We start from the raw sequence: 129,170 nt of genomic DNA, 5'->3' as shown, positions 1-129,170 counted from the left end.
TATATATATATATATATATATATATATATATATATATATATATATATCTTCGCTAATACGTACGTCAGAATGTACATCACAAACCACTTCACGTAGCGTTTTCAAAAAGCCAGAGATCAACATTCATCTCAAGCAGACTATATATATTTTGTGCTCATTTTTTTCTTCTTTTATTTTCTCTGTTCACATAATATACCGATCTTGGTATATCTACGTATATTTGCGCAGTTTGATTGATTATTTAAGGTGCCTATAATACGTCACGTTTCCATCTGCCTCTCTCTTTCTCTCTCTCTCTCTCTCTCTCTCTCTCTCTCTCTCTCTCTCTCTCACGTGCGTCCTCTCTAAACTTTTGCCGCAACTGATGGCTTCATAATACCGCGAACATTTTTACTCTGCTAACTACGACGCTTGTGCGCTACAGCGAATCAACTGCAGCGTCACACGATTGTTTCTAAATATTATAATAATGCACACGCGTCGCACGTTAACGATACGTCTTACTCGAAACGTGTTCGGTGTTTTACCTGTACGTCTTGAACGACCCTTCAATAACGATCAATAGCATTTCCGTTTACGTGACATGTTTTTGAAACTTGGTAATATATTCGGTCGTATAAATACTTAAACGGATCGCTTTTACACGCTCAGGCGTCATGGTTGAAATTTGATTTGTTACACGTACTTGAACGTTTTGTTAATATTAACAATATTGTTTTGAAATGTTCCGATTTATACATTCAAAATCCTGAAATATACGTTTATTTAAGTGCAAGACTATAAAACACGCAGCCTTAAAACATCTTACGGATGAGAAAAGAAACCTACACAAAAGCTATGTGTACTACTACACTAAGTGGGTACTAAAATATGCGTTGTTGTGTGACATTATTGATAAATGCTCAACATGTCGCTGTCCCTACGTCATACGCCGTAGATAAAAACCAAGCACTTACCGTTTGTGTTCATCAAGTTCTCGGTTAGTACTCGGAAGAGTGATTCGTCGTTTTATTTGAATCTTCTAGAGTTTGTTTTTATCGAATTTTAATTCAAATAACAAATCGTAATGCTTTTTGGCGTGAATATAGTAAAAGCAATTATATTTATTTAAAACGTAGATAAAAATACACCACCGTGAAATTTAATTTACCATTAAAAAGTCCAATAACGCAAAAAGGTTTAATCATACCAGAAACGAAATAAAAACACATTTACCAAGAAATGATCTTACCGCACGTATACCTTATGCGTCATATTCCTTTGGGAACAGAAAGCAGGAGGAATTACTTCAGTTTCCACAGAATGTTACTTGATCGTTCAACCAAATGAATATTGTCTTTTTTTTTTAAACAACCCCTTTGGCGTAATACAAAAACATAAAAGCTCTCTACGAAACATTGCACAAATTATATATATAATTTTTTTTTTTTATACAGACCAATTTTATCATGCATATCGTATATTTATATATGTGTAAAATGCGTATGTATACGTGTGTGTATTTACCGTATTATTTTATTTTTTATTTTTGCTTTTGCTCGGCCATAATCATATTACGAATCTCGTTCGTTCTTTGACGACGTTCGAACAGTGAAAATGTACCAACCGATATTCGAAAAACCGACGAAAACAAAATACTTTTAAACAACATCTCGTTGAAACAACGTTGGAACATATAATATGTACCATTATAGCGTTAGTATAATATATATGTTATCGGAAAATATGATCATTTAGGAATTGTCATCATTCCCTAGTCATTGTTGACAATTCCTGAAAATGACCTTGGGCATTGTTGACTATTTCGTAGTTGTAACTAAATTTACGTATTATCTTAGGCAATGTTGTAAATTGAGAAGACTGATCGAACAAACTACAGATAATCTCAACTCGGTTTTATGTTATCAGTTTATTTTTATTGCCTATAATAATTGATTATTGTGTATCGTATCGTAACAGTCTGTAATAAAGACAGTAGTGTTTGTGCTGTGTTTAAGAAAATTATTCAATTAATATTTTCAAAAATGAATTTAAAAAAAATGCGATTAAAATTTGACAACACAATTTCATTATTAATTGATAAAAGACATAATGAAAATCATTTTTTGGATCATAAGGAATATTCTGAACGACTTGAAAAAATAAATCAGTACAAAATAATGCTATCCACGGCCGTAAGAAAGAGATGTACAAAAAATTATAGAAACATGCATAAGTATGACATTATTTTTATCAATGGTAAAGATCGTTTAATTAAAACTATGGTCGATGTTACATAGATGTGAAAAATAAAGAGCTTTTCTATAAAATTCATTCTACGCATATAGCAGTTTAACCTTACCATGGAGGCCACGACCGTATTGGTGGTTGAACTTAAATTAAATTTTATCAATATCACAAAGGAAATAATTATAGTCGATTTAAATATTTGTTCTGATTATCATAATCAGAATCTAAAAAGAGGTTTGAGATCAAAACCTATTATTTTTAATTTACACCTTATTTGTTATATTTTTGTCTTACAATATCCTTACTTACTTACTCGTATAACCAATAATTATAGTTATAATTGGAAGAAATGAAAAGAAGTGTTTTCGTTTTTTTTTTTCAACAGTCGATTTTCTTTTATTGAACTTAAATCTTAAGTACTCTTAACAAACCATTTATGCATGTTGTTGTGGTGTGACTGTAGGTAAAAATAGGCACAAAACAAAAGAATACATAATTACATAAGTAAGTATACTTATATCTTTTTTTTCTTTAAGATACATAAAAAACTTAAGAATATAAAATAAATGATAATAGTTTGATAAACATGAAAAAAATTTAAATACAAAATATTCTATCCTAATCAAAGTTCAAACTTAACACTTGAAAAACTTAAAATAATTAACAAATAAATTAATCTGTGTATTCCATAGTGTATCACTGTATAATGTATACCTACTTATAAAAATATTAAATATTAAACTTAAAAAAACATATTAAATTTCCGTACCCATCTTATATGCTCTTACAGAAGTGTGCTCAGGATTTTTCTATTGGGGGGGGGGGGGTTCACTTAATATTTTTAATAGATCCATTTAATAATATAAAATTTCGGTATTATACATATCACATATTTATTACAGATAATACACATTACACACAGACACTAACATAACATATTTTTAAAGAACAAAGTCTAATTTTCTAGGCTTTTTGGCCGATTCATCAAGGACTTCTTCAGCTGTTATTGGACCTTCCTAGTGAACAGCCAGCATTATTATTTCATTAAGTTTAGTCTAGAAAAAATATGTTGTAAATATAAACATAAAAATATTATAATTAACTATTTGTTTAAATTTTGAAATGTTTACTTCTGTCATCGTGCTACGTAGATAATTCTTCAATCTTTTAAGACATGAAAATATTCGTTCCGGTTTTGCCGTATTACACAGTATTTATATTACCATAGGGAGAGGGGTTCAAACCACATGAACCCCCCCCCTTGAGCACTCATTGAGCACTCATCACCCATGTGCTCTTATAATAATGATTTCATTGAGTAAATCAGATGGCAATGATGATCTTAGGTCACTGTATATAAACTTGAGCCCAGAAAATGTACGTTCTACGGTTACTTATAACAGTTCAATCTTAAATAATTTAATAATATTTAATTATGCGAGTACAGCTAAATGCCTACTAATAATCACTATAATAGTATAAAATACTAATCTACTTAATTTAATTATTTATCAAGATAAAAATAATCTATATTATGAATCACAATGGCAACGTTGTAAGTGAAATGGGCACATATGAGCTATAAATCGGCAGGTAATACCTTATCTTTCGGGCGCATCTATTCACATCCCTCGGGGCGCAAATGTTCTACTCTGAGGCGCAAATAGGCTGTAGCCATGTGTACATATCGAACGCCGTACACGTGTTATATTTAATCCGGATGTGCACACGACTCGAACGTGCCCCGGGCGCTTCCGTTATTATTATTTGGTATTTCCCGATGGTCTCGCGCGGTGGTGGTGAGACGCGTAACATCAAAGTCTAAGCCAAATCGCGAGCATATATTATGGAAATCGCGTCTATGCGCGTCGTTGTAGCCGAGGCGGAGCACCGTTGATTGGCGCAGTGGCGTAGCAAGGGTATGGTAAACTGTGCCTACGCCAGGGGCGCGAATCGCGAAAGGGCGAAAAATTGTGCGAAAGTCGTATTTTTATCCGAAAATCAAATCGAAGTTTTTCTTTTATACTTTTCGAAGTACGTAGATGTTGTCTATTTGTATACACTACGCGTGAATTTAATGATGAAATTATCGATGTATTGTATTGTAACTGTGTACATCGTCGCGGTCGTAAAAAAAAAAAATTAAAAATATTGATCCATCGTGTACCATTAAAATGTGCAACATGATATTGTTGCCGAACGTGCGTATATTGTGTCCGTATAAGAACATAATATACGTTTTCAACTATTACACTACTAAAACTACACGGCCTTGCTCGGGATATATTTTAAAAATTTTAGATCGGAGCTATTATTACTATTTCAGTGTAAAAAAAAAAATTAACAACTATATTTTTAAAGAACTACCATGTTTCACTAAATTCCATGTTCATACGTTTAGTCATTTTTACTTGCTTCGAAATAAACTGCTATTATTACACTGTGTTAATTTCAAATCATAACTTAACTTTCAACAAACCAAAAGTATAAAAGATATTAAATTTTAGAAATTAAAATATTAGACATGAACTGAAATTTATATTCGACCTATTGTTATGAACAATATAGCGTATTTTAAATGTGGTATTTGTATATATGTCATTTACATATCACTTAATTTATTCCGTTGCTGTGTTGCAGTTTGATTAAAAACTTAATTCGTCTATAGTATAAAAACATAATCTGTCTATTTAATTAATAGACATTAATTTAATTAATATTAATATATAATTAATGTGTAGTGTGTATTAAGTAGCTAAACATTTTTCCATAAAACTAATAAATATTTGAATGCATGTACAAATGTCATTTAATTTAACTAAAAACATGTGTCACAGTTTTATTTTTTGGATCTTAATTACGTACACGAATTGGTCTGATTAAATCATCAGTTGGTTAACCGACAAAAATGAACGCAATTTATATAATTGTAAATACGTAAAATAATGAAATGAAAAATAATAACCTCATAGGCAAACGGAAACGCTCAGGTATTACGTTTTCGATAAAATTCAGTAATAATGAAAATAACACCTAATGGGCCAGCATCTAGCACAGAGGTTCCCAACCTTTATTGATTCACAACACCTTTTATTATTTTCTAAAAATTTTGAGGCACCCTATAGCCTATGCTCTATACTCTATAGTTTATACTGACTACGCAATACAAATATATCATATATTTAAATTTATATTTTGTAACTTCTGTTTTATTTAGCATTAATAAACAATAAAGATAAGATAAAGTCACAAGTATTTCACCGTGAATAACTTTAAAACAGTTCAAATCAAATCGATAGCAATCGAACCAGTATGAAAATTAAAGTAGATTGAACATCTCAGTATTACTATGTAAAAATTATATGTGTTTTATAATCAATACATTAAATTATATTGTATATACCTAATTAGTTATACACAATAGGTTTTACACTTTAGACATTGAATGTGGTCTGTTTTATTACTCACAGTGCTATATTTTTCATGAAGACGTTTAAAAAAAAATATATATATTTCAAATACTTTGCGGCACCCTAAATTTAAGTTCGCGGTACCCTAGGGTGCCGCGGCACCCTGGTTGGGAACCTCTGATCTAGCAGCTGGGACGTCTGAAATCGATATGTATCCACCTCAATAGGATATCAGCCATACATTATTAATGTTCGATACGACTTTGCGGCGTGTCCCAAAATGTTCTTTAACTAGATAGTTTACAGATAAAGTGGCCCGGAGTGAAATCTTCGGCCGTGTGTCGGTGGCGCTGGTTCGCGGTTTCATTAATTATCTTGACATTTTGATTAGAATCAAGTGTTTGATTGGAAACGAACCATGGGTATTTGGCGAGATTTCATGCGCGCGCCGCGATGGTAGATGGATAATAGCGCAAAGCTAATACATAATGGTTTCGATATTTGGCAGCACTACAAATTACCGTTATACCCGCGACCGTATTGGTTGTAATTATGTAGCACTTGCATAGTGATTTGTGCGGAAATATAAGATTTAGTCTGATATGGATATCTTTCGATCGCCAAAGATTTTCGATGGGGGAGCGTGGATCGGTGGACATTGGCTAGGCGCTGGGCATTTAGATTTTTCCACGATAATCTTTTAAGCCAACAGCTCGAGATGAGTCGATCCCATGACCGACCGTGACGGAACATTTTTAGGGACCATCACATATTTATTAAAAAAAAAAAAAATTTAAAAACTGATGTATGTCGGATAGAAGTGAAACCCGTGTTCCGTTTTGGGACGTTACAGGTTTTCGTAGTAAATTTATAGTAAAATCCAAGTTAATTTCATAGTAGAGTTTTTGCAATTGTACTAACAATAGCAAACACGATTGGTACCATGATTTTATTATAAATTTATTACGCCAACCGAATCGTTGTTGGTTCGAGTAACTCGCGGGAGCAGATTCCAATGCTATCGCCCATATAGAAGTTTTTACATAATTGATGTTTCTATTCCACGAATTGATTATGTATATACTATTGTACCGCAATACATTTTAAATTATCGTAAAGTATACCACATTAGTAACAACTTTAATAAAAATAAAAACTTATGCTATATATTAGAATATACCTATATCAGGGGTCAGCAACCTTTTGAATCACGCGGGCCATATTTTTTTTTTCAAATGTTTATCAAGGGTCACATTAAAAAATATTTTTACATATAATATATACTAATAATTGTATTGCTATTATATTTGATTATATTACATAAAAATATGAATGTAAAAAATACGAATGTTACTGGAAAAAATTGCTTTTAAGAAAGAATTTTTTGACAAATTAAACATAATGGCTTACCTTTGTTTTCGAAGAAAAAATATGAATCAACCCAAGAATTATTAAAAAAACGATGTTCATCACCAATTTTTTCTTTTTTTAGTCGCCATAATGTTTGAATTCACTTGTAAAATGAAACTATTATAAACGCAAAAAGTCACACGTACGGGCGTAATCACTGTGTAATACTAATTACTACAAACGCAAAGTAACTATGCCCATAGATTAAATATATTAGATACATATGTATTAAATATATTTAAAATTTTAATTTTTATATTTAATTTATCCTATGATTGAGTAGTGCAGCTATCATTATCTTCGACTTCGATTAGATAATAATAACAATTTTATAGATTAAACTGAGTCTATATAACTATATAGAATAAACATCAACTTTTAACGATTAGATTAGATTTTATTTATTACGAAAAAAGAATTGAATAGTATTGAAAATTGTATGAAAAATTTTATTAAACAAAAATTCACCATCTTTGTGTGGGCCATAAAAAACGACTTCGCGGCCACATGCGGCCTGCGGGCCGCCGGTTGCCGACCCCCCTGACCTATTCTAATATACTATCATAACTATCATAAGGGTACGATATTATTATTTTTAAGTATATTATTATACATAATATTATTTTTTGCATATATTTTGTACGGTAAAATCGAGTTTTCAAGTCGAAAATCTTTTTTTTCATTTTTCATTTTTCCTTTTCTAAGAAATTTTCCCTAAACAATTTTTTCCGATAAGCCATTCGTTCAATGGAAATTCGAATTTATATTATGCATATCACTGTTCTCGGTGTGTAGTTATCCGCGTGGTTCGAACCGTTTCGCCGCGCGGTCAATCGAATCGCGCCACCATACACAATTTTTTTGGCTGGCGGAAAATCGATTCGAATTAATTTGTTCGACAATATTACAACACTATTTGTTCGGGAAAAAAACATCTTTAGTGCGCGAACGTCGACCATCGAATGCCCATCCCTACGACTAAACAGGATTTGGTACGTGATGGACGATCGAGACGGCGGTTGCGGGACTCGTTCAGTACGTGCGCACGACGTGTAAAAACAATTGAATATAATTTTCACTCCACGGCCAATTCTGTTTCACGAAATTTTTATTTTTTATTTAAATTCTTTACTTTTCTCGGCATCTCCACACCTTCGCACTTGGCGGTACATGGTACCGTTTCCGCGTACGCGCCCTCGTCGTAACGTATGGTTGCCGCCGCGCTGCTAATCAAATAAACACTGCCATGTAAATATAACCATTACCAAAGTTATTTCTGCTCATACGATCGGAGTTTAAACTTATAACCAAGTACGTTCCCCACCGCCATTATTCTTACGCACGCATTTTTCTACGTGCAATACAATGCGTTTAATACGTTCCAATAATCCGACGATGATTAATTTTATGCTGTTTAATTAATTTTCCTTTAAATTAATACATAACTCAGTACACACACACACACACATTTATTCGCTCTCACTTTTCACATTCGGACACAGTCCTACACACACTTGCGCACACGCGAACACAGACAATAACGCAGCGTTTAATATCTGCGGTACATAAGAATCGTATTCTCCAAGTCTAATATTACTTTTGTCCGGGTGCGGAATGCTACGTCGTCCGAATACCTAAGATATTTATTTTTTTCGGGTTTTGCAGCGCCGTCTGAACTGGGCTTGCCATTCCATCGGAATATCTGCACGAAATACCAATGCCAACCGTTGAGTCCATTGCCATTCCCACGCGACTCGAATACTTTGCATAGCCACCGCAACAAACACCGCAAACTTGTATCGAATATTCCGTGCAATTAATTAGCGAAGGATATTATTACGATGATATAGGTACGTTTATCAGAGATATGTGCGCACCGTGTGGTTTTGTCGAAAGTTTCGTTTCGCTGTGGGGTTATTACCGAAACGATGCGCACTTTATATGTATTTAATGAATTTCGGTTTCACTTGAAGAATACGTTCCGTGGATGAATTATTATGGTTTCGCATCATATGAGAGCCACGAATACTTTACGTATATTCATATAGGTTCTGCATTGATCATTATTACATATTATTGTTACAGGTCATACATACAATTTATTCGATTTGAACAATTCAAAATAAACTATTCGGTGTTATTTTTAGAAAGTTCTCCGTTATATTTCAATTCAACTTTTGTTTTAGTTTTATATACCGTTGTATATGACTGTTATATTTTTTAAAATACGTATGACAAATGTTGAATCTAAGCTATGCTAAACTAACATTATTACATACATGACGGCCAACAAAAAATAAAAATAAAAAAAAATACATTTATATTTTTTGAACTGTATAAATTTATATTTATTAATTTCATTTGTAATGCTTTAAAATCTTATTTCTATTTTAAATAATAATTCACTGATATGAACGTACTGCTCGTATTTAACAGTAATTATATTTTGTATTAACATTTTATTTACTTCATTAGAAGTATTCTTTTTAAAATATAATCATTCAATTTAATTCAATAATTTTCTCAATTTTAACTACTTACTTTGGATATACTGTTTCAATCCAATTCAAACATTTAATATTTTACCAAAAATTTTTTTATGTAACATTTTCTTAAAAAAACGACAGAATTCAGACACTCTTCTTGCTGTCGAACAAGTAAATGTATATATAATTGTTATCATTTTGAATTAAATAATAAATTATCTCAACTCTTCGAAGTTAAAGTTTATATAAATTAATAAAAAACCAATAAAACTACAATAGTAAATATTTTCAATATATTTGTCGCCTTTAAGAATAAATCAATTTGAGTAATATTTAAAAAAATTAAAATCCACCGTGATATATCTAATTTTCTCAAAACCATTATTATTGTTATTGAGTTATTCTAAAAATCTCTCAAGTTTCATTAACATCAATGTCCAATTTTAATAAATACATTTTTTGAAGTTCCATTGCGTTCACGTGAGCACTTAACAAACGCATAACATTTTTATAAAACCTTTAGGTGGTATAGTCACACTCAATGCGGGACCTATAAGGTTTAAAATTAAAATATTTAATTATATCTCATAAATGTTTTGTTGATTAAATATTTCTAACTTCTTAATTTCTGTAGAAAAAATTAATAGAAACGGTGAATTTAATTATATTTCTCCCTGCGGTTATTGTCGTGAAAGTAAATGTATGCGGGTAAGAATAATATTTTATGTTTACTTTTTTTTTACAATATTCCAGCGCATAAGATAAAATTTAATTTAAAACGTGCTAGTACTATAGTTAAAACACACTACCATCATCATATTACAATTGGCATAATCTAAAGTAAATAGTGTTTAACGAACACAGTTTCGTTATAGTATTTCAAATGATAATAATGAATATCCTAACAGTAAAAAATTATGTGTATACTGATATATGATCACAGCCCCACATGTATATTTTGTATTATTTTAATATACTATTCGATTTTATGGTATGCCCAATTTTTAAACGCATCAACGCATCGTTCCAACACCACAACGCTATTAGTAATATTTTTCCTATTGTTAATCTTATTTCAGTAACCATAAAATATTCTGCTTGTCATTTGAAAATAAGTAACTAGAAGTTTTTATCAGAAATTTTACATGCATTGTTACAAAAGCTCCGCATCGCGTTTTCAATAAGTATTTTACCACCCACGACGAATTTTCCAACAGTTTTATCGACATAAGAGAAAAAGTTTTCAAATAATAAATGGCAATTTGCAGTTTTCTTAAAAAGAAATAATAAAAAATAGTACGTAAAATATTATTATCACTATTACAAGGCTAAAATATTGTCGACGGATGGTTCTTTTTTATAACATCATGTGATGAAACATTGATTTATACATAATAGCAATACACAACTGAATTAATTTAAAATCATTATTGATTTTTATATTTTTCATCCACGTTCAAAATACTCGATTTCAAACTATAGTTTAACATCTAAGATAATAATGTATGGAATATTTTATGCGTACAAAAGTACAATATTCGACTATTGTTATAAAATACTAATGGCACTTTTAAAATCCCGAAAACGGAAATAGAAACCTTTTTTTTCCTTCACGACACTGTCGTTGAATTAAACAAGTCATATAAATAATTGCCTATAAAACTTGATTGATACAAACATGTATCCAAAACAAGACGGCTATTACTCAGCCGAGTGTCTGATATTGATTTCGTTTTTCTTTTGAACTCCATCACGTCTCATTCCCGTTATAACCTAAAGTGGCCTATCTATTATCTATCTGTACGATTGAATTGGATTTGTCGTCGAAGACATATAATCCTCCCGCAATTTCACGATCAATCAAGACCGGCTGCAGAAGAACGTTTTCCCTATTTCAAAGCTCTCAATTACAAACCTTACATTATAGTCCGGTTGAGGTTATTTAGGGATCTTAAATCAGAACGAATTCCGTTTTACGACTCTGATAAGAGGTTTGGGGGAAGGATCGGTGATTTTTCTAATTTCAATTAAGAATAATTCAAAACACACGACTGGTCGGTCAACCATGTAGCGTCATTTTATTAGAGTGATACGTATGAATTAATCCTCTCCCCTCTCCTGAAATCCAAACGAATGCGGTGGTAGTTTTAGAATACGTGTTTAAACCTTGTACGGAATACTATACCTATTGATAACGATATTATAATAATGCTAGGACAAAACATATAAGACCGTTTTGAAGATAAAATTCAAACAGTTATTATTTATTATACATTTAATTGTGATAAAATGAAATGTAACTCGTGTGCTTGTGTTTGGGTTTAATTCCACGTGTGTAAAGTAATTTGATACGGAAAACGGAAACCATGTAATCTTTGAAAAAAATTTCATATTAATACTGGCAGTATTATTAGAATTAGGATAACGATGACTCCTGACAACGGAAAAAGCCAAGAGAACAATTGTCTCTAAATAATATACCTCACTATACCTTAGCGTATAGCTAACCATAGGTGATTAAGTAAATGAGGCAAAAACCACGGATTATACTTAGTCATTATTACAATTAGTGAGTGTTGTTTCTTTAAAAGATTGGTGCAAAGGATTTATTTCAACCGCTTTTAATGTATGTTTTATAGTAGTAAAAATATGAAAGCTGCTAGAATGTTCTGGTATTTAATACAACGGACAACGACGTGTCCTCACCACATCGTTTGATATTCTGCGCTATGTTGGGAAAAAAAGCTTTATTTTTTATTGATCTGATCGACGATAATTATTTATTATCTTGCAGCAGCTGTGATTAAGTGATATATTTTACGAAATGTTCATATATTTATATTTATTGTCTGATGTCTGCGGTAGGTAATGCGTTTTGAAACGTCTTATAAATTATCTTATTATTCTTTTATGACAAGAGAAAATGTTGGTTTTTCATCGGTTCACAATGAAAAAACATCAACAAAACAGAATATGACCGAACGTCAACCTATATAATCATCTAGATTATCTAGTAATATCGGTAACCGTAAACAAGTAATCAATAGGTTATTAGCTATATCAAAAGCACCGACGTATCGTATACTGTGTTGGCAAGAAATTATCATACATCGACTAAATACGTTAACGGGTTGGTGGCAAAACAAACTTTTTCGACTCGATACTTTTCAATAATTCAAAGATGGAACGTCAATCTTAATTGAACGACATTATCAGGGTAAAGAGTAATGTCGGTATTAAGAACATCATAGTTTTATCGAAATATTACCATTACTTTTTATTTTTTTTGTGGACCACACAAATGTTAAAAAAATGAAACAATAGACTATCTAAGGGTTTTTGGTCTAAAACTCCTCAAAAAATAATGCCACTTGGGCTTATTACGATTATACAGTTTTTATTTTTTATTTTTTTTTTATGAAAATATATGGTCGGTTATTACGGCAGTTTATGTTTGGCCGGACCTGCATGGAACTTATTTTGCAACATTGTTGACTCGGAAAAATCGTCATTACATAATTGTTAATACGTTGTAGTTAGGTACTTCCGATGTAGAAACTTTTGACTTATTCTTATTTGACGGAAAACTGGGTACAAGGGAGCAATCGATGAATGACAGCGTTCTTTGTTATGTTCGGGCGATCAAAAGTAATTCTAACTGCACACTGGTGCGGAATAGATTTGATATCACGTTCTACGGCATTATATTGACTACGTATTATTTCGTTTATAAGTGATTTTAATTATTTTTCTGCGTGGCGCCTTCGCGTTGAAAATAAGCCCACGTTGTCATCGTTTTAACAGAGAAGACAATAAACCAGCTTAAGATTATTGAATTTCTGTGGTCTAGAAGCGCACTCATTAAAATCGTAAAGTTTCACAACTTTCAGAAATTAAATATTATACGTGTTTTACTCGATGGCAAAAATATTCACATATTCGTTATGAAACAACTATCGTACCGGAAACCGATTAATCGTTATGGATTTAGTTTATGGAATAATGATACATATTATAGTATTTATGTAAGCAAAATGTGCATATTGTGAACCCTACGATTAATATTACATTAGTGTTACTATATTTCGTTGAAATGAATTCAAATAGCGGTCTATTTGATTAGAAAGAAGGACCATAGTACGTTACATTAATACATTAAATATAAATTACGGATAACGTTGAAAAGTACACAATGTTGACAGCCTGCTATAATTTTGTAAGACATGTTTTGAAATATTTTCCAGTCAAACATTATTGTACCATATTTTATGGAATATAGGATATATTTTATTTTAGCGTTATGCGTATAGAAAAAATGTCAGAAAGATAACAAAGCAATTGAAGTTGGCCATTGGATAAATACGGTTAATGTAAGCCCACTTCTATACCCACTTCTATATACATATTTAATAACAGATAATATATATATATATATATATATATATATATTTATATATTTAAGAGTGGATAGTAAAAATTATATATGTTTCATAAATATGATTATAAATACATAGTTGTTTTTTTATGATTATTGTTGAAATTAAAAGACAACAAACACCCCATAGGTCAAAATATATGAATCCACCATTGCAAAAATGTCAGGAGTCACGTATTTTATTAAATTAAGGTATTAGTAAGAAAAGTATACAAGTTATGTGTTTTTATGCGTTAAGTGTAAAATTTATAAATTTCTATTTAGTATATGAAATGTTTTAATAAGAATTATTTAATAAGAATAATATTGTTTAAAAAAAAAAGTTAACAGTCGCATTAAACCGTAAAATAAAATCACGATAGAAACAGATATTAAGACAAAATGTAATTATCAGTTTCGAACATTAAAAATAGTTTAACTACTGCGAGAGGTGAACAAAATAATCTGTATATACACTGTAGTAGACCTTTTAATTTTTGCTTTCGACATAATATATTGACTGTCATCTGTCACTTATAAACATAATGAAATGCGACGAAAAACATTTACCAAACATTAATCAAAGGGGTCATACATAAATATCATATGAAATATCATTTGAATAATGTCGTGAGACTACAAAAAAAAAAAAATAAAAAATATATATATGAATAAATTGTCATATTGATTTAATGTGTGCATAGAAATTAGAAAAATAAATAAATAAGTTAAATATATAATAAGAAATTTTAGAAATAGTATTCGTCACATAAGCACCTAAGTATATAAAAATGATGAAAAGATTCGACTATGAGTAGAATTTATTTTATTATTATAGAAATGAATCAAATATAGTATACTACCCTGATTCAATTCCAACATCATATAACCATAATTACATATTGGAGTCCTATTGATAACTTTATTATGAGGACAAACGTACGAAGATATAATTTGATAATAATAATACTCTCTTTTCAGTTTCTTATTCAATGCAATGGGAACAGTTGAAGTTTTAAACGTTTGAAAATACCTGAAGAAAAAATACAATAATGATATGTGTTACACTCGAAACGTAAGCTGAACTGACCAATTGGACCATAAATATTTCTCAAAAGTTTTGATTGAATCAATCGCATTCCCAAAAAAGAAAAATATGTCAAGTAACTCTTGAAAAGGGAAAGGTTTTTTTTTTCATTTTTATTTTTTATAAAGTAATCTTATTTCATTTTTTTTCTACCGAGAACCGCATAGAGTATAGATTATTTAGAATTAAACGAAAAAAAGTCTCGTTTCAAAGTACACCATTGCCAAACTAAATTTTTATAGTGTTTGACTATTTGATTTCAAAAACTACCTTTTTTTTTTTTTCAAACATACTAAAACCGCAGAATTAAGGATCGATCTTGATTAAACCCCAACCTATATAATATACATAATAATTATTATTAAACATACTCTTTCCACCGATCATGGAGTAGCATTGAAAGTCGATGCGATTTTTTCAAGTCTTGAAAAACACCCACACTACGTGATTTGAGCGTACTTAAAATTAAAATCTCCAGCGATGAATGCGGTTACACTGTGGAAACAAACAGGAAATTAATTTCGCTCCCGAACAAATTAACCATCGCATATTATAAATGACGATAAACGTTCAATTCGGGATTGAAATCTGTTTTTTGTTTTTGGTTTTAGAGTATAGCGACGAGTTTAAGGAATGTCACCCGGGAAATACACAGCAATATACAGTTTATAGCATGCATAACGTCGTGAGTACTATAAATAATGTAGTCCATTTTAGAACAACTCAGTTGAGGACATAAAATCGTTTTGCAACAGAACAATAACAATTGTATCCCTTAAGGGATACATTTCTGATAAGATATCTGTACCGAATGTAAAATGTCCTTAGTTGTATTTATTTTAACTATCCGTATGAATTTGTATAACGACAAATTATTAACTCCGGACATTATGATGATGGTCGTGGAATAACGATTTTCAGCGAAAGTTGGTGTTATAGTATATTGATGTAATTTTGTATAATCGCATGTTTGGTTTCATATCAAATTTTAGTTGTTACATTCAAGACCGTATCCACAGGGGTTCGGACCCACCCCGAAAGGTTTTCTTAAAGTAGAATCGGATGTTTTTAAATGCGTATTACGAGTATATTTGAAACTTTAAAATTTGCTAGCCATAATACGTCCTTGATTATAATCAATAAACCATAAGGTACGAACATTATTATTATTATTATTATTATTATTATTATTTTCAATTTCACCGCGGTATCGACATAGATATTGTACATATGTTGTATAGCGAGTGTATTGTACGGATATTAATTCGAAAACGATAAGATTAGATGAGGTTAGAAATTTGCAGTGCGTTACTGCTGTATTGTGGTTGGTAAAATCATAACGCCCTGTGTTGCATTAATAAGTCATTTTATTAACGGTGCGAAAGTGTAAGTCCTTGGATGAATGCGACTACGATTGTTTTGAACTCGACAAGAAATTCCGAGATACGATCAACGCAGTAGCGGAATTGAAATCGATAGCAGTGTTGCTGGAAAATTAATTATTATTGCACACGGAGTCGGTAAAGTTGTTATGGTGATGCCACACAAGGTGTTAAAGTCAGCCGGACGTTGGTTGTTTTCTTCTTCTTTTTTAGTTTCCTAAAGAAATGCTATTGAGCTCGACATTTTCTTTGTAAGATGCTGTGTATCGTACTATGCGGTTTGGAGAAAAAAAAAATTAAACATGAGACAATTTTTGTTTCACCACACACTGGGGCAAAGCTTAATCAATTCTGAAATTATTTCCACGTTTAAATCGTAGTATTTATGGCTGGTTTTCATTACGAAACCCGGTACCTTTTTTTAACTACCTTTCCCCTTATAAAATATACTGACAATTTAAAATACATTTTCCTAAACTAAAAATAAACCTGAACATTTTTACATTTTAACATTCAGCTTTAACAAGATTAGAATAATATACTATATTTAGTCTTGGTTACTGGTGGTTGGGAAGTAATTTAAATTTAAACTTTATTACATAATCATGTGAAAATATCGAATTACGCTTAAGTATTTTACTAATTCGAATATATTGTACAGGTTTATAGGTACATGTTGTAACATACAAAAATTATTAAACGCACTTCGTCTTAATGTTTAACTTTAACGTAATTATATTTACTTGTATAGTGTACAGTTCGTTCCGACTCTACTCTCATTTGATTAAAAATCATGAGGATAACAGCTAGTAACCATAATTATATTCACATTAAACTTAATTATACATTGACTCAGTTATTATCTAACGAATAACAAGATGGCTTATAGTATAAAATAAATAATAATGATCTAAAACAATACATGACTAAGATGAACAAGTTGAATGTCAGTCAACGCCATGATTCGAAGTCAAATTATCTTTAAGTCGCATCGTGTTCAGTTTCTTAGCAATTAAAATTATTATTCCATTAATCTTGTCAGGAATATTTTCAACAAAAACGTTGATGTACAACAACTTTTCGATCACACGGTACGTCATACCTTTTACACATTTATAATTATTTTCACAAGTTTTAACCGAAATATAAAACTTGCGTAGCCTGTCATCATCAGGCTAACCTACGTTCGTGACAAATAAATGCGATTTAAATTCATTACACCACGGTATAACGCTGCAAAACACTGGGCTACTCCCGTGACGACAAGTACATCACCTGTCGGTGGTTTAGCAATTCTTGCCGAGAAAATTTTCACTCGGGCGATAATTCATTACCTAGTTACCGCATACTTCTCGAGGATTAAAACCTTTAGAGAATGTATTCGTTAAAATCGAAAAAACGGAGAAGCAAGACTCCGATGAAGTTTAATGCTGTTTAATGGGGTGGAATCCTGAACGGTACTAAATGGCTGTTGAAAAAAAATCCCCTTAGAATGGACTGATGACGGAAGGTAATGTAGGAAGTAGTAAAGAAGCAAGCGTGCGAGAGATACTTTTATACAGAAGACGCAGAAGGATGAAATAAATTTATTGTGGCGTCGAATAGACGTAACGGAAAAGAACTCTGTAAATGTTATTTGGCGTTTCATCAAAACGGCGCAATTGCAACGGTCAACATTGGCATGGCGTCTGACGATAAATTTCAAAGACGATTTTCAAAGTTTTCAATTCCACACAAAGTACACGCATTTGAGTCCAGCAAGACATTGCATCATGGTATATATATATGTATATATCGAATTTACATCAAAAGTTATAGCAGTTCGGTAAAGTTTAATCGAAAAACTCAATGTTCGAAGCGACACTTGATTTAGTCGTATACATTTCACTGTTCGACTTAAATAATAATTACATCGACAAAACTCGGTCTCTTATCAAATCAGGGGGTCTAAACCACTAAGAAATATATCGAATTGAATATTTTTCAATAATTATTAACAATTATGAACCGCAATACGAAATAAAATCGAATATAATCGGCACCCGATTCCAAAATGTTCATCACCACATTCTCTTTTGAAATCATTATACAAATCATTGTTTTTTTTTTTTTTTTTACAACATCAAATCGCTTCACATTACCTATTGAACACAAATATAATCTACAATATATTCTACGATTTAGCAACATTTGTATAAACTCCGTGATGTAATCTAACCATATACCATTATTTGGATGAAAAAAAAAGTTAGTTATTATTAACTGACATTTAAAATTTAAAAATCGTCATAAAAGATTCCAGGAAACGTAACGCGTCTTTATCTCAATCGAAAAGACAGCTTTGGGGTTTTCTCTGAAATATCTTTCCCCGCAATGAATCGATACTCGAATCAAGTTTAGTTAATTATTCGATTTCACAGTACAATAAGGTGTAATCAACTAATTGAAAACCATCCACTTCCATCGTTCCGTGCTGATTTGACGTCAGCCCATAACGATTAAGTGATTTTAAAATGAAGTTTAAACTTCTAAAACAAATTTCTCACCCCATCTGCAAGCCAGCGATCGTCAGTTACTCACAACAGTTGTGACCACGCCTAGCGACGAAAAGTGCAGTTCAACGAGCCACTGTATACTGTATTCTAAACCAATAATAACGCTAACATAGTATAAATATGCGTACACTTTCTCGATTGCTAATTCGAATATTTCTTAACACGTGCACTTCAATACTTACTTTAAATCACAACTATTAACATTGTACTGCGCAATCATCGCACGTGTTACTATGGCATCCGGTAAGATATTGTATTGTGTCTAAAAATAAAAATTTAATCGAAAGAGAAAAAATGACGACGGATGTTAATGTTTTCCAATAATTTGTAATGGAAAAAACAAATCACGCTGTAGTCTCGTCATGACGAATAAAACATGACATGGATCACCACCATACGTAGTGTTTTAACATAAAATCGAAACCGTAGTATAATTTAACCAACGCGATGAGCAACGCATGTTTTGTCCGGGAGTCCCGAACCCAAGTGCCGTTCCGTCTACAGAAAGTATTGTTAACTTCCTGTTGACGAAAACCCAATCCGTTGCCGAACGACCGACCGCAACAAATCAAATGCCACCCCCGAACGTAGCATACGTGGTAACCAGAACCGCAACTAGGGTGAGGCGAGCGAGGCACTTGCCTTTGGCCCTTGAAGCTGGGGGGCGCAAAAATATTAAATAATTAACTTATTTTAAGAAATGTTATTTCGTGTTTTGCTAGTACCTAATTACAATTTTTCAAATTTTTCCGAATCATATTACACTTATTAAAAGCTGTGAGTGTAACAACCCTAAAACCTAGGGGGCGCATTGCTTCAGTTCTGCCTCAAGACAAAAAACATTGGCACACATATAATACGACCTTATCGTTAACTTAATCGGTGATTTCGCAAACGGTCCTCGCGGTACCCAGTGTTGTGCGACACCGTTCTCGTGTTTCAAAATGATTCCTGAGCACTGACCGTACATCAGTACGCGCTCGCTCGTCGGTAAACATTTAGTAAAAAAAAAAATCGGTCTGGTCGTCGATTTCGTCCGTGGCGCATCGCGTATGTTTCATGATTTCTGACCCGCGTGCGTCTAAACTTAACACAATAACACGTCGTCGAACCGTAATAACATTCGTTCCGGGCAAATGTTCTATATATTCTACGAAGTACCGAAACAAGCACGAAAATCGTCCACGGAGTTTTCGCACGGGACGCGATTCCGGACGATTTAGTTCACCGCTTTTGGGCAGTGCAGGATAGGATGGTAAGACAATCAATTATGAAAACGTCGAGTATCTAAAAAAATCCTCATCATTTTAATACGAAAATATGTTTACAACTTAGTAACTCGAATGCATACATATACATATACACACACACACATAGGTACGCATAGGTATAAAGATTTTCACGTGACATATTATAATCATAGTAATTTATGTTTTTCCTTTAAATATCTGAATATAAATATATATATATATATATATATATTTTACACATATGTTAATACATATGTATATATGTATTATTATTATATAATATCGTATGTATATAAATAAATGACCTATTTCAATAATTTATGCAACATGCACCGTGCGACACGAACAGATGAGTGATGTTCGGCGCACGTGTATATTTTGGGTGATATATTTCGTAATCCGTCGATCTCGTCCGGGAATCGGTTCAGTTTTGTAAACAATGTACGCGCGACAGTAACAGTAATCTTAAAATCCCATGGCTACCGATGACGTTCACACCGACGTTCTCGCCTCCGGGTCCGCCGTAGCCGAACGATCGCCTGAAACACAATGAAAATAAACGAGTAAAATAAACAAAAACCAAATAAACAAACGAATATGACATGGAACGTGCGATCGACTAGGTGCTTAATAAATATTATACATGAAACGAGCATTGAAGTAATCGTTCTGAAAATATTCGCACACATTGCGACGGGCGCTAAACGATAATATCCGTATACCGAGCGGAGGGGATGGTTTTTATTTTTTTTTTTTTTCGGTGCCCTCCATTTGGCGTTCGGGTCATGTGTGTACTTTTTTCCGTCTCGAAACTCGGAGGTCGTTATAGGTGGGCGTGTATTTTAATAACAATAATAATAATAATAATAATAATAATATAGGTACAGCTGCGTCGTCGCTACGTAGTATAATTATTACATAACGAGCGCGAGCGGTTTGATTGAAAAAAAACATACTTCCAGGTCACCGACAAACTCCTCGATTCTCCCGCGCGCCATCAACCCCGAATACAGTAATTGATGCACCGCGTGCTCCACATCTATAACCCGCACAATATGGTATTGGTATTGTACTGTATGCGTTCATACGTATCCGACTACTAAAAGCTTAGTAAACATTACGTTTTACTCTAGTGATCTAGGAAATATGAAAAACGTTTTACAAAAATAATCTATGTATATCTACGCTGATCAAATGCAAAATCCTCCAGTTATTAGTCTCTTTCTATTTCTCATCCATTAAAGTCTAGTGTATAAACGACGTATTGATTTCAGCTTTAATTTTTTTTGCAAATATTAAAATCCGTGCAGTACAATATCTGCATTATGCATTATGCGGGAAAAACGAGTAAGTGGTGATGTATATATAATAATATTGAACTAGTCTCTCCGTTCCGACAATACTTAACACCAAAAAAAAAGAAAAAAATGGTTTAAATTTCAAATGATTTTATACTATATTAGTCCTCTGATACCGTAAAACCTATAAAAATGTATTTACATTGCTTTAGAAATGCATTTAACATAAAATAAAAAAACTATATATAATATAAAATAAACTACAAAAATACCAGTAATCCGAATATGTATAAAAGTAAGTTTATTTCGTGTTCAGATGAAAATAAGAAACTATAGATATTGTAATGAGAGTAATGTGATTATTCTTAGGACTAATAAATTCTGGCAATTACATATGTATTTCGTATAATCAGAAACAATATATTATAGATTATAGATAGAATTATAGATTTATTTCATAACTTATGCAACACCAATGAGGTTTTCAGTTCCTAAAATTTTTTAAATATTTCGAATTCTGTAGAAGTGTTTTACTCCAATCGTGATTTATAGCCTGCGTTTAATATTTTTAATCGTATTATGGTTAAGTATTATAGACGTAGAAATATTTAATCCATTTATCGCGGTTTCGTTCGCTGTGTATAAAATGTGTTTATTAGATATTTAACTGAACAATGAAATATACAGAATGAAAAATTATTTTCAATATCCAACGGAATGAATCCATGGATGGTGTTTGCTCCGTGAACAAGGTACTGCAGACATGTTAAAATGCGTTCTAGAGCAATCGAAGGAAAAATGTACGTATCTCGTTGCAACGTTCGTTCTGATCATCGTCTAAAACGCGTTTCAAACAGCATCTGATTGAAATCGATTCAATAGCGTCGCGTTGTCAATTATTAATCGATCAGCGTTTCGTAATCATAGTAATTAAACAATGTAATGCGACCAAAGTTACAGTAAAACAGTTAATGGTGATATCGACCGAATTTTCGTTTTTCTCGCATCAACCCCCACGAGCAATACGACCAGCGAACCGTTATAATACCCGTGCCCAACCGTTTCCTGGCCTTTTCCATTGCAGTCCGCTTTTTCCAATAACACAATGCGACAATACGGTACAGGTATCGTGGAGATTTAATTGAAAAGTATCGAGTGATTTCATTTTTCAGAACATTTTGCGATTTCAAACTTCGCGTATTTCGTTTTTTACATACCACATTTAACAGTCCGATTTTCACAAATATTTCCGTCGATCGTATAGGAATTAGTTCGACAAAAAATAGAATTCATATGGCTTCCGAGAGAGTAAACATTTTTGCGATTCTCTAGGAAAATGTGTTGCGCTCAACGCTTATTAATCGGACGGTGTTTTTTAAGTTATGTTGCGACGAACAGTAAGCGATATACGCGTGTGCATGTGATTCGAATGAACATTACAGTATGACGAAGGAACGCCGTAAGTTTGATAGAATCGTTACAAGGAAATGTCTTTGTTTTTTCCGAATAAATTAAATACGGCCAACATAAGCGTTTAGATTTAAAAAATATATATATACTAAGCTCTTGAGCTTCTTTTCCAGGAGTCGTTTTTCATTCCGTTACAGCGCAGATTTTCCTTGTTTGTTTTGGAAAATATACTATTTATGTACCGCGTTGACCGGAACGCATAAATTTAAAAATCCGTACTCCCACCGCACACAAATCTACAAAGATAAACAGGGACAACTGCGCAGACAACTCTATTACGTTTCCGGAATGAGTTGTCGAACCCACAGTCGAATTCGTTCTTTTGGGTTTTTCGATATTTTCCGCGTACCTCTATGTATAGAGAGAGAGAGAGAGAGAGAGAGAGAGAGAGAGAGTCGTAAAGTAATGTAGCGCGCACGCTAACACTAATAATCATTTGTTTTTCACACAAACGTGCTGCTACGTTTCCTACACGCAACCCTTGAAAATTACCGCTTCCAACCTTTATACGACGGCAGCACATCGTGTTATTATTTACGTAATAAAGTTATTAGGTAATATAGGACGTGTGAAATCTACTAAAAACAGTACCGCGTTCGGGACGGAGACATGCAAATATTTAAGGTTTGAAACCGCAGGAAAGTGTTTATTATTTTAACGTGTTTTTGCCCCCCCCCCCCCCATCGCCCATATAGATTGAGCTATACAATTCGATATGTTTCAGTTGCTTCGCATGCACACTATTACGATTAAGGCGAATGTGCCGCGTTAAAAAATAGGTATATTTTACTCGATCGTGTTTCACGTGATAATAATTGAACAAATTTTTATTTTTGTTTTTGTGGTCATACCGATCGGGCATGTTGTAAACCCCAGCTGTGCGCTGGTGCCGCACGATACCAGGTGACGCGTATTATTTTTTTCGACTTTCGTTCATTAATTATTTAAATCATAATCCGCCCGTCGCTCAATGCTCGATACTCGTCGTTAATTAAAAATAAATCTACGCATGTTTCTTGTTAACCCGAACGGTAACGTAGTAAGCAATTAATAATTAATCCGATAAACCGTTAGAAGAGTAATGTTTTTCCTATACAAATTACATAATGGTACGACGTAAAGAGAACAAAATGATAAATATTGTTTGTCGAGCCGAGAAACCTTAGAACGCAATGTCATTAAACCGCAGCGCACTATTAATTAATACGTAATAAAACGAAACGTCGTATACATGGCCATCGGATGTTGGTTTAATGTATAGATTTAAAACGCCGACGTTTTCTCCGTTGGCTTTTCAAATATTTCACAACATTGTCCGGACACGTAAACGCACCTTTCATATTATACATATATACGTGACAACTATGAATTATATGTTCTTGGTGTAAAGTTTCCGAGAAGAGTTTTAATGAAATTTAATATGATAATAAATCGGAACGAACCCCTAAACTAATTTTGACCAACTTCAGTGCCTACACGAAACTAACGTTCTACGCCCTGTAAATATTGATGCTATTATGTTGTCCGGGCTGCGGTGTAGTAGACATTAAACACACGAACAGGCTTATCATTAAATCGTTAATTTTCTTTTTTTTCACTCTCTCTCTCTCTCTTTCTCTCTCTCTCTATCTCTAAACGAAAACACGGAGAAACAACGTCGTGTACCCGGCAATGTACTTGCGCGCGGCGTCAACAACAACGGACGTGTTCGTTTGAAACGGTCCGGGCACGAGGTCCGCTTCGTTGCAGATACGTACGCACTTGGAAGTTAGATGCGAAGTCAAACATACAGACCAGTCGCGAGTATAATACCGGCGGCGGCGTCTGACATCCGATACGTGGACTTCTACGCGTTACCGATCGCTTTAGCTCGCAGCGACAAGATCGTGAACCGTGCTTCAAGAGTCAAGAGTCTCCTGAACGCGACACCGTGCGACGAATCCGAGCCGTTCGCGCGCATCTAAACGATAATGTACAAAAGCCTCTCTCCGTACAACGTTATAACACGTGCTATTGTACCGGAGCAACGTAAAAGAGCGAAAAACGTACGCGTCAAAAACGGGAAAAATCAAAAAATAATAATAATAATAATAATAATAATAATTGATTTCAAAGAGTCGATTTACAAAAAAAAAACCTCCCAAAACAACGGAGGGCACATATCCCCTAACCTGTCCCGCGCACCACTGCCGTCCAGTGTGTACGAATAGTTCGCGTCGCGGTCGGCTCGGCGCATTTTTCACAATCGTAATACGTGTATTAATATCGTGTACACAAGACGTTTCGGATCTCGGTACGCGTTTTCCTTCGGGCCGCTCGCGCAAACGACCGTTTTTCGAGATGGCTCCTTTACGGTCATTAATCAAGCCGCTCACGGGGACGGAGCAGCGGAGGCTCGGGAAAAATGCGTTTCCATTTATTCGGCATTATAAAAGCGAAATTAAACGAAACGCCGAACACGCCACGTGTACCCACCCACACCACCCGTGCGCGCTGGTACACAAGAGTATTAATATATATATATATATATATTATTTTGGAGGAACACAGCAATTAATCAACCCGGACGGGACGGCGGTTCCAGAAGTACGTCACGTGTAAAGGGACGGTGTGTACGCGAGCCATTGCGGTTAGGTCGTGTGCTCGATGTTGTTTTCGATTCTACGTGTATCGGCCGCCTTACCTCGCGGATCGTTACGATCGGACCGATCAAGTTGACGTTCCCGGAGCGCGCACGACGTAATTACGGTCCGTTCGACGAGGCCCGCAGTCGTTTTCAATACTTTCCGTCTACGGCCGGCAAACGTTTTTTCGTTATCAATGCATCGGTCCGGCACACCGTAATGGATTATTTTAATTTATTTTTTTTCTATAGACAGTTAACCATTTTTTTTGTAATATACTACCTCGAGTTCGAAACGGGCGATCAAAAATGTAACCCTCGAGACAACGTTTAAAGGCTCAATTTGACGTCACAGTTCCCGATTTTCAGGTCACCAATTATTGCGCGTCGATCTAACCGATTCTCCTGCGTAGGAAACATTTTTAGATTTTTAATTACAGGGCCCTGGGCCCACGGAGCGTCGTCCAAGTGTAGTGCACCGGGGTAACTCGAATCCGCCTTCCGTCGATTTTTTATCTACATGCCTAATTTTTCATCTCATAATTTCATTAGCAAGGTGTTTTTGAAATACATATCTGTAACCCACGACCATTAAAACAGATACCTCGTTTTTATTTTTCAAACTCCGACGACATCTGTCCGCATTGCATTTGTAGGCACGCGTGTAAGTTACGAGAATACACGAGCGGACTACGAGACGACGGTATTTTATACACTTTCCCGGGCCACTAATAATTTATCATCTTGCATTCGAGAAGATGTTCGAGTGCGTACACGTCGTATGCGTTCGCAAATACTTTTGAATCGATTCAACATATAGTTCCCGCTGAACTGCATGCCTTCGTCGAGCATTTTCCACTTATTTTTTCCCCATTTATCAACCCTTTGAAGCCGTGCTCGTTTTTATTCGTCCCAGACTATTGTGCGCATCATATATATATATATATGATGAACACAAGAAGTTCTTAGTTTGTTCGTGATGACGGCAAGCGAATTGTGATGAAAGACAATAACGGTCACTTTGGTGACACTTCTGCCGAAACCCCAGGACAATCATGTTAAGTGCATGCAAGAGCTGAAAGCCAAACTATTATTAACGATACACCCGACTGCCATATATTCGTCGTTATATTGATTATAACTTGAGAACGTCAAAGTGAAACTGTCGATACTCGGGTTGTATCAAAATGCTTAACACAATATAATATTATTTAAATTTTTTTCTTTTACAAACCTATCAAAAGTGATAGGCATCAAGAGTGAACGAGACAGTTCAGTTTAAAATTATCATCCATCACCTTTTATTAAAAATAATATACTCCCGTGAACCGTCTGACTTAAATTCACCATAAAGAACTATACAGCACATCATTTTTTTTTCTTTTTTTTTTCTTTTAATAATGATAAGTATTCTTTTATTTTATACTTGAAAAATATGATATTTTTAAAACCTAATATACTTGTACAACGCATTACATACATTATTGAAATACATGTAATAATGTGTATTTAATTCAATGAAAGCTTATTTTTTTATCTATTTCATCAAAGCTGATCAGTAAATTGCCATAATTTCTCCTTGTGTGAAAACCAGAAAATGATTGATGCATCTAAATCGGCATTAAATACATTTCAAAAGTATAACATGTTATATTATTTCATTCGATACCCCCGAGACGTACACGCTAACTTATATTTATATATATAGGTGCGTAGATGTATACGAATATTTATTCTACCAATAACCCACCGTTATAATAATAATAAAAATAATATAGGGGTGTAACCTGTATGACGTATACGTTTATATAATACCCTGCTGTATGCTCACGAATAAAAATCAATCCGCCCAATAAGCTGATAGGAAAACACGCATCTCGACGAAAGATGATTAATGCACGGCAAATGCGCTTATATGAATAAAATCGGTAAGTGTACGTCAGTGTTGAACGACTTAAAAATGAATTTGACGGATATTTTTTTTCGATCACGAGTATACGATTTAGTAAAAAAAAAAAAAAAAATCAGCTATTCGAGCTCAAGGTATCCTGTGGTGTGTTTAAACTTTTTCCGAGTTATCGTTATTGTTGCGGCGCCACTCAATTTATTTCTCCGAGCTCGACGACGCTCCTGCCGTTTATCCGAATAATATACTGTAATGCCACGCGACAAATATTACTTGAGATATGTATATAAATATGTTTCGTGTCGGCATTTAAATGTGATAATAACCGAAATCCGAATTAGAACACACGAGAATCGTTCTGATGACCGTGCACATTATGCAATGAAAGCGTCGACGATTTTTATTGTTTTCTACGAGCACTGCGCGCGATATATCGTGTGGCGGTCTATATACTATTATAATAACGGTTTTGACGTGTTGTTTACAGCCGCGAACGCATATCACAGCCAAAAGACAATGTATCTCGTACATACAGCAAAATTTATATATGCATACTCGTCTATACGCATCCGGAAAAATATTGACAGCTGAATACAATAACAGCGAGAATGCGACTCCGTGAAACAGAGATAATGTATAGATTACATTACATGTTAAAGTTCATGATGACGTAAACGGGGCACGATGTCATGAAAAATCATGTAAAAAACGTGATTTTTTTTTTCCTCTCCGTTCTGCTATAAAAGTTATACACGGCACTTCCGGTAATATCATCTGTGCATCAAATCCCCGCTGTATGACGTTCCAAATTGAATCACGAGGAAGTGGCCAGCCGTGCCCCTCTCCCTAAATCGTACGCGCCGCCACCTAACCTAACCAGCGATACGTATATTTATACAAAAACGGTATTCCATACACACACATACATATTACATAATGTAATGTTTACAGTGCGCAACGCTATCTAAGCCTCCGCGCGGAATTCGTTCGAGATTGATACCCAACAGCAACCGACGTTTCAACCGCCCCTGACCACGGGCCGTGGCGTATTGATAGTCGATCATAAATATAAACGCAATTGTTGCAAGAGAAACGTTTCGTCCGGACGCGGGGACGGTTGCAGTTAAAGTGAGTCAGGACCGTACTGCGGTTTGCAGTTTCCTAGGGAAAGGGAAACAAGTGCGGATGATGGCATTACGGCGGGACCGATCGTGGATATGGTCTGATCATAATCTTCGGACTACTGAACACTGCACAACTTACGGAGGAATTGTGCAGACAACTATTTCACGTGGGAAAGTTTTAATTTGTACGATTAAAACACGTCTGTAAAGCGAGCACCAATTATACAACATTCTCGATTCAAAAAACATTCGGTTGACATAAGACGTTTCTGAAGCTCCCGCCGTCATCTCTATACCTTAATAAGCAAAGCTTAACAAGTTTCCACGTTTTCAATTTTACAAAAACGTCTAACAATTGTTCACAATAATCCTCCGAGACTGGTCACAGTAATTTACTGTACTTACGAGTAGTGCCACAAGTGAATTCGGTACATCTTCCTAATAACTTCGTAAGTTCTAACAACGTCTGTAACAAGTCCTAAATACGATTTTCAAGTATATTTGGATCAAGTGAAGTACTAAATAAATGGCACTAACTTCACGGACATGATTAAAACTCCAAACGATAGCTCGCTGTTCTTATTGTTATAAATATTAATGAAAAAGACACATCACTTGCATGATATCAGATATACAGCGAATCAGTGGCGTGACGATGTGGGTAATCGAGAGACGGCCGCCTCTTATTTTTGTTGGGAGTGAGTGGGTATCGACAAAATATATATTTTGATTATATATAATATATGTATCATATTAAATAAAAAATTATTTAAAAACAATAATATGATGTTTTCGATTAAACGTCGTTTGCTACTTCAATAAACACAGCGCAATACAAAATCGGTATTTTTATTGAGTTACATTTTACGGTTAAAAATCTGACACGATGATATCCAAGTAACAATTCACGAACCTTGTGAATTTCTCAAGCTCTTAAGAACAGTTCATACCCCTCCCTTTGATCTAGATTTACAGCACACGTCCATTCTATGTGGATTAGTAAACGACGAATATTAGCCGCAAATTGAACGGTATGGGCAGCGTGATATTATTGTAGCACTAAAACTTTTGAAAAACCGCACACGAAATCGTCATCAGGCGGATCATGAAAAATAAGAAAAAAAATTCGTACAACGACTTTCTTATTCTACTGACACACGTCGATCAGACATCATAATCTGCACAAAACGTGTTTTAGTGTGGAAACGGGTGTTCGCACGATACACGTGTATTATAGTATTGTGGGACGATATCGTTGATTCAGCGGATATATGGAAATATTCAAAAACATGCGTGTACGTGCTCGTTGTCAATCAAGGTTCATTCAATACGAAGACTTCGCGACGGAGATCCAAACACAATACGCGACTGATGTGGCGTATGCGAATTTCGCGAAAAACTTTAAACAGTAGTTTTCGGATGTCGTCAATTCATTCACTTGGAAATGAAAAAAATAAACGTACATGGATAATATAATATAGCGTTGTGACATTTAGAATACGCATATACTGTATAACACGAAAATGGGTTTGGAGTTGGAATAATAGTGATGAAATGAGAGTGACGTCATATCATGGTGAAATTTTACTAGTAAACAATTTTCCTTTATTTTTCATCATCGAAGAATCATCAAACTAAAGTATGATATTATTAAATGAGTCTTATAACCATAACTATAATTTTTTTATATTAATATAAACTATGGTTTCAATTTAACTTTTATGACAACATAAAACACAAATTTCAATTTTTCATGTTTTTAAGATAGTAAAAAGATCATAAAACATTAATGAGATTTACAAAATACATAAAATCAAAAACACAAACTATCTGAATTATTATTAATTTAGGTCGAGTAAAATAAATAATCAAAAAGTAATCTCCGAGATGACAATGTTTATTTTAGATAGACGTATTTCTCGTTTATAGCTTATATTCTAATAGTACCACACTGAACAACGTTATTATACATATTATGAGTATACAACTTTTAGCTAGTTACGTGATGTGGATATTATGTTCTATTGTTTACCCAAATATTTTAGAATTTTTTTTAAAAATCACCAGTGTTTAAAAATAATATATATGTTAGAATTTGTATGTTTGTGTATCGAATTTATTAGTCTTCATATGAATCTGTGATAAAAAATTAAAAATTGAATGTCTGAATAATATTCATCTAATCGTTGGTAGCGATTTTGTGGTTTCGTGGTATCGATCAAAACAAAGTATTGAGCTTTCTTAGGTGTAGTCTCTCTCTCATCCCCAAGAACTTCTCAAGTCAACTTGCACCCTAGACCACTGTTGATGAAATTAACCGTATGTATAACAATAACTTTCGTCGAGTCACCGAGGCTTTTATATCCGCTGGATCAGCGGCATCGATAAGTAAATTTAAATAATAAGAATAGTATTAATAATTCGGTCAAGCAATTGCAAATTTTACAGTAGGAATATATTTTAATTATGATCCGCGTTTATTTACGTCAGTATTGCAACATTGGTTAAGTAATAAAAATAGTATTGTTAACGATTGTACGACAATCATATTTTAATAATAATCAGCGTGTATATAAACACAAATTTATAATCATAAAGATATTTGGTGATATGATAACCATATTTTAATAATAACCTGCGTTTATAGAAATGCAATTATAATATAAAATTCAGCACAAACACTACGAAAGACTACCGGCCATCTGACTTGTTTGAACAGCTGCGAGAACACAAGTTAGTAAAGAAAGTTCTTAATCGACCAAACGCACGTTTTAAAAGCAGCGGTATTGTTAATACTCTCCAGTCACATTTTCTTGAATAACAATTAACAACCATTGTATAAATGCTAAATATTATTCACTCAAGTACATATATATATATATATATATATTAAGCTGATTATTAGAAGCTTCTCTAAAATGGTTGTCACAACGTAATTGCGATTTATAACACTGTCAGAAAATTCGAGTACATTATTTCGTATTTCAATACTAAAAATCGTAAATTACCAACGATAGTAATACGTACACTTTCATGTAAATTTTGTGTAGATTTTAACACTGGCGTTGGACTATATGGAAAATATGAATGTTTCCGTTAAAAACCATTGGTGAATTTCAATTCGGTGTAAATGTATAAATTGAAAAAAAAATCCAAAATTAAGCGACGCCAACGCGAACACAAAGAGACGGATTTACAGGTTTACGGTACACATACCGTCAGTCGTTTTTTACTGAAATAATTTCAACGAATAATATTGACAAATATTAAGTTAAATTAATTAAGTTAAATTTGAATGGTTGCACGCGTTTGGCGTATACATAAAAGCTCTCTGTATAGACAATTAGTTAATCTAATTAACGTTTTAAATAAAGTTTAAATCCACCCATGGTGGTTCTAGCTTAATATATTTATTGCGCGATTCGAAAACAATACCAACCTTATTAAAACTATAGATACATGCGCATATATATATATATATATATATATATAGCTGTCAGCATTTCAATTATTTGCCGCACCGGTTTGTTTTTCGAAATTTATTATAGCAGAGTTTGCTGTTTGCGTCCTGCTCGCTCTTGTGACAATATAATATATTATTAACTAATATCTACATGTATGTTTGAGCATGATGTACCTATGCCGTTGATAAAAAAATAAATGAAAAAAAATATCCTACAGCCTCCGTGAGGTGGAGAGAAAAAAAATTAAGAAAATATTGACACGTACACCCCTCTGTACACTTTACCGAAGTACAACCCAACCACGATCGGCTTGTCAACTTGTACACGTATATACGTATGTAATACGTATTATACGCAAACGTATTTTCGACAGCTTAACGTCGTGATGGGACCAATAAATTTTGGCCAAGATAAAATACGAACCGAAACTTAGTTCAGAATTATATGGCCAATAAACTTTACGCCGGGACCGGCAAGCCAAATATAATAGTGGATATGCCCGTGTACGCATAGATGTGCTCCTTTTCATATTATACATGTCTCGTCATTTCACAAGCATATTATTCACGGCGGAGGTATAGATGTGGCCGTTGGGTCGTACATTTTTTTGTAAATCATCTTGACTTCGTTTCAATACGTAATGAACAAGTGCAAGACTAAAAAAAAAAAATACCGGTAAACTTTACAACGTGTTGTACGCCGTTTAGTCCGTACTGTACACGTTCATAATACCTGTACGTCGTTAAAATGTTCATATTATTAAAAATGAAAGAGGACGTACACTTAACGTGCAAAGGACGTTCGTAGACTACTGGGTGAGCCACTTGGACGAGTTCGTTAGAAGTACGTATTTCCGTGTTCGATTATACGTACCTACATATAATGTGTCCTAAATAATTTTAATTACTACGAAAAATCATAATTTTGACGGTAAAATATAATATATTCCGCTTTTTTCATTGCATTTTGTAATTGGACGTCGGAATAAAATACTCGTAATATGACTTCTAAGAACTGTTTTTTTTTCAATATTTTTCTATCGTGATAATTATTCAAATTTATTTAAACGACTTAAAATTCAAACACATCTGTTTGAAAAAATATTTGTCGATTTATAAAAAATTCTAACATCACTAATGTTTGTTTATTGACAATGATAAAACTAATTTTTTATTTATTATTCAACAACTAGTTAAAAATTAAAATTTTTGTGTACAAAAAAATAGTTCTATAGTATAATAATTACAGACTTAAAAAAATAGGACGTTGTATCTAAATTATGTTTTTGGTGAATTTTACCGTTTTATGATTATTATTTAAAACTTTAACGTATTACTTATAAATTGAATGTATACCGAGAATTTATTGAACGCATTATTATTATTATAATTATTATTAAATTCTCATTAATTGTATTAAATACCTTAACTTTCTTTTTCGATAATTTTTTTTTTTTTGCATTATAAAATGGTTATGTTTTATACAGCGGTGAACGAAAAATTCAACTAGAATAATATTAAACTAGTATAATGTTAAACTAGTATAATATTATAGTGTAAATTTACCGACTCAGAATTGGTCACACGAGAATCACTCATGGATACTTGATGGGAAATACGGAACCTACCATATGCCCTTCATATAACCCAAACATCACGATCAAACACATAATCGTTTACTGTAAAATATTCTCAAAAGCCAGAGAAGAATGTCAAATTCCAGATAACGCATGAAACAATAGAACTCAATTCAGATACCAAATAATTGAATTGTACAACTTAATAAAATTTAAATCAAATGCAATCATCACTCTATAGATTTAAATAATCTTAGTACACCTGTTTAAACAATTGTAAGCTAATAGCCATGTAGAATTGAAGCTGAAACGATAAAGATAGTTCACATTTCAATATAAAATAAATTTAAGTAGAGTATTTTTATTCGAATTCTATCAATTTTCTAAATACATTTTAAAAGAACTTTTTACGATACTTCATAAACGTATATTCTATCAAAAGAAATCGTTGTCGTTGAATAAAACACAATAAAAAAAAGCTATATATATTTAATATATAGAACCGTTAAATATATAGGTATTTCGAATCACTTTTGCTACAATATTACTTCGAGTTTAAATTCAAGAATTGCTGTGGGACTTGTAACTATATTATCTATAAACCGGACTCAATGCCTGTATGGTGCAGGTCTATCTGTACTGTAAATCTTAAAGTTACGCAGAGATCATAAATACGTACGGAAGAAAAAAGCAAAACCGTTTAAATCATCGTAGAATAAAAATGACCGCACGATTCCAACGATTTAACCACTCGCGTTCAGTCCTCGTCTGTAGCAAAAAAAAACGCAGTATATTCAGCCCTTGGTCCGTTTACTCAAAACGTGCAAGTAATACAATATAATGAAAATAAAGAATAACCACGGATTTAAAATAAAAGGTCACGCGGGAACATATGTGTGGGTCGTTATGCAAATCGTTTACCAAGCGTAGTATTAATTTCCCAATATGAACAAACGAATATATAGCTGACGTATATGCAAATATGTATAGAAAGCGTATACTCCCATATTATACTATAAAAACATTGTAAGAAATTGAGTATAAACGTTGACAAATAACTGAAGAATAAAGACTACACCGTCCACTTTAGTTATACTATTGGGTTAGAGCTCTGCAAATAATAATATCAAATTATGTGTTTTATGAACTTCGTGAAAAAAAAAAAAAAATGATTAAAAATCAAAAGTAACTGCAGTGCGTGTTTACGAGTATCATGTTATTATGATCTAAACTGACTTTTAAAAATAATGCCACGGGACATTAAAACGTAACAAACGCAAACCTTTAAATTCTTTGTATTGACTTTTTTCAACGTTGAGAAATGAAACTAGGACAGGGACACTTTTGTCTTCTACACGTACGAATACAATGCGACATTTAGAGAACGAAATAATAAGGTATTTTTTTATTACATTTTTTATTATACTTAAATAAATTAAATATTAAAATATTTTATTAAATATTCATGGAAATAAAATATACAGGCGCGTGATTATAATGAGAGAAATATGATTAAACCATTAAATTCATATTAAAATTTAAAAAATTAAATCAGGTTATTAATCTATTAAGTTAAAAAATAAAATAATAAATAAAAGCTCATGAAAAATTAGTAGATACATATTCAATTAAAAGTTATATTCCCATTCGATTTTACAATGCAAAATTCAGATTATTTAAAACGTGAAACTTTGTTGCGATAGGCCAAAGATCTCTGATACGATATCAAATCACAAATTGGAAAATTATTTATCCGGTTTTGAACAAGTGAAGTTTTTTGTTAAGAACTTTTTTAAAGAAAAAAAATAAAGGATTAGGTACGCAGTTTATAACCATCTCAAATTTTATCCCAATACGATTCTCAAACAATAAGAATTTCCCAGCAAATTATTGAAATTATAAAATGTAACGTCAACGAGAATATAATAATAACAGCAACGGTTGACCTCATATTGATAGGCAGAGTAGTTGTCAGAAAATCTAACAGTTCGGGAAAAACCTCGAGGGGTTTTGTGCTGCGGTCGATACCTGAAATAATTTTTTCTCGCACTCGTTCTTCCGTTGTTAGAATAATTGGTTTGCTCGACACGAATTTCGGATTAAAAACGATAGAATGAAAATAACCGAGAAACCGGAAAAGTGCTAGTGGTAAAATGGTTGGGGGAAACTCTGTAAGTGGAATGAGGCATTGTTAGCACAACCCCTCCGTACTTCAACTATTTTTTCTTTTTATTTTTTTTTTTTTCTTCAAACACACCGTTCGGTTCTGAAGTGGAGTGCGAAGAACTGTAACAGTAGCATATTCAAAAAGTTTTCGTTGGCAAAACGACACCGAGACTGAGAAAATATTATCGTGGCAGATGACGCGCAGTGCGTGTAACGCAGAAAATAGAAATCAGTCGAGAACTGCACGCGTCGTCTAGGTGGCAATAGGTCACAGGCGTTATTAAAGTGCGTTCAAATCTGTAACTACCCAGCTATACCCTATTCTACCGACATGTGTTCGAAATATAAATATATATGTATTAATAAATAATAATATAAATATTGTTTTATTTTTAGTTTTGTTCGTTGTTGTAATAACGGCGTATTATTTGAATTAATGAATTAATTAACCGAAAACATTTTCTAGTGCAAGGGAACATTCGTATATATATATACACATAGTGAAATTCGTTCAGATCGTGAATTTTGACGAAAATGCATTATATGGACATCCATTTCATGAAACGGACAATAACTATATCTATACCTATACCTAATATTGTGTACTTTGTGTAGTTGTTAAAAAACAAAATTTTCATATTATTTAGCGATAAATAATTATAATATATCATAGTATTATAACTACTTTTCTACATTTTTTTATTTTATTTTTCAAAAACCGTATATTATATTTTTTTACATAAATAATTATATTTTAACAAAATAATTAATTGATTGATTTAAACATTTATTTATTTTTACATGGCAATTGATAATGGCATCGACTGTTACATAGCATACTTTTCAATATCAATAAAGATAATAATGTTTTATCCGTGATCTATATAAATATATAAACTATGAGAGGGATATCAAATTCAGTTTCGGTAATTTCATATCCGATAGCTTATGAATATTTCCATATTGGATATTCGGATGATGGTTGACGGATACCTGTATGTAACTTCTAATTTATTCAACAAATAACATTTAGTGAGTGTTTGTGTTTAATATAGGCACTATTGTTCTTGCAATTTTTCGTGTATTTATTATTTTAATAACAGTGAAATGGAAGAAAGGAACGTATTTTATGAAAAACTAGATGAATATTATACATTGAAATCTAAAAAAAAAAACTATTCACTAAATATACTCAATTACAGATGTTTGCTGAAATAAAAATGGCAAAAATTAAAACGTTAGCATTGGATTAAATTTTGTTCAATTCCAAAAAAAAAAATAATTAATTTCATCGAACAATTGGACGTAGCCCTTATAAAGCTTTATTTGGAAACTATCCAAAAATTGAACTACGAATAAGTGCATCAAATTTGCCATTTGATCTGTTGAAAAAAATTAACAACAGAATAAGATCTTGAACATACTCGTACACCTCAGATAAAGAAAATTGAAAAACAATCAATTGCCTGCAGCATTTGTAAAGTTGAAGTAAATTGGCTACCATCGGATATTGCTGAATATAATGAAGTTATTTGCAAACTATGCAATTCAAGTAAAAAAATACAAATTCAACGTGAACTCGGACATAAAGGTCAAATTATAGCTGCAGAAAAAATGATCAAGGTAAATAACACAATACAGTCAAAATGTACTACTACTTTTTAGAACTTAATTAACCTTATTTTTAACAGAGAAATAACAAAATAACTGACAATTTTAAAATTAATCAATGTGGTATATCCGGAGTACTGAAAGTTAATAGGGGACTTGCAGATCCTCCAACCATAATTTGTGTGATAATGGAACAAAAAAAAAAAGGATTGCATATACTTGGAACAAAATATGGTTTATTTAATGGATGGTTCAGTAGTGAATATTTGAAAAAAATCAACAACTCAAATCCTCACTATAAAAATGTTGAATTTTCGGTGCGATAAATGATTAAAAAAAATTTCAGGAGGGCAAGGATTTTTGTCTTGTTGGTGTAAAGCAAAAACTCCTTGCCAACATGCATGTTTTAATAATAATATGCTATGTAAGAGTCTATGTCATAATCAATCGTCATGTAAAAATAAATAAATGCTAAAATCAATGAATTAATAAATAATAATAATACTATGATGTAATATAAATATTTATTGCTAAATAACAATTCTGTTTTATAACAATTACACAAAGTACACAATATTAGGTATATGTATAGTATATAGGTATTGTCCGTTTCATGAAATAGATGTCCATAAAATGCATTTTCGTCAAAATTCACGATCTGGACGAATTTCACTATTTGAATATTCAGTTCATGAAATGAATGATTTCACTATGTGGATGCGACATATATATATATATATATATCATAACTTTGTCATTTCGGTTGGTACAAATCTGACAACCACAAAAATGTGACCTAAATCGCGTTTGTGCCTGCCGCAGTTAACGTGTTGGGTCCCGACGAAATTAATGGTACACGAATTGTGGCCCGACGAAAAAAGAGGGTTGCACGAGTTGTACTTGCGATGATGGACGCGTAGCTAACCTGACCGCAAATAAACGTGCGTATATATGTATATTTTGACACTTATGAGAAAAGAGGAACAGGAAGATCAAAAAAAGAGATGGTTGGATACGATTGAGAATGATACGAAGGTCATTGTTGTTTGCATAGGGGATGTAGAAAATTGAGACGAATGGAAATTTAAAACAAGGGTGACTTACTTACCCCAAATATTTGGGAGAAAGGCGAAGGAAATAAAAAAGAAGATTTATAGGAACTTTCGCTGCATCGGTCCGATATGGTTCTTAAGAACCACATTTTCGATTTGGTCAAAATTCATGGTCCGTCGATGTAACGCTGTTAAATAATTTCATCAACACAGAATACACTAATTTGGAATTAAAACTATTCTGAATTAGTTACAATATATACGACTCAGTTTTATCCCTAGACATGCACTGCACAATTATTGTGTATAAACGAAATATCGACCCACTTTGTTAATATATGTAAATTAAAATTATTAGTTCTGTGCAAACTGCTTCCCTAAAAGAGCATTGTGTTTAGAAACGTTTACTGCACCGAAACTATGCGCACAACAATCCATTGTAATCTAGGTCGTCCGTGATAGGGTGAAAATGCCCTTGGTACCATTTAAATAAAGAGCGCCTTGTTTAGGGTAGGTTTGTCATTTAAAACCAAGTGCGTGTAAAATAAAAATTATTCCCAATTATTCAATATTAACAGTTCATTTCTTCTTTAGAGGGTAAGTATACTTGATATTGATAAAAAAAACCAACTCGCAGCGGTCGAGATCACACATTTGCCTTGGACATCAATTTTTTCTATTCGAAACTGGTGAACTTCGAGCTCTTTGAACAGAATAATGTTACTGACAGGCTTACAATATTTCACACAAATTCATCTCGGCGTTTATAAAGCGCAATGGTCGTGTGGCAGACGCAAAAGAAGGTCGTTATCGTGATATAAACAAACATTGAAGCCACATTGTTAGAATTACTGTAACAGCAGCATTCCCCTATTAGTTGAATGTGTTTTATATAATGCTAAAATTTTATGAAAATCTAAAAAAAAAAAAACTTTCTTTCTTCGAATAAATTGCGGTTTTCGACACAGTTGTATCCTTCGGGTTTTCATTAGTTTTACATTACAAGTCTTAATGAATACATATGTCATATATCTGTTTTCAACTTAAATTTTAAGTGTATAATTGATACAAATTTTAATGATGTTGATGATATAGTTTTAAACAGTTTTCCGACATCATTTCATCTTAGATTTTCATTTACTGTCAAATAAATATTTTCAAAATATAAAATATCAAAGGCAAATTAAAAAAAAAAAAAAAAAAATACATAAATAAAAATATATTCACAGTACCTACTGAATCATAATGTAATCTTGATATGCATCACAATCAAACGAATTCAAATTCTACAGTTATTTAAAAAATAAAGGAAGTCTAACAAAAATATTTCTTTTAATAATTTAAATAAAAAATACGTGTACATCATGATTCAATAAAATTCAAATATTCACTTGTGTTATGATATAAAAACAATAAGACAAATTTAATCCTCCAGGAAAAAAAATGTCTCTCCAAAATTAAGGCAATAGTTAATTCTAACGCCATCATAAAACTATTTTTACGTCCTATCATCTGATTGGCAATATGATTATTAATAATAAAAATAACATTGATAATCTTTTACTGACTGCCTATTTTCATTTATTGTTATCATTTCACAAAATTAAAATATCAATAAATTCAAAATTCAAATTTAAGACTAAAAAACGGAATTTTTCTTAAAACTCAGGTATTTTTACCTAAAATAAATAAGTTGACTGATATCAAACAATGTTATCAATTAAAGGAAAAAAAAAAGTGAAGAAGAAGAAAAATATATGTTATCAATTATATGGGCTTTACCGTATTTTTACCTATATGCATTGTATATTTATATAATTACTTAATTTCAGTGATTTGGGTTTTTTTATACATAAATTATTTTATTATATTTATTAGTAACCTAATAGATAGTGAAAATCTGATAAATCAAAATGAATAAAATGTAATATATATTTTTGTGCATATAATAGTCAAAACGACTTGTAGTAGAAGATTTAACTCCGACAGAATAAACGTCAAGATGTCCAGTTGACATAACCTTTAGAATTTTCTGTCGAACAGCCATCCGAATATCCAATCAATTATTTTACCATTTGAACCCCGTTCATTAACACGGCGAACATACAGTAACTTTTTTTTTAATGTACAGTACTTCTGACGGCTGTACGGAGAACAAATTTTGCTATCAATAATCACTATCAGGGAACAAGACGATAAAATAGATATTTTCACATCAATCGTGAAAATAACCACAATGCAAAATTAAATCTGTTAAGCTTAATTTGTTTAGGGTTGTCTTTTTATATTCAGTCAATGGTTAGGAAAATTATTCTCAGTTAACGTAATCTAGTTGACGTTTTTAGTATAACGTTTTACTGCTTGGTCATTGTTGTGAATTACATTTCACAACAGTTTTATAAAATATTCATAAATCATGATGATATTTTTTCGTTTTATTTACTCAACTATATTGTTGATGGGTAAAAACTCGAAAAGTATAAAATAGCATAAAATCACTAACCTGTGAAAATCAAAATAGTTAAATTGTCTTATAATAATTATTTTACGTAACATATGATATTCACAAGAACTGTATAAATTGTTTATTCGATTGTTTTATCCTTCAGTTTCATTTATACTTATTACATAATTATTTATTAATCCTTAGTAGTATATGTGATATATACCAAACATTATAATATTATGATGAATGAATAAATAAATATCTAGGCATAATGATAACGTGATTTCCGTTTTAGTTGTTAAAAAAATATTAATAATTAGCTTTAAGTTCGAAATAGCTAATATTCTTATTTTTCTTACGTCAACTAGATATATAATATGACTTCGTTTTAATCAGTATACAGTACCAAAGCAATTTAAAATCAATGCATCTAATTATTTACTAAAAATTACACAAACAAGAAGTTAGTTTTTAAATTAAACCATCCTATGAACATTAATTTTTAACTTAATCTTAATTTGATAAGCAAACATGAAACATTTTAATATTAGTTTTATTTGATTGAAACTATAGGGATTGATTACATACTGGTGATTTGTTTTCAGTAAACACTTTTAAGGGAAATAAAAAAAATAAAGTTTCAAGTAGATTCTTGTACAACTTTGATTTACTAAATATGAATTGTAATTCGGTACCTAATTTTTCAAGAAAATTGGGTAAATTTCAAAATATAGCACTGTTGGACTATTTATTATTATCACGTTTAAATTCAAAATATAATAATACATTATAATATGTATGTTCAACATCAAGCTAAAATAAATGGAACGAACCGTACATAATGAAGGAATCACTAACTATTGTATATTTTCTTTAGTAAAATAAATAAAATACAAACAATAAGAGTTGCTATTAAAAAGTTAAACATTGATAATCATTTAGACATAAAATAAGTCGTAAACATAAAATGTCTATTACGACTTACAAAATCATTAAATATGTATGTTGTTTGATTTTAATTTTAGATTCTGGATTAAATTAGTTTTTTTATCTGTGTTCAGGTTTAGATCAGAAGATCAGATCGTTTTGATCATAGAAGTTAAAGATAGATTGGTGTCTAGTTAGTACATTGGGGAGGGATGGTAATTTTTTAATTTTTTCTACAATTTTCCAATTAATTGAGAAAAACAGAGAAAAAATTGCAAAAAATCATCAATCGAGATTGGAATAAAAATGTATGTGTAGTACTAGATTTTAAAGTTTTTAATAAAAAATAAATAAACAATAAATATTAGTATCATGGAAGTCAATACATTTGATTTTATTTGAATTTATTTGTTAGTATAACATATTAAAAAAAAAAACCATTTAATTAAAATCACTGCACGATAAAAGTAAAGTAAAATGTATAAAAATTTTAAAAATATGATTTCATTTTTTAGTAGGTCATAATTATTATATTACCTTTATACATAATTAGTGTTTGACGATAAAAAATGTTGACAATTTTTCATTAAGTATAAATATATATATAAAACGGTTGAACAAATTTCGTTGTATAAAAAAACGCTTCGACGTTAATTATGATGCAACAAATTCTAAAAACCTCATCAATAATCATTGAACATGAAGTTGTGTTAATTAAAATATTTTCATGCAGCACCTTATATAACAATATTATAAAGTCATAATTCAATGTTCGAGTTAAAAAACTTTGTTTGCAAATGACTTCGGTGAATGGGCGGATGTGTATAATTACATCAACATGTACAATATTGACATCCACAGTTGAGGGAGGGAGGAAATATTTCTGCCAAATGGCTTTTCCGTTGCTAATAATATATAATATTTAATAAATATACTTAAACGCTTAAATAAATCATTGTAAGATTAGAATATATGGTTTTAAATTTAAAAAAACATTGTACATATTATTTCACATTGTTAACTAATCGAAAGCACCTGTTCGGTCGCGACAATTTTATCATACTTAAAACGTGTAATAATTCAGTGTTAATACAAGTAGAAATATCCAATGAAACAATCATTCGACATTTATTATATTTATATATATATAACAATGTGAAATTTAGATAACTTTCGGATGCAACTGAAATATTATGCGGAAAATAAAAATCAATTTCAGTTAAATATTGTACAAGACGAAGAGGTTAAAAACTAATAAGTGTAATTTTAACATTATATTATTGAACATATGTACTGACTGCACACAAAAAGTTGAAGGGTATTTTTCGATGGGTAATAAACACGTATATGTATTGTATGTACCATACACGTCAGCACACACCACATTCACTCATATACATATGTAGAACCTGATTACGAATAATTTTCGAAACAAGTACGATTTCCTTGCGGTGGGACACTACTCGTTCTGCTCGCGTTGCTGTGCACAACTTCGACTCCGATTCTCCATTATACTTGGACGTTATATATATATATGTACACACATAGTGAGCGCGCACGTGTGTGTGTGTGTGCGTGCGTGTATTTTGTACATCATATTGCAGTATTTTGGCGCGTTGTACGATAATAAATGGCGGATGATTACTCAAAACGTCGTTCCTTCTCTCGCAGACACAATAAAACGCGCGGGAAATATATGATGCATACAGATGTGTCGTAACGCCGTGGCCGTTGCAACGGAGAATACCGCATACATCATACATAATACGTACTGTACGGTGCACTAAAGTATTATACTGATAAAGTTAAATAAATATCCGTTGCGAAATCTCTCGCCCCGGCGTTGCGGCGTACACGACGAGATGACCGCGTGCACGTTGGTTTATGGTCTGAACACTTGAAACGCCGCCGAACCGCCAACAGTACGACGTGTATATAAGCTTCATACACGTACACCGATATATTTCCGTGCGGACGCGCGGCGGTATGACGTGCGGTTATTATCGCGATCTCGTCGTCCCGCAGAAATAAAATGAGATTGAAATCGGAGCATGTAGGATGTGTACAGGTGTAGGGGAGGAAAAAATGACCGGTGATCAAACGAGAAATCCGTACAGTTGTAAAACCATGAAGCTAGGGCAGACCCGGCTACGAGACCGATGAAACGGGTAGGAGGAGTTCCGATTAGCTGGCGAACGCGGGAAATATTATTTTCACTACACAGTTATATACATATATACGTGTATTCACGTGCGTGTGTATGTGTGTATGATATTACACGAATAGTTTTCTCGGAAATTCCGTAAAAGGAATAGGACGAAGGAATATTTTTTGGTTCAACATGACGTGTAAAAACAGAATGAGCGCTACTTTACAGTTCGCTTTCATCTTTGCCAATTTTCACCGCGTACAATCTGCGATCAGCTTATATCGTATTCGTACAGTAATGTGTCCTCGATTCGAATAAATACGTCTTCGAAAAGAAAATAACGATAACAATGAGCATAGAACATTAACAACGTTAAATGATCATCAGAATCACAGTAAATATTATTAGGTTTTAACGGAATGTTTTGTGATTTCGAGTTTTATAATTTATTATTATTTGTTTTACACCTCACGTGGTGTACGCAATAACGATTCGAGCAAAAACGTGGAAACGCGAACGTTAGGCAGCGGCAGCGATACATTTAGTTGTAGTTTCTGTGGGCCATGATATTTTTCGATAGACTTTTATTTTTTCCTATTGATGGGATGTTTTCTCGTATGTCCGTATACTATGCGGATTAAAAACACCCGTGCGCTTACAACAGCGAAAAATAATTGCTTGGTCTCGATCGTGTTACGTATCAAATCCATTATTTGTTTTTAAAACAATTCGGTTTAGTTTTCTAGCGACGTTCAACAAGTCCGGTGAAAATAAATTTCTCAGAGGAGCGGAAGGCGCGGTTCCATAGCAATACATAATATTTCGGTACACGAAATAAACAACCCGAGATATATCCGTAGCTCACACATAATTGGTTTGACCTCTTGCGAAATGTACGAGCGTGTATATAAATTCAATTCTTCCAGGAAACGTTGTATTACTACAATAAAAATCAAAAATAAATCACATAACCCATCAAAAGAATAAATCCAATAAAAATAAATCGCTATGGTGTTTCGTCTATCCGTGAACTCCATATACCAGGGATGGGCAACTTAGAGTTACTAGAGGGGGCCAATTTTTAGAAAATTAAAATCTGGCGAGCCAGAATATAGACATAAGCTGATACAGTTAAATAGTTCGGTACAAACAGCTATGATTGAAAGCTATTCGTAAACATATGTATATATATGACATTTAACGATGTTTAATACTTATTAACAAAAATTATTAACTTATATCTTATATCTTTAATTTTTATTATTTTTTTTTTTTTTTATATCTTATCCATATAATAATTATTATTATATCGAAAAGATAGAGTATAGACGATAAACTATAAAATTTTATGATGTAATTTAAAAATATAGATCGGGCCAGATAAAAAAGGCTTGAGGGCCGCCAGTTGCTCACCCCTGCCATATACGGTACGTACGTAGATACAGATTTACATTATATAATATAATGTTGACAGGCATTCATAGAATCGACTTCAAAAATTCAATGTACATTGTCGCAAGTGGTGTGCTAATACTTGACACTGCGATTTATCATTCCAAACTTTAATATATTTTTATGGTCCATATAGATACTATATGTATTTTCAATTCATTGATTACAATGGATTTTTCTTTGTATACATATAACGCAAACACTCAATACTGAGTGTAAAGGTATTCCATTCGGTTCCATGAAATTCCTACCTGAAAACCCTAAATAATAATCATATTTATATATAATAATCGACCTTTTTTCCTTACGTGGTCAAATATAAGATAAGTAAATATATTTTATACATTTTATGTTCTATTCGAGTAGTGAATTTAAAAAAAATAAATACTATTTTTCTGCATTAAATAATTGTCACGTATAATAATCTAATACGATTTGCCATTTGAAATGTATATAATATATGCATAAACAATATAACATATTTTTTCCAATTCATTATTCTATTTTTAATGAAGCTTTTGTAAGGAGATATTGATTTTAAAATTATATGTTTTCTATGGTAAACTCTTTTAATGTAATAACAAATCTTAAAAATTCGATGTCAGAGAACTAACCTAACTATTCGATTGGAAATGATTAAGCATATATTGTACTCAATCATTCTTAGTTATTTGATCATCAAGATGCGTCAAAACTTAAGTATTAATATACGTTCCCTACTCCCACCCCCAAACCATAAATAATAGCAACTTTAGTACTATTTAGTACTCAATTCGATACGTACCAAATTTGTACGGACATGGTTTCAAATAAATTTACAAAATTACTAGGGAGAGAAGAGAGCGTACAATTCTCCAACCTTTAAATTATCAGAAGTCAATTTTTCCGAAAAATTTATCATATTTTTAGGCTATTTGTACTCTATAAATCCTAAAGTTCTCACGAGCAACCATATGACAACAAAAATATTTTCAAAATTTGGAATTTCCTCAGTCCTTCCCATAATAGAAAAATGTAATTTTCCAAAAAATTACGTTTACAACAAATCATATTTTATGTCGTTCGTAAACATGACTTCGAAAAAACAATGACATCTCACAGAATAATTATTTTATTAATCTCCTTTTTTTTAATTGAAAGAAAATACTTTATAGAGATCGTATTGTACACTGATTTTTTAAATTCAAATCAGTAAATATCTCAAAAATAAAATAGATTTTCTAACATGATGTATACAATTATATAAAAAATTGGAGTCTGATGTGATCTGTAACAAATTTTCCTTTTCTAATTAAAAAAATTGTCAATATCTATCAATTCTGAAAAGCGTCATATTTTTCTTGTGAAATCGTTTTTGTTCATCAATGATGATATTTGCAACTAGTTCAACTATAAGGTACGTTATGGTATGAAAATAATATCTAAGTATCTATGTATTACATTGAATTAAAATGTTCTCCATGTGAGAATTTGATAAATGATTTGGCATATTAGAAATAATTTAAAGAAATTATTTTAAAGCAAAAACCATCGGATGAACATACTATACTATAGACAATGAGATTTCATCAATAAATATTAAGGTATATTTATTACTTGTATGTATACTTTAATTATAATATAATATTAATATCAACTTTTAACTAGAATAGTGTTTAATTACAGAAATTATCTATAATAATTTGTTACTAATTAATGTATTAATTAAGAAAACCACAATCAAACACCATAATGAAGCTGTCGTGGCTCGTTGTTCAATAGAAATAATAAAAATAAGTATCCATTACAACAATTAAACTAATCGTTCATTATAATTTTTATTTTTTATTATATTCCAACATGTCTAAAATATAATAATCACCTTTCGATAAATTACATTTTCAAACTATAAATGTTATTCTATATTTAGCCAAAACAAAAGTTCCACAAAGTTGTAGGTAAAAGTAATCCATATAGAAATAAAATTTGTTAAAAACTCTCTCATTACTGAAACCTTGCAACCAAATACTCAGAAAAGCCCGATGAACTCGTATATAATAAGACGTCAAATAATGAAGTCAATATTATCCTTTGAACATGTATAGGTTTTTTGCCAAGGGCAGGGATTTTCCATTCGCCCATTTTTCATACTCACAAAGGACATAAAAATGTCCTTCTAGACCAAATAAAAAGATATCAAATCTAAAAAATATACCTATATGGTTACCACTACGGATATAAATAAAGAGAAAAAATGATACAAAAGATATATACAAGTCCAGTATGCATTACGTTCAATAAATAATTCACTCAAGTTACATGCTCGGTATAATTTACCTATCCGTCTAATTTCTATCACCCAGGACTCTAAATACAATGTGTTTTCACGATTTATTTTTTTAACTCTCAAATTGTGATATAAAATAAGAAGTTGTTTTTGGCTTAGTATTCAAACTAATTAGTACATGATGAATCTAAATTATAATATACTAAACTCGTGATTTCTGAACAAAATAATAACATATTTTACTGAAATTAAAACTAATGATGCTCGTGATGTAATCATGACATTATGGCATTTAATCTGGCTACATTGTGTGTAAAATATTGTTATTGTAATTAGAATGACAAGACAACGAACGTCGACCCCGTAGTGTTTACCGAACAAAGGCTGTGACAGACTAACAACGTAATTATCGTGATCGATTGACGATTAGATACATATTTATGGTTATAAAACTAATAATTTATTTTATTACCTGCGAAGAGTTTTTAATTTTTTATGTATATATATTATTAACTTGTGATTCCAAACTTGTTTAAAGAATATGAAGCTTAGACTATGCAAATTGATTCATGACCAAAGATTCATAAGTTTACAGTATTCGTAAATAATTTTGCATATAATAATGAAATATTGCCAAAAAAACTTTCTATCATACAAGTCCCAATAATACCATATTGTATGAAAAATAAATACAAATGAGATTACTATATACATTACAGAAATAGAGAAATGTAATTCTATCAAAATGAATCTTTTAGATTTACCCACATAGATTGTGTACTGACTTTATATTTAAAGAATCGTCAATTTTGAAGTATTGTGAGGGAAAACCAATTTACGACAAAGAGTAAACAATTTGAACTTATAGTGCACCATTGTACGCGATTTGAATAAACAAGAAACTTTAAACAAATAATGAATGTCTTATTATACAGGGTCCTGTAGGTTACACTTCAAGACACGGGCGAATTCTTATCGTAAATCAAAAAATACATCGATGTATTTTAATAGTACTGTTAAATTTTGAATTTACCCGACCGATACACTCGAAACGCCTACTATGATATCGATATTGAAGAAATAGGATGTGCGTGAAACGTTTTGATACAGTTATACAACATTTTGACAGACATTATTTAAGCGATACGCACTTCAAACAATATTTTTACAACGTGAAAAATTATATGATATATTATAACAATTATAAATATATATTTACATAAATTAATATATATTTTCTATTAAGCGTTCATATTTGCATTATATTACTATCAACAACGCGAATCACATGTTTTATCGAAATAAATCCAAGTAATACCTATCAAAAAATCAATTCGTTAAAACTGTAAATACACCTTATAGTTGAACATGAATATCGTAATACTAAAATATTAATTTTTTCTTATCCAACACGTTAGATATTTTTGCATTTAAATATTTTAAACTCATCGAAATACAAGTTACGAACATTCAGGGGTGGATGGTAGAGATGGGCAAAAAATTTAAAACATCGATGTTCTGATGCATCGATGTATCTACATTTGAAACATCAATGTATTTTGCTCATCTCTAGTGGATGGGGAAAACATTTCAATGCGGAAAAATGGTAAATAAACCGACGCACGGTCGTTGTTAATGATGTTGAGTTACGGCCAAGTCCACGGAACAGTCCAGACCATCGGAAAAACTCCCAAACTCCCGGTAGATTAATCCGCTCCTGCGAATATTAAACACCGCAGTCTTCGAAAATTTTAAAATAATGATTATGCAGCTATAATATAGGAGAAAAAAAAATAGTACCAGTTCATCAGATGCATTGTTTTTATAAACTGATATCATATCAACGCACAAGAGTAATTTAAATAAACTTGTTGTTTTTTTATCCCCAAAAAATACCGTTTCAACGCTATTTTAGGATTACGAAAGCGTACTACTGTTTATGAAATATTAATTTTATAAAAAGAGTACCTATGTTTTAATGCGATTATTTCTTAATAATATTAAACGTGGAGAAGGAGTTCAAATGAGGAACTAAAGAATCTGTATTCAAAAGAGGACATAGTGCAGTTTGTAAGGAGTTCCGGATTTGCCTGGGCTGGGCATGCATGAAGAGCTGATAGGTCTCTTATAAAAATGGTTATGGTGAATCAAATAGATTGAAAAATACCAAGGGGGCGGCCAAGGCAATGATGGCTTTATGCAGTTAGAAAAGTATCTAGACGCATTGAAACCATACTGGAATAGAAATTTGCATCTAGCTCACGTATGAGAAGTATGGAGGAAATTGGTTTTAGAAACAAAGAGTCTAAATAGCCCGTAAAAGCTAAATAAAAAAAACGTGGAAAAGGAACATGTGATAATGGATGATTATATTACATTTGCTTTAATTAAAAAGGATAATTCGTTCACGTAATACACGTGCATTTGAATAAGCATTTTAATTTACTACGTATAGATTCTTAATAACAGTCGTAATAATTAAAATATGATATAATATGAGGACAGCGTGCGTCTCTCGCAAAGGCTATATTTCGAAACCCACTGTCTTGTGGCGTATGTAACACGCGTTGTGTCAATAACTTTTGTACAAACTTTTTTTTTTTATATATATACGTATAGTTTATAAAACTTTTGTCGTATTATAATATACGCTGTTGCCATCATACGCAATTTATAATCGACTCATATTGTATATAACAGCAGACGATCTACTACTTTTATCGTATTCGTCCGCCCTACCGCGGTACGCATTTGACAGGTTAGGCACCACGCCCGCCGCCACCATCGGTTACCGTTAAATCATACAACTTATGGTCACGTGCATTATTATTATTACTATTATTATTGAATTTTTTATAACAGTGAAATAGTATTCGTAAACAATCTAGTCACTATTCTGAATTATTATATTGTTGTTATTGCTATTGCCAATTACACTATAACATACTGTACGCAAGCTTATACATTTTTACGTTTTGCATGGAATGCATATTACTTTAATTACTACCCACCACACAAAATCAGCGTTCCTTACTTCGACCCCTTTTGTCGTTGTTTATTATTAGTATTCAAAAAGATCATCACCCGCCTGGTATTAACTTAAAGTTGCCAATAATCTCAATATTTTTTTTTTTAATTGGACTCGGTACATATCAAGAAGCTTACTGAAATTGTTTTAATTATAAAAAAAAATTCCTAAGTTACATGAATGGAAAATATTACTTTTATTAAAAAAAATGACATGCTATTTGCTGTATCACCTTCAAAGAAAATATATTTTGATTATTTTTCTATTTACGATTTTTTTCCCATTGTTATTTTATCGTAAAGTAGTCTAGACTAATAAATACAGAAAACTTATTATTTTTCTCTCGTCTAGATTACCAAATCATTTCTAAACTATAAAACATAAAATCACTGTTATATTTTATGTCAATGCAGATACATCTTACCGCATTACCATTTACCACATTAGCACTATTTTTAAAATCTACCAAATTTGACTTTTATTTTTTTATATTATTCAATAATTAATAAATATTTATATATTATTTATAATTATTATTTGCAGTATTGCAAGTTTAAAAAGAAACAAACGATTTAGCGTTGTTTGAACCGACGTTTACTAGCTGGATCTCCAAGAAACTTATTTAGTCTAGTTAGGTCCCAGTATTTTTCAGGCATACACTAGTTAGCTTCCACGATTTTACTAGTAAAACTCTAATTAGGTCCATACAAAAAAAAAAAAACATTTTCCTTCTCATCTGTACAGATTGTCGCTTTCAAGATTTATCAGTGATCTATAAATTAGAACACTAGTATGGTTTTTTATTAAGTTTCTAATAAATGGTATCAATTTAATTACTAATTGAAAACTAAAACACTGGAGTATGGTAAATAAATAAAATAAATTATTAAAAATGTACACAATTTGTAAAAATTTAAATGTTAGAACTTTTACAAACTTAAATCTATTAATTTTTTAACATTATCAAGGGTATCAATACTTGTAAGTTACAGATTTTTTTATCGAAGTGGTCGGACCGAACTCATATGTTATTGTTTTTATAATCAGACTCAATTAGTTATTTATCTTTATAAAAAATATTAACTGGGACCCAACTCGGATACGCCCGTTTGAACGCATCAAACTTACTCAAGACAATCATAATCCTAAACAAATTGATGACATTTGAATATATTATTGGTCGATATGGAATTGAGAAATCTGATTTATGTTAAACTAGCCTAAATAAGATAAGACAACTTGTTGAACAATTAATTCAGCTACGTACGCTTTTTAGAACAAAAACAAATTTGCATAAATATTAAATCTAAACATTTAAGGTCAAATGGGATGATTGTTAATGTCATTAGATATGTATGCCAAAGGAAAAACGTGTTAAATAAAACTATAAATATTATCCTAACGAGTTTAATACACCAACACTAAATGCCTTTTTATTTTAAAAATCTGTTTTAAAGGAAAATATTATAAAATAATATTTGTATTTAATAATTATTTATATTTATTTTATTTCCATCAATTGAAATTATTATGTAAAAGTACGAATTTATTATTGTAATATAGTTTAGAATCAAAGAATAAATTTACATTCGACATTATGTACATTACATACATATAACCATGCATCATTAAACGTAATATGTACAATTTAATTTTTGTATGACCTAAGATTACAAATTACACAAATAGTTTTTATAGAAATATTTCATTTTGTTTATAACACAATAATTTAATATTCAGTACTTATTTATTTTAATATATTATACATATAAATAGAATTAATGAATAATTTTATTATTAAATATATTTCTGTGGTGAAAAAACTTATTGTATTATAATTTTTTAAAACACCAAACAAAAATATAAATGATTTTATAAACAAAACTATTTTCATAGTGTTTTCAATTGAAAAATTAATAAATACTTTTTATGGCACAAAATATATTAGAAAAAATAAAAAAAAAATAAAAGAAATATGCATTTAAACCGATAACTAGTTTTGTAATAAATATTAACATAATGATTCTTTCAATAAAAGTGCACAGTAGTAACAAAATTGTAACTTAAACTTTGTAAAAGCAATTTTAACAAAATTTGAGGGTATATACTAAAAATAAAAATAAAAATGTAAGAAAAATATTTAAATATTTAACATTATTTTCAATGAACTTTACTGGTAAATTAAAATGTTTTATGTCCCACTTTCAGACTATATAGATAGATATTTTGACCAATAAAATACATAGATTCACTACAACTCAAGAATATAATGCATAACATTAATTATTGTACTAGAATAATTATTAAAAAAAATGTTTAAGCAATGGGTATGGTGTGGTTTATATATGTCTGGTAATTCACAAGAAAAATTCGTTCTATTGAGAATAAAAATTAATTTTTTTATAAAGATAATTAAAAGTACCGTGAGATTTTCTATATAACTTTCTGTCTGCTAAATACGTTACTGATGCGTTACGCACCCTCGAAAATATAACGACATTACACCAAAGTACAAAAATGTATGAATAAGAGCCTGCTTTTTCTCTCTCTATGGCTTTTGTCGACTTTAAAGTTTACTCTGCACCATTGATAATACGTTTTATATTAATGTTAAAAGAACCGTATATACCGGAAACCACGGCACATCTCGTTCGTGATTACGTGATAAACGTAAGCGTGAAAAACCGCACGTTAAAAAAAATAATACTATAGTATTATAATATAATATAATATTAATAATAATAGTACCTAATGTAATATAATGAAGCTAATAACAGTCGGTGGAAAGGATCTTTTCGAATCGAAATCAGCGGTGCGTGAAATGTTTTCTATCGAATGCGCGACCAACGAACGACGGAAATCGGATCGAAAACGTCGTGCAAACGACGACGATTCGTAAACGTCATGACTGTTCGTGTACCAGTGTTTATTAGATATACTGTATAATTCCAACAGTGCATGGTTATTAATTGAACAAAAAAAAAAAAACTAATCCTAACCATACCTGTGCTCGAAAGTCAATCATACACTGTTTTATAGGTCAATTACGATGGGAAACATATCGTTAATGTGTGCGGTGCTCACCGAAAAAAGTCTATGATCCGGTTTTTAGAGTAATCAATACGAACTTAAAAAAAACCAGGATTTAACCGGTGAAAATATTTTAATTTTCGGACCCAACTCGTATGCAAACGTTCCATAATCATGTATCTATATGTATTTATGGTATACATTTATGAACGAAAGAAAGGCTTACTTTGCGCGTCGCCGCCACCGACGAGAGCGGAAGTCGTCCGTTTGGGATCCGGTTTGCCGGTCGACGCCGGTTTCCGGTGACGAATCACGTCTGCGAATGGTCGCCGCCGCCGTTGCAGCCGCTCGACCGCTTCCGACTCGGCCGCGGCCACGGTGCGTCTCCTCCGTCGGTTCGTGGACGGCGGCGGCGGCGGCGGCGGTGGCCGTTCTTGTTGAAACTCGAGCACGGTGCCGGGCGGCGCTTGCATGACCGGCAGCAGTTGGACGTAGTCGCCGCGGGCCGAGTGTATGACGCCGGACGCGGCCACCGCGAACGTCTGCAGCCGCGCCGACGTAGGCGCGGACACCAGCCGGGTGGCCAACAGTATGGGCACCAGCACGGCGGCCACCACGACGCCGCAGCCGAGCACCAACATGGCTATGATGATTATGACGGTGCGCCTGGTGCCGGGAGCGCCACCGCCGCCGCCGTCGGCCGACGACGACGACGACGACGACGACCGCCGGTGGTGATGGTGGTGATGGTGCTGCTGCTGCTGGTGGTACTGCTGCTGCTGCTGCTGCTGCTGCTGATGGTGGTGGTGGTGGTGGTTGTGGTTGTTGTGGTACTGGTGCTGCAACAGGTGGTGCCGGTGCTGGTGGTGGCCGTCCACGTACGACGGCTCGTCCTCGCCGCTGGACGCCGACGACGGCGAACGATCGTCCGACTGCGGCAGTATCGTGTACTCGAGCTCGGCGGCCAGATCGCCGGTGCCGTGTTGGGCGCGCACCGTTTTGAACATGGCCCCGCCGACGAGTCACACGCCTGCGCGGAACAGACAAAAAAATACATTAGTCCCGACCGAAGACTTACCGGTTACATAAAAACAAAAACTCGGAATAACTTCGCGGGCCGTTGCGTAAGCGGAGAAATCGAGCATTGATTTCCGTCGTAAATTATTATATATACTCGTAATACGTATTATTGTATATAAAACGTTATTAATGCTGAATTTCGGCACCGTTGCAGAAACCCCGAAAAATCCCGAAAAACTCAATTGTTTCAGTCAACTTTTCGGAGCTAGTCCGTACGAAAACGATGGTCGATCATCGACTCGCCGTTACAGTTGTCGTTGTTACGAGCGAAAGCGGAACGTTCGCTAAGTCGACTCCGCCGAGTTGACCTACCTCGAGACCAACGCAACCGGCATTTTGCAATTATTTCCCCGGAATTAGAGATTTGCTTTGAGCATCGTAAATAACGGGGTTTCTTCGATTATTTGCAATCGACTAGCAAAACATTGGCGTTGGTTCGGAGCGGATCAGTCGAATCGGTGCGGTTAACGTGAAAGGGGCCACGTCGAGTTACACCCGATACGGCGGTCGATGTACGTGACGAATGACCGGGTTTGGTGTTCCCGGCGGACCGATGCATCGGGATGTCGCGAATAAAACGAATTTCGTCGTCGGCCAATGCTCTTGACACGACGGCAACCGTCGCCAACGAATCTCGGTGCAAAGTCGGTGCCGGTCGACGGAATGGGGAGTACAACGACAGGGCTTTACCTTTATTCGCCGTTCGCGTTTTTCGTTTACCTCTGCGCTCGTCCCGTCCAGAACGGTTCACTTTATAACATTTCTATCAGTACCTACACGATGTATATCATTCTCCTACGAACAATTATCGCGGTCTTCTGACAAACATACGCAAAGGCGGTTTGAATGCATACTTTTGCGGTGTGCCTACTGATCGCGAATAGGATACTATTATGTTTATCCAAGCCACGCGATTTAATTGAACGAGCTAAAACCGACAGTATTTTTTTTTTATCGGCAAAAACACAAAGCGAAGGCATTAACGGAACGTCGACGCACATATTTTCAACCACCCTGATAACGGGGTCTATACACATGGGTCCGTACTGTAACGCGATGAAGCGCCGACCTTTCACCCTTTGCAGAGATTACACCAGCATTGCAATCGATTTTGATGGAGGTTATCGGAGTATAATGTTTACAGGCGTTTAACCTTTTTTTCCTGTCCCAAGATAATGTTATAAACCTATTCCATTAGATGTTGAATTTTCAAAAGTAAAACAGCACATTTTTTATGATAATAAATAACTCGAATTCAAATTTTACAAAGAGTTTGAAAAAAGAAAATCTTTATTTTCAAAAATTATCGTCCACGAAAAACTATAAAATAACCAATTATTATCATATTGCTTTTGGGTTATTATTATTATTTTTTTTTTTTTAATTAACACTAAATACCTAAAATTGATTTTGTACAAAAAGGAATCAACATAAATTTCACTGTGTTATTATGAAGTTTTTCATAATTTTTCCCGAAAACCGATGGAAAAGTCCAAACAAAATATTCATCTTCTAAATGCCACGCACAAAATATCGGTGCTAAATTTCCAATTTATAAAGGAACTACTTGAAACTTTTAAGGCTGTCCTTTACCCGAAAAAGTGATCACAAAGTATATTGTAATGTATAAACAAAAATTCAAAAAGCCTTCTTTATACGCTCCAGAAATTCTGAATAAATAATGATTTACGTTGTCATTGTTATAGACCATTTTTGTTCATAAAATATACCAAATGATAATCCTCTGATCCGTTGATAGTTTCATCCCTATCACTCCACCAAGACACGTCATCATCGCGGTGTATAGGCTCAACTTTCCGAAGGGATCGACAATTTTATCCCAGCAGTAGTGTATAATTTACTGCGAACAGGGGATAGAGAATTAATACATTTTTATATTTATATATTTATATAAATATCGAGAACTCGGACCCACGTCCATTTGCCCTAATTCACGGAGTCGGTTATATATCGTTATAGCAGGAGTTAATGCGTTTCAATTAAACGAGGGTATAGTATAGTTTTTGAAGGTCGAACTCCACAGATATTGATATTCTCCCAGGATTATTATTGTATACTTGTTGTTATAGCAAAGCCCCGGGATGGCAAATACGTGCGTAACAATAAACATGATTAATAGATCGGGTCATAGCAAAACGCACCGAAAACGATAAATCGCGATCCAGAACCCCGACGTTTCGGGTGAGATTTAGACTAAACAAGAATGAACAAAAATCTCGTTTTTGCGTTAAATATAGTTTGCATTGTCTTAAGATTTTCATGATATCTCACAGATACGCGTTTATTTTCACGTCGAAAACTAGTACACGCACAAGGTACACACACTAATTAATGAGTACAATAACATTTTACAAACACCTAAAACTATGAAACTTAACCATTATAAAAAATTATTAAATTGATTGAAATTATCAGCAGTAAGAACCTTATTATTACGATGACTTTTTTGGTAATACTTTTTTCCTTGGGAATATTTTTCGGTTTGCCAACACTATTACGTAAAATACCGTTCTACTGTATATACCTCGTACGCTTCCCGCTCAAGCCGTTAAAATAAACTGACCTTTTTTTTATGTTCTATTATTTTTACCCTCAAGTCCAGAAAGTATATCCTGCCACCACAACAACCTTTATATTAGTATAGGTCCGAACGGACGTGGATCTAATGGATCAAAATCGGGCGAACCAGATGCAGTACTCAAATAAAATAATAATTAATTCGTTTGAGATGCAATTTCTGAGATAACATTTAAATAATTTTTATTACATTATAATTACGTTTCGAGGCGTTAAACCAGGGGTGGAACTAGATGGTGGAAGACACGGATTCATCCGCGGGTGTAAAATTTTAGATGATTTAATTTTTGTAATCATTAACAACTAGTTTGATATTTTTAACTTTGTTAAATACTGACATTATGTCAAAACTCAATAAGTATGATAGTATATTTATTATTAGAAAAAAGTTCTCGATAAGAGTACTTGATTATTGGTCTATGATAAGGCGTAATTTTAACATTTTCCTCGTTCGTAAAAATACCTGGTTCCACCTCTGCGTTTAACGAAACAATATGTAATGAACAAATGCCAACGAAAGATTAAATATATATTATGGTTATATCCTAGGTGTAATATCGTATTGTGTACTAGTAAGACATATTGTTATCTACACTGATCTTATATTTTTTATTTTTATGAACACTACATCATATTGTTGTTTTTCTCTCTTTTGACACGGTTATATTATATATACATATACGATACACGCACAGACATTTTACGTGCAACCGTGATTTATGAATAAAACACATATCCGCTGTGTGCAACGGGTCACCCTGCCTCACACACGTGCGTGTATGTTTAGGTGTGTATTTGATTATCGATGGGCGTGAAAACGAGTTTGCAACAAAATAATAATAATAGAATAGTGGAACGTTTTTAAATCGAGAGATAAATAATGAAATAAAAATATGTTGATTTCACACGACACCAAGAAACATTATATTTTGCATTTATCTTTCCGCGATGGATGTGAGCGTGTATAGTTCATGAGCAACCTTTAATTCGTAAAATGAGAACAACACATAGTAAGTGTACAGATACTACAGATTTTAATTAATAACCATAGACGTTCGTACATCATAATTTAATCTAAAGGACATGGGTATAGTATTATCATAATGTATTTTTCTTTACGCGCGACCGCCACGATTACGTGCACTCTGTATTCGGTACGGTAAAATCGGTAAGACAGTGTGGAAAAAAAAAACCACACACAAAAGGTAATATGTTGCAATGAGGAAACACAGCGATAAATAAGCCCTAATGTGGGCCAGGTCGGATAATCCTATGTTACATAAACCAAGCTCGCACAGATGTCTACGCCCGCATTTATACATGCGTGACAATGTTATAAGTCGCTCCGAGGGATTCGTCCATTGAATTCAATATGTACGAAAGTAATTCGTGATTAGCACGCATACTTAGTATGGAAACGCATAAATAAACTTTACCCCTTGCAAATATATATAATGTAACGTTTCCGGTGTGATTTTTTTCATGATTAAAGTAATATAAAGTTTAAGTGTGTACGCGGGCTTGGTTACAGCTGGGTTTCACGTGTGCGTAATTCAGAGGGACGTGGCCGGGTTAAATGTACGGTTATTGGAGGTCCTGGCATGATCGTGTAAATGTAACACCGAGAACAGTAATTTGATTACGATGTTTTTTTTGCCTTTATTCTCGAGCATATACTTTATTAGAAAATACAACTCTGGAGAACATTTTAAATCGTGAGTTCCACCGATAGAATTTAATAGGCCATAGTTCACATTGAATTCTAAAGAATAGTTTCGAATCGTTAACTGTGATGTATTCATTAATTAAAGTACAATCATAAATTGTTAAAATGAATTTAATTTTAAATATACTACATAAATTACGTTTTTAAACTAAAGTCTAATTATTCTGATAAATTATTATACGTGATGTACAGTTATACTTAACCATTATTGAGAAAAATAATTTGATACAAATTATAGAGAGAAATTAAACGCATTATCTATAAAGCAAAACAATTACTATGAACTATGATTTTTTCCAAAAAAAAATTACACTATACAAACAATTTTGAACATACTTCAAAAGAAATTAATTTTCCTAAAAATATAAAAATTGTTCAATATAAATAGCGTTTGACTGTGTGATCACAATTAAAAATATAAAATTATTTTATCGATAAAAAAATAGTTATATCGTATTATTTATTTCAAATAATTCTGTCTGAATGCTCAATTTTTTCAATGCTGGATGAAAAATAATCAAATATGATATAGGATTTCACTTTATTTTATTTCCATATAATAAGTGTTTAGATAAACGTATACAGAATGCAATGCATTTTTAATAAAACGTTTCAATAAATCCTCATATCCTTGGGGGAAATATTTATAACACATTTTGAATTGATGCTTTATTCTATTAGCGTTAAATACTCATATTTCTCAAATTGAATGTAAATCTATTTTATATTATATTTTACTAGCTACCTAGTTACATGATTATTTAGATTATTTTGGAGCGTCTTGTCAAAATACTAATAGTACTTGGTGATATATTTAAAATTTTATTAGTAAGGAATAAATTTAAATTAAAACCTCACCAATTAAGTTCATTGATGTAAAAATATTATACAATAAGCTTTTATTATGGGGCTGTTCTCCAAGTACGGTGCAATTGTAAAAATATTATAATCTTGGGCACCACAATTTTATCATTATTGCTTATATGGTTCATAATAATGTTACTTATACCGACTAAAGCAAATAAAACTCTAAGTCGGATACATTTTATAAAGCTGCAAGTCTAAATGTATACCATAGCGAAAAATATATTTTAATCATCTTTGTATCATAATTTAATACCTTGCTATAAAATGTCGTCCTATGTGTATGTTATATAAATTTACATATATACAATTTTAATATACGATATAAGTGTATATTTAACCAATAATCAGTTTCATCACAATATACATATTATCATTGAACCAACCGCTACGAACTTCTAAAATTTGCTGTCACTAAATCCCACCAATAATCCATCGTGCGATCGCCATCAAGCGTTGGTCTCTCTTTATTTCTACGATGGTAAAACATACCAAGGCTGACTTAAAAAATGTACATAATATAAAATGTAACAAAGTACCAATTCACAACAAAACACTTGATCAGTTGCAGACAAATCAAACCCTGATCACAATGATTTATCAAACCATTTATGTTAAGAGTATACCATCCACGTTTAAAATAATAGTTTCCCAATCGCCATTATTTCTGAGACAAAAAAAACGATTCAATACCTGATGATCTGCAATACAGAATAACACGCTTACCAATTATTTTTTTTAAATAATACTCACATGGTTTAAAAACGAATTCAAACAAACAATAAGCTCAGTATTTGAAATTCCCATGAATCTATAATGATTCAATGATCAAACTGTTAAATATCATAAAACTATAATGTTTAAACTTAAGCACGATTTCATTTTTTATATATGCTTACAATTGGACAAAATTATCGATTTAGCACATATCGTTTTAATTCAACAATATTATATTAGCAGGTATATACAGATAAAAAATGAATAATGTAATTTTGATGAACTGTGATCTACAAAATGCATTTCTTTGACACTTTTAAAATCAAAATATTTTCAAACACTCTTTAACGTTATATAAATTAAAAGAGTTTTACATTCTATAGGTATAAAAGCAATCATTTTTACAAATCTAATTAAACTTAATTGTTAAATACGTGAAAGACCAATTATTTCCCAAAAAAATTCTGGAAAACTATTTAAATTTTTACCAAAACCATAAAATGTTACTACAAAACTATAAAAAATGTTTTATCAACTAATTAGTTGATCGATAAGCCGTACAAAGATCTATATATCTGATATAATTATGCACCTTAAATATTTTAAAATTTTAGATCCAATTTCATACATTTTAATTTCTATATTACATATTATCGAATCGGTTATTTTGGTGATTTTATTTAATCGAAACGTGAAATTCATAATTAAAAATTAAAACTGTATTATATATTGAAATAATGAAGTTTTAATTTCAGTTGGAATTGGTTTTGGTTATCAATTCGTACTGAAAAGTTTTTTTTTTATAAGCAGATAAAGTCTAAAGAATAAATATGATCAAACCATGAACAAGTTTCACACAAGATCGTTTTTTAACGCCGTAGAATTTATTTATGGTTGTAAATGATAAATAATAATAAAATACTTGTATAAGTAAAATAAACACACAATAAGACAGCAAACGAAGTACGAACATTTGAATTTTATTTTGCAAAAAATGTAAGTTTAAAAAGTTTCAAATTCTCAAAACACCAATGTTATTGAGCGTAGGTGCAAGTTATAAATAAATTGAAACTTTTTATGATAACCATTTGAATATATGGATAATTTTACTACATTTTACAGCATTAAAATGCAAATAAGTATATCCTAAGGGTGTTCGAACAAACAATTTCAAATTCCTGCTTATTAAATTATAGAAAATGTAAACCGAAGTCATGTGAAATTCATTATACACCTCACCAATGCATAATTCACAAATTAATAATCTTCTTTATTTTATTTTTTAATTCACTATAATTGAATAAGTTATTAATTACCTAAATTTAACTCTTTTCATATTGATTCTAAATATTCAGTAATATTTAAAACTATATCTCGGTTAATTAAATTAAAGAAATCACGGAGTTTTGTATACTCACAATTACATTTCTAGGTTCCTTATATCATTTTGAGGGACGCAGTTACAACCCTTTGCACCCCCGTAATTACACTATTGAGTGGATATATTCTGTAGAGACCTTATGTTTACCATATAAGTAATATACATCTGTGTGAGTAATGATGTTAGAGAATTTGGCTCATTTGCATGTTTTTTCTATGAATATGATTAAAAGCTAATCAGAGATGTATATTTGATTAAAAAAGATACAAATGTACGAGTTTATACAATTTTAATGTTATTGCTTATTTCAACATTTTTCCAATTTAAGTACAAACAACAACTTTGATAAACTTACTTGATTTTGTAAAAAAATCATTAATCTCATAAAAAATTCAAATTATAGATATTTATTCATAGTTATGTTATTAATGAATTCCTAAAATTAAATTAAAATATTTTTGACCATATAATTTTTACTAGATTATTCCCAAAAATCTATACTTTAATAATGAATAATTTTAATGTATTTTATAAGTGATTTTCTTGTGCACGCTTAATCAGTTTTTAATTCTTTGAACATGTCTACTCATAATTGATATTTTCAATAAACGCAGATCGTTTTATACAAATTACTTTGTTGTTAATCAATCAATATGAATATCAATCAATATCAAAAATGAACATACAGTATGAAATGTCACTTATAACATAAGTTCGTTGTGCGGGGACTAAGAAGTAATCATATTAATTGGTGGGATATGATTTTCATGGTAATTTTGTATGAAACATAATAGATAGAATAAAAATGATACTTTTTACAGCCACCTTCTCCCTCGTACAATAAATTATACATATACTTATGTATCCGATTTAGAAGATATTTTCAAAATTTACTCGTATACAATAAGTACTCGCCTAGACTCCTTTATGTCGCTTAAAAGTTTCAGTTAAATATTATAATTTTAGTAATGGAAGCAATCGCTTATTGAAAATAAATATCCTATTAACACAAAAATGCAAGTAATTTTTTTAATAGTTTCATAAAATTAAAACGACATTCTATGTCAAAGCATTTATTTATCTTTGATATTTTATCAAGATAAGTCATTTTTATTGTTCTGCAACATTGTATTATTGCAATATTTTAAATTGCGTGATTGTTTATTATATAACATGTCTGTGAATTTTTATTACTTTTTTGTGTGTACATTCATTTTTGTATACAATTTAACTAGTTAGAATAAAATAGCTATAAAAAACAAAACGATATACATCCTAAATAACAACTAAGTGATGTAGAATATTTTACAGCATTAATTTTATAAAAAAAAAAAAAAAGTATTTTTGAATTAATTACAGACTTACAAAAAATATCTTTAAGTGTTTACTAAACCTTTAAGTAAAATAATAGGTTAAATATTCCGAACAGATTTAGTTGAAAAACAAAATTAAAATTATATTGCTATGTAGTTTAAAATATTAATTAAAGTTAATATATTTTAAAGAAAAAGTATAATGTGATTTTAAACTATGCCGAAACAAAAAACCATTCAATTATTTATTTTTTTTAATTTTTTTTTTTACTTTTCTTAAAATATAACTTTCAAACCTAATGATTTCTCTTTAATTTTAAAATAGTTCAATAAATAATTTCAAATGAATGCAACTAAAATCAAAACGTCATGAACTAATGTAATATTTGATTTTGAAGTTGTTATTAACATTAGATACAAACTTTCAGAATATTAATACATTTATTTTCATGATAATAGATGACAATGGATGTAATGTCAATTTCATATAAATTATATATTACATTGCAAATAATAACACACTGGTCTATATGCTATTTTGTAACCTAAAAAACATCTTTGTTACTATAAAAATACTTATGTAAACCTTTCGTACGTTTTATCTAACCAGTAACAATGGAAAATATATAAACCTATAACAGTTTATAACTTTTTTATAAGTTTGTTGCTCAAGCAAAGATGTTTTTAATTTATAGGTAAGCAACAGGGCTATAATATATTCCTCAGTTGATAAATTCTAAAAATACAGAGATTTAACAGAGAAGTTTTTACTATATATTTAGAAGACCATAATTAGTACAAAAACTATTTCATACATAATAATGATGATTGCGTGAGATTATTCAAAATAGATATCATACGTAATAATGCTATTATTAATCGAGTGTACTATATTATATACCATTTATAAGAAAAATCAATACTTTTAATATTTTAGCATTTGAATTAATTTATTCTTAATATGCTTAAATGTATTATTTAAATAATATTGAATGCGAAAAATGTAGTTAAACATACTCTTTTCGTATCAATATGAACTCATTATATCATATCTATGATTACTAATTTGTGCACAAATCAACCTGTTAAAACACTACTTCACAACTAATAAATGGCTGTAATTTATTATTAAGATAAAGTAAATATATAGATTTAAATGGAGTATAAAATTAAATATATTTAAAATAATTGATCGGAAAGTAAAAAATGTCCAGAAACAGCATTAAAAGTGCGATAAAATCAAAACAAAAATGTCAACAAGAATATACAATAATACAATATTATAATAACGTATATAAAATCGTATAAAATTAGTATAATATAGTTATAATCGTTTGTATATGATAATATTAAATTATAATTGTTTTTTATCATTAACGGTCAACCCTAAGGTTAGCACCAGATGACAACAATTAGGCACGCACAAAAAAATGTAATTGTTCTTCTCCTAACCAAATTCGAAGACGTCAATAATTTGTTATATGTAAAACCGCATAGTCCACATTACCCAATAAAATAATATGTTAACGAACAAGTACCGTTTTTAAATTGAAAAAAGATGACTAGATTTTAAATAATAATATAAACTGTTCCGTAACAATAGACGGGCTTTGATGTGAAACGAATTGGTAAAAATAGTGTCCGCATGATTTTCATAATATTATCCGTAAAATAATAAATAGAGGACGGAATGCGGAAAACATTTTATTTAAACGGTTGTGAAACGGATTCGCGGGCATTAGTCGTTCGAATTAATGTCGCGGAAGCTGATGTCCAGACATTCGGAGCGAAGTCAGCAAGTGTAAGTGTTCTTGACATGGTTTGAAAACTGTAGTAGGTACCATAGTCGCGGTGTAATCGGTTTTATTATTATTTATTTATTTTTCACGACGATCAGACGTATCGTATAGCGTTTACGATCCGTTCATCGCGATCGACCGGAATCCGTTTGCCCGTCGTTGGCACGCGACCGACAATCGCGCGTGTACGGAAAATTGAAAATGTTGTTCGCGCGCGCGTCAATATACTTACGGACAACGTCTAGGGAAAATGTTTTTCGTCGGCGGTCGCGCGTAACTAGACGCACCACGGTTTTACCGAACACGGAAACCGCGGTACGCGTGCGGACCAGTGAATAAGACGGCGGCGGCGGCGGCGGCGCTCCGGTGCGTTCGAATTTTTCCGCGGCCCGTAAATCGCGTTCCGTTCGGTCTCGCCGACCGGGCGCAAAAATAACCCGGACGGTCAGGCCGGTTCGTGCGTTACCGCGACCGGTAAGCCGTCATCGTATCGCGCGCGCGGCGGCGGCGGCGGCGGCGGCGGCGGTTCTCCGTGCGGCGGACGAGAACGGATCGACGACGACGCCGCGGGCCACTGCTGAGAGACGTCCCTGCGGTACGCGTGTGCTGCCACGGCGAAACGTTCACGGACTGATGTCCACGAGGCGCCGGGCCAGAGCGCATGACCGGCACGCCGCGGACGCCGGAGCGCGCCGCGGCCGTCGGACGTCGTGCACACGTCACACGTTGGTGCACTCGTCGCGACCCGCTGCTCCTCCGGCCGCCAACGGGTACCGAGACGGGTCGACCACCGCCGTCAACATCCCCCCGTGACGGTCAGATTTTTTTTTTGAGATTTTTTTTTTTTTTTTTTTTCCGTCCGCGACGTGTTTCGAGATTCGAATTTTTTACTCAACAACAATCAACAAAAACAACAATCGAAAAACTGCCGTCGTTTCGAATCTCGAACGCTTGGGCGATGATTACGGAGCGCCTATGCCGTTCCACAACCGTACCGCGGTCCGTGGCGAGTCCCAACAGTGAAGGACAAATAATTAAGAACATCATTTCTGTCTGCCAAAGTCTGATCATGGCCTAAACCATACGTAGTCATAATGATAAAATATTGTAGACGTCAAACATCATGTCGCGTGTCACCGTTCAACGGTAGTATAGTAAGGACACGTTTAGAGTCAATAATAAATTTAATTAATTGTTGTGAGATGAATAAATGGCATTCACGAAATTTGATGCCTTAGTTACCCAATCCAGCTTCCATCCTTAGCCCTCCCCACACTCTAATTTCCCAGATAGATTTTCGTCCAATGTTTACGTCTCTGAATTATGATTAAATCAACGAAACAATTTATCCTTCACTACCTGGTACAAAACCATATTTTCTTCGATTCCATCCCACTCCTGATTTAATAATCTAAACCTTAGTAGAAAAACGATGTTTTTCACGATAGAATAAACCGTATTCTTCTCTTTTTCCACTCATACAAATTATTTCTTAATAATTCTTCTCTTTGCACCTGACATACGACCGAGGCCATATGCAATACACCCCAATTCTTCTTTTTGTCTTTCTTTCATCCCCCGACGAAAAATTCTCTCAATTTTAACCATCTCTAACAACACAAGCTTCCATTTAACACTTATTCCATTATCTCCTCGCTTTCAACTATACTTGTTCTTCCAATAATTTCTTTTTTCAATCAGACTGGTTTTATTATTTAATTTATTGTCATAAATAATTGTGTATTACAAAGTTTTTAAAAAAGAAAGAAAAAATTCTGTGAACTAATCTGTTTTTGTTTTATAGTGACTATTTATTTATTTTTATTTTCTAAAGAACCAAAAATAATGTAATGCGCCTAGAGTGCTATTATTTGACTCAATCCGACGTTATCAGCTATAAAGAAATTTTGTAATACTTATAATAAAACCGCACAAATACTACAATTTCGCAAATAGGATTTACTTTAATGAAAAATTAAGACTTTCAAAAAATTAAATCTCAATCCGTGTTTGGGGAGGTGAATATGACTATAGTTTGATCACTTTCAAATTCTACAAAACCTTTGAATAACAAGTTTAATCTAACTTTTAACAACTGTTAATTAGGTAACTTATTAGTGTTATTTTAAAGTATATTATGTCTTAACCACAACATTGACACTTGAGATCTTAATCACATGAATTTAAAGTGAAACCCTGAGTCTTTTATGTGATCTTAATAATGCTTATTACTCGGTACGTGTTATACTTCCCGTCGTAGTCTTTTATCTTCATCATAAAAGTAATATTACGAGTATACATACTTAAATATATCTACTTGTAGAGCTAATTATGATCTTGAATAAGTTAGCTAAGCCATGCAGAATTTAAATCACGATTTGGCGGCTTCCATATTCCAAAGCTATAGATCTAAATTAAATAAATATATACATACATATTTATTATATATAATTGGGTACATGCAACTTGTACAATAAATATGCGGATAAGGTTTAAGGATTACTGAATACATTTGTCGATCTCCAACTATGAATGAGTACTGAGTAGATGTGGTATTTCCCCTCGAATTATTTACCAACAAAAATAATGAACTTAATTAGGGTTTAGGGAAATAAAATATCTCAAAAATACATGTAAAATAATAATGAAACTATTTATTTAAAATACTAAAATCATTACTCCAATTGTAAATAAAATTGACCTTCTAATGGGTATCTTTCAATTGGTTTTATCAATGGTTACTAAACTTATACACTTTAATATAATATTGTCTTACTAGTTGAACTCATAATAATTTCAATAAACACATAAGTGAAGTAGAATAATAGAAAAAATAAAAACTTTCCGAGAAAAAACTGTGAACAGTATAAAAATTAAATGTATATCGAGCTTTGATATGAATAACATAAATCAATTTTTATCATAGATTTGAGACGGATTAAACGATTAAATGTTATCATCTAATATAAAACTATTATAATACAGTTGGTTTTGTACATAAAATCATTACCAAAAATCAAGGAATTTATTTTAAATAAATACTATATCATTAATACAATTTTTTTTTTTTTATTTACACTATGTATACTATCTATATAATAAGTACATGTAAAGAAGAAAAAATTACATGATAAACTTGAAAAAGAAATTCTCCTCTGAGGACACTAAACTACACTTATGTTTTTAAGTATATTATATTGCATTCAAATGTGGATTCAGAGGGGGAAACACTTAAGAAAATTTCCCTCGAGCTCATTAAAACCTTTACGTACATACGGACTATATCCTTACTACACATGGAAATTAAATGTTGTGCATAATATAAAATATATAATTTTGCATTATTAAAAACGTACGTAACAAGTATTACGGCTAAAACAAGATTAAAAATAAATTTAGGAATTATGTAACTAAGAAATGACAACGGTATTTATATTACAAATATAATCTAGTTATTGATTATTAATCAGTATTTGTTTACTAGTGCATTGGTATGAATATTACATCCGTCTAAAACAGAATATTAATTTCTTAATAGTTTTTCACGGTTTCGCTTATTTTTATTGATCAATCTACATATATATATATAAAATCTAACTAGATAGATATAAAATTATTAATGATGTATCTATCAAGGCGAGAACTGCTTCGGCGATTGGTTGGTGAGTATTCAAAATTATTTGATAGTAGGTAACATATAAATTATTTATATTCATTAAAAAAAATATATATATAAATACTTAGTATGTACTTTTTTTCGAAAAAAAATGTTTAGCAATGTCACTATTGTCATTTCTTTGCAATAAATACTGCTCTCATTGTATGTTATATAAAAATAATAAATTGATTTTGATCTAAAAGAAGAATAACATTTTTCTTACATCAAATAAAATGTTAAAGAATCTGAATAAAACGATTTTATTATAATGTGTTTTTTTATTGTGTTCGTATATACAATTTCGACCAGAAGGATTGTTTCAACAATCATAATAACGAAAAAATTGTGAAAGAGCTTGATAAATAAATATTATCTAGTTGATACTTTCAAAAAATTATTTTAAGATTTTTCAAATAGTTTATTTAATAATTGAGGTAAAGTATCGAAAAATTACCAAATAACAAAATTTAATGCATTTCAACAATTTTCTACTAAATCGAATTTCTGTTTTCGTCATAGGCGTGTGCACGGGGGGGGGGGGCAGCCCCCTGCGGACTCTGGATTTTTCTTTAATAAATGTATTTCTATACTATACAAGATAGATAACATTTTTACATTTTACATGAATAAAGTAAGTTTTAATCTCATAGTATAGAATTGATATCTGTGAATAAATGTAATATATTAAATATATTACTATTAAATAGTTATAAGACATTAATCAGACTAATCAGAACTTGCATATTATATAAAAATTGAAGATGTAATTGATACATTCAAAAACCTTACTCCCGTGGACAGAAGGATGGAGTGGTAAATAGTATAATAATTTGTAAATAAGGATTTCTTAGATGTAAACTGTGTAAGTTAAAATAGTATTTATTTTTATATTTGCATATTGAATTAAATAAATAATTTATAAAATTTAAAATATTTAATTATGCTAGTAGCCTTTAGTTCACTTTTTTTAAGGGACCCCTCCTGCGGACAAAATCTGCGCACGCCTATGGTTTTCGCAGTATCTCGAAAAATATATATATATATTTTAAATCGCGGATTAAACAATACGTAACTTCTTGTAAAACACATTACAACGCGATCGTATCGCTACCGAACGTAACGGTATTTCGCACAAACATTTTTCGTATTCGAATTACGTATTTTTCGTATGACCGATCGCTCAAAAATAACCGTATACAGTTATAAAAATACTGTTTAACTTTATGTTGCGCACTGCTCATCAAGTATTATGTTAAAAGATATGAAGAATGAGGTGCGGTCTTCTAAAAGACCCATCATTGAAGATTGTTCGGTAGGAGCATCCTTAATGAACGTAAATAATGGTTGGATGGTTCCGATAAATCAGGACACAGAAGTACGTTTAACTAATATTGGTACTATTTTATTGGTCGTGTGGCTGTGTCACAATTGAAATTTCAGTGCTCCTTTAGCGCCTGGTCCTCTGTGTGATTGACTGGATGGTGGCTATAAGTTGATATTGTCTAATATATAATCTTCTAATTCTATATCTATAAGACTAATAACTGACATTAATATTTATCTCTACAGTTTATCATTGGACGCGCTCTTACCTCTTCGGTCATCATTGAAGAGTTATTCATGTCTCGCCGTCACTGTTCAATCAGATATGAAAATAGCCGTTATTTCATATCTGACTTGGTAAGTAGATTGCCTATTTTTATTTGGAGAAGTCTTACGATCCTGATTTTATTTTCGAATTTGGCTAGGATATATTACTTGTGTTATATAACGAAAAATATAAAATTATTTTTAATAAATTGTTTAGACATTTAATAATATAATGTATTAATTAATTTATAATTTAATTTAATTACATTAACTTTATGGTTTTCAATTTTTTATATTATTGAAAAATATTTTCAATAAATTTTATTAGTTTTATATAAATTAAAAACCTATATCGAATAAGAATTATGAAATTTATATTTTTGAATTTAATCCTTACAATTATTTTCTTTTTTTATATAAATCAAAAAATAGCAGTCAGGCTCGGGTACTTTCTTAAATTACGAAAGACTTTCAAGAAGTACGAGTAATATCACACAATTACAACATGGAGATATTATTGGCTTCGGTGATAAAAGAAATATAACTATGACGTTCAAATTTATCTTACACAATATCTCCAACAAAAAACCAAGGTAAATAAAATTGATTTAAAATAATAATGTAAATAAATTAAAATATTTCAAAGGAACATTTATATTTAAATAACAGGAAATTAGAAAATTAAAACTATTCTTAATACAATATTAATTTTTTTTTTGTACTTAGTGCTAATATTTTTATTTTACGTCAGAAATATTTTTTTACATAAGTATAATTATATTACTCTTCTATTTACTACATATGTTTGTATATTTAAACCATTTAATAATAAAGATTATTATTATTCTGTTAAAAGAACACTAAAACAAGAATTCAAATTATTGCTACTTTTATTATTTTAATAATTTTAAATATATTTATTATTTCTATTGAAATTATTTCTATTTCTATATAAATATATCTGTTCAATAATTAGATTATACAATGAACATGATTTAAAAGTTCATAATGAAGAGGAAACCTATAAAAATAACATAACAAACCTTCAGAAGGAATTATTGAATGTAAGTTTAACTTTATCATTTTGTTAGAAATAACTGAAATTACTGAATATTTAAAATATTACAGTGTTATAATAATCATTATTATTGTTGTTGTTTGATTATAGTTAAAAGCTAAACATATAGTATTACGAAATAAAGCTAAAATTGAATTAGCTGAAATGCAAAATAAGATGAGCAATATTGTGGAAATTACAAGTACACAAATTAAAAAAGTAAGTAGAAATCAATGTTTATTCAATCATATTTTTCTTATTCCCCGTTTTATATTTTATCATATATTATGTAAACAATTTCATGATTATATTTGTGTTTTAATTTGTATACCACTATCTTTAAGGAACAAGATATGATTCAAGAAATGTCTACACTAATGGTGAAATTAAAGGGTATGTTGTTTTATACATTTCTTATGTCTTATATTTCTGGTTGAAATGTTCTTGATGATTAATTTATTTCAATATAAATTTTAGATGCATTAAATAATGTGGAATCACCTGATTCATTGAAAAAACAAATCTATTCTCAGTTAGAAGATGAATTTCAATGTTCTATTTGTAATGAATTAGTGTACAAGGTAAACAATTTTTAATATTTATTCTTTACTTGATATGATAACTTATTTTATTTTTTCAGGCTATGGTTCTAAATTGCAACCATACTTTTTGTGAAATTTGCATTGAATCATGGAAGAATAGAAATCAAATGTGTCCTGTTTGTAGAGCTTATATTCTAAGTGTTTCCAACTGTTTGGCTCTGGACAATTATATTACCAACATTTGCGATTTCATAGGTGGTGCAGTTAAAGATCAAAGGCAGTTGCTACAAAGAGAAAGTATGCACTTTCTGATAATATTTCATTTTTCTTGTTTCTGATATCTTATTACCTACATCTATAGACCATCTAATAAGCATTTCTGACTACTTATCATTTATTATTTTGTTATTTATTTATTTTACACTCTATACAATGCTTATGGTTTTTAAATAATTAAAGGACTTCTTCCGAGACCAACTTCCGAATGAGGTAGGAAGAGAGTCGACAGCAATTTTAAGAGGCAATATCCGTGACCATCATATTCTAATGCCGAATATCCAGTAAAAGTGGTTCATCTCACTAATAGTATACAAAGAAACTATATAGTAGATAACATATAAATTATTTATATTCATTTAAAAAAAAAACTCTTAGTAAGTACTTTTTTTTTTGAGAAAAAAATGTTTAGCAATGTCACTATTTTCAATTCTTTGCAATAAATACTGTTTTCATTGACGTTATTGAAATTAGTAAATTAATTTTGTTCTAGAAGAAAAATAATATTTTTCTTACATCAAATAATTTTTCAAATGAATTGTTTAATTGTTGAATAAAACAGTTTTATTATAATTTGTGTTTTTTATTGTGTTCATATATACAATTTCGACCAGAAGGATTATTTCAATAATCATAATAACGAAAAACTTGTTAAAAGGCTTAATAAAGAAATATTATCTAGTTGATACTTTCAAGGAATTATTTTAAGATTTTTCAAATAGTTTACTTAATAATTGCGGTAATCTAACGAAAAATTACCAAATAACAACAAAATTTACAGCATTTCAACAATTTTCTACAATATTTTATTTTTTTTTCGTAGTAACTCGAAAAATATATAATTAAAAAAACTTGATAGTTCTAAGAATACTTATAAAATCGGTTTGATATAGACTGTAATTTTTAATAGATTTTTTGAGCGATTTTAGAAAATTTTAATGTTCATGTTCTCTGAGCATTTTTCGAAAATATCAATAAAATGTCCTGATATCTAATACAAAGATCTTCAATATACAGAGGTCGATTGGCCAAGGAGGTAAACGATCAATCGTCTCCCGGATCCTCGGTAGTGTCAAATTAATATAAATTATATATTCTTGTACACAAAATGTAATATTAAAATATAATAATAAAACACCATTAATTTACTAACTGTAGTCGCGCACACAGGAGAGGGAGGGTTAGAGGTCAAATTTGTGGTTTTGAAAATTTAAATTTTCATGATAAAATTTCGACTAAATCTGATAATTCAACAAATTTCCATAAAATTGTATTTTTTTTTTCATTCTATAAATTCTCGTATTTATCATAACTATGTGAGAGATTTATTAAGTAGATACTCATCTTAGCATTTTAAAGACATTTCGAAATATTTTGTTCTGTTCAAAGAAATTTTTAATTTTTCCAAATTGTAATCGATTATAATTTAATAACAAGAGACTCCTCCTTTTTTATCAAGTTCTCTTCCCCAACTTAATAAAAAATTGTATGACATTATCTTACCTATCTATGGTATATGCCAATTTTTTAATTTTATTTTTTTTTGAGCAATAGATAAAACTCTTGAAAGAGTTCAACGTACCCAACTTACTAAAAAAAATTGATTCTACCACTATATTAACCACCTTTAAAAGTATAAATTTATACAGAAGACTTTTTTTTTCAATCAGGATCTTTCAAGAGCAACGGTAACATTGATTTCAAGTTTAAAAAACCAATAAAGAAATATCATTAATTTGTCTATATGTATCTCATTTTATCTAGATTCATCAATTATTGAAATATATATATATGTTACATACAAAATTTAGAACTGTATCACAATATGAACTATCACAATTTGTATTAGCATTTTTGTATACATCACGAAATGTACAATGTTGCCGTACAAAGTAGATGGTTTGTACAAAATACAATTATACAATTTGCTATATGTACAACATTAGTTGTATAGATCAAAAAATTTAAAAAAATATATTATACAAATTAAATTTTAACCACAGTCATACAGTTTATAAAAAATAATATCTAAAATAAAACAAAATCAAATAAAATTCAATAAAATAAATTTACATAGTATTTTTTGTTTTTAATATATACTAAAAACATTTGTATACTATACATTTATATATATTTTATTTTTTTATTTTAGAAAATATAGAGGTTGAGCCCTTTTGACAATTATAAATAATTATAAACGTCGACCGTAGCTAGTACTCTCTACCACCATCCAGCTGCAAGCAACCGGATCACGTTGCACACCTCGGTTTCTCATCTGATCAGAACATATTTTAAGTAATTTTCATTGGGTGGCACATCAACAAAATTGTCTACCATCATGTAATTCATAGATGTGATATTTTTCTGTAGAGGAACATACAGGGAAAATCAACTCCTGTCACTATGGTCATTATGATAATGTGTTGGTTAGTGGCATGATCACACTACTGAGTAACATTTAATTGTCACTAGTGGGGGGAGGAACACTAGTGCCACGTACTTTTTATATTAAAATATTCTCTGCATCTGATCACTAAAGTCTGAGCAACTTGAGCTACCATCGTCCTGACCAGAAGCCACCGAGGATAGCATCGTGCCTTGTCACACCATTTAAACGGATCAACACTTCAGTTCTGGTTCTGCCGGTTAGCCGTATATGATGTCATTGAATTTATTGCAAAATAAAAACTCACGTGCTCCCTTATTTTATCTGATAAATTATTCACCATAAAATGTTCTTTAGTTACGACAACACTGCCTCTTTAAAAAGTACAACGATGGCGCTATAATTTTTTTTCATATTCAAATGTTTTTCTATCACATTTGATATCAATGGTCTAACCATTTATATTGGATAATGTGTTTCGACACATAAAAGGGTTGTATCAACTCGTAATGGTTTTAACAAAATTAATAGACTTTCCATTATTATCCAGTCACTCTGTAATTTTCAACTTTCTAACCGTTGCAAAATTTGTTGTACCACGATCAGCTAAGACGTTTGTCACAAGAAATATATTCTTTAAAACCTATAATTGAACAAAAATACTCAATGCTTGATGTATTTGTTCTATTTTTTCAGAATAACAAATTCGATTTTTCTCCCGATTTATATTTGTTTGTTTTCTAGATATTGAAGCATACATTTCCAAATTTTGTATTCTTGAAGAACCAGCAGTTGTAGTTGTACTGGTTAACGTATCGGAATTATCAAATTCATGACAGATGTGCTTTATGTGATGATAGCCACATAATAATAGAATATCATTATCAATTTTTTTTTTTTTTTTACTATGAAAATATTGTAAATATATAATATAAATATTTATCTATAATAAATTATAGAAATTATCTTGATTAATCGAATAATTTTAACTTATACTCTTTGTAATTGTTAATCTATAAAAGTTTCCACTAATTGTTAATAAAAATATGAAAATAAAAACAAAATTATTATAAACACCAAAAAATGGCTGCTTCCAAGCCATTGGCTTTGTGGAATTAATATTTTCAATCTACTTCAATCAAGTACAAAATACGCCCCGTGTTATCACTAAATATTCTATTTATAAATAAAAAGATATCGGACGTCAGTCAGATTGACAAAGCAGATTTTACGCACTAGGCCAATTTTTTTTTTTTCGTTGGGCATGATCACACTATTTTTAACAGAACTTTATATACATTTGTTTTCTTACGAAAAACATATTTTCGTTACATTACCACATTCGCAAACCTACCCGTTAATACTACTACAACAGAAGACGAAAAACTATGACGTCTGTCCGATACAGCAAAGCTTCCGTCTTCAACCTGACACCGTGAATTAAAAAGCTCCATAGACTTACACGTGAACATAATATGCATGTCTATGTTACGGCTAGTGTTAGGAGTGTGACAAATCTCAAGTTTAGCTAGCTAATAACAAGTATAAACACTGCCTTTGGCTAATATCTAAATTTTGGACTTAATCCATCAATATTTAACATTATCCAGATGCATATGGCTAATTTCTAAGTCATTGACGTACATGCGAGGGGGGGGGGTTCGGGTTCAAACCCCCCCAGGGCCAAAAAAAAAAAAAAAAATGAAAATTGTTTTATTATTGATGACGTGTAATACATTCGTAGTTTCATTATTATGCTTAGAACTTAAAATATACAACTATACAAATATTATGATAATTAAATAATTATATAAATAGGTGCTTGAAAAGTTTTGTTAACTATGCTGTTTTTATATTCCAATAGCTATTAATTTACTATAATGTAAAAGTAAACTGTAAATTGGTAAAAATTGGTATTGGTAAAAAAAATTACGTTCGTTCGAAAAATTAACACTCGACTGTTTCACAAAAAGACTAAATGGAACAACTAATGTTTTTGTTTTTACATTGATATGTCCGAAAATTTGAATAAGAACACAAATACATCGGGAATACGGTAGAAGTTATAGTGTGTTAAATAAAAATGTATATCGTGGCTCTAATAAAAACACGACTTGTTACAAATATTGGCATAGATATCGAACAAACATTGTTGATCTTTCCGTATAGAAGTTCGTCTAATATTTTATTAGTGAAATAATTTTATTTGCACCTGTGCATTGCAGATTTAACATCATATTTACTAAATATTATATAATTAGTAAGCGTAGGCTTGTTCGTAGTATTCGAGTGAGTTTTGAATTAATATTACTAGAAGTAATAGCATAAATGGCAAATGTAAGAAAGCAAAGCAGCATGTCAAAAATATCGACAGTTCAAAAGCAGATATTTACAATAATTGGAGGATGGTTCAATTGGATAAGATGGAATAGACACGTTGATGACGTCAAAAGTCAGGGGGATATGGCAAACGCTTCCACAAGGGAAACGCAAAAGTCCCAAGAAGTGTGCTCTTTGACGGACAAAGATGAACTGCTGTCCAACGAGATAGTAAAAATTCACCCAGGTTTGTAAAAACATGATAAACTATTATAATATAATGGAACAAAAAAGGAAAAACAACTAATCATACAATATGAAACAATGTTTACACGTTTAGAAACCAAAAACAAGGGAAACCAGACCGATGACGTAATCACAACAGAAAATCGGATGTGCTGTGAGTTAGAAAAGGCGAAGAAAGGTAGGCAATTATTATGTTATCATACTGTAAAAATTCGGTATAATGAACGGTTAATGATAATAACTATCGCTGGGTCTTAGTTATAACCGAGTTCAAGCATGACAATTACATCTTGGTCAATGAATTATCATTTATGAGAGAAAAATGTAATATAATGGAGCAGAAAATTGAATTGATTCAAGGCAAACAAAACTATTAAATTAAAATAAATTTAATAATTGTGATACTTTTTAAAATATGTTTTGTTTACAAATATAGATACACACATAAGGGCGACACAAGAAAAACAGGCGAAACATGACCAGATTGTCAAAGAATTAAATGTTGAAATACAAAAAATGAAAAAAAATTCGACCAACTGCAAGTGTCGTAATCTATTTGAACCGTAACATATATGAACATAATTAAACATTTACTCTCATTGAATTTTAGATGATCACCCGAAGAAAAAAGATAATATTTTTATGGAAAAAGAGTTATGGATGCAGAGAGATAATAACAGCAGAATGGAAAATAACTTGAAAATGATTAACGGTATGTGATTATTTATACATCACGGTGTGTCGATAAATAATTACGTAGACATTAATTTTTTTACACGCATACGGTGTTAGCTCAAAATTTAAATGTGACAATAAAAATATTATTATTTTGCACGGCAGATGTTTCGACAGCACAAAAATTATCATTTATTTTAGACAATTTTAATTATGAGTTCCGTTACGTTCAAATACTTAATTGATGTTCAATTTTACTTTTAGTTGAATTAGAAGTCAAATACAAGAAAATTAATAACCAAATGAAAAATCTTGTAAATACTGTTGACTCGTTAGGTTCAGAAAAAAAACTTTTAATTCAGACGATTACAACGATGGCTGAAGAAATCAAGAGTATTTTTTTTTTAATTAATTATTGTATTTGAAATTTTTTTCATCAAAGGTTAAACATACAGAATTTGTTCTTAGATAATAAACAAAAACATTATGCAAACAAAAAAGATTACAATAGGTTCAAGGATCAAATGAAGAAGGATTTGGACAATCGTAAAAAACATTCATATACTTTAAAAAGTAATATAATGTTTATATTTCTTTAATTACTTTCTGAAACATAAATATATTTAACACGTATACATTTATTATTAAGATACAACTGCTAAAGTTGTAAATTATGAGAACATCGACAACATTATTCATCCTAAATATGAGAAGTTAAAAACTCGATTATCCGAGCTGGAAAGTAAGTGGTCGATCTCCTTAAACATTTTTAATGGATATTTGTTATAATTATTTTATAAATATGTTTTAGAAGCAAAAGTGACAAACCGAGATTTCATAAATCAGATCAATGCCGAAAAAATGCGGCAAAATGTTATGATTATGTCAGGAATATATTTAAGAGGTGGAGTGATGAACGAATCAATAGAAAACGTTCAACACGCAGCGAAAAGTCAACAAGCTTATCCTATTCATTCAGCGCCACCAAGAGAACCAGAACCAGAATTTCTAAAAATACCTCCACCTCCTCCACCACCATTTAAGCCTCTGCAAGCAAAATGTGAACTGCCTAGTCAATTTCCAAAATATGTAATCAATACAGCATTGTTGAAGTCTATGGCTAAACAATTAAGGAGACCTGATGGTGATAATATAAGGAAAATTCCAAGGCGAAAGGATATGATGATTCCTACAAAAGTCACACAAACTGCCGAAGAAGATGCTTCTATATAACCACCAGCTCTTTCGTTGACAGTTATGATTTCAGAGCTACCTGTATTTTGTTCAGAATAACTAACGCTTTTGGTAGCATAATAGAACCGGAATCACCTTTAGAGTCTTTAGCACAATCAGAAATTTCATTATAATTAGTAAAGTCTGAGTCACTTTTTTTTTTTTTTGATGATGTTCATCCGGTACTTAAAATACACCAATTATCAATATTATCTCCATTCATAGATCAGCTCACTAGATTACACATCCTTCATACATTTTATATCTGTAGACATACTTATATTATAGTTCATAATATATATATATAAAAAAAATTTATATATCATCGTAATTGATTAATAATAATCTGTGGTAACCTAGATTTATTTTTCAAAATTAGTATTACTATTTTCCAAAATATGTATTACATCATAAGAGATGAAGGAGGAAATTAAAACATGTATTTTAATGTATTATGAACTAATCATGTTCTTTATACATTATGAAACATTTTCAATTCCCTGGTACGTCTACAGGTATCAAATGTATGTTTACTTATTGTAAGTGTAATATAGTATGTTAATGTTGAAAAACTGTAATATAATATGTTGCGCTAAAAATTAAAACATCAATCAATGACTAATTTGTTTTCTTTTTCCGAACGCAACGGAGTAAAAGCGAGTATATCCAATTAACTTTGGCGTACCGCTAAACCACGTACAATTATGCGTAAAGTACTCAAATACAATCGATAAGGATACGTCGATTTAACTATTTCCCGAATAAATATTATATTCGGCTCGTTCCCAATGGTTCAAAAGTTTGATAAAATCTTTGCAAAGTTGCCAACACGTACTACTTACTGTGACACGTCGGTCTTGACTGCTTTCGAACGGCACCACCTGCTAATCAACATACTGTGATCGTACATCTAGTGTTACACTAAGAACACGTTTTCCAGTGTAACGGTCGGAGGAGGCTCCCACTGTCATATCACATCATGGTATAATTTAAGAAAAAAAATAAATACTAAAGAATAATAATAATGATAACTACGTCAATAACGCAATGTGGACGTTTATTGATTTTACGCGGGTGAAATTTACGTTGCGTGCTAAGGGGTGAAGTGCACGTACTCTATATACAAATTCTCGTTTTACGTGTTTTTTCACATGTTTTTTTTTAAATTTTATTTATTATCTAAAACGTCAAAAAAGTCAATAATTTTTGTAAAAACTGCCTCCCGACGTACCCTAAATTTTATCGTAAACGAAAAGGGTCTAGTAGTAGTTGCCTGCTTCCCAATAGTCAGGTAATAAATATATAAGTGGTTTCAAATATTTTCAAACATCATGTAACAAAATAAGTTTGTAATTTCAAAGTCGTAATTGATGACTTTTGTTATATTTAATATTTGATACGATTATATCTATACGATGAACCATTAAGATTCTATACTCTTTTGTGCAATGATTAGATATAATGCAAATTAGATCTGAGCCAGACTATGGTAAATAATATACGTGATCGAGTAACATTCAGTTGATTTTCGACACTCGTTATCGTTGTACGATATTATTTTTACAAACGTTTTTAGAATTGATCAATGTGAAGTGCGGACACAGGTATTTAGCGAAAAGAGAGAATATATTAAAACAATCAAAGGTTTTAGATTAAGTTTTCAAAAAAAAGTTAGCCATTAACAAAGAACAGTGGAACTGTGCGACAAAAATGTGTAAGGTTTTTTTAAAAGCAGATAAAAATGACAAATTAATATTTGACGAAAGTAAGTTGAATTATAATAATCAAATAGCATTATCTAAACAAGTACCTACTTAATAGGTAAGAAATTAGTAACTCTAGAAAGAAAAACAGTCACTAAAACATTATTATGTGAAAGGTCTTCGAAGTGATTACATGAAGAATTAAGACACTATAAAATAGATACTATTACAACTACCAATGTGTGGTATACGAAAAAAAAATATACATCGAGGTCGTACGCTCAATTTTGCCGAACTTACCTAAAACGAGAAATGAAGCTTTGAATGTTTTGGGTGAGATAGATATTATTTACGAAAATGAATAAACATTATTTATGTGGAACCGTTTAATGAAGTTTACAAATGATTAAAATGTATTTATTTTATTTTTTTAGTTTTATTTTTTAATTTAAGTAAGTCACTAGTTACTAGAAATTAATGTTATTTTATCGTTATGTTTTAATAATTAAGAATTTGACAACAACAAAGCTTAAAAAATGTATTTTAAATATTTTTTGAATTATATGTATTGAATATTTGTATTTAAATAAAAATTTTAATACTTTTTAATTGAAATAAATATCTATTTGAAATAATTTAATTTTAATTCTATACGGGAGGTAACTAGTGTGAAAAATCTTGGGAGGCAACTCGTATATAAACATGAACTACCTGGTCATCGGAGGCAACCAGGGTAAATTAACATTTTTATTTACGATAAGGACGGGAAGCAATTCGTATATTTTCGGAGGCAACTAGTATGCTCCGTTTCGACTACGGTCAAGCGCGTGTTCCGTGGGCACGAGTTATGTTACTCGGAATAATATTATAATACACGCAGAATACATTGCGACCGGGGCCGACTTAAGCTCATTTAGCGCTCGTTTCAAGAATTATTTTGGTTCCACCTTAAACGACTTAAACGTATGACTTAAAAGTGCAGAATGTAGGGATCAACTTTCAAACATGCATATTTACAACACACATTTGTAAATCATTCATAGAACAAATATATAATAATACTCACCACTTTGTTATAAATGTATTGCGCACAGATAGTACCAATGAAAACTGGAATATACTCTCAGGAATTACTCTCGTAAACGTAAAATCAATTTATGATTAAAAATTAACACGAGTATATAATTAAAATAGATCTTCGCTAAAAATCATCCGTAATGGGAAGGGGTGTTTTTGACTTAAGCGCGCCGAGCACACCATCATCATGCGTACACGGCTCTGGACGTTTAAGTTCAATCTTCACCTTTGTATTAAGCCTAATCAATCGAACTTACCCGAAAATCATTATCATCTGCACGGGCAAAACATTCGATCGCACCGCGACGCGTTCGCTAACCTGCCATTGCAAGACTGCATAACGATTAAATCAACCTGTCCACGTGCATTGACTTAATTCAATTCTATAGGGTTAACAATTACTTCTCTTTTATTCTAACTCTTTTTTAACATGTTTCAAAATTATTTTTACAAAATTGAATAAAAGAATAAGATGTATTAACGCGTAGTTATTTTTTAAATTATAAATTATTTTACCACCATGTTCAATTACTTTATGAGACTTTTCAAGAATATCGTACATTTCATCATTATGTACTTATAATTTAACTACATTATATTCAGATTTATATAATGGAAAAATAAATTCATTAACTTTGTCTACATTTATAATGTCGTAGCGATTTTAAGGTCATAGTCTAATAAAGTCTTATTTTTTCGATATTTTGTTTCTAGTACGTTATTTATTATTTTTTAATCTTCTTCATTATCCATGGATATTAAATTTGTACTTAAATTAATACTTTTTCATGTTTTCGTCGAACAAAGTTTTAAAATCAAAATTATTTTCATCTGCATTCAATTTCATTACACTAATACACGTTTAAATATTAAAGTGCACTAATCCATACAAAAGTCTGTTAAAGTCGTTTTTCTGAACGACATGTCACGACAGTATGTCAGTCTCAGTATCTACAATATATTATAATTATAATTGTAAAATTGTTCAGATAATCGTAATAATTTCTATTAAGTTATACCCAGTGGTACAGGTAAAAGGGGTTTTGGGAGTTCAAACCCCGCTATTTCCAAAATCCCAGCTAGTAAATAGATTGATAATAATAAAAATAGTTATAATCTAAATATATCAAACCCCCGCCTCATAAATAATCTTTGCCTACGCACATGGTTATACTAGTACCTATACGTCAAATGCTAAAAAACATGGGAATCATAAAAAATTTTCTCGATTTTATTTTAATAACAATAAACTATAGTATATAATATACTATATAAGAGTTTATATTATATTATTTTAATAACATGATATATAATATATAGTTTTATAACATTAAATTATTCTTAGATATTATCTTTTATAAACTAAGATTTGCACAACGAACATTGTACACATCGCGAATTGTATCATTTTATTTTGTACAAAATTTGATTTTGTACAATTTTGGACATTGTATGTAAGATGCACATATATAAGCTTGAAAAAGAGTTATAATTTTAATCAAAATCCAAGTTCCCGGCCGTAAATAAACGCTGGTTTATGCCAAAAGAGATTTATCATAACATTATTGTTCGACTGACTAAAAACTCCAGTGCAGTTGTCTATGATATAACTGTAAAACTTGGTCGTGAATACACATAGTATTCATTTTCAATTGTATTTTTTTATAATTAATTACGTTTTACAATACGATGTTATGTAATTTTAAAATGTACCGGATACTCAATGGCGGATTTAACGGGGAAAAAATGGACATATGCCAAGGGCGTATTTGAGTTGAGGCCATGGGAGGGGGAAACTAATTTTTTTTCAATACAACAGATAAAATAAAAATGTTGGACCCCCCCCCCCCCCCAAACAATTCCTGGGAACGCTCCTGGTTCATTGTTTACAACTCATTTTCCTGTTGCTCATTCGAGTGAATAAATAAAAATACAAGTACCAAATTTAATATAATACTTATTTAATAAATATATTTAAAACCTACTGCATATAAAATAAGTATTAATAATAACAACACAAATAGTTCTTATATTAAAATTGTACCTTCAGTCTGAATCCTGTATAAAAAAACAACAAATAATCATAGTAGGAATAGTACCTGTTGGCACGCACTGTCGCGGAGCTATTGAGAAAAAATCGCTAGCTGGCCGCGTGACACTCGCGGACGTGCGCTTCCGAAAAAAAGACAATTTATTTAAATGGAAAACCTTAAATTCTATATATGATATGCGGAATGGACACTTAAGCTAAAAAAAGTAGAAAAACATAACACCAAAGTAGGGTGTGGGGATGGACATAAACAAGATTATATTACATGTAAAACAAAAAATAATAAACACTATTATCTGAATGGGCGGGGTGATGACACGAATGACGGCAGCTGAATCCTAGATTACGATGGCTAGTGACACGAGTACCAAACCAAATAATCACCAAAGGACTACGCTCGTCGGGGAAGTAGTTGGCACTCCTGGAGGACGCGACGCACACGGCACAATGGCGTAAAATGTGGTCACGTGTGACAACCACGTGGAAGCAGAAGGAATGCGGACAACGTCAAATGGACGATTCACTCGGTCGGTTACCAAACTCGGACGACGGCACTGTTGTACACACACGAGGGAGTACACAACTCGACGCAAGCTCGATCGTTCCGTCGAAAATTGGTGGCACGGACGCGGAAAAACCGATCGGCCGACCCCAACCACACGACACTGCCGAAAAACTAAACGCGAGAGAAAAAGAGCTCATCCGAGACCGAGCGCGAGAAAAGGAATGAGGTGGGATGTCCGCGCCAACGGTAAAATACGAGTGCCCAATTACACAATATAGGTGTGATGAGGAACAGGTACGACATTCGCGACGATTCAGTGCTCGTCGCGACATCTACCGGAAAGATGGTGATTGCGCACAAACATACTCCCCCCGTGGGAGGCACAGCCTCACATCCACTGGTTCAATGCTTTGATTGGACTGTTGACTGAAGTACGAAGACTTCATAGGATCAGTTGTTGTCACTCACCACTTATCACAACAAAAAATAATAAAAAAAAAATACAACAAAGTACATAGTATTATAATATAAAATAAAATGGAATGACTGTTACAGTAGCACAAAACAACGAAATTATACACAAATCAAAAAAAAATGTATACAGTAATATGTGTCTCAGAGCGTGAGTAGCATCTAAAAGGGGATACCTGTATGGTTCCCTTCGGTGGGGAGCACGACTAACTTTACGACGGGCCGTGTTATTTCTCCATGACTGGTTCGCAAACGGACGACTCAGGCGACATCGTCGGCGCGAGTAATAATGCGACCACTCGACCAAAACACCACGAAAGAGGAGGGGTTTGTTTATCCCATATAACGATGCGTACATTAGGCACATTGGATGACCATTTGGTGCGCGTTTGTAGCGTAGTCAGATATTCGTTGGACCATTGTCGCCAAAACGCCTGGTGGCATTGGTCCAGTAACTTCCGAGAGTGGACTTGTCCTACGGCGAAGTCCTGGGCGGCCCAGCAAATAACGGTGGGCCAATAAGGAAGACACCCGGAGACAAGTAATCTAGATCGACCGGATCGGATGATAACGGTGTTAGAGGACGGGAATTGAGCACTGCTTCCACCCGACATAGTACGGTCGTGAACTCTTCATACGAATATTGATGGTTGCCCATGACACGAGTCAATAACCTTTTCATGGAGCACACCGCAGCCTCCCACAAGTCACCAAAATGAGAAGCACTGGGCGGGTTGAAATGCCAGGAACAATAAGAATGCGAATCACTTAATGCAGTTTGCCCTTTCAAGCTATTGATTATCGCGTGTAATTGTCGGTCGGCGCCCACAAAGTTGGTGCCGCAATCGGTGAAAATGTCCGACGGCAAGCCACGTCGAGCAACTAAACGATCAAACGCCGCGAAGAAAGCGGCTATTGATAAATCAGTGACAACCTCGAGATGGCAAGCCTTCACAGTGAAACAAACAAAAACAGCAATATACACCTTATATGATCGAGACTTCCGTAGGCGAGTCTCTTTTAGTTGCAGCGGACCGGCAAAATCGATTCCCACAAGGGCAAATGGGTGGCACTGCTGTACACGGGCAGCTGGTAGGTCAGACATCAGTGGCTGTGGTGATGGACGATCAAATCGGACCCAAACCGTGCATTCGTTGGTAACTCGATGTAGAACCGATCGTACCGACATTATTCAACATTGTCGGGACACTAGGGCTGTTACGACACGAGGTCCGGCATGACAACTAATACAATACCACTGACGACACAACAAAATGGCAAGGCATGAACGTTTTGCTAGAAGTATAGGATGCCGACAATCATACGTCAATAGCGAGTTACGCAAGCGACCACCAAAATCGGATGATGCCGCCAGGATCAATAAATGGACATAGGCAGGCGAGTGGCTTATCCGACACAGTACAACCGTGAAATAACTCGTACAACAACTGCACAACATATAGGCGTTGGGACTCGAACGTTGCAACGTCGACATCGGTGAACAAAACGATAAACATATACCACAACGTGAACTAATCTGTCATAGGATGAAAAATCTTCAAACCATTCGGCCGTGGGAGTGTGTATGTTGACGGCCAAAGACATCACATGAACTTCTGGTAAATCGGTCAACGGCACCGGAGCCGCACCGACTGACCACGATGACGGATCACGTCGAAGGAAGTCGGGCCCTTTCCAATATAGGTTTAACGATGGAAGCTCTGACGGTAACACACCGCTAGACACGCAATTGACGGGGTTTTCCACGGACGGAACGTGTGACCAAATGCAACTCGGAAGGAGGATATTGATTTTGTGTACCCTGTTCGACACGTATATCTTGAATGTCTCAAAACGGTTGACCAACCAAGACAATACGATGGTCGAGTCTGTCCATGCGTGGACACCGGCGATATTGAGTTGAAAATCGAGAATGCCCTAGAGGCGATGCAACCAACGTGCTAACAGCTCAGTAGCGTTCAACTCTAGTCGCGGAATTGTCTATGACTTAATTGGTGCTAATTTAGTTTTCGAGCCGACCAATGAAATCGCGACGTCATCCCGGCCGTCCAGCATACGGAGGTACACAACGATGGCATACCCGTGCTGTGAGGCATCACAAAAACCCAATAGACAACACGGTGCAGCGGAACGCGTGTTGAAACGACGTGGAATCTTGATCGGGAGGAGACACGCCAATGGACTGATAAATGTGGCCCACTCTTGACGAATATCATTGGTAAACGGATCGTCCCATCCGAATTTGCCTATTCACATCCGTTACATTATATGCTTGGAAAATATATATGCTGGGAAATTACTGGACCATTTTTTAAGCTCCAGACCGTATTTGCTGAGCACAGCGATTAAATCACGCTGGAGATTAAGGACGTCGTCAATCAAATCAGCCCCGACACATATTTCATCAACATATGTTTGTTGCAGTATCGCTTGCCGTACAGCAGTGTGACCAGCGCAATCTTCATCTGCTATGGCGACTAACACCTGGAGCGCCAAAAACGGCGCGCAGTTCATACCGTAAGTCACCGTGTTCAACTCATATTCGACAAGTTGATCGTAGAGTGAAGCCCACCACAGAATATGCTGGAGAGTATGGTATTCGGGTGCCACTAACACCTGCCGGTACATCTTGCAGCTATCTGTTGTAAACGCCAACTTGTGCACTCGGATCGGGTCAAAATGTCCACAATGTCTTGTTGCAGCTTTGGACCTTGGTGAAGACAGCTATTTAATGAAATTCATTCATGGGTCTTGGCCGAAGCATCGAATACTGCCCGTATTTTTAATTCTTCGTCAGACCGATGACACACAGCATGGTGGGGAATAATTTACTGTCCCGGGGTTATGAATAGTATAAATATGTATGTACTAATGTACATATATATTAATAATGTACCTAAATGTATCCAACATCTAATAATAAATTGTGTTCGATTGTAATCGAATAGTTTATTTTTATTTACAGGCACATAAATAAATTTTATTTTTCCAAAACACGTTTCTGTATGATATTTCGTTATTGATTGAATTACTGATTATTGTTTAAATTAACGTCAAAATCAACAGTACAGTTTATTATTATAATCCGTAATCATATCTCTTAAAAAAAAAAAAAATATATTGAAAAATTAATATTAATTGTACAAAATCATAGCTATAATATCGCCACCGGAACCGCTACCGCTACATTATGTGCGGAACTATAGATTGTAACACACCGAGTAATAATTGTAAGAAATTAGTAATAATAATACTGTGTAGTGTTATAAATTATTTACATGACTATATTTTACCATGTACTCGTACTATGAAAATATACACACCGGCATCGTCATTAACTATTTTAATTTATATTATTTTGTGGGTATTTAACGACGTTATCGCCGAGCCGAATCACAGCGTTGACATGCGTAAATAACACGTCTATTTTTATTTCAACCGAAATCCTTAGTATTTAATTTTGTTTTATCATAAACATTCTGGTAATTATTAAGAACATCCGTCGAACATAGACGTAGATTGATTCAAATCATAATGTAAGAATATCTTAACTGTAAAACCATTCATTGAATTTGGACTTTTTAACGGTCTTCAACCTTGTACGAATAACGTCCTTACAAATGTTTTAATTTATATATAAAAAACAAAAAATTTTAAAATTCTTTGAGTACAATTTGTATGTAAGTTTTTCATGTTCCTCGTGCAGAAATTATATCCAGTTTTAAAACGATTTAAATGAATTTATTTGTTTTCATTTTTTTTCATTACCTATCTAGTTTAACAGTGTTTTAAAAGGGACGTTCCCCACGAGTTAGTATTTACGGCGTTTCATAATTCTTGGGCCTCTTATATTGTATGCCGCTTGGGCTTTATTATTTATATCCGCCACTGCGGTTACTAAAGAGTTTCCCCAACGCCAGATCGTATACGATTTTAGTTCGAATATCACATCGCTAAATAACATTAAAAAACTGTAATACTGTATTTTTACAAAATCGGTCATGTTGAAACGATCGTCTGTTACGTTACAAAATTTTCGATTTTCAGCGGCGGCCATCCGGCAGTAGCGCGTTTTGAATTTTCCATTTTTCTGACCATGGTCATACTGTACCGCCGATGCCGTAAACAAGCGCTCGATACTGTTTCGGAGATGATAGTTTATTCGTGTGCTGCTACCCATCTGTGCTGTTTTGTACCGCGTACCCGCCGCCATCTTGTCGTTGACCCTTTCTACCATAGAGTAATATTACTCTATGCTTTCTACCGTTCAAATTATGGTTAGCCGTTTGTCATCAATGATAACAAGTAAGATTAAACAATACATAACTTCTTGTCACACTGCTACGCGATCGTACCGCTACCGAGCGTAACGATAAGTCGCACAAACATTTTTCGTGTTCGAATGGCATTTTTCGTTCCGCCTTTTATGACCGATCGCTCGAAAATTACCGTATACGGTTAGAAAAATACTGTTTATCTTTGTGTTGCGCACTGCTCATCAAGCATTATGTTAAAAGATATCAAGAACGTGGTGCGGTCTTCTAAACGTCCCATCAGCGAAGATTGTTCAGCGGGAGCATCTTTAATGGACGTAGCGACTGGTCGGGTGATTCCGATCAACCAGGACTCAGAAGTACGTTTAACTAATATTGGTACTATTTTATTGGTCGTGTGGCTGTGTCTCAATTGAAATTTCAGTGCTCCCTTAGCGCCTAGTCCTCTGTGTGATTGACTATAAGTGGCTATAAGTTGATATTGTCTAATATATAATGTTCTAATTCTATACCTATAAGACTAATAACTGACATTAATATTTATCTCTACAGTTTATCATTGGACGCGCTCTTACATCTTCGGTCATCATTGAAGAGTTATTCATATCTCGTCGTCACTGTTCAATCAAATATGAAAATAACCGTTATTTCATATCTGACTTGGTAAGTAGATTGCCTATTTTTATTTGGAGAAGTCTTACGATCCTAATTTTATTTTCGAGTTTGGTTAGGATATATTACTTGTGTAATATAATGAAAAATATAAAATTATTTTTAATAAATTGTTTAAACATTTAATAATATATTGTATTAATTAATTTATATTTTAATTAAATGTCATTAACTTTATGGTTTTTAATTTTTATATTGAAAAATATTTTCAATAAATTTAATTAGTTTTATATAAATTAAAAACCTATATCGAATAAGAATTATGAAATTTATGTTTTTGAATTTAATCCTTACAATTATTTTCTTTTTTATATAAATCAAAAAATAGCAATCAGGCTCAGGTACTTTCTTAAATTGCGAAAGACTTTCAAGAAGTACAAGTAATATTACAGAATTACGACAAGGAGATCTTATTGGCTTCGGTGATAAAAGAAAGATTACTATAACATTCAAATTTATCTTACACAATATCTCCAACAAAAAACCAAGGTAAATAAAATTGATTTAAAATAGTAATGTAAATAAATTAAAAATATTTCAAAGGAATATTTATATTTAAATAACAGGAAATTAGAAAATTAAAACTATTCTTAATACAATATTAATTTTTTTTTTTGTACTTGGTGCTAATATTTTTATTTTACGTCAGAAATATTTTTTTACATAAGTATAATTATATTACTCTTCTATTTACTACATATGTTTGTATATTTGAACCATTTAATATAAAAGATTATTATAATTCTGTTAAAAGAACACTAAAACAAGAATTCAATTTATTGCTCCTTATATTTTTTTAATTATTTAAATTATATTTATTATTTCTATTGACTTATTAAATATATCTATTTATTTTTAGATTATACAATGAATATGGTTTAGAAGTTTATACTGGAGAAGAATCGTATAAAAATAACATAACAAATCTTTATACGGAAATATTGAATGTAAGTTTAACTTTATTAGTTGTCATTTTGTTAGAAATTACTGATAATATTTAAAATATCACAGTATTATAATAATCATTATTATTGTTGTTCGATTATAGTTAAAAGCTGACCATATAGTATTACGCAATAAAGCTAAAACTGAATTAGTTGAAATGCAAAATATGATGAGTAATATTGTGGAAATTACAAGTATACAAACTAAAAAAGTAAGTAGAAATCAATGTTTATTCAATCGTATTTTTCTTATTCCCCGTTTTATATTTCATCATATATTATGTAAACAATTTCATGATTATATTTGTGTTTTAATTTGTATACCACTATCTTTAAGGAACAAGATATGATTCAAGAAATGACCAACGAAATTTCTACACTAATAGTGAAATTAAAGGGTATGTTGTTTTATACATTTCTTATGTCTTATATTTCTGATTGAAAGGTTCTTGATGATTAATTTATTTAAATAAAAATTTTAGATGCATCAAATGATGTGGGTTCATCTGATTCATCGAAACAACTGATCTATTCTCAGTTAGAAAGTGAATTTCAATGTTCTATTTGCAGTGAGTTAGTGTACAAGGTAAACAATTTTTAATTTTTATTCTTAATTGATATGATAACTTATTTTATTTTTTCAGGCTATGACTCTAAATTGCAACCATACTTTTTGTGAAATTTGCATTGAGACATGGATGAATAGAACTAAAATATGTCCTGTTTGTAGAGCTCCTATTCTAACCGTTTCCAACTGTTTGGCTTTGGACAATTATATTACCAAGATTTGTGATTTTATAGGTGGTGCAGTTAAAGATCAAAGACAATTACTACTAACAGAAAGTATGCATTTTCTGATAATATTTCATTTTCTTATGTCTGATATCTATAGACCATCTAATCAGTGTTTTTGACTAATTTACTTATCATTTATCAATTAATTCATTAATCATTTATTAATTATTATATTTCTTTTACACTCTGTGCAATGCTTATGTTTTTTTAAATAATTAAAGGGCTTCCTCCGAAAGCAACTGCTAAGAGAGGTAGGAAGAGAGGTGGCAGCAATTCTAGGCGGCAACAACCATTACCACCTTACCGTTTTGCTTTAGCAGGATTTCCTGATGACACTTATCCAGTAGAAGTGGTTGATCTCACTAATATGCCAAGATAATGCAAATTATATTTTAGATTATTAATGTATCTTTGTTGTTAAATGATGTGCAATGTTAAAAACTATCACATAAAAACTTGATTTATATGCTATATGAATACAACATTTAATTTAAATTATATATTTATAAAAATTACTATCTGTAATTTTATTTTGTTGTAAATAAGATTAACTAATAAAGTGTTTGATACAAATTCTCTGTGTTCATTTAATTAACTATTTTGTAATTTTATAATATTGTATTTAATAGTTATTATTATTTTTTTTTTTTTTATGTATATAATTTTGATGGAAGACATTATAAAAATAATCAGTGGATATGCAAACAGTGCGGATGTGTTTGTGCTCGCTCGCTTATTTGTTTTCCGTCCTTAATATATGTTTGTTTTCTGATTTATCGTTTTTCTGTGTTATATTTTTAATCCTTAACAGCAACTATGTTATGTAATGCATGTAATGATGACATTTTTGAAGACGATAATCTTAGCTGCGCCAAATGCAATGTTTTTTTACATTTTGATTGTATTGCTCTGAAGAAACGAGACAGCTTTGAATGATGTCGAATTCTGCCAAACAAAACCTTGTGTTGCAATAAATGTAAAATTAAATTTTCGAGCCCTAAAACTCAGGCTCCCAAAAGTAATTCGACCACTGTCCAATCGGGTACTTGAAATGCACAAAACGCACCGTTAATTGACCTAATTGACTGACTCGGTCAACTTAATGAATGATAAATTTGATGGTTTCGGCAAGCAGTGCCTGCCCTAGAGGAGGGCAAGCCATGCGATCGCACCGAGCCCCGCGCTTGTATGGGGCCCCACAAATTGTATATTACGAATATCACTTTATAAGTAAAAATATTATAGTCCCAGTACGCAAATCGCAACCCGTGTGGTCTTGTAGTTTTCTTAGAAAATGTGTTGTTATCGATGAAAATTAAGACAGTACCAATTACGCATAGCTTTGAAATATTGCACGCGCATGCACTTGTAAAATTGTTTATAGTCGATGACGGTTCGAATTATTATTTAGTTATATAGTAACATGAACAAACGAAAAATGTTATAAACAATTAATAAATATATATATATGGGGTCCCGCAAAATTCTGCACTGAGCCTCGAAAACGGCGTTCCGGAGATTGATATGAGGACTGTGTCAAAACGGTGGAGTCAATTGCAGCTGCAGTAGGAGTGAAGATTTCACTGTCAAAAACTTACCGTGTTTTTTCTAAAATCTCTAACAGGTCCAGGAAAATAGTGGCAGAGTCGACTTCAATACAAAATAAAAGAAACTTGATGGAAGGTGTCAAAAAAACAAAATTAACCGGTAAAACTGTTGATTCTAAGTGGAATAATGATAGTATTTATATTAATAATGGTTTGACTCAATTTAATAAAATCTATTTTTTAAAACTAGAGTTTTTGCTCGAGAAGCGGGTTACAAATTCACATGGTTTAAGGATTCTAATTTTTTTTAAAAAAGAATGAAAATACCAAGGATTATATAATTTTTGATGAGCTCTCCTGATCTAATTTAGTCTAAGCATACAACCTTTTTCAGAATCTCTTTGTGTATACTTAATAGTTAAAAATGGAAAATTTCTTAAATATTAATGAATAGGTTAGGTTTTGTAACTCAGTTACAAAACTAACTAAATGACTCTTTCTCAAAATTTATTGATGTTAATAATAGTATAAATAATAATTATGTAAATATTAGGAGCGTTAACGCCAATTTTGATGAACTAGTATTATTTTTAGAGAGTGAACAAAATAAAAATAAAATCGATGTTATTGTACTGACCGCAAATTGGCCTGATCCTCAAATTCAGGGTGCTTATGTCATTGCAGGGTATAATCAACGTTTCTCTTCAATCAAAACAAACTAAAATGATGGTATATCTGTTTTCGTTAGAAATAATTTTATAACAAATTTTTTGAATATGAATTTGAAGAAACCAATATTGTTAAGCTTTCCATTAATAATCTAGATATTCCAATTACAATTTTATATATACACAGATCATCCGCCTCTAATATGAATACCTAATATAAATTTTGACAATTTTGTCAATACTGAAAACCATTATAATTTTACTGTTAATGACGACTATCATTATACTTTATTATAGCTTATCTTATTATTTATAGGGACAACACTATGTATGTAAGCTCGACTAAATGGGCTTCCACTGAATGTCCGTATTTAAAATATTATCGGATACTATCGTTGTTTTTTAAGTTATGAGAAATGAGAATAAGATCATTATCGCTACGGATTTAGTTCACCGCGTATACATAGTACATACTATTTATCTGAAATCTAAAAAAAAAAAAATCCATGGGATTATTGATAATTTATTGCACTCAGTGCCGGCGCTAGGGGAGAACAAATGGGACATTTGTCCAGGACCCCGCGCTTGTTAAAGGGCCCCGTGATTTATATTATTAATTATCTTAATTATAATTATAATTATATAATAATAATAAATTATTATATCATCTTAATACCGTGAGACACATTGACATTTTATATCGACAAATTATAAATCTATATTATGTCTATCATCAGTTATTTAGAAAATTATATCTAAATTTAGCCATAGTACGAATTACAAATAAAATCGTTATCGATATGATAAAAGCGTAATATTTTGACGACGATACCCGTCGAGTAGGATTCCTACAGTAAATAATAATATAAATACTTATTTTCTCTATAGTAATTGTTTTAAATTTTTAGAAAAACAATATATTTTTAAAAAAAAGCTAGAATTTCGGCCCTCTCTGGGAACCTAAAAGCTAATACCTAAGTCCAGGGCCCCACAATACCTAACGGCAGCACTGATTGCAACTATCGTGGATTCGTGGAGAAAAATAGTTCATAGTTGAATCTACATTTAAAAAAACAGCTGTGCTGTCAGACGTCAATGCAACATTTCGATTACCGAATATAAAACACTACATCAATTAATCCAGTTTTGGTCAAATTTACGTTATTACTTATTGCACTCGGTGCGTCAAAAAATTAATTTAGATCACCTGATGGGGATCTGTATACACATACATAATTAAATTGAGTAATGTTTACTCTAAATTTCCGTTTTAAAATGTTTACCACGGAATGCTCATACTCATGCATATCTATGTTTATGTTTAGTCTAATAAAGACCATAATACCGTTATTCTGATTTCTTTTTATTGATGGCAAGTATAATAAATTATAATATTTATGTAATTATAGTATATATGCATTCATTATAGTATATTTAATCAATGGTATAAGACTATTACCCACGCATACATACGTAGGTAATGTACATTTGTATAACATTTGAAAATAAATCATTATCGTAGTTCCGGGAATCCATAAAACTGTTGACCGGTAGACAGTGGCATGCGATAATGTATTACACACACTAATGTTTATTTACTACTCACACAATGACACAGTTCTAATGTACATGTGATATGAATTGTCTAAATATTACTCCTTAAAACGTGCTATACTGGAGCCCCCTTAATACTCTAAGCCAGCGATTCCCAAACTGTGCACCGCGGTGCCCTAGGGGCACCACGACCATTTTCTAAGGGCACCGCGGTCTACGTACAGTTCATAACAAATAGTTGAATATGTATAAAATTGTTTTTTCTTATGGTTTTCGTAAAAACTTTATAGCAAATAATGTAATATTTTCTATTGTATATGCGGATATTCTCATTTTGACCTTATAATAATTTTATATGATAATTATAATCATAATAACAATAATATTTATTTATTTATTTTTTAAGTATAAAAATGCATTAATTTATAATTAAGTTAAATTTTAATAAAATTAATAAAATTGGTTATCAATAGGTTTTTTTTGTTCTGTAATGTAGTTCACAGCAGGACACCGAGGATAAATTGAGTCCGAAAAAAGGCACCGCTGAAAAAAAAGTTTGAGAACCGCTGCTCTAAGCAAAGTCATTCGAGAAAAAATAATTTTCATTCTTATAGGTGATATCATTGATTGTAAGTATTATAGTATTTATAATCAATGGTGATATGAACATAAACATAGTAGGTATTAACTAATTAAATAATGATTATCTTAATTTATTATCTGAAAATGGTTTTGCGTCTTTTATCAACTCATATACAAGATTACCCAAACTACAAAAGCACTCATGTCTTGACCACATATTTATCCATAACAATGAAAATTTAATCACGCTAATTAACGCAGGTATATAACAAACAGATATTACTGATCATTATACAATTTCTGTTTCTATAACTATTAACAATCACTTAACAAATAAAAGTAAATATGTTTCTCGTCTTGATTATGATAATATTAATGCATTACTAGCGGAAGAGAAATGGACTGTGGTGTATAAAAAACACAACACGAATGAATGTTACACAAGTTTCAGATTGTTATCTCTGAAATTATTCTCAGATCGACTACTTATAAAATAATAACTTCTAAAAATTTGAGATTAAAATAATGAATGACAGCTGGTCTATTAAGCTCTACACGGCACAAACAATCCCTAGCTTTAAAATGTAAAAAATATCCTAACAATAAACTAATAATATTCTATAAAATATATAAAATAACCATACACAGATTCTAAGACTTGCTAAAAAAAAATGTTATGAGAATAAATTCAAAACGATTTTCAACAACCCGAAATTAACCTGGCAATTTATTAACGAAATCACTTGCTCCAAAAACACTAATAAAGATACTATTAAAACTATTACAAACAACTGTCAAAAATATGATACTTTCAATGATTCAACGGTAGTCTTGAACATTTTTAACAAATTTTTTATTAACAGAGGAAAAAAATTAGCAGAGAAAGCAAATTATGTTAGTAAAAATGAAGCTGTAAATGCTAGTACTAATATTTCTTTTGATAATTCTTTTTCTAAAAAGATAGTCAACTATGAGATTATCAACTTTGTAAAGAACTTTAAGATGAAAAATCTGCTGGTCATGATAGGATTACTACCAAGTTATTAAAATACATTATCAAACTTGTAGCAGATCCGATTGTGTATATTTTCAACTTGAGTAGGTACACAGCAAGGTATATTTCCGGATGCTCTTAAACCAGCTGTAATTGAACCTGTTTACAAAACTGAAGATAAAAAAAATGTCAATAATTATAGGCCTTATATCGTTGCTTAATAATTTTGCGAAAATATTTGAAAAAATAATTAAAAAAAGATTAATTTCCTTTCTAGAATCCAACAAACTCTTATCGAAAAACCAATATGGTTTCAGACCTGGTATAGATACCGAAGATGCTTTATATGAGACAACTCAGTTTATTTAAAGAGAATTAGACAACAGTAATAAAATAATTGCCGTGTTCCTGGACTTAACTAAGGCATTTGATACTGTTAATCACAACGTTTTATCCCAAATTTTTCCGAACTTCGGTATTAATATTCATAGCTTAAATTCGTTTAAAAGCTACTTAACGAACAGGAAACAAATGGTCAGGATCAATGACTTTTCGGGTCTGCTTGGTTTAGTTGAATATGGAGTCCCTTAAGAAAGCGTTCTAGGCCCAATTTTATTTTTATTATATATCAATGCACTTATTATATAAGCGATTTAATTATTGATGGGTTGTTAGTATCCTACACTAACGATACATGCTTGCTTTTTACCGATAAAACATGGAACGGGGTTCATCACAAAGTGACTGTTGGATTAAATAAAATATACAAAATCATATGTGACAGAAATCTGACGCTTAACGAAAATAAAACAATGTTTATGACATTATCAATTTACAAAAGTTTCCCAACACTTAATCACATTAAAATACATAGGTGTATCGATGGTATGAGTTGTACTGACTTAAATAGTTGTTTAAAAAAGGTTTCAAGTACGCGATATTTAGGTATCATATTTGATAGTAATTTACGTTAAAATTCTACACTTACATAACTTGGTAGGAAAGTTACGTCAGTTAACTTATAAATTCTATTAAGTAAAAGATTTGGTTCCAAAACACATAATGCGTTTAATTTATTTTGCGTTATACCAGTCCATATTTCAATATGGGTTATTAATTAAGGGGAGGTCAGCAGATTGTTTTTTAAAACAACTACAAACTAACCAGAATAATATTGTTAGAATTTGCCTAAACAAATATTCTTTATCGGGTTCTACCTCGCATAATTATAGAGAATTGGGTGTTCTCTCCGTTAAACTTCTATACATAAAATATGCCATTCTGTTCACATTAAAACATTTCAGTAAAGGACTTGTCGATCAAGATATTGCAAACAAAAAGGAAATAGACATTTTGATAGACCTATTGATTACCTACCTGTGCAAATCTTTCGGTCAATCTTTTGTTAACAATCTAGGTCCTGTGTTTTTCAACTCTATGCCATGTCTGTATAAAAAAAATATTCTGTTCTCTCAAAATAATGCTAAAAAAATAATATATAATTGGTTGTTCTCTCTTATAATCTAAATTATTTTAATTTTTAGCTTCTATTGCTGTTTAAATTATTCATTATTATTATTATTTGTATTTTCTTGTTTTTTCTTTTTTAGATGTTAATATTACTCCCATTCTTTAACACAAGATTTAGCTTAATTGAAATAGATAATCTTGTAAAATTTGTTTATATATTACATTTTTGTATGTTAAATAAAAAAAATAACAACTATTTCATTGTACTACTAATTTAACATTAAAATATGTCTTTGTATAAAACCTTGAAGTTTGAAGTGTATGGAGATATTTGTATTTTTACTGTCATTTAGTAGTTGGTTTTTTTTTTCTGTTCATTATTGAAAAACTAATTACATTTATATAATATAAATTGATTAAAAATGTTCATTGGTTATGATTACAAATAAATGAATTATTTATTAAGTTAGTTATTTAACTTTATTTTTATTATTATATTCGGTCATTAAAATACTATTATTTATACCACATTTTAATATATTACACTATAAGTTATGCGTCAATTATTTGTTAGTATTCGCCTACTTTTTGTTGAATATTGTTTTGACATTTTCTATATAATAGAATCTATATTATTCATGCTAATTTTTTTGAAAATTTGTATGTATTAAAAGTAATCATAGCCATATATTGAAGGTACGTAATACTTGATAAATGGAAAATGTTAATTTCAATTATGCCGTGAACTCATGAAAAATTAAAAGTAAAATAAGAATAATTATTTAAAACAACTAAAAAAAAAAATAAGACTGATTACTTCAAATATCAAGCCTAGATAATTTTATAAAATGACAATAATAGTATGTATTTATATAATATAAGTTTAATAAAATGTAATATTATATAAAAAAAAGTTATTAAAATTTATTAAATAAAAAGTCTTGATTATTCAAAATTTTCATTTATTCATCATATAATATGTTTATATTTGTATAAGCTGATTAGGCACCACATCTCCTCTTTTTGTTCTGTAATGTAGTTCACAGCAGGGCACTGAGGGTAAATTGGGTCCGAAAAAAGGCACCGCTGAAAAAAAAGTACTCTAATCTACTTTACCATATGATCAATGCTGGAATATCCAATTTATAAGAAACAGCAGTTAATCCATGACCATCTGAAGTAGTCAGATTCTGTATTGTCTTATATAGACATCCATAGCCAGTAAGTTATACTTATGTGTTAACCTTTAAAATAATTATCTAAACCAATCTATATTTATTTGTATTAAGATCCTTTTTCTTTTTATACTCCCAAGCTATGGTTAAATATATATTTAATGGTACTAGAGAAACTTTCCTGAACATTCTATATTTTTAATAGGTCACCTCCGACCATGGAACATTTTTATTTGATGACAGCTCATCTTGTATAGGACACAGCATATTTCTATATAATACAATGACTTTCAAATCTTGACACTAGTCAAAAGCTGGATATTTTTTAGTCCCACATAATTTTCACTTTACAGTTGGCACTAAAAAACATTTTTAAACAAACTACTTTATAGAATAAAATTTAGTGTATTTTTACAAATAATTAATTTTAACTGCCTATATTAATTAAACTCAAAACCTCCTATTGTTTTCAGACAAACAAATTATTTTTTATACAATACACATACATCTTCTTCTTCTTCACCTTTCTCACATTTGAAATTGGCCACCTTTATTTGTCTCAATTATCTACATCCATTACACACGCATCAATATCTCTTATATCATTCTCAATCATATCCAACCATCTCTTTTTTGATCTTCCTCTTCCTCTTTTCCTTTCAATGTTTATTTTCATAACCATTCTTACTGCTTTTGTTTCCTCTCGCCTCATTATATGCTCAAACCATCTTAGTCCATTTTCTCTTTTCTTGTTGACTATTAATGATACACCAAATTACCTCTTACATATTCATTATAATACATGAATATGAACTAATTATTATTATGATTATTTTTCTTGTTACATAAGAAAAATATAATTCTATAAATTTGATATATCTTGTTTCATTAAGTTAAAAACTTAAAATAATTGAAATTAGTGCAACTTTAACACATACATGTTATTATAAAATTATAAAATAATTATTTGCTAGGTATATAATGTATATTTTTACATGAACTGTACAATAATCTGTTATTGTTATGAATTAAATATTTACATTTTAGTAGGTAAATACAATTAGTTAAAAACAGTCAAAAAGTTCACTTAAATTAGTTATTAAAATGTATTTCATAAATTCTCAATAATTACACCAAAAATAATTAGTAACATGAATGGACTAGATACATTTTTTATGTTTTCATAAATTATTATAAAAACAATTAATAATAAATAAACAAATAAAAGCGTTAAATCCAATTAATAGTGCAAATTAACATGTTAGTATCGTTTTGTTTTTTGCTCGCTTACACCATTCTTACCATTAGATATCCCATGTTTATGCATAATACTACTCTTTTTTTTTAGTTCACATACTAAATGCTTGTTGTGATCTTCAACAAAATCTAGCTTTTCACTAAGCCTAGCATTTTCTTGTTGAAGTTTCACCATCTTGTCTAATACTAATTTCATTTCGACTGAAGTGTCTGCCACATTTTTTTTCTGTAACTCTTTAGTCAATTCAGCTACAGTAGATTTAAACTTTCGTTTAGTAACATGTAAATCATCTTGAGTGCGCTCCAATGTAGTTTTTAAATCAGCAATCATTTGCATTTTCTGTGCCAGATGGCTAGCTAACTGTTTTTTGTCACAGTCATAAAGTTCTTTTTCTTTAGTTATTGAATCTTTTTGAACTTCAAAAGCAGTCTTGAGATCAATATTTTTTTGCTTTAATATATCACATTCACATTTTAATTTATCTAAATATGTTTGTAAATTTTTACTATCAGACTGTAGAGAAGCATTTCGTGAACTTAAATGTTCAGTGAATACAAGCAATTCATTGGTCTTGATTTCACAACTTTCCATATGAGTTTTAAGGTCAATATTTTCATTTTCTAAAGAATTGACAGTACTCAGGCACTCAGTAAGTTTATGATTCAATTCTTCAATAACAGTTTTTAGTTTTTCTACTTCCTGTAATTGATGTTCAGAGAATTCTTTTAAATTTAGGAATAATTGACTATTCTGTATTATTTTTTCCAAATTACTTTCTTCATTAAATGATTCATTTTCTTTGGTTAAAGATTCTAATTTATTTTGTAATTCTTGAATTTCTTGTAATAGTTTACCTTCTGTCTCAAACGAACACTTGGTATCTTGTTCATATTTAGTTTTCCAGTGATCTAAGTCTTTGGAAATTCTTACTTTTTCATCTTTTAGCAAGTCAATCAGAAGTTTATACTCCTTTATTTCTTTATTTTTTGTTTCAATGATGCTCATATAATTAGCAACATCTTTAGTGTTGGCTTTCAAACGTACAATCTGTTTGTCTCTTTCTTTCAAGGTGTCTGATAATTTTTTTTTTTCTGTATTCAAATCTAGTATTTCTTTTTCTTTAAGAACATATCGCATGAATGCAGCTTCCTTCTCATTTTTGGCAGAATTGTACATCTTCTCCGAAGACTGCAACTGTAATTGTAAATTGTTGACATCTGTCAAATATTTATGTTCATTTATGGCCAATTGTCGTTGGTAATAGTCAAGCTCATCTTTTTGCTGTCGCACTACATCTCGAAGTGTTTTCACTTCAACAATATCACCGTTATCACCATTGACCACACAACATTCTACATTAACGTTATCAAGATGCTTCTCGGTCTTAATGATAACTGGTGACAAACTGTGTTCCATCTCGATGACTGATGTTGATGATAAATCACTAGCTGTCACTCCAGAGACTGGTTGAAAATCACTTGCCATCCCGTCAACAGTCGGGGCTTCCATGTTCTGACAGTGTTAGCAATACTTACTATGGTGATCTGAATACGCGAATAAACTGGTTGTTTGCACCACAGATTATATAAAACAGTTTAATATAATCTGCGTTTGTACCTTATTCGTGCTCTGACAACATTATCGTGAAACGAACTGGGGATTGATTTAGGTATGATATAATTTACGATTTCGTATTGTAAAGACGCAAATGGGACGAGAGTACAAAAAGTTAAGTTATTGATAGCCAAGTTACTAAAATGAAAAAAAAAAAAACAATCATATTAAAAACTTCACTATCAACTCCACACAATAAGACAAACTGTTATCAGAATCGCGCGCGCGAGTGCGCATAGATTAAACCTAAGAGATAACACAGATAACAATAAACCGTTGGCATCGAGATAGATAAACAATATATTATTAATTAATGTATGTATTGTTTATCTATCTAGACGTGGTCACAATTTAAGATCTATAAAGAAAATCTTGGCCACGATTATAGATAGGACCATAGGCGTGCGCACGGGGTATGCAGGGTATGCCGCTGCATAGTCTGCGGCTTCATGCGAGGGGCCCATATTTATTATTAAGTTAAGAAACTTTAAATTTAATTACCGCCACAGGAAATTTAAATCAATTAAAGCTTGATAGTAATGATATTTCAATGTTGAAGGTAAAATTTAATTTGAATACTACATTTGAGTGTGAAATTAAGCTCATTACAAATATATTTGATAGAACTTCTATTAGAGGGTCATCAACTAAAACAATTTTAGTATGGCTGAATTGGTTATCAGAAAACGACCGGAAAACAATATTTTCAAACTTCAATAAAGCTTTAACACAATTTGCAACAATACCTGTGACAAGCTGCTCGTGTGAGAGGGACTTTTCCAAATTGTCTATTGTGAAGTCTAAACTTAGAAACACTATGTTACAAGAACATCTTGATTCACTGATGTTAATATTTATCGAACAAAAGATGGCATCAGAAATCAATATTGAAGATGTAATAGATGAATTCAAAGCATGTGTACCGATAAAAAGAAGACATGAACTTTAGATTTTAAGTACTCTCCATAAAATAACAACATTATAAATATGTTAAAATGTTCAAAAGTATTCAATATAGTACATACTTGATCTTAAATAAATAATAAATTTTTTTTTAATAAATATAAATCAAATTTCAAACTACTTATTTCTACAGTGCATTGTTTAATATTCTACTGTAAAACTATGTGTGATTTTAGATTCTAAGGGAAGTAAAGAAGCTAAATAGTATATATGCAAAAACTTAGATTGTGACTTGAATCTTATATGCGTTAAAAGAAAATGCAAATAAATTAAGGGCAGATTAGAAAATTTATTTGTGAGGGGCCCTATATTTCTTATTGCATAACCTGCGAATAAAGTCTGCGCACGCCTATGGATAGGACCCACGGTCTTAGAAGATATCTTCTAGGATCTATGAATTAAGGTAGCACTATCTTAATCCATAGTATAATCCAAAATGGATATCCACCTTGATAGGATCCTATCACAGATATATTTGTGAAAACAACCTAATAAATTGTTTTACAAATCTGTGGATCCTATCTATAATCGTGATTATGGTTCAATAATATAAATTTTACGGAAATACATTATTTTTTTGGTCATTAATCATTATCACTTTTCACAGTGGAGCTGCAAGTGCTGCAGTAATATGCATTTAATTTAATAGAAAATGATGTTAAAAAAAAGTCGATGACAACCATCGTATTTTTTTGTACGATGATTAAAACCGCGGTATAGACAAGATTCTACACCGTGCTAAAAACCTATTGTACATCAGATGAATGTCACGACTTACCGTGTTTGTAAAATAATTATTGTACGAATAGCAACGCTGGTACAACATCCGTCCGTCGGTTGAGTGATTGGCACTAGTGATGGGCGTAATCGAGATATATAATTGAGATATCTCGATTATCTAAATAATAATTCCATTATATCGTCACCTCAGTTCAAGACTGCAATAACTCAAAAAACTATTATTGAGATATCGACGCTTCAGTTCAAGACAGCAATTACTCAAAAATATTCAGAATTGAGTTATCTACGCAATATTAATTGTAAAGTTACAACGATTTCGATTCTATAACGCAATAACTTTTAGTTGCATTATTCACTTCTAAGGGTCGTTTATTTCATTCTAAAACTAGTAGTTTCATAATATGAGTTATTGCAGTCTTGAACTGAGACGTCGATATAACCGATAGATTATTTCGAGTGATATCTCGTTTATTTTAAAAACAATGAATTCTTGATCTCGAAATATGTATCAAATGAAAAAATATTTCGAATGATTTTCATGCAACGAAGGAGTAAGGGAGGAATACTATTTTTAATCTTCATAATTGAATATGATATAAATAAAATGATATAATATAAATAACAGTAATAATATATGATATAATATGATATATGATATAATATAATACTAATTGTTCACTTTGTCTTTGTATTTTCGATTCGTGTTAATCGTGGGACTGGTTGTTAGACAAATATTAATGGTATACGGTAATTCTTAGTTATTTATATTACCTATAGCTATAATTTTTGAATTACTCCACCACAAAACAACAAAAAATTCTCAAAACATTTATAAATAAAATTATATATTATATTTCAATTGAACATTTCGAATGATTATTTCGAGACATCTCGTGATTATAAAAATGTTTCGATTATTTCGGGACATCTCTTGATTAAAAAAAATGTTTCGAATACTAATAATTCGATTATGCCAATTATACCAATTTGGCACTTGTCCGAAATTTGAAAAAGCAGTACCAACTGATTAAATCGAAAATTACCAGATCCAATTATATAATTTATATTGATAAAAGTTGTATTGTGATAAAAGTTTTTTTTTTCTGTTTGTATATTTTCAACAAAAAAGGACCAAATTTTAAACAACCATGGTAACATATAATTATTTATAACATTAATAATGTTATATGTAATGTACAGGGCTATATTTAAGGGGGAGCTACAAGGTGCTGTTGCCCCGGACGGCTAATTTTTTTATATTTTCAATATTTAATGATCTAATATTTTTGAAGTGAAACTTGCTTACAAAATAAAAAGTATCTCAAAAAAAAATATATATATCGCCAATCACGGTGTCACGACACACACACACACACACACACACATACTCGGTAACGATCGAATACTGTCGATAGAACCAAAGATTTACAATCTATCCTTATGTTGACATTGCACTTCGAATGTTTTTGTGTACACCAACAACGAATTGTTCTTCAGAAAGATCTTTTTAAACTCGCAGAAATTTGTATTTGATATAATGAAGCGTTTTTTATTGTTGCCCCCTGGTGTCAAATTCCTAAATACGGTCCTGGTAATGTATAATGCATGTTTATAAATATCTAGCTTAATATTTAATTGTATGTAAACCTTTCGTAAAATATACATGTTTTTCATACATTTTTTAATTTTCTATGTATACTAGATGTAAATAATATAAAATATTATATGTTTTAGTTTTGAATATGTACTGAAAAATAAGGCCCTCCGCACACGAGACGATTGTAACGCGACACGATTCTTGCGCGATTTATGCGATATATGCGATTATGGGGGCGCACACGATGCAATTGTTTTTTTTTTTTTTTTTATTTTAATACGTAATATACAATCTATATCAAACGACACAATAAGCATATATGATAAGGGGTACAGATAACATGAGTATACAAAATACAAAAAGTGAATAAAGAAGCCACCCAATGATGACACTTAAATGTTGATAGTTTATATGAAAAAAGTAAATGAATTAAATATATTTAATAAGTTAGTATTTTTTTTTTTTTTTTTCTATATTACAATTTGTAACAGGTCTCTACACCATTCACGTTTTAATCGTCTAGGAGGACTGCCGGGGATTGAGAGGGAGGAAAGGTTTTTAATTAAAGGATTTGAGTGGGAGGAAAGACGGTTGTGGAATCTTTTGTAAAAGTGTTTAGCTTCCTCGTGGATAGTTTTTAATTTTAGGTCTGTATGGAGAGTATGGTTAGATATGTATGGGGGAGCATTTATTAATTTTCTTAGCGCAATGTTTTGAAAACATTGAATTTTATTTAAATTTGTCTTTTTTGCACTTCCCCATAGCTGTATCCCGTACGTCCATATTGGTTTCAGTAGTGTTTTGTAGATAAGGAGTTTGACATGAAGGGAGGTGTGTTTATTAGAGACTAGAGGTTTGAGGATACGAAAGCGGTTGTTCAGTGAAAGTCTTTTTGCTCTAATATGGTGGGCCCAAGTTAATCTTTTATCTAATGTAAGACCAAGGTATTTAACTGAAGGAGAGGATGGAATTGGAGCACCGTACAGAGTTACCTCAGGGGTAAGAGCTGGTCTAAGCGTAAAGGTGGTGTGTATAGACTTGCTATGGTTTAATTTAAATCTCCATTTGGTATACCAATTCTCCATAAGGTCTAGGTGAGTTTGAAGGTTTGCGGAGGCTATGCATGGGTTGTCATTCATAGATATAATTACTTTATCATCGGCATAATCTGCTACTGATGTATTTGGTGTGATTGGTTGATCTGCTGCGAATATATTGTAGAGAATGGGGGATAAAATGCCGCCCTGTGGAACCCCAGCACTTATACTGCCAATACTTGACGTGTCAGACCCGTAACGTATTTGGAAGGTACGTTCAGTTAGATATGATTTGATTAGATGATAGAAGGGTGAAGGAAGAAATGTTTTTATTTTATGCAGGAGACCATCGTGCCAGACTCTATCAAAAGCTTGTGAAATGTCTAAGAAAGCTGCTGTACAAAATAATTTTTTTTCCAGAGAGAAAGATATTGCATCTACTACCCTATGCAGTTGATGGGTCGTCGAATGCGAAGAACGAAAACCAAACTGGTAGTCCGGTAGAACTTTTTTGTCAGAAATTATTGGTAGGATACGTTTAAGTATAAGTTTTTCTAAAATTTTCGCAAGGAAGGGAAGAAGACTTATTGGTCTGTAGGAAGAAGTTGTATCAGCTGGCTTATTTGGCTTATGGATCATGATAATTGTCGAGAACTTCCATAGTAGAGGAAAATAAGATAATCTGATTATTGAGTTGAAAATATGAGTAATATGAACAATGGCTCTTTTGGGGAGACATTTTACTACTTCGGCCGTGATTAGATCGTAGCCTGGAGATTTTTTTTGTGGGTATTTTAGGATTTGATATTTTAAATCGTTAGGAGAGAAGGGTTTAATTGGGAGAGAAAATTGAGGAGGGACATTGAGAGACCTATTGACCAGTGTTATTGTATCAGGATCAAATATATCTGGATGAGGCAGGAATATCTCAGAAAGATATATTTTAAATAATTCAGCTTTTTCAGAGTCCGATGACGTAAGACTGCCGTTATGTTTTATTAAAGGGAGGTTGGGGGTTTTATATCGGAGAATTTTTTTTGTGGCTTTCCACAGACTGCCGTCTTTTGGGGAGAGATTAGTAAGATTGTTAACTAGCATTATATTTTTGTGTTTAGCGAGAGTTTTCTTCAAAGAGTTTGCCAGTTGGTTGTAAATTTTTTTATGTGAGGGTAAACGAGTGCGTTGATAACAAGCTCTAGCCTTACGCTTTTCAGTTATCAACGTTCTTATCACTTCTGGAAGTGGGTTGGAAATATGAGGAGTGGCGGGATTTGCGTTTGTAGCAGACCACGCCGCATTCTGTATAATGTTAGTGAGATCCTTAACTGCTAAGTCAATATCGTCAGGTGTTTTGAGTTTGATATTTAATTTAATATTTTCATTTACATTATCATGAAATTTGAGACGATCAGTGAAACGATTGAATAGGTTAGGCGATGTTTGTAGCATTGGGGGAGAGGTATTTAAAGTTAATAGTACAGAGGAGTGATCAGAATTTAAATCAAGAATATTTGTTGTGTTTTTATAAAGTGAATTGGGTAATTTAGTGACGAAAATATCAAGTATGTCCGGTTTTTTTTTGAGAGAAGATGGCCAGTACGTAGGAGCAGGAGGTGCAAGTACTTTGTATTTTTTTAAGTTTATAAAATTGTGAAGCGTAGTGCCTCGAGGATTGCCTGTGCGACAGCCCCACGATTGGTGTTTAGCATTAAAATCACCTCCGACTATGAAATTATTTTTAATTGTGTTAAAAAATTCTGTAAACCTAGCGGTTGTTATATTATGTTTGGGAGGGGAGTAAATTGCCGCAATAGTAAAGTAAGTAAAGTTTAATTTAATTTGAATTGAGCAAGATTGACAGAAGTCTTGGGAAAAACCAGGCAAAGGATGGTAAGTAATAGATGACTTAATATATATAGCCACGCCTCCGTGTGCCGTATTATCAGGATGATTTGTATTAATCAATTTATAACCTGGGATATATATTTTAGAATTATTAGTGAAGTGTGTCTCAGAGATGAGAGCAATGTCAATTCGTTTGTTGTTTAATACTGTTTCGAGTTCATGAGTTCACGATGCAATTGTAGTGCGATTATTATCATCGTTATTTAAGTATTATTCAGTTATTATCAGTCGTTTACTGACGTTTGCTCGGTTCTTTGATTACCTTTTTTAAAATGTTGAGTTCATCTAGTGACGAAGAAAAAATGTTTACGTACTATTTGTACAAAAAGTTGGTTGGTAGAAAAAAGCAAGAAAAGATCATAGAAGGAAATTTAAGATTCATCCTTATACTCAAATAAATAACTACTGTCGACTTTTTGTTTCGGCTAGAGAACTTCAGGAAACCGACGTTAAATTTGTAGCATTTTACAGAATGTCAAAGGTGAGAATGTCATTAAATTTCCTGCCATATATCAGAAGAATACCAACATGAGAGAATGTGTGAGTGTAGAAGAAATTTCAATTTCACCAACAAATTTAATATTGAACGCCTCCATGGTTAAAATTATATATAAATAAATAATATATGACAAAAATAAAAATGTGATTGCGCGCGATTCGTGCGACGCGACTGCCAAGCTATCAGCACTGTCGGTCGCGCGTGAAGTCAGTCGCTCGCGTCGTTATTAAATTGCGTCATTAGTGGATCCCCATTAACTTTGATAGGAAATCGCTCGTATCGCATATAATATATAATATTATCGCATAAATCGTGTAGCGTTACAATCGCCTCGTGTGCGGAGGGCCTAAGTATTCAACAATTTAAAATTATTTCATATAATTCATACCTATTTTTATTTTATTTGTAACTTACTGTTAATATTATCAAAAAATGTAATTATTATCATTCAAATGAAACAGTATAACTTCTTAAACAAAAAAATAATTTTATAATATAATTTTTAGAAATTTTATGTTGGCAACACATTTTATGCCGCCGTCTTTCGATTCCAATCCTTATCATTTTTAGGACAACTGCCCCCAACTCCCGTCGCTTTGTGACTATACCATAGAGTAATTATTATTACTCTATACACTCGACGACGACGATTACGGGTGACCAACATTTCAACCGGACGCCGTACGACTTGCGGGTAATCCCCTCAACCTTACCACAAACGTGGTGATCGTGGGCCCGTGCTGTTGTGAGCAGGTATTTACCGCGTTCAACCAACGGTTGGAGATAAGCAAACGGAGAAAAAAAATATATGTAATAAAGGGAACGCCGTCGACCTGTCGTCCGCTAGCCGCACTCGTCAGTGGTTAACGACGCACCCGTCGCCGCCGCTTCATCTCGTACTCGTCCTCCTAATGATTTCTGTGTCTATTTATAACCGCCGATCGTTGTTAACACCGGTATCTCTCTAATTTTCTCGTCGCCCAGTCTCTTTTGCCGACCGCCAGCACCCATGTGAGTACTGCGCGCGTTCTGCACTCTGTACATCCTGGCGGCCGCGTTCGATACGGCTCATGTATAATACAGCAACGTGCCCACCCTTGATCACCATTTGATGCGAGTGTTATACTGTTGTTGATCGTAACGCTTTTTATTTCAGCGGTTCGCGTACCCCGACACTTAGATCGTCCTACACACACCTGCAACAGACACGCTGTGATCCGGTTCCGCCGTTCTATTAAAAGGCTACGAGTACACGCTCCTAATCAAATCATGTCTTCGGTCTGTATGTTTTACATGAGGGGATCTTGCCGTTTTGGCAATCGTTGCTGGAACTCCCATGATTTGCAATCCGTTCGTTCTGACAGCCCATTATTTCAACTCCGTAAGTATCTCAATGTCATATTGTTGCTTTTACTTAAGAGTATGTTTTTATTTGATAATTATCTCTTCCCAATGCTTTTTATGTAAATATCTTATTTTTTCTCTTACAATATTACTCAACTATTATATGAAGTAACTATCTTTTGATTTGTTTTGAAAATTCTTTATATATAATTTATTTATTTCTAAGAATTTAAGTGTTGAAGTCTAACATCCCCTATTTTGTTTTGATATGCAGCAATATCTTTCTTTTTAGATGAAACTACAGATGATGAAGATATAATACTCCCTACGGAATTAAGAAGAATGGAATCCACTTCAGCTCAAACTGCTGCGCCTACCAATGCATTATTTAGAACAAGACCAACACGTTCTTCGCAAGATCCTGTAGAGAAGTATGGCTTTCATTCCTTATTATAATTATTATTCTGTTTTACTAATGAGATTTATTATAGATCACAAAAAAATCAAGTTGAATCTCAAAATGTGTATAGTTTAACAAGTAAGATTACTGTTATCCTATTTATAAATACCTTTTTATCATTTTTTTTTTTTTTAAGATAAAAATTCTGGAGACACAAGAGAAGGTACTCCTGATACTATGTTAGTAGAAGCTGTAAAAAAATTAAACGAAGCTGAAAACTTAGTAAATTCACTACGTCAACAGTTGCGTAGTATAAATGATGGAGCAAATTTTTCTTGGATTGAACATCAAATGGAACAATGTATTGAAAATGATTTACAATGCAATATTTGCTATGAAATGTATATTAAGGTAACATTTTTATTTACAACCATTAGCCATAGTTATCACTTCATTTAAATCTAAAATAATAATCAAATGTAAATTTTTTTTTATTCCTAATAAAGCAAAAATGTATATTTTTTGATGGTCATTTTATTTTTGAATAATAAATATGCAAATAAATCTTTCAAAATATCTCTTTATATCAATAATTTAACTCAGAATTAAAAAAAAAAAAAAAGGCTTGTGGCAAAAAATTATAAGTTCTTAGTTTTTAATTTTAGGCTAATACTCATTTTATTAAAAAATATAAATATTTATTTGTTGATTTTTTTTTTTATAAATATATATTTCCTAGTATTGCAGTAATTTAGTTTAATTTTCTTTGAATAGTAATTATTATTATTTTTAATCAAGTAATTTCTATTGTAAAATACCTTTATTATATAATACACAGATATACTAATAAAATTTGAGTTATACATTACATTTTTTTTTATACATATATTTTTATATTACAGCCAACTGTACTTAATTGCTCTCATACGTTTTGCCATGAATGTATAGAATCATGGACTAGAAGAGTTAATCAATGTCCAATATGTCGAGTATATGTGAGGAATAAGTCTTATTGTCTACCTTTAGATACCTTTTTAGACAAAATAACTGAATGTTTACCAGAAGATATTAAATCAAGGCGTGAATCATTGAAAATAGAACGTAACAATAATAGAAGTAATATTTTATTTTTTTTCAAAATATAATATTTTGAGATCATTAACTAAATTTATTTTATCTTTTTAGCTGTTGAGACTAATAGAAACCGACGAAATAACACAGGAAGACGAAATCGACGAAATCAATCAATGCGCCGAACATTAGGAGTGTTATGGGGTGAACGTGATCGTGAGGGTGCTGATTGGAATATTGCCTTAGAAGAAACTTTGTTTGATCCAATACGCTTGGGTGATGTACTCGGTAGAAATAGAAATGATAGAGATATTGATAATGATTGGGACGACAATTTTTCTGATGGCAGCTTTGACAGGTAATAACATTTATTATATTTTATCATATACTATTCTATTCAATATTTTTCTAAAAGTTAGCGTTTCCCAACCTATGGGTTGCGACCCAATATAGGATCGAAAATTTTTTTGATGGGTCATTATTCATAAACTAATGACAAGAAAAACATCAAAATTTAATACTATCAAAATATAATATATATATATATATGTTGAAATAACTATTATATATATTGATATACTAGCTGACCCAACAAACGTTGTTTTGTCATATAAATTATTTCTAGAGAATATTTTGCTAGAAAAAAATAACTAATTTAATATATAAGTATGTAAGGAAATGGTATATAAATGAAAAAGGTATGGAGTGCTGTGAACAGTGACGGAATATAAAAATGAAAAAACATTAAACTTATTTTTTTGATAATTTATTAAAATTGATCCTTTAAAATTATATATATCTCTAATTATGACAATATTAGTAAAAAACTATATCAATCCCTTAATGTAACAGAGTGTACAATATTTTTCGTTATCCCATCTTTTGCCAACACAAACAAACTGGATGGTTCGAGAGGATGCCACGTATAATTGTCCATGTGAAAAACATAATGTGTTCAAATCTAAGTTATAGACAGACATCGTTTGGCCTTGAGGCTTATTGATAGTCACTGCAAATCCCAATCTAATTGGAAATTGAAGGCGTTTAAATTGTATTGGCTCATCTGTGAGTATAATATGGATTCACGGTAATAATATATTTTCATCTCGGAATTTTCCATTTGAAATGATTGCTATGATAACATTTTTTATTAATTTTTTAATGACTAATCGCGTGCTGTTGCACAACAATAGTGGATTCAAATTACGAAGCAAAATAACTGGGGATCCAACCTTCAGTTGTAAATTATGTGGTGGCTTGCCTGGTAAATCTAATGAGTTTAAGAACTGTTGGATAATTTACAGCTTCAGTAGCATCGCAAAATATATCAATAGATTTGTATGACACCAAGTCTCTTGGTAAAAATTGTTGTATCTTGAGGTTCAATTCATTAACATCCACATTTTTTGCTGCTAAAATTGTTCTTTCTGCCAGCCACTCATGGTTTGTGTATTGTTTGTGTACATTAGGAAATATCTGGTCAATGAGAGCATCTTGCAAATCAATGATTGTGCAGAAATCGATAGGTAATTTTATGCATCCTGTTTCATGTGTAGTAACTTTCCCATCACTGATATCTAACAAATGTTTTGAGAATTTTCCGCACGCAGCTTTTTTTTGTTGAATCGCAAGTATTGAAATTGTTCACTCTATCTTTACATACATGTCAACTATGAATTGTTGATAAAGCTCACGACATTATTGAATAACGTTGTCCTGATCGCGTATAATCATCAACCGATATGCATAATAATCCTTCAAACTAACATTCTTGTTTGTTTTGGCACCTGTTGCAAGAGCTTGCTGTTTAATATTTATGCAATACCCATCATTTAGTACCAAACATAAAATAATAATTTTTAAATAGTTTTTAATAGTTTCATTTAATAATTCATTTTAAATTGTGCAGTTATCGACCGAGTTAAAAATTATTAAATTAAACTACGATTTATTAAACAATAGCACTTTCCTAAAAAAAAATTTTCTTAAAAACCTTCTCTTGTCAATTACAAACAGTAAAGAAATTTGACCCAAATCGTTTCAGCCATTCTCAATTAATGAAATGTTATATATTTTTGGCTCCATTTTTATATATATATATATATATATATATATATATATATATATATATATATATATATATATAGATAGATAGATTATACTTATAGTATATTATATATTATATTTATAATTAGAAACAATGTAATTGGGCTTATTTGGACCTGTCAAAACGCATAGTGTGGCATGTATATCTGTTGCAAACTTGTTGGTATTATTTTCATGATTATGTATTGTTGCAGTTGTTTGTCCATGTAGTTGACGTATATTGACTTAACGATATTAAAGAGAATATTTTTATTTGAAATATTGTAAAAATAGTAACCAAAGTCAGTCTCTCCTCACCCACCATTTACTATAGTTGTAATAATACATAATTAATATTAAATATGATCTTATTTTGTAATTATTGCTTTTATTGAATAAATATTATTTGATTTATTTATTATATATAAATATAGCAGTTAATCAATTGCACCCCATATTTTATGTTATTATCAATATCAGATTTATCACTAAATATTGAAGTTATTAGCTTCGTCCCTTCATTGGTCTCATCGATAATAATTATTATTATTTTTTTTATATTAAAACGTGTAATTTAAAATATTTGATTTAAATACTTTTATATTAAGGTATCTGTGTATAGAAAATAGATGAATTATCAGTGCAAGTCTTATTTGTTAGATATCCTTCCAGATAAATGTAATTGAAATTATAACCAGCTTCCAAAATAAATTTGGCAGCCTTGTCTTACTACAATAATACTTGTTATGTATACCTGTAATTTATTTGATATAATTATAATTTATTAAAGGCAATATTTATTAAATTTGACATTTTTCTTGTTTTGGTATGATTTAATTTTCAATATAATATTTTAATAGCAATTTTTTGACTCAAAGTGTAATTACTAGAATAAAAATTAATTGTATTGTAGAATTTTAATTTTATTTGCTAGATATTTTGATATTATTTAAAATTAAACATTAGGAAAGAGTATCAATAATGGTATATTTAATAAGTGGATATATTAGATTTTATTGTTTTTGCTATAAATTTGTAGTAAAAATGTTATATTTTGCTTTTGCTACAAAAATTTATTAATTTGTGACAATCAAGCCTTACAGGATAGATAATGTACTTTTTTGTTTCATATTGTTATTAATTATAACAACATTTTCATCTAATTTATTCTTACAGAAGTTTTTTTTCTAAATATATTTAAAATTATTATAAAGATATTATAATCTGAATATATTGTTTAATAAAATCTACTGCATATTTTCTAGGCTATTTTGAAAATAATAACATTGCAATTATATTCTACTATATCTATAAAAATCATTTCTAGTGGAATTTATAATTCAATCATGAATAAAGGATAAATAATATGAATATGAATATTACACATCATTTTGTTCATTAGTCATATATTTTTATTGCTATTTATTTAAATGTAGATTAAAACAATTGACACTCATTTCTTTTTTTTTTTTGGGGGGGGGGGGGTAAATAAATGTACAATTTAAATAAAAAAATATATTTATAAAACATCCCACAAATAATAATAATATTAAAAAATGTCTAGTCTGTTAATCATTTAACTAATCAAATCAATGCGCTAAATATTATTCATATTTAATTATTAATACTATGATTTATTCGTTAGTAGAATCATTTTTTTTTTTTCAAATTTTTGTTGATCATGTAAATTTTAGATGACAAATTGTAGTTAGTAAATTCTAATTTATGATTTATAATTGATGGTCCAAATTATTTGTTTGAGTTTTGACTTATGGTTAGACAAATGCCATTAAACTAAAGTATTTAATACACTAAATAAAATATACTGGTTCAATATCTAGTGATCGAATTAGTATTAAGTTTCTATAAAAAAAATTCTAATTAGTTTTAGTAGTTTTCCCCAGCAGTTCCTAAACTGTTAGGTGCACCTCCCTTGGGAGGTGAAAGCACTTATTAAAAGAAGTGCAAGTGACAAATATTTATATTGCATATTACACTACTATATATTTATTTTTAGATCAACAATAATTTGCTTATATTTAAAATAAAAAAAATGTTTTATTAAAAGGCACAATTAATTTTGGGGATGCATGATCCAAAAGAGTTTGGAAAACGCTAACTTAACCTATTTACCTATTTCTATTGTATGCTTACTTTAATTAAAATGAAATATGTGAAAAATCTCATGCTTAAAAATTAAAAACTGTTTTTATGAATATAATTATGCTTATCACTGTTTTCAAAATATTGTTTAAATTAATATTTATAAGTAGATTACTGTAATTTCATGATTTTATTTGGTACATTACTTATAATATTAATTTTCATCATAATTTGTAAATTAATTTGCATATAGTTACATTCCATGTACTTAAATTTTTAAATTACTTATCTGTTTTAAATATTTTAGCACATTTTTTATTTTATGTATTCTTTCTAAACAAGTTTATCTTTAGTAACTAGTAGATGTTTTTATTTAAACAAAATATTAATTTTGTTTTTGTTCCTTGTTTATTTAATAACTGTATTCTTTTTTTTTTTTCGGTCATCAGTAATTACGAGTATGGTTTTTGCTCTTATTGTGACAATGTGGGACATGTAGCGTCCGAATGCCCTATATCCAATATGGAGGAAAGTTATGAACATGAATTGTGGTAGAACTTAATGAATTTTGCTACCATTCCATTTTTGTTATCATTCAAATACATTTTTCTTAAGTTTTGGAAATATCTATATATTTATATATCGTTTATTTATTCAATTCATATTATATATATAATGTTATTGTTATTAATTAGAAATAAAATATCGTAATTGGGGTAAATGTATTTCACTCATTACTTATTAACTATGAATAATAATTGTCAACTTATGATTAATCAATTAATGAAAAAGTATGTATTTTTTTCATTTTTTTTTTTTTTTCATTTAAGTATCTTTAAAATAAATAAAAATATATCATATATCCACTAGTTTTATTACACTACTTATTTCTTGCCATAGTTATTTATTTTGATTACATTTAAATAGCTTTCATTAATAATTATTAAGGATATAAACCTATTAATAAATAACATTATTAAGATTATTGAAAATAAATATTGTATCTAATGTATTTTGTAAAATTTATCTTTCTTGTTAACAATTTTGCTGAATAGATATTAATATTTATGTATTATTGAATCATTATCACACAATATTTTATTATACACTGCAATACTCTTATGAAAATGCACAATTAGCTTTCATTGTCATAAACTTTGGATAATTAGGACAATATAAAGCATGAACTTGGTTTTTAATTGATTACTTTAAGAAATTAAATTAACATAACTAAAAAATAGGTATCAAAACAATATTGTTCTTTTATCCAAAAACCATTTACTCATTGAAGTGATGAATCTGGATCAATATCATATGTAGAACTCGGATGTTTAGGAAATTGCATGTATTTTCTATTTATCCAATTTAATGTGAACCTAGATACACGTTTGATTGATATTTGATGATTTTATATTTTAATTGCATATTTTTGGGATTTTAAGGATGTAACTGCATATTTTAGTAAATTTTCTAACTTCTTAAAAATAATTTGAATTAAGAGGTAAATAAATGATAAATTATCAATCTTTTGTGTTTGTACCAAATTTTTAGATTTAAGTTTGATCAAATTAAAAAAAAAAACATTGAATCACAGTGTGACGTTTATAATGTAAATAATTATATGATATTCAAAAAATAACTATTTAAAATTAAAAACTTATAAATTATACATTTTTTAGTGCATAAATGTGGTATTTTAATATTTATATTATAGTAATTTTAAGCTTATAAAAATCTGAGCTCTAATATTATGTATTTGTATTTTGTGTACATTGATAAAAAAAATATATTTTTTTTTTTATGATTAAATTTAAGTTTTAAATAATGTAAGAAATTAAACACATTTTATACTTACTTTTGTATTTATCAAGATGTATATTATATTATATACATATAGATGTCAAAAATTCAAATTGTTAGTTCCCAACATATTGTATTTATAAAATTCAAAATTCAAATTATATTTGAAGCTTATGCATTTTTTGACATCATGTTAGTACAAACAGAAAGAAAAAAAGAAACTAGACATATTTTAAATATACTGATAATATACACTGATTAATGTGTTCCAAAAATATAAAAGTAATTTTAACATGTATATTGTATATATAAATTATGTTTCATCAATTGTGTTTATAACTTAAGTTCTGTTAATGAAGTAGACTTAATTAATTATTTTAATATGTTTATTGTATGTTTGCCGCATACAAATTTTCATAAATATTAAAATTTAATTTTTCCCATAGTTTAAAATAGTTATTTCTTTTATGCTGTACCTTATATTATAATGCTCTAACTATATTGTTATTATTCATTATCATAAGGTTTTTATATGATGTATTACAAAATACAAATTTTAGGTACAAATACTTTAAGGATAAATTTATAATTCCTAATTCTTTCCTTACCCCATTATTAACCCTACCATTTCTTTCATAATAGTGTTTAATTAATAACTACATTTTTTATTACTATTATTTTGTTTTTTTATTTTTATAAATGTTTCAGATTTTATTTACTCGAATAAAAGAATTGGAGTACAAATATCAATTGAGTTGATGTGTATGATAATGGTATTCAATATACAAACCACTAAAATTATAATCAAACATTAACTGCTGTTGTAACGGAACCAATATTTGCCTGGATATATTAATATTAATCAGTTTTACTTCTATTTCATTTACTTGTGTATTTGTAACCTACTTTTTTTTTATATACTTATTGCATCATCCAGCATTATATTTTATACCATTTTGACGCAACTTGAAAATCAAGTTATTTAATTATTAAAAGGAAAATATTTTTTCCTCCAATTTTTTAATTTTAATTTTGCTAAATTATCAAAGTGAACTAGTTTTCTCCATAATACTGTGGGGGAACTTATTATTATAAATTTAAGTGAAATTTGATGTAGTTCAATTATTTTTTGGGTTTGTAAAATATTGTTTCTGTAAATTTATCAATGATATTTTTTATGTTTCTGCAAGATTTAAACCAATAAAAACTTCTTTAAATATTACATTTTTATTTTTTCATATTTTCTTCGGATATATTGAGGTATATCATCAAATATAAAAATTATAGGGTTTTTGTAGTCAAGGCAACTGCTACTAAACACTTGGTCCTAGATTCAAACCTGGTCAATGGCAGTATTGATTTCTAGGTGGGAAGACCGTTGTGAGAAAACTACCTTAGCTCCATAATCCGTTGTGTATTATAAAAATTAACTTACCATCCTTATAATTAGAGCCTGGATTTATAAGCATTTGCTTGTTTGTACTAAAAGTATGCGCATCTATGGAGATTTAAAATGTCCAAGATTCATATCACACCGAATTCAAACACCTAATTTTATATTGCATATAATATGCATATTTAATGGGTTTTTAATAAATTAACTATTTTAATTTACAGTAAATTTTGTAATCGCTTTGAATAGAGCACAAATAGACATGATAGGTATTAAGTTTTTTTAAATGCATATAAATCTAGGCTCTACTTAAAATACTATCATTCCTATAGATTCAATAGCCAGAATTTTTGTAGATTAAACAGTTTGTTATTAATATAACTTTTTGTAAATAAACTTTGTTTAAACAATGATAAAATAAGTTATACATTTGTTCTTTATAATTAGAAATTTAGTTGCAACAAAATTGGTAATTTTACCACTAACATTGGACCACTGCAAAAAAACTCTTGACATATTGAAACCCATTATATCCTAACACATACTGATTATAAAGTAATCATTACAATAAAATATTTAATCAATAAATTAATTTATTGTCTTATAAAATAGAAACACCATGACCAACATATAAATTATCAAACCATAAATTATAGATTTAAAGCTGGTGTACAGGGTCCAAGACAGCATTACTTACACCCATGTAAATATGTAATCATATGTCAATACATTTTCTTGAAAAATAGAGCAAAGCACAACATAATGAATAGAAAAGTATTATTTAAGATAAAATAATATTGAAATTAGTGATTAATACACAAAATGTATAGTTTCTAAAATTATCATTAAGAGTAATAATTTCAGAAAAACATAAATCATCAAGTACTAAAATAAAAAAAATATGTCCACACATTCATCATAACACTCAAGCATACAAAACAACATTAATTTCCTCTAAAACTACAAAAATAAATATAATTTAGGTATAGTATTAACATTGATTTTATAATAGTAAAATATTGTATTATAAAATCAATGGTATTAATATTTAAATTTAAGCACAGCACATAAATATAAACAATGATAAAGTTTCATTCCAGCAAATATTTGAATTTAATTCCTACCAGTTTAGTAAAAATGCATAAATTAAAGGTTTTTCTGTCAGTCACATTAAAATTGTAGCAATTAACTTATAGCAAAGGGAAACAATGGTAATAATTAAGTCAAATAAATGAAACTAGATTGGTTTTTTAAATCATTTTATTTGATACTAAGCAATGTATAATATGCCTGCATCATATAATCAACATGTATAAAATTAAACGTCAGCCCTGACATTCTGGGCGACTTTGTGGCATTTTGAAAGATGGTCTGCAAACTCAGAATATGGGGTCTTCTTAAGTGGTACATCTTTCCACAAATCAGGTGTCAAATAAGCATATGTCTTTGCGATAGCAGCATAAGTAGCCTTAGCTAAAATAATAAACAAATAATAATCAAAACAATCAGTTTTCAAATTTTAATTTAAAAATGTTGAACATACCAAAATTGCCAAGAGTACCAGTTGAACCACGGGCAGATGTATAACAATCTTCAATTCCAGCCATGGTTAAAAGTTTTTTTGGTACAGGAGCACTGACAATTCCAGTACCTCTTGGAGCTGGAATCAAACGCACTGCAACTGATCCACATTTTCCTGTAACCTATAGAAACAATTTTTTTTAATAATTCCACATACAATAACGTCTAAATAATTTTTACTTTGCATGGAACTGTATGTGGCTTTCCAATTTTGTTTCCCCAGTAACCTCGTCTTACTGGAACTACAGATAATTTGGCTAAAATTATAGCACCTCTGATGGCTGTTGCTACTTCTTTTGAGCATTTAACACCCAATCCAATATGTCCGTTAGAATCACCAATAGCTATAATGAAATAATTATTTAAATGGTTGGAGAAAATTTTTCATTTATTGTTTTAAAATACAATAACCTATAATAAAAATTGTATTCAACAAATTTAATTTTAATGAGAAGTTTACTAATTTTTTTCACACAAATAAGCAACAAATATTTAAATTCACCTTTCACATCCTGTTAAAATCTAATTAGTGTTGTACATACCTACGAAAGCCTTGAATCTAGTACGTTGACCAGCACGAGTTTGTTTTTGGACAGGCATGATTTTCAATACTTCATCGTTCAAGGAAGAACCAATAAAAAAATCAATGATTTCGAATTCCTAATATACAAAACATGGTTAGTCGGGGAAAAAAATAAGCAAAATTCTAGTATTAGTAAGCACTCGCCTTGATCGGCAACGAGAACAAGTAGATTTCTTCCAACGAGGAGATTTTGCCATCCTTGACTAAACGGCCCAACTTGGTTACTGGCACCCATTCTTTCTCGGCTTCCTTACCTCTGCCACGGCCACGACCACGTCCGCGTCCTCTGCCACGAGAGCCACCTCTGCCGAATCCACCACGGAAGTTACCACGACTCTCGGCCATTTAACTGTGAACAAGACGAGACGTACTATATATACTATATGAAACGATATAAGACGAAATGGCGGTTGAAATTTAATATAATATTCGATTTAAAACGACAAACTGGCGAAGCCACACGTCACGTTGAGGCGGAACAGTTCCCGTGAACGTGATAAACGATGCATGACGACCGAACGGTGTAGTGAGTTGAAGACGTATTATGGCAATTGATGGAAGGAAAGCTTACCTTTAGCGAAAAATCAAAGGAACAGGAATAACGTTAAGCTCGAAAAACTAATTCGATTATACGCAAACTCAAAGTGTAGACCTCATTTTCAGATAGACACTTCAGAAAGAAAGATTCTTGGTTATGTTGTCACGGACAGTGTACCGAACACGATGCCGCTAACACGGTCGTGCCCACCACGCTGGTCACACTGCGTCGGACCGTCTCGGCTGGACCATATTTGAATCGCTAATCCACCTGTACGGATTTATGCCTTGTTCTTTTGGTTATTCGTTCTTTTAAAAAACTGAAAAATAATAATTAATAGTGTAACTGTTGTATAAAGCAACACATTTGGGTTGAAACAAAATAAAATCCGTAACACGATAGCAGTTCCTGGAATTTTTAATCTAAAGCAATTCATTTTTTAAAATTTTACTCCTTTATTGTATTTATTTAACTAAATATTGTTGCGACTATAACACTGAATAATAATTTGCCACATTCGTAGGTTTTGGATATCCTTTCACTACCACTCCTTTCCCTAACATGTTTTAGATAACTATAATAACTCCTAGGGAATATTCTGCACTGTTGTACCCAGAACATTGTCAACCTGTTGCCAAAAACTCTAAAAGATTTACTTTGATAGCACGATAGCAACAAAGAAAGCAATTTCTGTAGACATTTTAACCAATATTAAATAAAATTCCTTACATATATGTGTGTGTTTTTTTCTCCATCAATAGACAGTGGTTAAAGTGGGAAAAATGTTGTAGGGGGACTATATTCATAAAAAATTGATGACCGTTCCCCTTCCTAATTTTAAATCTTACCAACCTTTTTTAGGAAATCCATGAGGTCTAAGCCTTCTGTTACACATATATGTTCATAAAACTTTATTTTTATAGGGTGTAAAAACAAATGTCCCCCAAATAAAATTAATTCTATACATAAAAGTTTAAAAAACTTAACTTAAAAAAACAATTACTAACCTTGCTAGTTGTTAGGTAGGATCAACGTAGACAGTAACAAATACGTACATTGTACATAAGGTGTGTACAGTCTATATTAAAATATAGTGTCTATCCTATCTGTATCTAGATCTATCCGTAATTTAATATTTATACTATTTATAGTCATTCTATTCTGTTTATAATTATTTTAAATTATAGTCCATGTCACTTTAATTTTAGAGCTATGTGTAATAACTGCTCGGGGATCATCTGTAACTATTTTTTTTTTTTATAAACACAGCGTCAATTAAATTAACCCATAGTGTACATTATCTACCATTTTTGCTTATCGTTATACCTAAATATTATTTCTTCGAAATTTTTTCCACTTGTTCAAATAAATAAATTTCATGTAGGTAATATTATAATATGTATTGTATATTCAATATTGTATTTTAGTAACCAATGCCATTAAGCGTCCACCCGGTTTTTGGCGACTTAAATTAAAGAGGAGACGCATATATATACCTTAAATAAGTGATATTAAATACCTTAAGGCATTACTACCATTAACAGTCGCAGGTTCCTGAACACTCGAAGAAATAACTGGTGAACGTTTATATTATTGCGATCGACCTGAAGTTTTGACAGGAGATTTTAATGTTAACTTTTCATTGCCAGAGGCTCAACCATTGCTCGATTTCCTTAAACAAAAATTCTCTTTGACAATGATAAACAGTAGAAATTATCCTACAACTAAAGGTGGTACTACTATTAATGCTGTATTTGCCAGGAAACTTGAAAATATAGAACTAAAGCATTTTGTATCATACTTCAGTTGTCATAATCACATCAGTATTACCAGACTGACAGAAAAGCAAACTGATGACAATTCCATAAATATTAAAATATTTATTATATAAATTTTATATTTGCTAATAAAACGAAAGTTAATTGAAATGTTACAGAATGTGTTGATTTTCTTATGTAATAATATTTTGCTGTTATTATATTTAAATATTAGATAAAATCATTCCCTTCCTTACTACTCCTTAATAAAAAGTATACATTTCGTGTACATTTCAATTGCACACATACAGTTATTATTTATTTATAATATATTTGCTGCCTATTTTCTTTTTTTTAGATCATACACCAGTCCATATTTCAGTATTTTTTAGTGCTATAAAATCCAAGCCTAGTTTAGGAGCAATTAATGAAATACAGTAAATTTTTAGCATTCAAAAAAAAAATAAATAAATACGCTAGAAAAAAAAAAAATTTAAATTGTCAACAACACACAAAAAAAATATTTCATTTAATTTTTGATTACATTAATACATAAATAATAATTGTGTTAAATATATATATATATATATATACATATATCAGTTAAAAATCACAAAACACAAAAATCAATTGAGAACAGGTTAGTTTAATACTTATCAGAAACATTTTAAAGTGCTAGTGAACAACTAAAAATTACATACATTACATCTTTTTTTTATACATGTTTTTTTTCAAATCAATATTCAATCAACATTTATTAATTCTGTTACTTAATAACAGTTTATACAATAAAGTAATAAAATATAATTAATTTGTTTATCATAACCAAATTATGTAAAATATACAAGTTGTTTAAAAAATACTCCTTAATAAAATTAAACCAATAATGCCATATGTTAATATCAAATCTCCAAAATTATTTTTTTTTTTACATTATTGAATACTATGATAAAAAGTCTTAAATATTTAAACTTTTTTTTTTTTAAACTATGTTCAACTGATGTTAAAATGTATTATACAAAATGTTGAATATATTTATTATTTTCTATATCTACATTCATTTCCAATTTTACATCCATATGTAACTTAACCATTTTAAATAATTCTGGGGACAAATATTTATCACATAACTTTAAAATATCCTCTTCACTTTCATACTTTTTTAACTGCTGACTTAAAAGAATAACAGCATTTAATAATTGATTTATTTTTCCTAGTTCAGGTTTAATGTAGGTTTCTGTGGAGAGTTCATTAGAATAGTTTTCTGATAGGCTAGATTGTATTGGAGATGACATTTGAATAAAAGATGAAGATGAATTGTACGAAATATCTAATGAGGGTTCAATTAAACTCTCTGGATTTTCAAATTCAACATCACTTAAAATCTCATTATCAGTGTCTTCAATTAGTTCAGAGTAAATTGTTCTTTTTTTCAAGTTTCTTCTTAGATCCAATATTTCATCTAAAATAAGCAAAATATTTTTATGTATATTATTAATAAAATAATTCAGATAAACAATATACCTTAAAATAAAAATAACAAATGATAATGAAAAATGTAAATAAAAATTATATATATTTCTGAAGGTAAATTTTTTTCTAAATATTTGAGTAAAATAATTTAAACAAATGTAGATTTAATTTTTTGAAATTTTAACTATACCATTGATCATCAATTAGATTTTAAACATAATGACTTACCATTGAATAATGTAGGGACTGCGTTAAAAACTAATCGGTTTTTAGTTATCTGATTTAAAAACATGTGTTTTTCAAAATGATCTCCACAAACACGAAAACTATTTTGATACTTAGGATTAAAGCTGACTTTTCGTTGTGTTTCACAAGCTTTAATCCATAAAGCTCGTCGTTCTACATCAGCTGGATAGTTGAAAAAACTTAAGTCTTTATCTGATGTTTTCCTATTACAAAATCTAACTGAGCATCGCATCCCTGTAAACTTTTTTCGTTCCAATTTACTGAATGTTCTGTTTCTGGTTTTAAACATGACTATAATAAATAATAATAAATATTTGAAATAAATAAATATAAATTACACATAAGTATGATGTACTAAATATGAAATATCGGTTCCAATATTATGTTGACTATAATATAGTTCACAAACAAAAGTAAATAGTGGTTCCACAATAAAATCCGACTATGTTGATGATCTTAGATAAACATACCTCGATTTTATATTATCAGCTCTGTTAAATACTTATTTTTGATATTTGTCATGGGAGATCAATTCCTATGGTAAGAGATGAGTGTAATGCTGGATTTTGTTCCATGGGCCAACAAAAATGTTGGATTCCTGTCCATTCAAACTCAATGTTCCACGGGTAATTTATTTAAAAATATGAGATTGGCTAACTACCGATACGATCAAATGAGTACTAGATTTGTAATTTAACTTCTAATGCTGTCACTGATTTCCATGGCCTATTTTATTTGCGGATCAAATTTATTAATAATTGTATCGGACATAACAGTTTTCGACACGGTATTATAAGATTTATGATGTAATATAGCTACCAAACTTTAGGGCCACGACTAAAGATAAAATGGTTGCCGAATATAGGCATATAAAGTGTTATATACATCGAGATAGATAAACAATATTAATAATATTGACAATAATATTGAAGATAATATTGAAAATAATATTGTTAATCTACCTTGATGACCCACATATCTTATACTAATCATACAGTGTTACTCTATGATACTAATTGATAGAGCATCACTGGTTGGCGGGATTGGGTCATAGATAACAGAAGAATGGATAGGCCAATCATATATTAACAATACAAGGGGTCGCGGTCCGGAATGTGGATGAGAGATAGACTGCTTTTATATAGTGCACTCACTTTAGCAAGGGGTTTTATCATTAGTTTTATTTCATAATGATAATAGAAGATATTTATGATGATAACAAATATTTTTATTGTTAACTCATTTTATGGTATGGCAGAACTTGCATCTTATTCCTTCTACACTCGATTATTACATTTTTTATTTACTTAAACCACTAAAATGTCAAATCTTCAACATAGTGGCAACTTGAGGTAATTTATGTAAATATTAAACTTTATCTTCCATTCAAAATAAGAAAATAAATATATATATTTTTATAACTTCCAAGGTAAAAAATTCCATTTAACTATTTTATATTCTCCTTCCATCATATACAACAATTATTGTTCAATAATCTTTTTCAGAAATGCTCCTGCAAAGAGTGTTCTTGATGTGGTGATATAGATATTGGCAAATAGTGGTGTATCAAGTCGACAAGTGATCCAGTAATAGCTAAAAATTTCTCATTATAGATTGATATTAATGGTATTTAAGATATCATTAAAGAATTTTCCAGGTCTGAATGCTATAAAAATTTGTAAAAGTAAATATTTCCTTTTAATAAAACTCTTAAATAACTTATTACTTTTCATAAAACATTAATTATTCATATAAACATTTAAACTTGATTAATAAAAAGTCAGAATTAAAGTCATAAATTTAAATATTTTTTTATATTTCTATAATATTTTAATAAGTTATAAAACAATCATATTTATACCATTAAAAATGAAAAAGTGATCTCCGACTCCCGGAGGAATTTTGATTTAAGTAAATGAAAAAAAAAATCTCAGTTTTGAAAAGAACCATAAAGAAAATTGAATTATAATAATATTATTTGGTTATTAAAGGAGAGTAATTATATAAAGAATATATATAGTAAATATAATTTATTTAAAATTTTTAAATTATTTTAAATAAATTACAAAATTAAAATGTATATACCATAGAAAATGTAAAGTAGAAAATGAAAAAAGGTTACTTAGCTCCTGAAACAATATTGATTTTGATAGATGATAAAAAGATCCCAGTTCTGAAAAGAAAACATATCAGATTTATTAAGATATTATATGTAAATTACATGAATTTGATTTTTATACCATTAAATATTTTAAGTGTAAAATTCAAAGACCAAAATTAAAAGGGGATCCCCGGCTCCCGGAGGAAAATTGATTTGGGTCGGTCCAAAAAAAAAATCCAAGTTCTGAAAAAGAAACATAAAAATAAATGTATTAAAATTTGAATATATTGAAACAATAGAGAGAATTATTAATTTAAATTGAATAATATTTTACATTTATGAGCACAATTTATTAGAAGTTAATTATTATTAGTTAATTTTAATCAAATGATTTAAATGTTTCAAGATATTTGATGTAAATTAAATGAATTTGATTTTTATTCCATTAAATCATTTAATGCATAAAATTCAGCAAATATTATTATAAGTGGTTACCCGGCTCTCGAAGAAGGACACTCTGTTTAGGTTGAAACAAAGGAAAATCCAAGTTCTGAAAGAAACATATCAGATTTATTAAGATATTATATGTATATTAGATGAATTTGATTTTTTTACCATAAAATATTCAAAGTGTAGATTTCAGAGGTAGAAATGAAAAGGGGATCCCCGGCTCCCGGAGGAAAATTGATTTGGGTCGGTCCAAAAAAAAAATCCAAGTTCTGAAAAAGAAACATAAAAATAAATGTATTAAAATTTGAATATATTGAAACAAAAAGAGATTTATTGATTTAAATTGAATAATATTTTACATTTATGAGCACAATTTATTAGAAGTTAATTATTATTAGTTAATTTTAATCAAATGATTTAAATGTTTCAAGATATTTGATGTAAATTAAATGAATTTGATTTTTATTCCATTAAATCATTTAATGCATAAAATTCAGCAAATATTATTATATGTGGTTACCCGGCTCTCGAAGAAGGACATTCTGTTTAGGTTGAAACAAAGGAAAATCCAAGTTCTGAAAGAAACATAAAAATAAATGTATTAAAATTTGAATATATTGAAGCAAAAAGAGATTTATTAATTTAAATTTAATAATATTTTACATTTATGAGCACAATTTATTAGAAGTTAATTATTATTAGTTAATTTTAATCAAATGATTTAAATGTTTCAAGATATTTGATGTAAATTAGATGAATTTGAATTTTTAACCATAAAATATTCAGAGTGTAGATTTCAGATGTAGAAATGAAAAGGGGATCCCCGGCTCCCGGAGGAAAATTGATTTGGGTCGGTCC

The 129,170-nt window shown here is 30.7% G+C and overlaps 8 protein-coding genes and 2 long non-coding RNA genes across 15 annotated transcripts; 4 read left to right on the top strand and 6 right to left on the bottom strand.

The window, feature by feature from the left end:
* Positions 1–20,478: 20,478 nt before the first annotated feature.
* On the bottom strand, positions 20,479–65,904 carry LOC112689545 (transcription factor MYB120-like). Its single transcript, XM_025563314.1, has 3 exons — positions 65,522–65,904; positions 54,038–54,841; positions 20,479–20,762 (listed from the first exon to the last, which is right to left on the bottom strand). The coding sequence occupies exons 2-3, from the start codon at positions 54,816–54,818 to the stop codon at positions 20,716–20,718; spliced, it is 828 nt and encodes a 275-aa protein (XP_025419099.1). The 5' UTR covers positions 54,819–54,841; positions 65,522–65,904; the 3' UTR covers positions 20,479–20,715.
* A 4,304-nt stretch (positions 65,905–70,208) lies between these two features.
* Positions 70,209–72,672, top strand: LOC112689499 (E3 ubiquitin-protein ligase rnf8-A-like). The gene is made up of 9 exons (XM_025563239.1): positions 70,209–70,322; positions 70,517–70,627; positions 70,970–71,130; positions 71,514–71,601; positions 71,706–71,813; positions 71,939–71,987; positions 72,072–72,175; positions 72,235–72,433; positions 72,596–72,672. Exons 1-9 carry the CDS (start codon positions 70,209–70,211, stop codon positions 72,622–72,624), a joined length of 963 nt encoding a protein of 320 aa, XP_025419024.1. The 3' UTR covers positions 72,625–72,672.
* Positions 72,673–85,552: 12,880 nt separating this feature from the next.
* On the bottom strand, positions 85,553–86,266 carry LOC112689498. Its single transcript, XM_025563238.1, has one exon. The coding sequence runs from the start codon at positions 86,264–86,266 to the stop codon at positions 85,553–85,555; it is 714 nt and encodes a 237-aa protein (XP_025419023.1).
* A 2,987-nt stretch (positions 86,267–89,253) lies between these two features.
* Positions 89,254–92,356, top strand: LOC112689514. Of its 2 annotated transcripts, XM_025563263.1 has the most exons (10): positions 89,254–89,403; positions 89,616–89,731; positions 89,925–90,035; positions 90,373–90,533; positions 90,904–90,991; positions 91,093–91,200; positions 91,326–91,386; positions 91,471–91,574; positions 91,633–91,831; positions 92,005–92,356. In XM_025563263.1, the coding sequence occupies exons 1-10, from the start codon at positions 89,352–89,354 to the stop codon at positions 92,160–92,162; spliced, it is 1,158 nt and encodes a 385-aa protein (XP_025419048.1). In that variant the 5' UTR covers positions 89,254–89,351; the 3' UTR covers positions 92,163–92,356. The 2 variants fall into 2 exon arrangements, with proteins under 2 accessions (XP_025419048.1, XP_025419049.1); XM_025563264.1 differs by having other exon boundaries at positions 89,255–89,731.
* Positions 92,357–100,980: 8,624 nt separating this feature from the next.
* On the bottom strand, positions 100,981–102,850 carry LOC112689506 (coiled-coil domain-containing protein 186-like). The gene has a single exon (XM_025563246.1). It carries the CDS (start codon positions 102,538–102,540, stop codon positions 101,035–101,037), a length of 1,506 nt encoding a protein of 501 aa, XP_025419031.1. The 5' UTR covers positions 102,541–102,850; the 3' UTR covers positions 100,981–101,034.
* A 7,338-nt stretch (positions 102,851–110,188) lies between these two features.
* On the top strand, positions 110,189–119,067 carry LOC112689510 (LON peptidase N-terminal domain and RING finger protein 1-like). 4 transcript variants are annotated; one of them, XM_025563256.1, is made up of 8 exons: positions 110,189–110,398; positions 110,544–110,768; positions 111,006–111,162; positions 111,223–111,269; positions 111,328–111,542; positions 112,034–112,247; positions 112,317–112,560; positions 116,840–117,033. In XM_025563256.1, the coding sequence occupies exons 2-8, from the start codon at positions 110,657–110,659 to the stop codon at positions 116,943–116,945; spliced, it is 1,095 nt and encodes a 364-aa protein (XP_025419041.1). In that variant the 5' UTR covers positions 110,189–110,398; positions 110,544–110,656; the 3' UTR covers positions 116,946–117,033. The 4 variants fall into 4 exon arrangements, with proteins under 4 accessions (XP_025419041.1, XP_025419044.1, XP_025419043.1 ...); XM_025563259.1 differs by lacking the exon at positions 116,840–117,033 and adding an exon at positions 118,899–119,067 and having other exon boundaries at positions 110,190–110,398; XM_025563258.1 differs by lacking the exon at positions 116,840–117,033 and adding an exon at positions 118,893–119,067 and having other exon boundaries at positions 110,190–110,398.
* Positions 119,068–120,825: 1,758 nt separating this feature from the next.
* On the bottom strand, positions 120,826–122,432 carry LOC112689513 (40S ribosomal protein S2). The gene is made up of 6 exons (XM_025563262.1): positions 122,319–122,432; positions 121,892–122,096; positions 121,707–121,824; positions 121,345–121,508; positions 121,127–121,286; positions 120,826–121,056 (listed from the first exon to the last, which is right to left on the bottom strand). Exons 2-6 carry the CDS (start codon positions 122,090–122,092, stop codon positions 120,902–120,904), a joined length of 798 nt encoding a protein of 265 aa, XP_025419047.1. The 5' UTR covers positions 122,093–122,096; positions 122,319–122,432; the 3' UTR covers positions 120,826–120,901.
* Positions 122,433–125,020: 2,588 nt separating this feature from the next.
* LOC112689515 (52 kDa repressor of the inhibitor of the protein kinase-like) lies at positions 125,021–126,749 on the bottom strand. Of its 2 annotated transcripts, none has more exons than XM_025563265.1 (3): positions 126,232–126,749; positions 125,744–126,052; positions 125,021–125,504 (listed from the first exon to the last, which is right to left on the bottom strand). In XM_025563265.1, exons 2-3 carry the CDS (start codon positions 126,048–126,050, stop codon positions 125,056–125,058), a joined length of 756 nt encoding a protein of 251 aa, XP_025419050.1. In that variant the 5' UTR covers positions 126,051–126,052; positions 126,232–126,749; the 3' UTR covers positions 125,021–125,055. The 2 variants fall into 2 exon arrangements, with proteins under 2 accessions (XP_025419050.1, XP_025419052.1); XM_025563267.1 differs by lacking the exon at positions 126,232–126,749 and adding an exon at positions 126,100–126,225 and having other exon boundaries at positions 125,744–126,036.
* A 269-nt stretch (positions 126,750–127,018) lies between these two features.
* On the top strand, positions 127,019–127,483 carry LOC112689544. The gene is made up of 2 exons (XR_003149132.1): positions 127,019–127,190; positions 127,267–127,483. It is a non-coding gene; the product is annotated as an uncharacterized LOC112689544 (long non-coding RNA).
* Positions 127,484–128,093: 610 nt separating this feature from the next.
* Positions 128,094–129,107, bottom strand: LOC112689531. The gene is made up of 5 exons (XR_003149131.1): positions 129,085–129,107; positions 128,833–128,887; positions 128,478–128,581; positions 128,358–128,412; positions 128,094–128,105 (listed from the first exon to the last, which is right to left on the bottom strand). It is a non-coding gene; the product is annotated as an uncharacterized LOC112689531 (long non-coding RNA).
* Positions 129,108–129,170: the final 63 nt, after the last annotated feature.

This window comes from Sipha flava, unplaced genomic scaffold, assembly GCF_003268045.1.
Source record: "Sipha flava isolate LNK unplaced genomic scaffold, YSA_version1 44_pilon_pilon, whole genome shotgun sequence".
Taxonomy (NCBI): domain Eukaryota; kingdom Metazoa; phylum Arthropoda; class Insecta; order Hemiptera; family Aphididae; genus Sipha; species Sipha flava.
The sequence above is the reverse complement of the archived record's forward strand: the minus strand, read 5'-3'. Positions and strand labels throughout refer to the sequence as shown.

Bases quoted from the DNA above. Each gene is read 5' to 3' on its own strand.
- LOC112689545 (XM_025563314.1), bottom strand. From the start codon at position 54,818: ATGTTCAAAACGGTGCGCGCCCAACACGGCACCGGCGATCTGGCCGCC. The intron at 20,763-54,037 runs GTAAGCCTTTCT...ATTGTGTTTCAG, and splicing joins CGGTGGCGGCGACGCGCAAA to GCGATCGTTCGGCTACGGCG.
- LOC112689499 (XM_025563239.1), top strand. From the start codon at position 70,209: ATGAAGAATGAGGTGCGGTCTTCTAAAAGACCCATCATTGAAGATTGT. The intron at 71,814-71,938 runs GTAAGTAGAAAT...ACTATCTTTAAG, and splicing joins CAAGTACACAAATTAAAAAA to GAACAAGATATGATTCAAGA. The intron at 71,988-72,071 runs GTATGTTGTTTT...TATAAATTTTAG, and splicing joins ACTAATGGTGAAATTAAAGG to ATGCATTAAATAATGTGGAA.
- LOC112689498 (XM_025563238.1), bottom strand. From the start codon at position 86,266: ATGTCGGTACGATCGGTTCTACATCGAGTTACCAACGAATGCACGGTT.
- LOC112689514 (XM_025563263.1), top strand. From the start codon at position 89,352: ATGCTTTCTACCGTTCAAATTATGGTTAGCCGTTTGTCATCAATGATA. The intron at 91,575-91,632 runs GTAAACAATTTT...TTATTTTTTCAG, and splicing joins GCAGTGAGTTAGTGTACAAG to GCTATGACTCTAAATTGCAA. The intron at 91,832-92,004 runs GTATGCATTTTC...AAATAATTAAAG, and splicing joins ACAATTACTACTAACAGAAA to GGCTTCCTCCGAAAGCAACT.
- LOC112689506 (XM_025563246.1), bottom strand. From the start codon at position 102,540: ATGGAAGCCCCGACTGTTGACGGGATGGCAAGTGATTTTCAACCAGTC.
- LOC112689510 (XM_025563256.1), top strand. From the start codon at position 110,657: ATGTCTTCGGTCTGTATGTTTTACATGAGGGGATCTTGCCGTTTTGGC. The intron at 110,769-111,005 runs GTAAGTATCTCA...TTTGATATGCAG, and splicing joins CAGCCCATTATTTCAACTCC to CAATATCTTTCTTTTTAGAT. The intron at 111,163-111,222 runs GTATGGCTTTCA...GATTTATTATAG, and splicing joins TCGCAAGATCCTGTAGAGAA to ATCACAAAAAAATCAAGTTG.
- LOC112689513 (XM_025563262.1), bottom strand. From the start codon at position 122,092: ATGGCCGAGAGTCGTGGTAACTTCCGTGGTGGATTCGGCAGAGGTGGC. The intron at 121,287-121,344 runs GTAAAAATTATT...TTGTTTCTATAG, and splicing joins CACATACAGTTCCATGCAAA to GTTACAGGAAAATGTGGATC. The intron at 121,057-121,126 runs GTATGTTCAACA...TTATTATTTTAG, and splicing joins TGGTACTCTTGGCAATTTTG to CTAAGGCTACTTATGCTGCT.
- LOC112689515 (XM_025563265.1), bottom strand. From the start codon at position 126,050: ATGTTTAAAACCAGAAACAGAACATTCAGTAAATTGGAACGAAAAAAG. The intron at 125,505-125,743 runs GTAAGTCATTAT...TGCTTATTTTAG, and splicing joins AGTCCCTACATTATTCAATG to ATGAAATATTGGATCTAAGA.